Here is a 122,029-nt window from a genome sequence, read left to right as displayed (position 1 = left end):
GACTGCGCCAATGGGCCCTTGCCCTCTGCTTGGCTTTGGTGGTTCATCGTCCCTGCTGTCCCTTATGCTCCAGGCTAAAGGAGATATTTGCCCTGTGTTTGAATACCCAATGGACCTTCTCATTTGTGACTGCCTGTATTGCTTCCTTTTCCCCAGCCGGATCCAAATCTTATCCATTCTTCAAGGCTCACCTCAGATGCACATCTTCTTATGAGGTCTCTAATCCCCTAGCAACGCGAGACGGTTCCTTAGAACTCCCACAGCATCGAGAAATTCTCGTAGCACACATTGCATTCAACCATGATGATGATGATGATGATTCCTTTAAAATTTTTGTATGACAGTGTGAGTAATATCTATTAATCACTGAGCATTTACTAGCTGAATATCTTGGGCACATTATACAATTTCTGCATGCTTCTAGTTTCATCGGTAAAACAGTGGTAATAAGAGCTCCTAGCTCAGAGGATTGTTGTGAGGATTCATTTAGTTAATACAAACAGAGCAGCAGAATCAGGCCTGACACAGAGTGACTGATTAGTTGTTACTAATATTAGCTACGGTTGTTACTATGAGTGCAGGGTAGCACTTTACATTGATTGCCTCAATGAGCCCTCTGACCTCATGAACTAGGTTACTATTATTATACTCTTTTTAAAAAATTGTAGTAAACTACACATAACATAAACCATCTTAGCAGTTTTTAAAAATTTATTTTGAGATAGTCTCTGTCGCCCAGACAGGAGAGCAGTAGCGCAATCTCGGCTCACTACAACCTCTGCCTCCTGGGTTCAAGTGATTCTCGTGCCTCAGCCTTCTGAGTAGCTGAGATTACAGGTGCACACCACCGGGCCTAGCTAACTTTTGTATTTTTAGTAGAGATGGGGTTTCAACATGTTGGCCAGGCTGGTCTGGAACTCTCAGCTTCACGTGATCCACCCTCCTCGGCCTCCCAAAGTGCTCGGATTACAGGCATGTGCCACTGTGCCCAGTCCATCTTAATAATGTTTAACTATATAGCTCAGTAGGGTTAAGTACATTCATATTGTTGTACAACCAGTCTCTAGAACTCTTCATCTTGCAAACTGAACCTTTACACTCCTTAAATAACTCATTTCCTCCTCCCCTCAAGCCCTGGAAAGCACTATTCTACTTTCTATGAATTTGTATTATTTTAGTCTTTACAGACTGAGAAAACCAAGGTTCTGAGAGTAATTTTTTTTTTGAGACGGAATACGGAATCTCACTGTCATCCAGGCTGGAGTACAGTGGCACAATCTTGCCTCACTGCAACCTCCACCTCCCGGGTTCAAGCAATTCTCCTGTCTCAGTCTCCTGAGTAGCTGGGATGACAGGCCCACGCCACCATGCCCAGTTAATTTTTGTATTTTTAGTAGATACAGGTTTCACCATGTTGGTCAGGCTTGTCTCGAACTCCCGACTTCATGATCCGCCCACCTTGGCCTCCCAAAGTGCTAAGATTACAGGTGTGAGTCAAATAATTTGTTTTTAGAGAAAGAACCTGGATTTGAACCCAGAGCCCAGGTCATGCTTTGAGCCACTTTGCAATATGTTCACCTCACAGAACATGTGTGATGTGTTTTCCCTGCCCCATAATAGTGATGGCCATGGTATGCCAAGGCCCTCCTCTGTACCATTCTCACATTTAGTCCATGCAGCAGCCCTGCAGTCGTTGTGAGGGGTGATGTCCTATTTCCCAGCTCAGTAGCTGGTATAGAATCGGGTTCAGTGAGTATGGGTCTGTTTGACGTCTTTAAGTAGGCGTCTTTAAACAATACTAAATAAGTTTGTATTGCATTTTTAATGCAATTGTCTATATTTAATGCAATTGTCTATATATTAATGCAATTGTCTATATACTTGGAAAATATTGATTCTTTTTGGAGAAAACCAGTTGAAATGTATGAGGTCATAAAGAGCTTCCCAATCATCTCTACTTCCCCCTCCTCTGCAGAGTCAATCTGCTCTCCTCACCCCAGGCCAGTCCCCGGGCCGTCCCCCCAATCTTTACCTCATCACTAGCATTGCAACTCACAGCCAAAGGCAGAGACAAACAGGCAGACAGGCAAGGGGACTAGGAGATTCTCCGTGCTCTGCTTCCTCCCCCTGCTGCTCCACCCCCACACTATTCCCTCTAGCCAAAACCAATCCTGACCAGCCTGGAACATGCTCTGGCCTTTCACGCCTCCGTGCCTTCGCACATGCTGTTCTTGAAGACTGGAATGCTTTCCCTCCCACCTTCTCCACCTCCAAACTCCTACAGTCTTACCAGCTCAGATGTCACCTCCTCTGTGAAGCCTCCCCGCCCCGCTCCCCGCCAGCTAGGAATCCACCCCCTCCTGGGTACAGACAGCACACCCCTTATTATAGCACTTGGACTGCAATGGCTGTTTGCAGGTCAGTGTGTCCCCCATGTCCCCAACTCCTTGTGCAGTGATGAGCCTTTACGCAGCCCAGGCCACTTTGATTTTCTGAGGTGCCCGTCTGTCTGAAAATGAAGAGACGACAAAACAGGATGACACACACGAAGGCAGGTTTTAAAATGTTTAGCAAATTAATGTTAAATACTATGACAATTGTGCTGCTCACAAGATAATTATAAAATTTATTAAAATGTAAGAACTTAGAGTGCTCCACAGGCACCGTGGCCTGGTAATAGAGTACAGGTGTAAGGATATACAAGGAGGGTCTTTGATCCCATCAGCCAGTGGAGCCGACATAATGTATAACCTTACTTAGAGATAAGGTCGAAAGCCTAAATTGGAGACCCTGGCCAAATGGCTCTTCTGGCCTCTTTCCCAGTGATGACAGGCTGTCCTGCTGCCTCTGCACATAGTAGGTACTCATTGTTTGCTGAATCATGGGAACGAATACAGCTTTCCAATTTGGTTACCAAAAACCCACATACAGTAAGTATTCCCAAGAAGCACTGCAGTCTAGAACAATGGGGCAGGAAGCCACCTCCTCCTCCAATGACCCCAACCCTGAGTCCAGCTGAAGGCTGCAACAGGAAGCCCCTCAGCCACTGTCCTTCCACTCCCTCTTCCCCACTGCCCCCAGGGGCTCCAGATGCAGTCATGCTTTCCATCCGCTCCCAGCCTCTCTTCTCTTTCCAACCTCTAGAGGGTCCCAGGTGAAGAAAGAAAAAAGCACTTACAGAAGGAGGCAGGCAGCCAAGCTGAGCCCAGAGAGCCATCCTGGGCGCCACCCCGCCCCCGCCCCGCAGGCCTGAGGAATAAAAGAAACAGCAAGAAGACAAAGAAGGGCTTAAAGCACTGGGGCAAAGGGGTGGGGGGAAGGCCTAAGGAAGTTTACAAAGCAATCTGTCAGAGAAGGGATGAAAAGGGAGCCCCGCTGGGCTGAGGGGCTCAAGCCCTCAGCTCACCTTAGGCCCAGTTAGAAACCTGCAATTACTTCAGCTAGTCAGAAAGACTCCCCTCCTCCTCGCTCCGAGAAGTGTGATTATTAACCTCTGAACCAGAAGTTTCCCTGAGCGTGAAGCCTCAACTTGCTGGGGTTTTGGCAGCCCCAAGTACCTATGCTCTACTAGGCTCAGCACACCGCTCAATGGAGCCCACCAAACTGGCCCAACCTCTGTTGCGTCTGAATGTCTGGAAGAAACACAATGAGGATAAGGTCACCCACAGTTTCTCACAGCTATTGAGCCACTTTGATTTCCCAGATTTTCTGGGCTATCCAATATACCCACAAGCAGTTCTGGAAGTTTCCCTTACCACCAAAGCCAGGGTTCATAAAAAGTAACGGCTATCATCCAAGAGCGCACGCTCTGGAGCGCTTTAATCATCTCACCCACGTCTCACAACATCCTTAGGTATGATGGCCCTCATTTTAGAGAAAAGGAAATGGGCCTGGATTCAATGACTTTCCAAAGGATACACAGCCTGGATTCCGAACCAGGTCTGTCTGACCTTGAGGCCCACGCTCTTTCCACCGGGGATACCGCCTCTCAGGAATCCTCCAGGATTCCATTTTATATGGTGCTCGGATCAATTTTATTTTTACAGCCAGTCTAATTTAGCAGTGGGGGGCTGTATACTAACTTTAGTGATATTAATGTTACTAAGTCTGGTAACCCACTACAATCGGACCAGCCTCGGATCGATTTTAGATGAGGTAGGATGGTATAATTCTGTGACATCTGAAGAATTCCTAGCCCCACAGTTGCGGGTGGAAAGAGAAGGAATGGGAAAGTCTGCATTATGGCTGGGTCGGGTCCTTCTAGTTCTTTTTAAACACTTGAGTAATTTAATCATAAATGACCGGGCATTGGGAACAGGACACTCACTAATAAAAGCATGGCCTGGAGTTATGTTTGAAAAAAATTTTCAAGTTCCTCAGTGGGTGGATCTATCTGCAAAACAAAAGAAAGGCCCCTTTACCAGCCCAGGCAGAGAAGTCTCCCGTACAGTTAGAGACAACAGGCTTCCGGGCACGTAGCCAAGGTTCTGGGGATATTTATAACTTGAAGAGGGTGGGAGTCCCTAATAAGCTGCTATATTCTTTTTCCATCACTTCCCTCTCCAAGGCTACAGCGAGCTCGGAGCTCTTCCCCACGCAGAATGCCTGCTTTCCTTAGTGCTGGACTTCCATTGTCTAATTTCCTCATACTGGCTGGGGAAAGGGAAAGCTGCGAGTCCTCCCGTTCCGAGGAACTCCAGCTGAATGCAGTTTAGTTGCTGGTGGTTTCTTGGCCAACCTCTGTGGTCTCAGGGATCTGCCTATGAGCCTGTGGTTTCTTTGAGCTGCCTGCGAGTCTGAGGCCTCGGGAATGTGAGTCTTTAGGATCAGCCTACGACATCTGGGTTTCGCCTGCAAGTCTACAGATTCGAGATCTGCCTGCGGGTCTGAGACCTCCGGGACCTGCCAGTGCTAAAATCTTTCTGAACGCCAGGTCTGAGAGAACGCTGCGGCTCTGGGATCCGTTCGCGGTCTCAGGCTTTGGAGACGACGATCTAGTGGATCTTTTGCGCGACAGGAGGTAAGTCTGTTCGTCCCCCACTCGGGTTTTCGGCTTCCTACCTTCAACCGAACAGGGACTACTAACATACTGAAGGCCCGCCCGGATCAGGGCCTCAGACGCCCAGGGTCCCTTCGGTGCGGGAGGCCGCCGGGAGCCCCTGTAGCAGACTACCCCTCGGGGACGATAAGCAGGGCCCGCCCCCGCCCAGGGGCCTGGCTATCTCCTCCTTACACGCCCTACACCGCCACCCGCTTCTGAGTTCCCCCAGGGTTTTCGCCTCCCCGCCGATGGACGCCACTCAGTCCGCCGCTCGAGGGGCGCCCTCTTGAGAAGGACGCAGTCGCACGCCCCTACAGGGTTAAAGCGCCGAAGCCGAAATACCGCCAGGGTATGCTGCCGACCGCACTCCCGACTGGCCCGGGCGGCGCGGGGCCTCTCGGGAGTTGTATTCCGCACGGAGCCGCGCGGCCGCAGGCGCTGCTGGGAGATGTAGTGCGTGGGCGGGGCTCAAAGTTCCAGCTCGGCCTCCGAGTCTCCCCTGGGGAGTGGGCGGCTGCCGCTTCCCTCTCCAGCCTGTGCTGTCAAGCAGGGGCTAATTCTAGCTTTGCTCAACACAGACCGGCGTCTAAATTAGGCCTGACTTCGCAGAAAATAAGGCCCGACTCAAGAGAAGCTTCTAGGGACGTGAGGCGAAGCAGGGCAGCCTCCCTGGCTGAATCGTGCTGCAGTCTCCATGAGAAGAAAGCGAGAATACTCCGCCCTGACTGGGAGGACGTGCTTACTTCTTCACCCTTTTGTTCTTTTCCCTCCTCGGCTTTTGGCCTCTGGCTGGCTTTTGTACGCGGGAGTGGAACTCCAACTCCCGGCAGGCCATGGGGGCAGGCACAGGCGCACTAGAGGCTCTTGGCCACGCTGTGGGAGGCGGGCCTAGTGTTCCGCCTCTGATTGGTAGAGTGTTTCACGAACTTCGCTCGCTGATTGGCTGAGGCAGCTGCCGGAAAGGACCGGGCCTCGAGACGGCACAGCGGAGGCGTTCCCTGGGCTGGGCTGAGCGCCTCCTCCTGGAAACAGCATCGGTCTAACCCCCGGCGCGGGAGGGACCCAGCCAGGGGGCTGTCCTAGTAGATTCCGGCATTGCCTCCACCCCGCTGTGGCGGAGACACAGAGGGCGGGTCGCGCTCGAGGGTCAGGGAGGAGAGTGACCCGGCCCTGGTCCAGGGCCCTCCCTGCACGCCTTGGGGCCAGAACTCCAGCCCTGGGGAGTGGGCAGGGCCTGTTTTCCGTGCCTCACACCCTGCTTTTCGCCTCCTTCAGCGCTGTCTGCTAGCTGCTTTCCTGCTCTCTCTCCCTGGAGGCGAACCCTTGTGCTGGAGATGGCAGCCACCCTGCTCATGGCTGGGTCCCAGGTAAGCCGGGGGTGGCTTCTCGGACCTTATCTCTTCTTACCCACCTCGTCCGGCGTTTCTCTGCTCTGCAAGTCCCTGTGGGAAATTCCCTGGGATTAGTAATTCGCTGGCTTCGATATTCTGCCTCCAGGGGCCTAGTACCAAGCCAGTATTGTCACAAACAAGCATATATCGAACACCTGCTGTATGCCTTTAAATACTGGGGAGATAAAAGATGGACGAGATGGGCGCTACCTTTTGGCTCACAGTTCACAATCTATAGGGAGAAAGGCGGATCCACTTAAGCGTGGCACAACGTAATAAGTGCTCTATTTGCTGTAGGAAAAAAGTGCTGTAGTGTGGGAATCACTCCCAAGAAGTGGGAGTGATTAAGTCTATCTGGGGCATCCGAGGGGAGTGGAGTAGTGCAGAGGGGTAGGGGGCATTGAAGAACAGTTGGTACTGGAGCGGGACCTTAAAAAGCAGTAGAATTTCACTAGTGTGAGAAGGATATTCCAGGGAAAGAGGGACATTATGAGTAAAGGTATGGAGCAATGCAAGTGTCAGATAGGTCCTGAGAAAAGCACAGCCAGAGGATAAAGTTCCTGAGTGGGGCAGGGATAGCTGGCCATGGGACCAGAACAATCAGCTCATAAATTGCTGCCTTTACCACGTCTCTTTTTTGCTTGAATATTTCTTCTTTGGACTCTATAGATCACATTTAATATCTTTTTCCACCTGAATATTTCTAACTATGTTTGTAATTTCAAGAAGTCCTAAATACAGAATAGTAGGGAAGCGTTGTGTGATTTCAGGCACCTGTGACGTTTGAAGATATGGCCATGTATCTCACCCGGGAAGAATGGAGACCTCTGGACCCTGCACAAAGGGACCTTTACAGGGATGTTATGCAGGAGAATTACGGAAATGTTGTCTCACTAGGTAAGTAAGGAGTCTACCTTTCTTTGCCTCCACGTTTTTGAGATCATGTCAAAATGACTTGGTTATTTCAACGCAGCCTAGTGGTTTGATGTTTTAAAGCACTTAATTGCATATTGGCTTGACTTGAGTCCTCAGGCGGATCTTTGAATGTGGGAACATCCAGGTCATATTGTCTAAAAAGAAAAAAAACTGCTTCTGCACATTTTAGAAACGTTCAGATTTCTTGTGCCCTGAGTCATTTTCCAATCTCCAGCCTGTTTGTACAGATCACTGACCAAACAGGTCTGGCATAATAGTGCTTGCCAGAATATAAATGCCCCTATAAGTAGTGCTTTTACTCTAGGGTGCTAAAAAATGAGGGGATTCTAACCCAGGTTCATGGGAGTGTGAAAGCCACCTTTTTGTGTTTGTTTTGGCTTCAGAGCACTAGCTTTGACTCAAGTTCCTTAGCTGAGTAGGTTGCCATCTAGAAATGTTTCAGTGTTGATGATGATAGATTTCTAGTGTGTCAAATGCTGTTCCAGAAGAATGCTGCAATAGATCACAAATTCTATTCGAGAGGGCAGCTGATTTTTTTTACATGATCTGCAAGCCTGTCTTCTCTCTTTGCTGTACTTTGGTCTGGGTGTAACTAGAATAAACAGTATATTCTTGAGCTGAACGGTCTTTTGACTCACTCTGCCTCCTGTCAAGACTTGACAGACATTAGCAAGCGTGTGTGGGTCACTAGGTCATCTGCCACTCATTAGCACTAATCCTTTTTTTGAAATCTTTATTCCCATAGCCTTTCTCAGAACAAAAGGCAACTCTGAGGGCTTTCCTTTTTAACTTGAGCTTTCTCTGATATCCCTAGTTTCTTGAATCCTTTCCTTATAAAAGTAACTATAAATAGTTATCTACCCAGATCTATTGCAGTCTGTAACCCAAATATTCCACTTAATCCAACAAAAGCAAACAATGACAATCATTTAAAAATGTGAATTTACATTTCTATAGTTTAGCCCCAAAAGCACTTGTTAGAAGCATGGAAGCACCAAAAACCTGGTTTTTTGCCCAAATAAGTTTGGGAATGGGAATGGGTTTAAAAATGATTACAAGACGACCTTTTTCTTTTCTTTTTTTTTTTTTTTTTGAGATAGGATCTTGCTCTGTTGCCCATGCTGGAGTGCAGTGGCATGATCACAACTCATTGCAGCCTTGACCTCCCAGGCCCAGGTCATCCTCCCATCTCAACTTCCTGAGTAGCTGGGATCACAGATGTGTACCACCTTGCCCAGCTAATTCTTTTTATTTTTTTTTAATTTTTTAATTAAAAAAGATTTTTTTCTGAGACAGAGTCTCACTCTGTTGCCCTGACTGGAGTGCAGAGTTCAAGCGATTCTCCTGCCTCAGCCTCCCAAGTAGCTGGGATTACAGGCACATGCCACCATGCTCAGCTAATTTTTGTATTTTTAATAGAGACAGGGTTTCACTATGTTGGTCAGGCTGGTCTTGAACTCCTGACCTCAAGTGATCCACCCACCTTGGCCTCCAAAAGTGCTAGGATTACAGGCATGAGCCACCACACCCAGCCTCTTTTTATTTTTAATAGAAGAGAGACCTCCCTGTGTTGCACAGGCTGGTCTCAAACTCCTAGGCTCAAGTGATCCTCCTGCATCAGCCTCCCAAAGTGCTGGGATTAGAGGCCTAAGCTACTGCATCTGGCCTTATAAGGCCTTTTTACCTTAGGATTCCTTAGAACCTTTAGTGTGTTATTAGGCATTGTGAATTTTGAAGGAAACGATATTGTATGTACCATTTACCAACCTAGTTTATTCATGAACCCTTTTCTCCTGAAATGCATACTTTCTTTCTGAAGAGTGTACTAAGAAACCCAATTTGGAGAATGCAGTGTCTAGTATAAAACTTCTTGTAGACAGTGGTTGTGTATTTTGATTTTCATTTGAAGACTGCATGTGAAATAGACAATGCCAAGAACGTTCTCAGCCAGACATCTTTTTTGCCTTCTTCAACCTTCCCACTTCTATGTTCATTAAAAGGTCACTGAAAAGTAGGAAGTGACATTTGTCAGTCACTTTTCTGTCAACTATGACATAGGTAAAGATTCATTTTTCTCCATGTTAACATAGTTGGTTCTGGCTGGGCACGGTGGCTCATGCCTGTAATCCCAGCAGTTTGGGAGGCCGAGACGGGCGGATCACCTGAGGTCAGGAGTTCAAGACCAGCCTGGCCAATATGGTGAAACCCCGTCTCTACTAAAAATACAAAAAAATAGCTGGGTGTGGTTGTGGGCACCTCTAATCCCATCTACTCGGGAAGCTGAAGCAGGAGAATCGCTTGAACCCAGGAGGCGGAGGTTGCAGTGAGTGAAGATCGCGCTATTGCACTCCAGCCTGGGCAACAAGAGTGAAACTCTGTCTCAAAAAACAAAACAAAACAAACAAAACAACCGTAGTGAGTTCTTAGTAAATATTTCATGATGCTACTAATGATGAAGGCTTGGCAAGTTAAAAAATACACACTCACAAAATATCTGGATTCTTGCCTTTTAGATATTCTAATTTAGAGTCTCATACTTTCTGCTTCCAGTTTTCTTTCAAAACACGAGGAATATATATAGTTTTCTTTTCTTTCTTTTTTTAAGAGACAGGGTATCGTTCTGTCACCCAGACTGGTGTGCAGTGGCACAATCACAGCTTATTGCAGCCTTGAACTCCTGGGCTCAGGTGATCCTCTTACCTCAGCCTCCTAAGTAGCTGGAACTACAGTTGCATGCCACCACACCCACCTAATTTTTTAAATTTTTTGTAGAGATAGGGTCTCCCTATATTGCCCAGCCTGGTCTTGAACTCCTGGCCTGAAGTGATCCTCCTGACTTGGCCTCCTAAAGTGTTAGGATTACACGCGTGAGCCACGGCACCTGGCCTGTGTAGTTCTCTTAAGGAATCATTAATTACAGCGATACAGAACATGAATTTTGACAGACCTGAGTTTGAATACTGGCTTTACCATTTACTATGGCGTTGAACAAGTCAATTCATTTGTCTGGGTCTTGGATTTCTCATTAATGAAGTAGAAATAATCACAATTCCTGACCCTCAGAATAGCTATGATAAAGAATATAGTAATTCATATAAATAATTTAGGCTGGGCACAGTGGCTCAGGAGTTCAAGACCAGCCTGACCAATACGGTGTAACCCTGTGTCTACTAAAAATAAAAAAATTAGCTGGGCGTGGTGGCATGCACCTGTAGTCCCAGCTACTAAAGAGGCTGAGACAGGAGAATTGCTTGAACCTGAGAGGCAGAGGTTGCAGTGAGCCAAGATCACGCCACTGCACTCCAACCAGGGCAACAGAGTGCGACTCTGTCTCAAAAAAAAAAAAATTTAATATAGTGCCTGGCACATAATAGGTAATTTTTGTTCTTACTAGCCTTATTGTTTACTTTTTATTACAGATTTTGAGATCAGGAGTGAGAACGAGGTAAATCCCAAGCAAGAGATTAGTGAAGATGTACAATTTGGGACATCTGAAAGACCTGCTGAGAACGCTGAGGAAAATCCTGAAAGTGAAGAGGGCTTTGAAAGCGGAGATAGGTCAGAAAGACAATGGGGAGATTTAACAGCAGAAGAGTGGGTAAGCTATCCTCTCCAACAAGTCACCGACCTGCTTGTCCACAAAGAAGTCCACACAGGTATCCGCTATCATATATGTTCTCATTGTGGAAAGGCCTTCAGTCAGATCTCAGACCTTAATCGACATCAGAAGACCCACACTGGAGACAGACCCTATAAATGTTATGAATGTGGAAAGGGCTTCAGTCGCAGCTCACACCTTATTCAGCATCAAAGAACACATACTGGGGAGAGGCCTTATGACTGTAACGAGTGTGGGAAAAGTTTTGGAAGAAGTTCTCACCTGATTCAGCATCAGACAATCCACACTGGAGAGAAGCCTCACAAATGCAATGAGTGTGGAAAAAGTTTCTGCCGTCTCTCTCACCTAATCCAACACCAAAGGACCCACAGTGGGGAGAAACCCTATGAGTGTGAGGAGTGTGGGAAAAGCTTCAGCAGGAGCTCTCACCTAGCTCAGCACCAAAGGACCCACACGGGTGAGAAACCTTATGAGTGTAACGAATGTGGCCGAGGCTTCAGTGAGAGATCCGATCTCATCAAACACTATCGAGTCCACACGGGGGAGAGGCCCTACAAGTGTGATGAGTGTGGGAAGAATTTCAGTCAGAACTCCGACCTTGTGCGCCATCGCAGAGCCCACACAGGAGAGAAGCCGTACCACTGTAATGAATGTGGGGAGAATTTCAGCCGCATCTCACACTTGGTTCAGCACCAGAGAACTCACACTGGAGAGAAGCCATATGAATGCAATGCTTGTGGGAAAAGCTTCAGCCGGAGCTCTCATCTCATCACACACCAGAAAATTCACACTGGAGAGAAGCCTTATGAGTGTAATGAGTGTTGGCGAAGCTTTGGTGAAAGGTCAGATCTAATTAAGCATCAGAGAACCCACACAGGGGAGAAGCCCTATGAGTGTGTGCAGTGTGGAAAAGGTTTCACCCAGAGCTCCAACCTCATCACACATCAAAGAGTTCACACGGGAGAGAAGCCTTATGAATGTACTGAATGTGAGAAGAGTTTCAGCAGGAGCTCAGCTCTTATTAAACATAAGAGAGTTCATACAGACTAAGTCCTGTAATTATGATGGCTGAGAAATGATTCATTTGAAGATACAATTTTATTTGATATCAATGAACACCCTCAAGACTGAGCGGCTTTTATCATACTCTTGTAGTAGTTGTGGGCCACAATTTAAACCATCAGAGATGACAAGCCATTTGAAATTCTGACCCTCAGCTTTGGGAATGTTATCTCCTCCAAAATGGTGATTTTTATTCACTCAATGGGTTACTTCATTAAAATCAGCCCCACAAGTAACTGGAAAACGGAAGACCAGCGGACAAATGCTGGTGAATGCCCAGGCTTGGAAATGGAGTAAATCTTTCAATGTTATTTTCTCCCATCCTTGGCCCAAGGAACTATGCTAAGTGAAATGTGGGATTGTAATAGGGTGGTCATGGCTGCTTTGGAAAAAGGCAACTAGAGACTCTGCCTGAATTGCCACACCTATTCACACACCATAGTAGTTGGGCACACACATCTTCCCCTCCAAAGGGCTTTTTCCTTGAGTTGCTCATGCATTTGTATCTTTTCCATCTTCCTGAGGGCAAGATTTTGCACGATGAAGGCAATGATTGTAACTTTTCTCCTCACTGTTTCTAATTAGCTCATTTAAAACTTGCATCTTTGTGAAAGCTAACTGAAGATACAGTTGGAAAGGAAAAACAAGACACAGGTTTGGGGACCAAGGACCCATCAATGATGGTGACTTTAGCAGAAGATGCCCACAGTTATTACTGCCATTAATCAGATTTATGAATTTTCTTTGGGGATCACTATAGGGAACATTGCAGGGAAAATATCTTCAAGGAAAGATAGGACCATCAGTGACAGTTAAGTTTAAGGAGCAAGTGGAATTGACTCCTTCAGGGAAGGAATCACAAGAGTCCCTTCCCAAGGAATGTAGGTCGTTTCTGTGTTTTTCCCTCTCTAATGTTTAAGATCAACTCTTCCTATCCTGCTAACTCTAAGATTTGATAAGGGCCACATCCCAGTGTTTATCTTAGCTTGCATCAGGGCATGTGTATGTACAGTAATGTGTATTCCTGTGGTTTTTCTAATAGCAGAAACTGAATTTACAGAGACTTAGCATGTTCTTGGGTGATGTGAGTCATGTGACAGAAGTATAAACATAACTCCAATGTGAGAAATGTCCTTTTTTCATTATGAAAAAAATTTAAACACTAGTGCTTTAGTGTGCACTCTCCTGTAAGGTCTGTCTTTGTTCAGAGCTAAGCACTTGTTTGTATGTGTTTGTCAATTGTGGAAGATAATGACCAGACAAATAGGTCAATTGTCCTATTCTCAGAATGAATTATCTTCTATGGCAATGAAGAACTCTTTGGCTTAGAAGGAATTAACAAACCTCGGTAGGAATGTATTTCCATCCTCCCACCCTACAGATATAAGTGGTTAAAATAACAGTTCACCCAATTTAAACCCAGTAGTGTCCGTTTTCCTAATCTCAGTCCAGGTAGGAATTAAGAAATATCTCAAATGTTGATGCTTATCCAAGCATGTTGGGGTGAAAGGGAATTGGTGCCCAGAAAATGGGACTGGAGTGAGGAATATCTTTTCTTTTGAGAGTACCCCCAGTTTATTTCTACTGTGCTTTATTGCTACTGTTCTTTATTGTGAATGTTGTAACATTTAAAAAATGTTTTTGCCATAGTTTTTTGGGACTCGGTGTTAAAGGAGCCAGTGGTCTCTCTTGGGTAGGGTATTATAATGAGTTATTGTGACCCACAGCTGTGTGGGACCATATCACTTGTTAATAACACAACCTTTAAAGTAACCCATCTTCCAGTGGAGTTCCTTCATGTTGCCACTCCTTTTTAAGGACAAACTCAGGCAAGGAGCATGTTTTTTTGTTCTTTACAAAATCTAGCAGACTGTGGGTATTCATATTTTAATTGTCAGGTGACACATGTTCTTGGTAACTAAACTCAAATATGCCTTTTCCCATATATGTTGCTGATGATTGTAATAAATGTCAAAGTTCTCCTGTTGCTTCTGTGAGCCACTATGGGTATCAGCTTGGGAGTGGCCATAGATGACAGCATTTCCATGACCTAACTGTATTTCACCCCCTTTTCCTTCCCTACTGTTCTTGCCCCACCCCAACCAGTTCCTGCTGCTGCTTTTGGCTTCTTAGAGGTGAAGGGCTCAAAACAAGGCTTCTAAGCACGCAGCTATCTCTGTACATGAACAATCTAGCTGGGAAACTGAAAGGACGAGGGCCACCCCAGCTGTCTCCTCTCTTTCTGCCAATTGTTGCCCGTTTGCTGTGTTGAACTTTGTGTAGAACTTATGCATCAGACTCCCTTCATTAATGCTTTTTGCATGCCTTCTGCTGCCAAGTCCCTGGCTGCCTCTGCACATCCCGTGAACACTTTGTGCCTGTTTTCTATGGTTGTGGAGAGTGAATGAACACATCAGTATGTAGAACAGTTTTCCTCATGGTATTGGTCACAGTTATACTAGTGTTTGTATTATTCTAACTATATTCTATAATTAAAAGTATAATTTTTAAAGTCAGCAAACCTGAGAATTATTTTAGTAATCCAGCACTGATTCATATAATGGCTTTTCATCAGATTCATTAAAATCGGGCATGACTGTCTTTACACTGATGCATTTTGTCCAGATGTACAGATATTTTACACAGATGTTCTTGTAGGCATTTAGGAGTGTAGTATCTTGAGCCCTATGGTTATTGCCATATCTTGGGAAGATGAAAAAACCCGAGTAGTTTTCTATGAAGAAATACTATGCTGGTGATAAAAGCCACATGGAAATATTTGGTATGGGTGACTCATTAGCTTTGGGGAAGGAAAAAAAATCCAAAAAGAAAAATGAGAGAAGGCCTTGTTGCTTTAAGGAGATATTTTGGAGTATTCATTAAGAATACTAAGTCTTGGCCGGGCGCGGTGGCTCAAGCCTGTAATCCCAGCACTTTGGGAGGCCAAGACGGGTGGATCACGAGGTCAGGAGATCGAGACCATCCTGGCTAACACGGTGAAACCCTGTCTCTACTAAGAAATACAAAAAACTAGCCGGGCGAGGTGGCGGGCGCCTGTAGTCCCAGCTACTCGGGAGGCTGAGGCCGGAGAATGGCGTGAACCCGGGAGGCGGAGCTTGCAGTGAGCTGAGATCCGGCCACTGAACTCCAGCCTGGGCTACAGAGCCAGACTCCGTCTCAAAAAAAAAAAGAATACTAAGTCTTCTGGGTGCGGTGGCTCACGCCTGTAATCCCAGCACTTGGGGAGGCTGAGGTGGGTGAATCACCTAAGGTCTGGATTTCGAGACCAGCCTGGCCAATATGGTGAAACCCCATCTCCAGTAAAAACACAAAAATTAGCCGGGCGTGGTGGCTTGTACCTGTAATCCCCACTACTCAGGAGGCTGAGGCAGGAGAGTTGCTTGAACCTGGGAGGCAGAGGTTGCAGTGAGCCGAGATCACACCACTGTACTCCAGCTGGGTGACAGAGCGAGACTCTATATCAAAAAAGAAAAAAAAAGAAAAAAAAAACTAAACTAAAACAGTTTCTACCACACTAGGATTGAGTTCCTAGAACAGATACCTCTTAGAAACAAAGGCTCTCTATTCATGACATAGTTGTACAGTCTGCCTAAGGCTGTGATTAGGTATTACCAGGGTGTGGCCACAATTTTCAAATTACTTACAAGTAATTTTCTCTCAATGAAATATTTTTTAAAATGGACAGCCAGCCTAGGCAAAGGTAGGGATGGAAGTGCTTTATATTGGGGAAAATATAAATACGAAAGAAATGTTTTTAATTCTGTAGCCAAGACTTGCAAAGAAGAGAAACTTCATCAAAACCCCTTTTTTTTTTTTTTTTTAAAGACAGAGTTTTGCTTTGTCACCCAGGCTGGAATGCAGTGGCGTGATCACAGCTCATTGCAGCCTCGACCTCCCCAGGCCCAAGTGATCCTCCCCACCTCAGCCTCCTGAGTAGCTGGGACCACAGGTGTGTGCCACTACACCCAGCTAATTCTTTTTGTTATTTTTTTAGAGATGGGGTCTCCATGTTTTGCCCAGGCTGGTCTCAAACTCTGCGGCTCAAGTGCTCCGAGTCACCTCCTAAAGTGATGGCTTACAGGTGTGAGCCACCATGCCTGGCCTCAGAATATTATTTAGGCTACTCTGGGCCACTCTGCTTATGGGTGAGCCCTGCTCTGTCTATAGAGCAGCCAAAAATATATATACATATAAACTCTTAGCCGGGTGTGGTAGCAAGTGCTCCCAACTACACAGGCTGAGGCTGAGGCTGAGGCTGAGTTCGAGGCTGCAGAGCAAGACCTCATGTCTTAAAAGCAAAAACAAAAACAAAAAACTCGGCCGGGTGCGGTGGCTCATGCCTATAATCCCAGCACTTTGGGAGGCCGAGGCGGGCGGATCACGAGGTCAGGAGATCAAGACCATCCTGGCTAACACGGTGAAACCCTGTCTCTACTAAAAATACAAAAAAATTAGCCGGGCGTGGTGGCGGGTAGTCCTAGCTACTCAGGAGGCTGAGGCAGGAGAATGGCGTGAACCAGGGAGGCGGAGCTTGCAATGAGCCGAGATTGTGCCACTGCACTCCAGCCTGGGCGACAGAGCAAGACTCCGTGTCCAAAAAAACCAAACCAAAACAAAACAAAACTTAAACAACAAAAAAACCTCTTCTTACTACATGTTCAGCATTTTTCATTGCTGGGAAGGAAAGTTAAGGGAAAATGCTAGTTCACCTGGAGAAGTATAGCTCAAGAGCCTCCCTCTAAGAGTATTTGATATGTTAATATCTTGCCATTGTTGTTATTATTGAGCAAATTTCCTTCTGTGTGAACTGTTCTCTAAGACCCTAGAGGTAGGTTAGGACTGTGTTTCCGGGCCATTAGGACATCACTGAGTGCACTGAAATGATAATTTGTTAAGTGGCTCCCTGGTGTTGTAGAAGTTAGTGTAGCTCCCAGAGGAGTTCCCAAGCCCTGGGAGAAACTGACTCTTTGGAAGCAGTTGTTAGATACCCACCTCTGCGGTAGAGTAGCAGATGTGGGCTCTGCTTATCAATAGGAGACTTCGATCGTTAGTGAAAAACAGCTGAATTAATGAGAGAAAATTACCCTGTAATGATCTAAAATGGGTCCGTGGGAAATCCCATTGCATAGTCTGTTTTTCTAAATGCTTCATTCCCAAAGTTTATATCATTTTCAGCTTCTCTAAAATGCTTTTATTTTGTTTTTCCTTTTGGGTAAGATTGAGAGTGATGACACCAAAATCTGGCAGAGTTTCACACCAGCCCCTGCAGCTGCTTTCTGGACAGCTCCGCTTGGAAATTACCCATCAAAGCATGAACAAAATAACAAAACTAAGTTAAAAAATTATAATAGGAAATTACCCAGACATCTTGAAATCAAACCCTGAACTCAACTTGCCACGTTTTCCCCTACTCCCTGCCTGCTTCTCCTGTTTCTAACTCAGTCATTGCCCACTTATCCAAGCTAGAAACTTGCATATCATACTTACTCCCGTTCCTTTAGCCACCCTCCCCAAATCAGTAACAAATATTGTATAACTGTTTATCCAGTCACGCCCATACCACCTCCTAAATAGTTCTCAGATCCTTCTGCCTCGCTCTCTACTGCCACCACTTACCACGTGACTTCCGGCAATTATTTAGCTTTTCTGTTCCTTGGATTCCCCATCCGCAAATGGGAGTAATTATGTCTACCTCATAGAGTTGCAAAGATTAAATGAGATCACGGGACTCAAACTATTAGCAGCAATTATTCAGACCATCACTGGGCCATATCTCGCTTACTGAAACGACCTCCTAATGAGTCTCCTCTTTTCTATTTTGATTCCCATCAGTCTGTTCTCCCTTTCTGCTAGAACAATCTTTCTGAAAGGAAAATCCCTTTATGCCACTCTTCTGTGTAAAGCCCTGTCATGCTTCCCATTGCCAGCAGCAAACAGTGAACCTCCTTTGGTGTGATATCTGAGGGGGTCATTCATGATCTGGCCTCTGTCGCTCTCCTCAGCTCTGGTTCCCTCCTCTTTTCCTGAACTTGCAACACTCTAAGCTGCATCTCTTCTGGCCAAGTCCTACTCAACCTTCAGGTCTCATACCTAACTTGCTCTAGGAAACTTTTCCCAATCCCATAAGACTGGATCAGGTGTTCCTTTTCTGTTTTCCCTGGGTTTATCCCAATCAAAGCACTTTATCCTTGTTTTGTAATTGCCTGCTTACTTTTTTGTCTCCTCCATTAAACTTTGATATCTTTGAAGAAGTCACTGTCTTGTGCATCGTTGTGTCTTCAACCCCCAGCAAATGTTTGGGGTAGAATAAGCAGGCAACAATAAAATAAGGAGAATACATATATATGTTATTCCCTTCATATTTCTGATTGTCACCACACCAAGCTACTCTTTTTTTTTTTTCTAGAATCTCACTTTGTCACCCAGGGTGGAGTGCAGTGGTATGATTTCGGCTCACTGCAACCCCTGCCTCCCAGGTTCAAGCTGATTCTCATGCCTCAGCCTGCTGAATAACTGGGATTACAGGGCACCTGCTGTCACGCACAGCTGTTTCAGTATTTTTAGTAGTGACAGGGTTTCGCCATGTTGGCCAGGCTGGTCTCGAACTCCTGGCCTCAAGTGATCAGCCCACCTTGGCCTCCCAAAATGCTGGGATTATAGGCTGTGAGCCACCGCGCCCGGCCGGTACTCATTAAAAGAACTGTAGAATTTCTGTCATTAGTGCATCTGGTGAGGCCTTCTGGAAAGAAGAAGGCGGCTTCCAGAAGTAATGTGAGCCATCTAAGACCCTCCAGGTAAAGGCTCTCACTCTGTCACCTAGGCTGGAGTACAGTGTCACAAACACAGCTCACTGCAGCCTTAACTTCTGGGCTAAAGGGATCCTCTCACCTCAGCCTTCCCAGTAGCTAGGACCACAGGCATGCCACCATCATGCCCAGCTAATTTTGTTTTTTATTATTTATAGCGGGGGGGTCTCCCTATGTTGCCCAGGCTGGTCTTGAACTCCTGGGCTCTAGGGATCCTCCCGCGTCAGCTTCCCAAAGTGCTGGGATTACAGGAATGAACCAATGCACTTGGCAGAGTATGCTATTAAAGGAACCAGAACATAAAGAGGAGGAGTCTGGGATTGGGGATAAAGATTACAAGTAAATGAAGTCATTTAATAAAAATTCATTGAGCACCACCAGGCATTCTGGCTGACGCCTATAATCCCATCACTTTGGGAGGCCGAGGCAGGTGGATCACCTGAAGTCAGGAGTTCGAGACCAGCCTGGCCAACATGGTGAAACCCCATCTCTACTAAAAATACAAAAATTAGCTGGGCGCAATGGCGGGCACCTATAATCCCAGCTACTCGGGAGGCTGAGGCAGGAGAATCGCTTGAACCTGGGGGGCGGAGGTTGCAGTGAGCCAAGATTGGGCCACTGTATTTCAGTCTGGGTGACAGGGCGAGACTCCATCAAAAAAAAAAAAAAAAAAAAAAGCCAAGCGCAGTGGCTCATGCCCATAATCCCAGCACTTTGGGAGGCCGAGGCCAGCGAATCATGAGGTCAGGAGTTTGAGACCAGCTTGACCAACATGGTGAAACCCCGTCTCTAGTAAAACTTAAAAAAAATTTGCTGGGTGTGGCCGGACGCGGTGGCTCACGCCTGTAATCCCAGCACTTTGGGAAACTGAGGTGGGCGGATCACGGGTCATGGGATCACGGATCATGGGTTGGGAGATCGAGACCATCCTGGCTAACATGATGAAACCCCACCTCTACTAAAAATACAAAAATTAGCTGGGCATGGTGGCGGGCACCTGTAGTCCCAGTTACTTGGGAGGCTGAGGCAGGAGAATGGTGTGAACCCGGGAGGCGGAGCTTGCAGTCAGCCGAGATCACGCCACCGCAGTCCAGCCTGGGTGACAGAGCGAGACTCCGTCTCTAAAAAAAATTAAAAAAAAAAAAAAATAGCTGGGCGTGGTGGCACATGTCTGTAGTCCCAGCTATTCAGGAGGCTGAGGCGGGAGAATCACTTGAACCAGGGAGGCGGAGGTTGCAGTAAGCCGAGATCGCACCACTGCCCTCCAGCCTGGGCGACAGAGTGAGACTCTGTCTCGGAAAAAAAAAAAAAATCATTGAGCACCACCTTATGTGCCTGGTATAAAACTGAATGAGACAAAGATTCTGCCCTTGCTGAATTTCTGTTTTTTGGGGAGAGGGACAATAAACCAAGACATATATAACGTTAGCTGGTAACAAGTGTAATGAAGACAAAAGAGACTGCTTTTAGAGGAAGTGGTCATGGAAAACCTCTCTAAAGAGGTGACATTTGAGCACATCTCTAAGACATCAGGGTATCTGGGGTAAATGTTCTAACTACTCAGTTTATTGAAGAGCAAATGTGAAGATGCTGAAGCAGCAGTTGGTATGCTGGAGAAACCACCACCACGAGGTCGCTATGAGTGGGGTTCAGTGAGGAAGGGATCACATGGTAGGAGATAAAAATCATCTTTAGTCATTTAGTTTGAGGAAACTGTTACATCCAAACATATATTCATATGCCCAGCAGGCAGCTGGAAATATGAATTCAGAGCTCAGGACCAAACGTGGTACTGTAAAGAAATGGGAGGCCGGGAGCAGTGTCTCACACCTGTAATCCCATCACTTTGGGAGGCCAAGGCGGGCGGATCACTTGAGGTCGGGAGTTCTAGACCAGCCTGACCAACATGAAGAAACCTCATCTCTACTAAAAATACAAAATTAGCTGGGCATGGTGGCGCATGCCTGTAATCCCAGCTTACTCAGGAGGCTGAGGCAGGAGAATCGCTTGAACCTGGGAGGCGAAGTTTGCAGTGAGCCGAGATCAGGTCATTGCACACTGCACTCCAGTCTGGGCGGCAAGAGTGAAACTTCGCTAAAAAAAAAAAAAAAAAAGAAAAGAAAGAAAGAAATAGGGAATAGGCCAGGCACGGTGGCTCACACCTGTAATCTCAGCACTTTGGAAGGCCAAGGAGGGTGGGTTGCTTGAGCCCAGGAGTTTGAAACCACCCCGGACAACATGGTAAAACCCCATCTCTACCAAAAAAAAAAAAATTGTTTTGAAAAATTAGCCAGGCATGGTGGTACACGCCTGTAGTCCCAACTACTTGGAGGGTGAGGTGAGAGGATTGCTTGAGCCTGGGAGGCAGAGGTTGCAGTGGGCAGAGATTGTGCTATTGCACTCCAGCCTGGGTGACAGGACCCTGTATTAAAAATAAATACATAGAAGGAAAAAAAAAGAAATGGGAATAGCTAGTGTCTGCATGGAGATGATAATACTAGTGAAACCATGCAAGTGAATGAGATAGCCGTGGCAAAATGTGAGAACAGTTGTCAGGGATGAAGTCCTGGGAACACCAACAGATAATGACAGGCAGAGGAGAGGACCTACAAAGACATATTACAGGGTCTAGAGAAGAACCAGGGGAGGAGAGTCACAAGCCAAGGTCATGGCACATTTCAAGATGTTCAAATGCAGCAGAGATATCTCATGAGGTACAGTACTTGAAACTCATGAAAACTGTTAAGTACAAGGTGTTGTTATCACTATTAATGATAATTAGAGAGCACCTCTAATGGATTTTTTTTTTTTTTTTTTTTTTTTTTGAGATGGAGTCTCTCTCAGTCACCCAGGCTGGAGTGCAGTGGTGAGATCTCGGCTCACTGCAAGCTCCACCTCCCAGGTTCTCGCCATTCTCCTGCCTCAGCCTCCTGAGTAGCTGGGACTACAGGCACCCACCACCATGCCCAGCTACTTTTTTGTAATTTTAGTAGAGACGGGGTTTCACCATGCTAGCCAGGATGGTCTCGATCTCCTGACCTCGTGATCCGCCCGCCTCAGCCTCCCAAAGTGCTGGGATTACAGTTGTAAGCCACCGTGCCCAGCCTCTAATGGATATTTTAACTTTAGGGTAGTGAGAATTTAGTTATATCCACAATCTACTGATAACCAATTCTTATTGTTTTGTTGAATTTTCAAAATATATGCAAGTTATACTGAATGCTATAATTACTCCATGATACTACACTGATGTTGGGAACAGGACTCACAATCCCTGCAGAATCTGATTTGTGGAACTGTATATTCAACTTATATATCTGAATACAGGTTCAACTTGTATATCTGAATATGGGTAATAATACTTATCTTAGATTTCTACTGGATTTTAGTTAAAACCTCACAGTAACACCTCCACTAAAGATTTGCAGCATGTGGCTCTTCTGTCTATAGGGAAGCCTGATAATAATGAGAACTCAATGGAGTTACGTACAACAGTCTCCTAGAATTCAATTGATGGAATTAGGCTGCAGCTGTTGCTGTTGCCTCTTTCTCCCTTCCCCTTTCCCCGACCCTTCTTTTGAAACAGGCACTCACTCTGTCACCCAGGCTGCAGTGGTACGATCAAGGCTCATTGTAGCCTTGAACTCCTGGACTCAAGTGATCCTCCCACCTCAGCCTCCCAAAGTGCTGGGATTACAGGCATGAGTCACCAGGCCCAGCCACCTGCAGCCTTTTTAAAGGCTCAGGCCTGTAATCCCAGCACTTTCGGAGGCCAAGGCATGAGGATCACTTGAGCCCAGGAGGTAAAGGCTGCAGTGAGCCATGATAGTGCCACTGCACTCCAATCTGGGCAACAGACTAGGGTGAGACCCTGTCTTAAAAGAAAAAGGCTGCAGAGTTTACTCTCAGTGGGTGGGTGCACCAAAGTCCTGGTGAGGAGTTGCTAGTGTTGTGGAATGAGAGAATGTTGTGACTGAGTGTTCAGCACTCTTAAACTGGATTTAACAATCCTAAGAGGACTTATTTTTATTTGTTTATTTATTTATTTATTTTTGAGACAGAGTTTCACTCTGTCGCCCAGGCTGGAGGGCAGTGGTGCAATTTCAGCTCACTGCAACCTCCACCTCCCAGGTTCAAGCGATTCTCCTGCCTCAGCCTCCCGAGTAGGTGGGATTACAGGCAGGCACCACCACACCCAGTTAATTTTTGCATTTTTAGTAGACACGGGGTCTCACCATGTTGCCCAGCTGGTCTCTAACTCCTGGCCTCATGAGATCCATCTGCCTAGGCCTCCCAAAGTGTTGGGATTACAGGAGTGAGCTGCTGTGCCTGACCAAGACATGTTCTTTTCTAACAAATCTACCCAAAGGGGTGTTGCTTTCCAAAGTTGAGACCTTGTGAGGCTACAATTTTATTCCTGCATTGTTCATTTCTCAGAACAAGTTTAAATTGTGCTATAATGCCAATTTGCAAACCACACAAGGTAAATATTCTCATTATCTTATATCACAGTTGGCTTTGGTCCCTAACTAGTGTTTTCTAACTTATTAATCAGATTGACCAATTTTTTTTTTTTTGAGACAGGGCCAATTGCAGTGGTGCAAACGTGGCTCACTGAAGCCTTGACCTCCCCAGGCTAGGTGGTCCTCCCACCTCAGCCTCCTAGGCAGCTGGAGCTAGAGGTATGTGCCACCATGCCCAGCTAATTTTTTGTAGTTTTTGTAGAGATGGGGTTTCACTAGGTTGCCCAGGCTGGTCTCAAACTCCTGCACTCAAGTGATCCGCCTGCCTCAGCCTCCCAAAGTGCTGGGATTATAGACGTGAGCCACCACTCCTGGCCACCTATTTGATTACTTGACTGGTACCTTCAAGAGAAGAATCTGCCAATACTGAGACAATAATTGAACAGTTGCTTGGTGAAGTAGCTTTGGAGTTACGCAGACGACATGTGTTTGATTCTCGGTTCAGGAGTGCGGTGTGCCTTTCAGTGAATGTTTTAACCTCTGTAAGCCTATTTACTCAATAAAATGGGATAATATTACTGAGGTTGCAGGTTCCATATAAGGATCAGCAATAGCATATGTGGAACACTTGACACACAGTAGAGCTCAAAAATGGTAGCAGGCCGGGCGCCGTGGCCAAGCCTGTAATCCCAGCACTTTGGGAGGCTGAGGCGGGCGGATCACGAGGTCAGGAGATCAAGACCAGCCTGGCTAACACGGTGAAACCCCGTCTCTACTAAAAAAAAAAAAAAAAAAAAAAACAAAAAACTAGCTGGGCGAGGTAGCGGGCGCCTGTAGTCCCAGCTACTGGGGAGGCTGAGGCAGGAGAATAGCGTAAACCCAGGAGGCGGAGCTTGCAGTGAGCTGAGATCCGGCCACTGCACTCCAGCCTGGGCCACAGAGCGAGACTCCATCTCAAAAAAAAAAAGAGGTAGCAATAGTGCCACTAAAATGGAAATACACTTTCTTTTCATTTTAAGACGGCTTTGATACGTTTGAGAACTAGAAGGGCATTCCACAGACCAACTCGAGGATAATCTTCAAAAGAAAAAATGCTATAAAAATGGTGATAAAGCCGGGCATGGTGGCTCAAGCCTGTAATCCCAGCACTTTGGGAGGCCAAGGAGGGCAGATCACCTGAGGTCAGGAGTTCAAGACCAGCCTGGCCAACATGGTGAAACCCCATCTGTACAAAAATACAAAAATTAACCGGGCATGATGGCGGATGCCTGTAAACCTAGCTACTCAGGAGGCTGAGGCAGGAGAATAGCTTGAACCTGGGAGATGGAGGTTGTAGTGAGCCTAGATTGCGCCACTGCCCTCCAGCCTGGGCAACAGAGCAAGACTCCGTCTCAAAAAAAAAATTTATTTAAAAAAATGATGATAAAGCAGGCACTGCAATAAGATCTTGAGGTAAGCTAACTATAAGCCATTGCAAGTCATCTACATGGCATTTTATTTTTGTAAAAGAAGCATCATCTTAGGAGATATAAATGAAAGACAAACAGCTTAAGTGCTGGTCAATCTTAGTTGGAACTCCACCATTTTGCAAAGTGTTTTAAAATAATAAAAATGATTCTAGTTTTTTTTTCTTTTTTTTTTTTTTTTTTTTGGTAGAGTCTTGCTCTGTCACCCAAGCTGGAGTGCAGTGACACAATCTCGGCTCACTGCAATCTCCACCTCCCAGGTTCAAGTGATTCTCGTGCCTCAGTCTCCCAAGTGTCTGGGACTACAGGTGTGAGCCACCACGCCCAGCTAATTTTTTGTAGAGATGAGGTTTTACCATACTGGCTAAGCTGGTCTCGAACTCCTGACCTCAGGTGATCCACCTGACTCAGCCTCCCAAAGTGCTGGGATTACAGGTGTGAGCCAAAATTTTCGTAATTTTTGTAGAAACGGAGTTTCACCATGTTGCCCAGACTGGTCTTAAACTCCTAAGCTCAGGACATCTGCCCACCTCGGCCTCCCAAAGTGCTGGGATTACAGGCGTAAGCCACCATGCCTGGCCCCTGTAATTGTTATAAGAAGCAAAAGTATCTTCATTGACATACCAGCTCAGACAACAGGTTTGGTCTGTAACAGGGAAGAGATGCAGAAGGGCCTGGCTGCACCATGTTACCTAATTTCAGAAATTATGGGTATAGCTGGAGCTTCCCCTAGCAACCTTTTTTTTTTTTTTTTTTTTTTTTTTTTTTTGAGACAGAGTCTGACTCTGTTGCCCAGGCTGGAGTGCAGTGACGCGATCTCGGCTCACTGCAACCTCTACCTCCCTGCCTCAAGCAATTCCCCCGCCTCAGCCTCCGGAGTAGCTGGGGTTACAAGCGCAGGCCACCGAACTCGGTTAATGTGTGTGTGTGTGTGTGTGTGTGTGTGTGTGTGTGTGTGTGTGTGTGTGTGTGTGTTTAGTAAAGATGGAGTTTCACCATGTTGGCCAGACTGGCCTCGAACTCCTGACCTCAGGCAATCTGCCTGCCTTGGCCTCCCAAAGTGCCGGGATTACCGTCATGAGCCACCGCGCCCGGCCCCCATACTTTTTTAAATGTTTATACTTGTCCTACCTCTCACCTAAGATGGAGGACAGGGATTGTGTTTTATTCGTTTTATATTCCCTAGGTTGGTTATTTATTTATTTATTTATTTATTTATTTATTTATTTATTATTATTTTTTTTGGAGACGGAGTCTCGCTCTGTCGCCCAGGCTGGAGTGCAGTGGCCGGATCTCAGCTCACTGCAAGCTCCGCCTCCTGGGTTTACGCCATTCTCCTGCCTCAGCCTTCGGAGTAGCTGGGACTACAGGCGCCCACCACCTTGCCCAGCTAGTTTTTTTTTTGGTATTTTTTTTAGTAGAGATGGGGTTTCACCGTGTTAGCCAGGATGGTCTCGATTATTTATTTATTTATTATTATTATTTTTTTTTTTTTTTTGAGATGCAGTCTCGCTCTGTCGCCCAGGCTGGAGTGCAGTGTCCTGATCTCAGCTCACTGCAAGCTCCGCCTCCCGGGTTTACGCCATTCTCCTGCCTCAGCCTCCCGAGTAGCTGGGACTACAGGCGCCTGCCACCTCGCCCGGCTAGTTTTTTGTATTTTTTAGTAGAGACGGGGTTTCACCGTGTTAGCCAGGATGGTCTCCATCTCCTGACCTCGTGATCCGCCCGTCTCGGCCTCCCAAAGTGCTGGGATTACAGGCTTGAGCCACCGCGCCCAGCTATTTATTATTATTATTATTATTATTATTATTTTGAGACGGAGTCTGGCTCTGTCACCCAGGCTGGAGTGCAGTGGCGCGATCTCGGCTCACTGCAAGCTCCGCCTCCCGGGTTTACGCCATTCTCCTGCCTCAGCCTCTCTATTTATTATTTTTTAAAGACAGGATCTCATTCTGTTGCCCAGGCTGGAGTGCAGTGGTGCATTCACTTGCTCACTGCAACCTCCACCTCCCAGGCTCAAATGATCGTCCTACCTCAGCCTCCTGGGTAGCTGGTACTACAGGCATGTGCCACCACAGCCGGCTAATTTTTGCAACTTTTGTTGAGACGGGGTTTCAGCATGTTGCCTGGGTTGGTCTTGAACACCTGAACACAAACGATCCTCCAGCCTCAGAATCCCAAAGTGGTGGGATTACAGGCATGAGCCACCGCGCCTGGCTTTTTTTTTTTTTTTTTTTTTTTTTTTTGAGACAGAGTCTTTCTCTGTCGCCAGGCTGGAATGCAGTAGCGCGATCTTGGCTCACTGCAACCTCCACCTCCTGGGTTCAAGCGATTCTACTGCCTCAGCCTCCTGAGTAGCTGGGACTACAGATGTGAACCACCACACTCAGCTAATTTTTGTATTTTTAGTAGAGACAGGGTTTCACCATATTGGCCAGGATTGTCTAGATCTCTTGACCACGTGATCCACCTGCCTCAGTCTCTCAAAGTGCTGGAATTACAGGCATGAGCCACGGCGCCCGGCTTTCCCTACTCTTAACTCCAATATTTTATTTTTTCTTTCTTTTTTTTTTTTTTTTTTTTTTTTTTTTTTTGAGAAGGAGTTTTCATTCTTGTTGCCCAGGCTGGAGTGCAATGGTGTGATCGCAGCTCACTGCAACCTCTGCCTCCCAGGTTCAAGTGATTCTCCTGCCTCAGCCTCCCGAGTAGCTGGGATTACAGGCATGTGCCACCATGCCCAGCTAATTTTTGTATTTTTAGTAGAGACCCGGTTTCTCCATGTTGGTCAGGCTGGTCTTGAACTCCCGACCTCAGGTGATCTGCCTGCCATGGCCTCCCAAAGTGTTGGGACCACAGGCGTGAGCCACCGTGTTGGCCAACCCCATGATTTTTACATAGAGGCATGCAATACATACTTGTGGAGTTTCAACACTCCACAAGTAAAAAAAAAGTTCCAAGTAAAAAAATCAAGATATATGGTCTGAAATGTGGATTATACCTTTGATGACTACATAGCAGAACATTTGAAATATTATCCCAGAAAATACTGGGTGATAGAATCTTTTTAAATTACACATCTAGGCCAGGCGCGGTGGCTCACACCTGTAATCCCAACACTTTGGGAGGCCGAGGTGGGCGGATCGCTTGAGGTCAAGAGTTTGAGATCAGCCTGGACAACATGGTGAAACCCCGTCTCTACTAAAAATACAAAAATTAGCCAGATGTCATGGCAGGCACCTGTAATTCCAGCTACTTGGGAGGCTGAGGCAGGAGAATCACTTGACCCGGGAGGTGGAAGTTGCATTGAGCTGAGATTGCACCACTGCACTCCAGTATGGGCCACAGAGTGAGGCTGTGTCTCAAGAAAAAAAAAAATTACATATCTGGCTCATGGGTTCTCATCAATGGACTTAAAGGAGTCCCTGAATGGAAGTAAGGAGTACTTTAACTTGGATGGGGGAAAAAAAAATAATGTCTTTGTTTTATCTAACATCTAACTGAAATTTAGCATTTTTCCCCATTGTGAATGTAGACAACATATCACAGTAGCATTAGTAATACCTTTCCCTTTGTCACCAATAGAAATCATTTTCATATCACTTTATTACTGTCATGGATTTCTTGAAATATCACTCTACAATTTCTGTAGTTATTAGACCTGCTCTAAGATCTTAATAGTTATTGTGTTAATAAAGAAAAAGTTCCGGCCGGGCGCGGTGGCTCAAGCCTGTAATCCCAGCACTTTGGGAGGCCGAGACGGGTGGATCACGAGGTCAGGAGATCGAGACCATCCTGGCGAACACCGTGAAACCCCGTCTCTACTAAAAAATACAAAAAAACTAGCCGGGCGAGGTGGCGGGCGCCTGCAGTCCCAGCTACTCGGGAGGCTGAGGCAGGAGAATGGCGTAAACCTGGGAGGCGGAGCTTGCAGTGAGCTGAGATCCGGCCACTGCACTCCAGCCCGGGCTACAGAGCGAGACTCCGTCCTCAAAAAAAAAAAAAGAAAAAGTTCCTGCCTGGGTAACACGGTGAAACCCGTCTCTGCAAACAAAAAAAAAAAAAAAAAAAAAAAAAAAAAAAAAAAAAAAAAAAAGCAACAATTAGCCCAGAGCAGTGGCCAGTGCTTGCAGTTCCTACAAGCCACTAGGGAAGCTGAGGCAGAGGATCGCTTGAGCCCTGGAGGCAGACGTTGCCATGAGCCCAGATTGCACCATTGCACTCCAGCCTGGGTGATAAAGTGAGCCCATCTTTAAAAAACAAACAGGCCGGGCGCGGTGGCTCAAGCCTGTAATCCCGCTTTGCCGAGACCCTGGAGGCAGGAGATCGACCATCCTGGCTAACACGGTGAAAGTCCCTAAGAAATACAAAAAACTTGCCCATTGCACTCCAGCCTCGGGAGGGAGGCCGGAGATGGCGTGAACCCGGGAGGCGGAGCTTGCAAGCTGAGTGACTGCACCCAGCCTGGGCTACAACTCCGTCTCAAAAAAAAAAAAAAAAAAAAAAAAAAAAAAAAAAAAAAAAAAAACAAACAAACAAACAAACAAACAAAAAAATTAAAAAGTAAAAGCTGGGCCCTGCGCGGTGGCTCACACCTGTAATCCCAGCACTTCTCCTAGGCGGACGGCTCACGAGGTCAGGAGATCGAGACCATCCTGGCTAACACGATGAAACCCCGTCTCTACTAAAATTACAAAAAATTAGCCGGGCGTGGTTGCAGGCGCCTGTAGTCCCAGCTACTTGGGAGGCTGAGGCAGGAGAATGGCGTGAATCCGGGAGGCGGAGCTTGCAGTGAGCCGAGATTGTGCCACTGCACTCCAGGCTGGGGGCCACAGCGAGACTCCGTCTCAAATAAATAAATAAATAAATAAAAATAAAAGTAAAAGCTTACTATATCACGAACATGTTTTAAAAGTATATTTCCGAATTGTATTTAAATATAAATGGTTTCTTTTGTATTGCTATGTATTTTATGCATTTAAAAACTGAGAAGATATTCATAGCTTTTACCAGACTTCCAAATGGCACAAAATAGGTTAAAAATTATGGCGCTAGAGGCAGATTTATGTGAAGCTAGTAAAATTTAAGCTTCAGGCTGGGTGCCTGTAATCTCAGCATTTTGGGAGGCCGAAGCAGAAGAATCAATGACAGGCCAGGAGTTCAAGACAGGCCTGGGCAACATAGCTAGATTCCCTTCGCACTTCCCGTGTCTCTATTAAAAAAAAAAAAAAAAAGTTAAGCTTCGGGGTCCTCCCTCACTTTTACAATGCCCTTCCAAGCCTCTGTTCCTAAATTTGTATTAGTCATTTAATATGATTTTTCTTAAAGACTCCCAACATTTCTCTTTCTTTCCTTCTTTTCCTTTCCTTTCCTTTTTCCTCCCTCTCTCCCTCCCTCCCTCTCTCTTTCTTTCTAGAAGGAGTTTCGCTCTTGTCACCCAGGCTGGAGTGCAATGGCACACTCCACCTGCAACCTCCACCTCCCGGGTTCAAGCGATTCTCCTGCCTCAGCCTCCCAAGTAGTTGGAATTACACGCACGCGCCACCACGCTCGGCTAATTTTTGTATTTTTAGTAGAGACGAGGTTTCACCATGTTGGCCAGGCTGCTCTCGAACCCCTGGGCACAAATGATCGTCCACCTCGGCCTCCCAAAGTGCTGGAATTACAGGCGTGAGCCACTGCGCCCAGCCTAAGACTCGTGGCATTTCTGTAAGTCTCACACCCCATAACACAAAACTTGGATCTACCCAGAGATTTAACTTGGTGGGCATTGCAGTCTGGGGTTGGGAAAAAAAGGGCTGGCACCACAGAAGTGAGTTCGGAAGGTTTCAGTGAGACGGGACAGGTTTGGACTAAGGACAGGGAACAAATCAGTAGAAATAGCAGGTTCTCGAGAAATAGGTTTAGGACTAGCAAGAATTAGTGTCCTTTGGGAATTACCCCTTTCCCCTGCATGGCTCTTTTGGCTTCAGAGATGGATGTATCTGCTTTATTTTATGAATATCAAGTAGCTCCAAATCCTGTGGGGAAAAGGTTCCTGCTCTATTACTTGTGTTATACATTGCTCTTGAGTCATTTTAACGATTTCCCTCACAGTCTGCCACCAACGATGTGTGGACGGCAGCCAGGGAGGGAAAGAGGCATTTCTCCGATCGTTCCAAGGAAAGATTACCTAGACAAAATCCTCAGCAAAATGACGAGCCAAATCATCCTTAAATTGTGTGCTCACTAGAGGCGAAAAGATGACCGAAAGAGGCCCGAACGCGTGGCTATGGGCGTGTCTGGGGCGAACGCCGGCAGCAGGGGTGCGAGGGAGGACTCGCGGGCTAAGCGCGGCCGGTGGCGGGACGCGAGCGCCATGGCGGAGCGGGGCCAGCGCTGACTGTAGGGGGCGGGGCTCTGGATGCGGCCACGCGGCGCAAGGCCTAGATTTTGAGCCTCGCATCGGCGGCAGACGAAGAAGGAGGAGCCTCGTCCACCCAGGACCCGGTGCCCCCAAGCCTCGCCACCACCAAGGGCTTCCACCACAGACCCCTTTGTGTGCCTGCCCCCGCCTCGGAGGCGCCCCAGCCAGCGGCGCTGAGCACCCTCATTGGTTCAACCGACAGCTTCATCGATTGGCTCTCGAGTCGTCCGGCGTGGTCCGTTTTGCCTCGATACTATTGGCCACCTGAGCTGCCTGTCAAGCCGCCTCGCCAAGCGATTGCCCCGCAGCTCGGAGTCCCTGGAAGCAGTTCCGGGAAACCCCGCGTGCTGCCGGGATCGCGTCTCTGTCCATGAGTGGGGGGAGGGGGTGGCGCGCGCGCCATTTCTAGTCGTTTTCAAAGCGCCTCGCGCTGATTCTCACGGGCCCGGCCGCCGGCCCCGCTCTGCCCTGGTGAGTCTCGCGCCGGCCCGTGGGGGGAGGGGCCGGGAGCCCCGATCCAACCCAACTCAGCCCGGGCTCCGCGCCTGGTCCCGTTTCGTTTGCGCTCCGAAGCCCCGGGGTGGGGGTGGGGACGGGCTGGGGGCGGCTTTGGTCTAGTCCGGCCGCGCGGCTGTGGGCCTAGCCCGGCCGAGACGCCTCTCGCCCTTGCTCTTCCTCCCCCCGCCCCTCCAGCCCGCGGTCCGGCCCGCCGGGCGCTCTCCGCGCGGCCTGCCGGGGCCGGCCGTGCTTTTCCCGCCTCCGCCCGCTGCTCCATGCGGCCGGACCCCGCGAAGGGCCTGAGGCGCCCGCGGCCCTGCCGCTTCTCCCCGCCGGAGCCGCTTCGCTCCCGCCGCGGCCGGCCTAGCCCGAGTGGGATGTGCTGATGATCCGGACCGGCCTGAGGGGGTGGGGGTGGGGGCGGAAGGCGGGGTGCAAATCCCAGGGTTATCTGAGCCAGGAGAAAAGTTTTGTGTGAGCAGAAACCAAAAGGCCGATTTGTGTGGGAAGCCTCCCTCCCCTCCCACATGCTGCATGCCGCGGGCTGAGATTTGAAGGAAAAAATGACTACTAGAGGCCGTGGAACTTAGGCTCCAAGCGGCGCCTGAAATGGATAATTCTGAGACTGTCAGAGGCGCACCAAATTGGAAAGGCGATCCTTTTTCTTATACGGTAGTAACCGTATTGCCAAAATTTTTAAAAAGCCCAGGGCTTCTTGGAAGGTTCAGTCCTTTCACACTACCTGTTTGAGATTTTTGCAGTCCTCAAGTGGCTGAATTGATGTCTCATGAGTCAGTCGTAGGATGAGAGCTCGACACTGCTAAGCCATGAGATAACCGTTAGTCTCATTTCGTTGGTTCTTTTAAAGCCCGTCTCTTAATATGAAGAATTTGCACAGGGAGGTTCAGAAAAAGTCAGGGAGGCGTTAGTGCTGACATCCCGAATTTCCCAGCAGCCCTTTTAAATCTTTAAAAATGTCTCCTTTTTTTGCAAAAATGTTTAGATCAAATGACTCCCGTCACGTTAGTATATTTGCTGCATCCAGAAATACGGTTTGGCTGTGTGGCATTGTGTTGAATTGACATGAGTTTCAAATGGTCTCATATGACATAAAAAGTCTTTTTAAAATGAGCACTTTGTATTTGGCTTGAAGAGAGAGGGCTTTTCTTGATCCGAAAGTTTTATTTTCTGGAATCTAATTATTTTACGTTTTTTTTGTTAAAATTTACAAACTTTTTTGGAAAAATTTAACCAATTTCAATATCAACTTGTAGAGCCTTTGCAATGATATGGTAGGCATAAATATTTCTGTCTTGTGCTTAATACCCAACTTGTCTTTTTGCTTTACACATACTTAAAAACACCACCTTAACAGATGTTCATTGAACTTTTCTGTTAAAAATTTGCCTCTTTTCTGTGACTAATAGTATTCCTAGGTGCAATGCTATAAGGGTCTTGTGATACTGAGAACTTTTGAGTTCTGATGATCTTAAGGTAGTATGTGGGGATGGGGGAGCATGGGAAAACAGAACTATATGTTCGCAAGGAGATTTTGGGTTTAGGATGCATCTTTATAGAAATAGGTTGTGTTAATCAGTAAACGTATTCATCTCACACAATACAGTTTCTTGATCAAAAGTGTGACAGTTTCGAATGTTTCCGTTTTTGCTAGTTCATCAGAATTTGAAGCTTGCCTTGAGAAACATCCACCCAGAATTTAACCACAGTCTGCGTCTATTAAGGGCCATCAAGTCTTAATAGTGTTTTGTAATTGTGAGGAGTCATGTTATCTCATTTCCAGAGTAACCCTTTGCATTTTCCTTTCTTCTTCCTACTCTGTACTATTACCTCCTTCCCCTCTTGGTCTTCCTCCCTCTTTCATCAACTTCGACTAAGTATCAGTGGACTTTGAAATGAAAAGAAGTTGTTTTAGGCCAGAAGAGTGCACCTGGTGCATTTGCACAATGTTCGATAAGCTGTCTGGAAGTGTGGTTATCTTATGTGTCTTAGTACTTTGTAGGAGACTTGTATTTTCTTTATAGATGACTAGGTATCTTGAGTTTCATCAAGAAAAGTAGGCTTTTTCTTGAGATCTACCTTTATGTCTTTTATTTAGTATGTGTTGCAATGTCTTGTTCTGCTGCCTATTATCTTCATCACATTATAATTTCACCACAGACAAATGCACTTTAATTCCCTGTCTTTTGAGGCAGTATACAGACTGGCCTTGTATGGTTTATTATTTACTCTCTCTCTTCAGGGAATCAGTCCATTTCAGCATTACCTACTGAATGTACAAAATTATTTTTGGTAGGTTAATCTGAGAAATCTGGCTGAAGTTTAGCCTAATTAGGTAACGTTTTTTGAAATATTTGGAAGAAGTTGTCTATTCTTCAGTATGTTTTTACATCTTTATTTTAGTGATATGAAAATTTCAACATGTACCTTTTTTTTTTTTTTTAAAGCAACCTGAACCATAGCTCACTTAGTGTTTTATGTGGACTTAAAACAATTGTTTCGCTTTTAAACTTGGTCATTTTTTCTTTTAAATCTGTGAATGGGAATAGCGAATTAATCTTAGAACAAAAATTAATGTCAAGTTGGTTTTTTTTTTGTTTTGTTTTCATTTTGTGTTAAGTTAGGTGGAGAAAACCCAAACCACCACCATGTTGAACTAGAGAAAACAGGGCACTTATTTTACACTGATACTGTATTTGAAGCAGAGCCAGGAAAATTTGAAAGTCCTTAAATCTTGATTAAGTGGTCTGTGGGTGTTCATTCTGTTTTTAAACCAAAACTTTTTAAAACTGTGTAAGACCTGAGAGCTGAGGGGCTTTTAGGATTTTGTAGTGATTTTGATCTTTTTACCAGGACACAACAGCTGCTTTTGTTAATCAGCAGTTCTACCTTCAGTAAATTAAAGCCTTTATTTTACCTGGTGTACATGAAGTTCCTTAAAGATCTAATGCTTCCATGTACATTTTCTATGGTTTCACAGGATTATTATTGCCAATTTAGGTCAGATACATCACAGGAGGAATAAATTATTATTTTGATAGAGGTTATTAGCAGCATGTATACAAATTAGTTTAGATAAATCATGCATTGTCCTACAAACTAGTTATTTCTGGCTTAATGTAATATAGCTCCTGAATTTTTTCCAGCAGCATAATAAAATGGCTAATCAGGTGAATGGTAATGCGGTACAGTTAAAAGAAGAGGAAGAACCAATGGATACTTCCAGTGTAACTCACACAGAACACTACAAGACACTGATAGAGGCAGGCCTCCCACAGAAGGTGGCAGAAAGACTTGATGAAATATTTCAGACAGGTATAATATGCATTTCTTGTTTCTGACTGGTTATGAAAGTGAGGGCAAACCACTTTGAATTTTATAGATTTTTAAGGTTAAATAATACTTATTGTTTCTGATCTGTAGAGCTGAATGTTTGTTACTTTCCCTTCATTGAAGGCATATTGGGTTTGACTTTGATACTCCTTATTTCATTATTTTGAAGCCTTCTTAGTGTTGAATATGCAGTCTTAGTTGTTTCAGAACAGCACATCAATTTGTCTTAGATTTACCACCCATTAAAATGTATGTTTCTGCATACCAAATTTTACATTTTTTTCTTAATCGAAATCAGTCATCATTTTGCTTTTACTTTTCTACTTTTAGCTTCTTAAAGTGATTGTTAAATCAGCTTAGGTCTGATTAGGTGGCATAATAAGATGATAGTTAGACTGTATCGTCTGAAACCATAATAAATGTCAGACTCCTTGAGAGTTTGTGGCTTGTCTAGTTTCTAATAGAAATCCACATCTCTCCATAATTTGGAAGTGTTTGGTTTGTAACAGCTGCTTTTTTTTTTTTTTTTTAAATCCAGAAGTGCCATGGTTAAGTGCTTAAGCAAATTTGAACATCTTTATATGGTTGGTTGTAAGTGGTTTGAAGTTTTAAAGAGGGAGAGAAATATTTACCCTTAGGGAGCGTTGTTCATAAATAAATGTGTCCTCCTCCTCTGGGGACATAGATGGAAACTTTCTTCCTCTGTGTTGTGTGTGCCTATTCAGATTCTGAGAGAGAATTGAATTGTCTCACTCACAAATGTGTCTTAAGTACAGTAGTAACAAATAGCTGGTTATTTTTTTTTTTTGTCCTTAAAAAATTTTTAAATCTGGGAAGCTTAGTATAATTTTAGACATTAAAATGACTTATAAAAATGACTCCTGGGTCATGGTCTTATTTGAAAATCAGTCCTCAGGAACTTTCTGTGACATTCTGCCATAGAGAATTGGCAGTGATCTGCTTAGAGATGCTCTCCTGTAGAGTGTTTTGTTATCGGTAAGAGGCTGATGGTTGGTCGTAGGCTTGGTTTGACAAAATGGATTGATGGGTGTCCTGAGTTGTGGCTTTGGGTGGTGGTATGGAATATTCAAGTAAGGCAACTCCAGTTATTTACACATGCTCATTTTGAGCTTTTGAAACAAATCATGGCAACTTTTTAAAAAAGTAACTTTGGAAGTGGCATTACATTTATTTAAAATTTACTATATGGAATAAAGTTCTTTTTGGCTTTATCAAAATGGAGTCACTTTTCATGTTCATATGAACTTGGGGGTTTTATTCTACGAAATACTTCCATTTTTACATTGGATCAATTCTGAAATATATTCCATATATATAAATATGACATAAACTTAACAGACTTAAGAAATTATATTTTAAACTTAGTAGATGTTCTCTGTGCAGTTGAATATACTACATATATGAAATGCAGTGTATGTATTTTCTGTCGAGTTTACTTGTAAGTCCATAAAGTCTTTATTGCCATTTGAAAAAGATTGTCATTCTTGACAGTCAGTGTGAATGCCACAGCATCTTTTAAATCTCAGCTTATCACTTCAGAAAAACAAAGAATGCCTTAAAGTATGACTTTCAGAATTGATTAATCAAGCTGCACTTGCATTTGTAGAAGTTTAAAATTATGCCTTTCCGCATTCTGACTGCAGCAAAGTGGATGCTCAGATAAACAAATGCTTTTCAGTTTATCTTTGGTGTTCAGGAGAGAAAGTCTTTTGACACTTTTTGGAGAGTGGAAAGAATTACTTGGTAAAATTTGTTTTCACATTTTCCTCCACCTCTTAAGTGGTTAGCATCAACTGTAACCGTCTGTAATCTGAAGGTTTATCCTTGGAAAATACAGTGTATTCTTATCACTCTAATATAAACCAAAATTTGTTATATTAATGCATAATCTGTAATACAGTATGTACGTCAGGTTTAACCTTCAAGACTTGTACCTTTGGGGTAGTGGGAAATGGATATTAGGATTTGGTGGGGACGGTTTGTGGATATGGAGATTGAAATTCATGTTTTTGGTTGTTGACATTTTATCTTTATTTTCATATTTGTACTGGACCTTTCTATGTAGTATTTGGATAGCTGCATATATGCATATAGTTAAATGAAAATATAGTTTGTTAGTGATCATATTGAATATACCAATTCTTGATTAAACATCAGTAGAGCTTAGATTACCCCTTTTGTTGGAATAACGTTACCCCTTTTCAATTTAATTTTTAGGATTGGTAGCTTATGTCGATCTTGATGAAAGAGCAATTGATGCTCTCAGGGAATTTAATGAAGAAGGAGCTCTGTCTGTACTACAGCAGTTCAAGGAAAGTGACTTATCACATGTTCAGGTAAGGTCATTACTCAGAAATGTCTTTGAACAATTAGTGATCTGAAATTATTTTACTATTACTTTTTTTTCCTGTGGAGAAGTGGTGTTTTTTGTTTTTGACTACCTCTTCTTTTAAAAAATTAGTTTAAAGGAAAAAAAGATCTGCTTGTAGCAGAGTTTCAGAAGCACAAGTATAAAGCAAAAGTTTCCTCCCACCCCCTTGTGCAGTGAGTTATTTTAAAAACTTAAAATTAAAGCCAAGTTTTGATGGTTGTTACTATAGGTTTTTACATGTTACTCAGCTTTTTAACATTTGGGGGTTATTTGATCCTGTTTTGTTACCTTGGAGGAGAATGTAGGTGGGAGGAATAGTTTCAGACATCTGGCAAAGACAGTCTAGATGCAGTCACATAACAAATGGAAAGACTGTGTTTTCCCAGGGTAGAAGGTAAGCTCCCTGAGGTCTATACTGCCTTACTGCTGTCTGCTCCAGTCTCTGGCACTAAGTAACCACTCAGCAAATACTTGTTGAATGAATCAGTGAATATTTTGTTAAAATCCTGGTTTTCTGAAATTTGTATTTAATTATATATCTGATCCTTCAAAGATTTTTGGTGATTCTTTTTATTGAATTACTTGTCTGTTCTAGAACAAAAGTGCATTTTTATGTGGAGTTATGAAGACCTACAGGCAGAGAGAGAAACAGGGGAGCAAGGTGCAAGAGTCCACAAAGGGACCTGATGAAGCAAAGATCAAGGTAAAACTTGACTTGGGTAGTTGTAATGAAATTGCATTTAATGATGAGGTCAAATGCTTCTTTCCATATTTCCTAGAAAGTTTCACTTTTTTTTTTTTTTTTTTTGAGACGGAGTCTTGCTGTGTCGCCCAGGCTAGAGTGCAGTAGCGCAGTCTTGGCTCACTGCAAGCTCTACCTCCCGGGTTCACACCATTCTCCTGCCTCAGCCTCCCGAGTAGCTGGGATTACAGGCATGCACCACCACACCCGGCTAATTTTTTGTATTTTTAGGAGAGACAGGGTTTCACTATGTTGGCCAGATTGGTCTCTATCTCCTGACTTTGTGATTCGCCCACCTCGGCCTTTCAAAGTGCTGGGATTACAGATGTGAGCCACCACGACTGGCTGAAAGGTTCACTTTTTAAAACTGGTGTTTAGAAGTGAAATAATTTAGAGGAATTACATAAGAAGGATAATTTTGGGGGTCAGCACTCAATTGCATGTTTAATGAAAAGCCCTACTTCATACTCTTCCTCATTCCCTGTTTTGTGGTGATGAATGACGTGTATTTATTGATGCTTCTGCTGGTAGTTTCTTGGATTGATCCAGTAATGTCTCTTGGTTCAGTTCAGTTATTTTCCAGCCACTTTGTTTCTTTTCTTTTCTTTTCTTTTTTTTTTTTTTTTGAGACGGAGTCTCGCTCTGTCGCCCAGGCTGGAGTGCAGTGGCCGGATCTCAGCTCACTGCAAGCTCCGTCTCCTGGGTTCACGCCATTCTCCTGCCTGAGCCTCCCGAGTAGCTGGGACTACAGGCGCCCGCCACCTCTCCCGGCTAGTTTTTTGTATTTTTTAGTAGAGACAGGGTTTCATCGTGTTAGCCAGGATGGTCTCAATCTCCTGACCTCGTGATCTGCCCGTCTCGGCCTCCCAAAGTGCTGGGATTACAGGCTTGAGCCACCGCGCCCGGCCTGTTTCTTTTCTCTTGATAAAAAGGTGTTACAACCGCTTTCCTCCTTTTGAATTTTCAGTTACCTCGGTTTCTTTATTTGTAAAATGGGAATGGTAATAGTGACTACCTCAAAATGAATTAACATATTAATGTTAATTCATTAATGTTAATTCAAGTAAGTGAATTAACATATTATAAAGCACTTAGAATAATGCCTGGAATGTAGCAAGAACTATGTAACAGTGAACTGTTATTATTATTACCATTTTATTACTTAGATAAACAGCTTTGAAAGGTATATATACAGCTTTTAATGAAAGACCAGTGAACTTAATTCGTTAGTTAAATGGATGGATGTTCGTGTCTTGCTATAGTGATATACTTTTTTTTTTTGAGACAGAGTCTCGCTCTGTGGCCCAGGCTGGAGTGCAGTAGCACCATTTCAGCTCACTTCAACCTTCGTCTCCTGGGTTCAAGCGATTCTCCTGCCTCAGCCTCCTGAGTAGCTGGGACTACAGGTGTGCGCCACCACACCCAGCTGATTTTTTTTTTTTTTTTTTTGGTCGAGTCAGGATTTCACTGTGTTAGCTAGGCTGGTCTTGAACTCCTGACCTTGGGGGATCTGCCCACCTCACCCTCCCAAAGTGCTGGGATTACAGGTGTGAGCCACCATGCCTGGCCTGTGATAGACTTTTTGATTAGAAATAGTTATTTGGTGTTGAAGTTATTTCTGTTATTATTACATTGTAATATGTAATGAAATAATCATACAACTCACCATAGTGTAGAATTAGTGGGATCCCTGAGCTTGTTTTCCTGCAACTAGATGGTCCCATCTGGGCATACTGGGACGTAGTGACAGATCTTCAGGCATTAGATTCTCATGAGGAGCATGCAACCTAGATCCCTTGTATGCGCAGTTCACAATAGGGTTCACGCTTCTATGAGAATCTGATGTGGTTGCTGATCTGACAGGAGGCGGAGCTCACAGCTCAGGCAGTAATGCCAGCGATAGGGAGGATGAGGAGCGGCTGTAAATACAGATGAAGCTTTGTTCTCACTTGTCCACTACTCACCTCCTGCTATGCAGCCCGGTTCCTAACAGGCCACGGACCAGTATGGGTCTGTGGCCCAGGGGTGGGGAGACCCCTGTTTTACATTACATTTATGGCTCTGTTTCAGTCAAAGGTAGAAGAATGGAAGGCTGAAGGTATGCATCCCTGTGGAATCCTAGTGTTCACCGAACTTGATGATATCTAAAGTCTCTTGCCGTTATGACAATGTGTGATTTTAAAAACCTGGCTGGGCGCAGTGGCTCACGCCTGTAATCTCAGCACTTTGGGAGGCTGAGGTGGGCGAATCACAAAGTCAGGAGATCGAGACCATCCTGATTAACATGGTGAAACCCCGTCTCTACTGAAAATGCAAAAAATTAACCAGATGTGGTGGCCCATGCCTGTAATCCTAGCTACTTGGGAGGCTGAGGCAGGAGAATGGCACGAACCCGGGAGGCGGAGCTTGCAGTGAACCGAGATCACGCCACTGTACTCCTGCCTGGGTGACAGAACAAGACTCTGTCTCAAAAAAAAAAAAAAAAATAAGGTACACTAGAAAGACAGTGGGGGCTGGGCACAGTGGCTCATGCCTGTAATCCTAGCACTTTGGGAGGCCAAGACAGGTGGATCACTTGAGGCCAGGAGTACCTGACCAGCCTGGCCAACATGTTGAAACCCCATCTCTACTAAAAATACAAAAATTGGCTGGGCATGGTGGTACATGCCTGTAATCCCAGCTATTTGGGAGGCTGAGACAGGAGAATTGCTTAGACCCAGGAGGCAGAGGTTGCAGTGAGCCGAGACGATGCCACTGCACTCCAGCCTGGGCAACAGAGCAAGACTCCATCCCCCCCCAAAAAAAAAAAAGAAAAAGAAAAGAAAGACAGTAGGAAGAAATGGATGTGAGAGTAATAGTAAATGAGAGAAGCTGCATGGAGGTAAGACTTAATGCTGAATTATTTTTTTAAGGATAGAGAACATTTTATTTGAAAAGACTCACCAGTAGAAACGTGTGGGGAACCAGTGTGAATTTTGACTTTGTTTTACCTAACCATAAAAATATATCTCCTAGGAAGTTGGAGTACTTTTTGGAAAAGATTAATATATTGATGCTTGTGTGTTAGATTTAGTATTCAAGTATAAAGAGATGTATAATTATCTCTAGGCCTTGCTTGAGAGAACTGGTTATACTCTGGATGTAACCACAGGACAGAGGAAGTATGGTGGTCCTCCACCAGACAGTGTGTACTCTGGCGTGCAACCTGGAATTGGAACGGAGGTAAGTGTTCTTTAGCTGTTTACCAAGATCTTTCCAGTTTGGAAAGTGTTTTATCTACTATGCAGATACTATACAGATGGGGGAAAATTCTTGATCCGTTTCAAAGTTTAGCTATTGTTATTTTTTAGATAGCCATGTGTATTTTGCTGCCATCATGAGGATAGATAATCTTGTGACTGGTAGATACCCAAATACTTTATATAGGAATATAATACAGAGTTCTTGGAACAGGTTGCTAAAACCATGCTACTAGCAACACACCATTTTAGATACTTGGAGTAAAGTTATTTGGAAGACACAATTGCTTTATTCTGTTTTTTTTTCCCGCCCCTGAGATGGAGTTTCGCTCCTGTTGCCCAGGCTGGAGTGCAGTGATGCAGTCTCGGCTCACTGCAACCTCCGCCTCCTGCGTTCAAGTGATTCTCCTGCCTCAGCCTCCCAAGTAGCTGGGATTACAGGTGCCTGCCACCACACCTGGCTAATTTTGTATTTTTAGTAGAAACGGAGTTTCACCATTTTGGTCAGGCTGGTCTTGAACTCCTGACCTCAAGTTATCTACCCACCTTGGCCTTCCAAAGTGCTGGGATTACAGGCGTGAGCCTCCACACTCGGCTGCTTTATTTTGGTTTTTGCTTTTTGGGGATTGTTTTTGTTTCTGTAGAGACTAGGTCTCACTATGTTGCCCAGGCCGGTCTTGAACTGCTGGACACAGGCAGTCCTCCCGCCTTGACTTCCTGAAGTGCTGGGATTACAGGCATGAGCCACAGTGCCCAACCAGGTTTTTTTGTTTCTGTTTTCTTTTTGTTTGTTTGTTTTTTGTTTTTTTGAGACGGAATTTTTGCTCTTGTTGCCCAGGCTGGAGTGCAGTGTTGCAATCTCGGCTGACTGCAACCTCCGCCTCCCAGGTTCAAGCAATTCTCCTCTGTCAGCTTCCCAAGTAGCTGGGATTACGGGCATGCTGACCACCATACCTGGCTAATTTTTTGTATTTACTAAAGACAGGATTTCACGATGTTGGTCAGGTTGGTCTTGAACTCATGACCTCAGGTTATCCACCTGCCTCTACCTCCCAAAGTGCTGGGATTAGAGGCATGAGCCACCGCGCCCGGCCAAGTTTTTTTTTTTTTAATATCAATAATTTAGAACTGTGCTTGTTCTCTCCCTTGCCTCACCTATCGCTCAGAAGGGACATAGTATTTACATAAAGATATTATTGATGGGCGTGGATTGCACAAGGGAAGAATGTGGAATCAGATAAAAGATTGAGTATGTTAGTCCATACTTGAACAAAGAAGCAACTCTTCCTCCATCTGTGTCTTCATAAAGGTTTTTCCATTTGCCTTATTGCTAGCCTATTCTAATCCCTCCCTCCCTCCCTCCCTCCTTCCTTCCCTCCCTCCCTTCCTTCTTCCCTCCCTTCCTCCCTCCCTCCCTTCCTTCCTTTTCCTTTTACTCTTTTTCTTTCTTTTTTTTTCTTTCAAGTCGGAGTTTCACTCTTGTTGCCCAGGCTGGAGTACAATGGTGCGATCTCAGCTCACTGCAACCTCTGCCTCTCAGGTTCAAGCTATTCTCCTGTCTTAACCTCCCGAGTAGCTGGGACTACAGGCGCCCGCCACCATGCCCGGCTAATTTTTCTATTTTTAGTAGAGACGGGGTTGCGCCAAGTTGGCCAGGCTGGTCACGAACTCCTGCTAATCCTTCAAATGGAGAAAACTATGTGCTGAAAAGTAACCTGTTATACGAGTGACCTTTTTTTTTTAGAAACAGTCTGTCACCCAGGCTGGAGTGCAGTAGTATGATCATAGCACACTGCAGCCTCAAACTCCTCCTGACTCAAGCAGCCTTCTTGCCTCAGCCTCCCCAGTGGCTGTGACTACAGACTCATGCCACCAAGCCCAGCTATTTTGTGTTTTGCTCTTGTTGCCCAGGCTGGAGTGTAATGGTGCAATCTCAGCTTACTGCAACCTCTGCCTTCCGGGTTCAAGCGATTCTCCTACCTCAGCCTCAGTAGCTGGGATTACAGGCATCCGCCACCACACCTGGCTAATTTTGTATTTTTAGTATTTTTAGTAGAGGAGAGGTTTCTCCATGTTGGTCAGGCTGGTCTCGAACTCCTGACATCAGGTGATCCTCTTGCCTCGGCCTCCCAAAGTGAAGCCCAGCTATTTTATTTTTTAATTTTTTGTAGAGACGGAGTCTCCCTATGTTGCCCAGCTGGTCTCCAACTCATGGGCTCAAGTGATCTTCCCACCTTGGTCTCTCGAAGTGCTGGCATTACAGGCGTGAGTCACCATGCCTGGCCTAATAAACTTGGAGATAACCAATTTGAAACAAATAGTTGATATGTTAATTGTAAAACACATATATATTCTCTCAGATTGCATTGTTCCTTTAGGAGAAAGATGCATTCTTCTGTATGTTAAATGTTATATACAGCAGATATGATTCCAGCAAAATCCCTATATGAGATCACTAGCCTAAAACCACTCTTGTCAAGCAATTACTTTCAGCAAAATCGTAGTGTAAAGTTTCAGATTTCTCTCATAAAGTTAGATTTCATGAGATTGTGCAAGTATTTGTTGACAGTTTTGAAAATTCAAGAAAAATAGGTTTTTTTTTTTTGTTTTTTTTTGTTTGTTTGTTTTTTGAGACGGAGTCTCGCTCTGTCGCCCAGGCTGGAGTGCAGTGGCGCGATCTCGGCTCACTGCAAGCTCCGCCTCCTGGGTTTACGCCATTCTCCTGCCTCAGCCTCCTGAGTAGCTGGGACTACAGGCGCCCGCCACCGCGCCCGGCTAATTTTTTGTATTTTTAGTAGAGACGGGGTTTCACCGTGGTCTCGATCATCCTGACCTTGTGATCCGCCCGCCTCGGCCTCCCAAAGTGCTGGGATTACAGGCGTGAGCCACCGCGCCCGGCCAAGAAAAATAGGTTTTTAATGTGTTGCTAGTAGATGTAATAAATTGGTTTTAATTGTTGTGATTTTTGATGTGAGGTTTGGTTTTTGTTCTTTTATATTTTCTTCCAGTCATCATTAAACCTTTTTAGGTCTTGATTGAGGAGGTTGAAGTTAAGGTCAGTGCCTGAGACTGTGCAGTATTAAAATTATGAGAGGATTATGATATCTCATTTTTGGATAAAATCTGTAAGTTAACCCATTAGATGAGCATTCATTAACAGACATTGTTGCTAAGTATTGTTCTGAGATGAGAAATATACAAGGATGATAGGTAGTAATTTTGAAATATATTTTTTAGTTGTAGTATTTTTGTATTCTTCAGCTAGTATTGTTAAGCTGCTTTGGGAAGCAAGTTCTGTTTTTGTTTTTGTTTTTTTGAGATGGAGTCTCACTCTGTCGCCTAGTCTGGGGTGCAGTGGCACGATCATTGACTGCCACCTCCGCCTCCCAGGTTCAAGAGATCCTCTTGCCTCAGCCTCCCAAGTAGCTGGGACTACAAGTGCACACCACCATGCCCAGCTAATTTTTGTATTTTTAGTAGAGATGGGGTTTCACCATGTTGGCCAGTCTGGTCTCAGACTCTTGATCTCACGATCCACCCGCCTCAGCCTCCCAAAGTGCTGAGATTACAGAGGTGAGCCACCTCGCCTGGCCAAGTTCTGTTTTTATTTGTTTCCATTAATATAAGGAGGATTCATGGAGGTCAATGACTGTATATAATAAATTCTTATCTGTTTGCAGAGTATACCACTGGTGTTTTGCAGAGTAATGAAAAGAAATGGTAGATTGAGATCTTATTCTTTGGCTTATTCATGGTGGTGAAGAACCCCAGTGTATTTAACAGAGACCTAAAGTATATGACTTTGTAGCAGCTGAATTTTATTATGTGTGAGAAACTGATACATTTGCAAGATAGCAAATGTAAGTAGGAGCTAGATAATGTAAGAATCCTAATTGATAACCAAAAGACTCTGTTGACTGGGTGTGGTGGCTCATGCTTGTAATCCTAGCATTTCAGGAGGCTTGAGGCAGGAGAATCATTTGAACTCAGGTGTTTGAGACCAACCTGGCTAACATAGGGAGACCCTGTCTCTATAAAAAATAAAAAATTAGCCGGGCCTGGCGGCATGCGCACAACTGTGGCCTCAGCTACTTGGGAGGCTGAGTTGAAAAGATCAGTTGAGTCTGGAGGTCAAGACTACGGTGAGCTGTTATTGCGCCGCTGTACTCCAGCCTGGGTGACAGAGCAAGTACCTTGTCTCAAAAAAAGAAAAGACTGTTGGATGACTTGGTTACTTCCTTTATTACTGTTGAAGTACTTGATGGATAAATTGTAGACAGCTAAAACTTTTTCTGGGTCTTCATGGCTGATGAGTGAAGAAAGAAGTGTTATTATGGTATTCATTAGATTCTGCTGGTTCCGAAAAGGGAGGAGGGTTACCTGCAGATGACTGAGTGCTTGCTCTGAAAGGGCTCACATGGATCCAGAATGACTCAGGACTAAAAAGTTAATAAAAGGAAAGTATTCCTATTTCATTTTAGTTAATTAAAAATTGAGCTTAAAAACTTTAAAAGAAGGCTGGGCGCGGTGGCTCAAGCCTGTAATCCCAGCACTTTGGGAGGCCGAGATGGGCGGATCACGAGGTCAGGAGATCGAGACCATCCTGGCTAACCTGGTGAAACCCCGTCTCTACTAAAAAAATATAAAAAACTAGCCGGGCGAGGTGGCGGGTGCCTGTAGTCCCAGCTACTCGGGAGGCTGAGGCAGGAGAATGGCGTAAACCCAGGAGGCGGAGCTTGCAGTGAGCTGAGATCCGGCCACTGCACTCCAGCCTGGGCGACAGAGCGAGACTCTGTCTCAAAAAAAAAAAAAAAAAAAAAAAAAAAAACTTTAAAAGGAACAGTGCTGAATTAGTTTTTGAAAACTTTAGCCTTTTAAATTCTTTTTAGGTCCTAAGTTAAATTGATCTTGAAATGAAGATATTCCTGTTTCTTAGATAAACTAGTGTTTTCAATTCGTGGTCTGTTTCTTCACAGACTCACATGACTATAGTATTGGGGACTTTATTGGCCACAGATTTGTTGATGTTTCTTCTATATTTATTTATTTATAAAAAGAAGGTCTCACTCTTGCCCAGGCTGGAGTACAGTGGCACAATCGTAGCTCACTGCAACCTCAAACTCCTGGGCTTAGGGGAACCTCGTGCCTAAGCTTCCCAAGTAACTGGGACTACAGGTACATGGCACCACACTGAGCCAATTTTTAAAATTTTTTATAGAGGCAGGGTCTTGCTTTGTTGCTCAGGCTGGTCTCAAACTCCTGGGCTCAAGGAATCCTCCTGCCTTGGCCTCCTTGAGCTTTGAGTTTACAAGTGTGAGTCACCATGCCCAGCCCACATGAGGAAGTTGAGACTCATTGCTTAAGAAACTTGGCCAGGTGCCATGACTCATGCCTGTAATCCCAAAACTTTGGGAGGCTGAGGCTGGCAGATCACTTGAGGTCAGGAGTTCGAGACCAGCCTGGCCAACATGGTGAAACCCCATCTCTACTAAAAATACAAAAATTAGCCAGGCTTGGTGGCACATGCCTGTAATCCCGGCTACTCAGGAAGCCGACACAGGAGAATTGCTTGAATTCGGGAGGCAGAGGTTGCAGTGAGCTGAGATGGCGCCACTGCACTACAGCCTGGGCGACAAAGCGAGATGGCATCTCAAAAACAACAACAACAACAAGAACAAAACTTGCTCAAGGTAACTAAAATGTAGATTTGAATTGCATATAACTGAAAACTCACTGTTGCTCACATTTTTATCGCCTGCATAGCTATCACCCTACTATACCAAGCCACTTTCATCTCTTTCCCAGATTGCCCTGTTCACCTGACTGGTCAGCCTGTTTCTCCACACAATCCATTTTCTACCCAGTTGCTGAAGTGTATCTTTTAGAACATAAGTCATACCCAGTCATTTTTCTGCATTAAACTCTCTGATGGCTTCCCAACACATCTGGGAGCAGAAATGCCTAACCATGGTTTAACTTACTCTGGCCCCGTTCTCTGTTTTCCACCCACTGTCACTTTTATTCTGGCCACTGGCCTGTGTGCTGTTCTTCAGATATGTTGAGTGTACTCCCGTCTCACATCTCACAGCCTTTTGTACTTGTTCCCTCAACTTGGAATGCTCTTTCTTCAGATTTCTTTTTTCTTTTCTTTTTTTTTTTTTTTTTGAAACAAGAGTCTTGCTCTGTTTCTCAGGCTAGTCTAGAACTCCTGGAGGGCCTCAAGTGATACTTCTGCCTTGGCCTCCCAAAGTGCATGAGACAGTGCCCCCTCACCTTCCTCAGATTTTTACTTAATTTTCTCTTAGATCTCAGCTCAAATTTACCCCTATAGGGAAGCCCTCCTAGTGAAAACACAGCCCCATCATTTATCCCCTCTTCCTGTTTTTTCATTCTTCTTAACATTTAATACCTTTTAAAATCATATAATCATTATGTATTTATTTATTTAAGACAGAGTTTCACTCTGTTGCCTAGGCTGGAGTGCCATGGCGTGATCTCCACTCACTGCAACCTCCACCTCCCTGGTTCAAGTGATTCTTCTGCCTTAGCCTCCCGAGTAGCTGGGATTACAGGCTTGTGCCACCATACCTGGCTAATTTTTGAATTTTTAGTTACAGACAGGTTTTCACCGTATTTGCCAGGCTGGTCTCAAACTCCTGACTTCAAGTGATCTGCCCACCTCGACCTCCCAAAGTGCTAGGATTGCACACACGAGCACCATGCATGACCCATATTGTTTACTTTTTTTATTTTTGTCTGTCTCTCTCAGTAGAATATAAACTTCATTAATGCCTAGACCTTGTCTGTGGTAGTCACTATATTTCTAAAATCTAGAAAAATATATGGCACATGAGTCCAAGGTATGTCTAATTCCTTGTCTCATGAAAGATTTGTATTATACAAGTTCTGAGTAGGGCGGGAGCCGTGTGTTTGTATAGGCTAGGCATTTACATGGAGCAGCTTCAAGCAGGTACTTTAAAGATTAATTGGGTGCTCGCTTCGGCAGCACATATGCTAAAATTGGAACGATATAGAGAAGATAGCAGGCCCCTGCGCAAGGATGACATGCAAATTCATGAAGCATTCCATATTTTTACTAGAAATACCATTTGACCCAGCTATCCCATTACTGGGTATATGCCCAAAAGATTATAAATCATGCTGCTATAAAGACACATGGACACGTATGTTTATTGCGGCACTATTCACAATAGCAAAGACTTAGAACCAACCCAAATGCCCGTCAATGATAGACTGGATTAAGAAAATTGTGGCACGTATATACCATGGAATACTATGCAGCCATAAAAAAGGATGAGTTCATGTCCTTTGTAGGGACATGGATGAAGCTGGAAACCATCATTCTCAGCAAACTATCACAAGGACAAAAAACCAAACACCGTATGTTCTCACTCATAGGTGGGAATTGAACAATGAGAACACTTGGACACAGGAAGGGGAACATCACACACCGGGGCGTGTTGTGGGGTGGGGGGAGGGGGAAGGGATAGCATTAGGAGATATACCTAAGGTAAATGATGAATTAATGGGTGCAGCGCACCAACATGGCACATGTATGCATATGTAATGAACCTGCACGTTGTGTACATGTACCCTAGAACTTAAAGTATAATAATAATAATAAAGTATAATAATAATAAAAGATTAATTGGATATGGGTGATAATGGGAGGAATTGAAAACATCTGAGATGTCTGTTTATAGAAGTAGTTCCGGCCGGGCGCGGTGGCTCAAGCCTGTAATCCCAGCACTTTGGGAGGCCGAGGCGGGCGGATCACAAGGTCAGGAGATCGAGACCACAGTGAAACCCCGTCTCTACTAAAAATACAAAAAATTAGCCGGGCGCGGTGGCGGGCGCCTGTAGTCCCAGCTACTCAGGAGGCTGAGGCAGGAGAATGGTGGGAACCCGGGAGGCGGAGCTTGCAGTGAGCCGAGATCGCGCCACTGCATTCCAGCCTGGGCAACAGCGTGAGACTCCGTCTCAAAAAAAAAAAAAAAAAAAAAGAAGTAGTTCCTCAGTCACCTGGAGGTGGGGGCTATGAGGGGAGAGAAACAGAAATTATAGTCTTCTAAAGGTAGATGGGGGCAATCAGAGGAGCCAGTTGACAAGGCTGGGTTTTAATCGTTTTGATTTTTAGAAAAAATCATTTGTTACAAACATGTCTTCATCATAGATTTCAAGGTACAAAAATGAGGTTGGTAAAGTATTCTGAATACTTAAGAGAAGAAAAGTTTTGATGGTGGCGGTTGCATCACCAGTGTTAATACTTGTAGAGAAGGCAAGGATGATGAGAACTGAGGGGGAAAAGACCTTTTTTTTTTTTCCCCTGAGACAGTTTCACTCTTGTCGCCCCGGCTGGAGCGCAGTGGCATGATCTCAGCTCGCTGCAATCTCCGCCTCCCAGGTTCAAGCAATTCTCCTGCCTCAGCCTCACAAGTAGCTGGGATTACAGGCGCCTGCCACCATGCCTGCCCAATTTTTGTATTTTTAGTAGAGATGGGGTTTTACCATGTTGGCCAGGCTGGTCTTGAACTCCTGACCTCAGGTCTTCCGCCCAAAGTGCTGGGATTACAGGCATAAGCCACTGTGCCTGGCCCGGAAAAAGACTTTTGAATTTGGTTATTAGAAGTTTATTAGAAGTTTATTGGGTACACAGTTCGAGTTAGAGGAAGAAGCCAATTATAGAGTGTTAAAGAGAACATAGATGCCGTGTGCTCTTCCGAGTATGTTTTTGTTAGAAAGATGGTTCTGCAGGGACATCATTTAAATCACATATAACAGTATCTTGTATCCCTAATTGTCATGATGCCATAGATGTCTTATTTATACTTCTCTTTGGCTTCACGGTATTAAGCATGTAGTAGATGTGTTGAAAATAATAACTGTGTGAGTGAAAAAAAAACGTACAGATGGTGTGTTCAAAACAGGCCAGGTGCAGTGGCTCATGCCTGTAATCCCAGCACTTTGGAGGGCCAAAACAGGAAGATCACTTGAGCCCAGGAGTTCGAGACCACCCTGGGCATCATAGCGAGAGCCTCTCTTACCCCCAACCCCCACCTCCAGATATTAGCTGGGCATAATGGCAAGAGCCCGTTGTCCCCGCTACTTGAGAGGCTGAGATGGGACGATTACTTGAGTCTGGGAGTATGAGGCTGTAGTGAGCTATGATCATGCCACTATGCTGCAGCCTGGGCAACAAGGTGAGACCCAGTCTCAAAAACAAGCCAAACCTTTATCAGTGAAAGGAAATAAATACAATACAAGCTAAAGTGAGGGGTGTGTTGTTGTATTTTGTTTTTGGATTGTTTGGAGACAGGAGGGAACCAGTGGGAAGGGAAGGATGGTACTGAGCAAAATATGAGAGTTGAAGGAATAACGGTTCGCAGTTGTTTCCAGAAAGTGGTAAGAAGAAATGGGCTTATTTATTGGGGTTAAGGAGTTAACCTTAGAAAGGAGGTAGATCTCTTTCTCTGAGGTGTGATAGAAGTGAAAGTAGACATAGTGAGAGGTAAGAATATGAAGAAACCAGTGACTCTCAGGTGATATCCTTAGGATGAGGTTTAGTGAATGAGGATTGGGGACCTTAAGGAGGTAGAAGAATTGCAATAACTATTGTGTGAGAATCATGCTAAGGAGTCAAAAGAATTCCTCAAGTTTTACCAGATAGCAGTGAAAGTGAGTCTTGATTATTTTGGAAAGGATTATCTCTAGATAGTACATCTGTTGTAGAGCTTAACTTCAGAAACTTAATGTCCATAATAATGTCGGCATATTTTGGATTGGATTGCTGTTACTACTTTATTATTTACCTATTATTCCAGCTATTTTTCAGACTGTGAAATGGTGATGTAGATGAGTTTCACTAGAAAACTTGTCATGCAAATACTAATTTTACTCATTCAGACTTTGTGGATTACAAATGTTTTAACATAAAACTTTTTAAAAATTTTTATTTATTTTATTTTTTTGAGATGGAGTCTCCCTCTGTTGCCCAGGCTGGAGTGCAGTGACACGATCTCGGCTCACTGCAAGCTCCGCCTCTCGGGTTCACGCCATTCTCCTGCCTCAGCCTCCCGAGTAGCTGGGACTACAGGCGCCTGCCACCATGCCCAGCTAATGTTTTGTATTTTTAGTAGAGACAGGGTTTCACCATGTTAGCCAGGATGGTCTCGATCTCCTGACCTCATGATCCGCCCACCTCAGCCTCCAGAGTGCTGGGATTACAGGCGTGAGCCACCACACCCCGCCAACATAAAACATTTTTAATGTTGCTTACATTGGAGGAACTTGAAGAAAATTATAATCTGGTATCAAATGAGGATTTTTGACTATATACTTTTTAATTTGCTGTTGTATATTATAATTTAATCCTATATAATTTGTAATTGAAGATCAGAAATTCTTCAAATGGTGAAGAGATGTTTTTCATACCTTAAAATTTAATATTTAATATCTGGATAGAGAAAGGAATAGATTGAAGCACGGGAGTTTCTGAAAAATACTGAGGTTGCTTTTTAAGTAGTAAAGATTTTAGAGTTGAGATAACTTGAGGGCTATGTCAATCTTTTATTCAATTATTTTTATTTTTATTTATTTTTAATTTATAAATTAATTTTTTAATTTTAAATTGTAGAAATGGGGTTTCACCATGTTGCCCAGGCTGGTTTTGAACTCCTGGACTCAAGTGATCCACCTTCCTCGGCCTCTTAAAGTGCTTGGATTACAGGCGTGAGCCGCTGCATCCAACCTCCTTTATTCTGTTTTTATGAGAACAAGTCAAGTTATAAAAATTTAAAAATTAGAGTTAATACAGATTTTACACTCTTACTAGTTTCCATTTTTCAAGAGACTGTTGTTCTTTGATAACCCTAAGGTCATTATAATAAAAATTAGGATTAGCTCTGAAAGTCAACTGTAAGTTTCAGATTGTTTCCGTTCTTTCTTAACCATCTTCTTCTGCCCGCATCTTTAAAAAAAAAAATAAAGACAGTAGGCTTTATGACTCTAAAATCAAATGCTTATGTTGGATTCTAATAAGGGGGTTTTATTTCAGGTGTTTGTAGGCAAAATACCAAGAGATTTATATGAGGATGAGTTGGTGCCCCTTTTCGAGAAGGCTGGACCCATTTGGGATCTGCGTCTTATGATGGATCCACTGTCTGGTCAGAATAGAGGGTATGCATTTATCACCTTCTGTGGAAAGGAAGCTGCACAGGAAGCCGTGAAACTGGTATGTGATAATTATCCACTGTCTAGCAAGTCACTATTTGAGGAAATAAACTTTAATTCAAAAATGTTTGTAGTTAACATTATTTTGATTCCTTCAGTTGTTGCTTTGAATATTTCTGTACTGACCAAGTTGGTATGTGACTTTTGCTTTTTTTCTGACTATAAAACTAAAAAAGAACTGAAAATACCCAAGAAGTAATGTTTTATAGAAAGTTTCCCATTGATTTAAGAAGTTATCTATTAGATTGATTAACATCAGAAGTTTCATATGAGTATTTGGCTTATGGATTTCTGTTTTTTGGTTTTAGGCAAAAGGATATCAATTCTTGATGTTAAACTTTAGGATTCTTATAGTATAATGAAGGCTGGAATGGGCTGTGGGGAATGTAATAGTAGATGACAGTGACTTTTAGGATTCCATTCAGAAAATAGTTGTGAATCTGTTTTATTTTTATTACAGCCTATTCATATGATTTATTTCATATTTTCTAAGTGTATTTTTGTTCTTTCTTTATGTTTCTTGGCCCTTGAGTCTTCTCTGTCTTTAATCTTTCTCTCTCCTCCTACTATTTATAGCCAGTCTCAGATTAATTTCCTTTCTTTAGAGCCTTTAACCACTTGGTGCTCATTTCAGACCAGTAGTAGTAGTAACAAAGTTCTGCAAATCAAATGTATCTTTACTCCTGCTGTATTTAAGACACAGCTATCTCAGTATCTTAAAATAACAATGTCATTTTTTTTTTGGCATACTCTTGCCTGACATCTGAGGGGCTCACTAAGTCTGGTTCTAGCCTTTCTAGATGATCAGCCTGTTTCATCATCAAGGCTTTTGGTTTCATTACTGGTGTCTGAATCAGTTCCGCTCGTAGCTTGACCCAGATTTTAGTTTTTATTATGGATTTTTCCTTCAAACTTGTTTATTTAATATTAAGTTTTCATTTTTGGCAACATATGATTTTCTTTTTAATACTCATATCTCTTAGTAAACTAATAGTTAAATAATATTAAAGTATAAGAAGCTAAAATTGGCCAGATGTGGTGGCTCACGCCTGTAATCCCAGCACTTTGGGATGCCGAGACAGGTGGGATCACCTGAGGTCAGGAGTCAAGATCAGCCTGGCCAACATGGTGAAACCCCATCTCTACTAAAAATACAAAAATTAGCTGGGCTTGGTGGCGCACGCCTGTAGTCCCAGCTACTTGGGAGGCTGAGGCAGGAGAATCACTTTAACCCGGGAGGTGGAGGTTGCAGTGAGCAAAGATTGTGCTACTGCCCTCCAGCCTGGACGACAGAGCGAGACTCAGTCTTAAAATTTAAAAAAAAGGCTAAAATTTGTCAAGAAAATCTACTGTAGTGATTTAAATAAAACACTTTTTGAAAATACTGTGTTTGGTAGACAATTTAAAACTATATATTTAGAATTCTGTGACTTCTGTAGAATTTGAAATTTTTCTAATCCAATTTACATTTCCAAGGACCCTGAATGATCAGTCTCAGGTATTTTTTTCTGAAAAATCTGTGGGAAAACATTTTCAGATAGATAAAATTAAAATATGAAATAAGATACTTTAAACAATAAAGTGAGTCATTTTTATGTGGAAGAGTAGTGAAGGTTAACAAAACCAAACTAAAACCAAGAGACTGTGACAAGTTTAAAGTATACATTCATATTATGGAAAGCATGAGGGAGCTTGGTGAGTTGATGAAGCAGGGAGCATTTGGCCTTAAATTGTTGAATTTTTTTAGATTAAGATCAGTTGTCCTGAGTTTGGGGTGGTTTTGGGGTCTCTGGTTCTTTTCTTCATTGCAGTGTGACAGCTATGAAATTCGCCCTGGTAAACACCTTGGAGTGTGCATTTCTGTGGCAAACAACAGACTTTTTGTTGGATCCATTCCGAAGAATAAGACTAAAGAAAACATTTTGGAAGAATTCAGTAAAGTCACAGGTAAAACAAAAATGTATTTAGAAATTACTTTTGCGAAATGTGTTATACTACTTATAAGTGCTCACAAAAACTGAGGGGTTGTATGTATTAAATTAAGAATTCAGGTCTTCGGTGTCTAAATTGCTTCCTTTCTGCTTTATAGTGGTTTGGATTTAAACAAATTCCCTTATATCCTTCATTTCTTGGAATGTCCCCTTCACTTCTTTGTCTTAATTGAACCTTGGCTTTTGCTGGAGCTTTTGCTCTATAGCCTTCAAGTGAATGCTTTTTTCCCCCTTGACAGTTAGTGTATTTTAGGACCAAGAGAATGAAAGTTTTTACTCCCTCCCTGTTGCCTTGTCTAGATCAGATATTTTGTTTATTTGTTTGTTTTTTGAGACGGAGTTTTGCTCTTATTGCCTAGGCTGGAGTGCAATGGTGCTATCTTGGCTCACTGCAAGCCTCCTTGGTTCAAGCAATTCTCCTGCCTCAGGCTTCCAGGTAGCTGGGACTACAGGCATGCACCACCACGCCCGGCTAATTTTGTATTTTTAGTAGAGATAGGGTTTCTCCATGTTGGTCAGGCTGGTCTCGAACTCCCAACCTTTGGTGATCCGCTTGCCTTGGCCTCCCAAAGTGCCAGGATTACAGGCGTGAGCCACTGTGCCTGGCCGATCAGATTTTTTAAAATATCCAATTCTAAATCCATGGAATTGATTGAGAAGTAGATTTTATATCGTAGTTCTGTATACATTTATATATAACTGAAACAATTTAACAAAACTGTACTTTTATTTATTATACATGATTTATTTTGATACTTCTTATTCTATTTCATTTTTTAAAATACCAGTTGTGATCTAATACTACCTATGATTTAAAAACACTGCGTTAGACCACTGCCTCCCCTTGTAAAAACTACTATTCCTTTACATTTTTATCATTCAGACAAATGCTTTCCCTTTTGTTGAAGCTGTCAATCATTGCTCTTCTGGTTTCAGCCTTTCATTAATCTAAAGATTGCTTCTGGCTCACTATCTTCCTCTTCTGCCCTAAATTAACTTATTTCTAGTACCTTTAACATCTACATTGGTGAACCATCCAGAGCTTTAGACTCCTACCTATTTCTATGATTACCTCATCTTTAGTCCTTTACTTCAGCTCCACCATATCCAGATTACATTCTGGATCTAGGCACCAGAAATTCTGTGCACTTTAAACTCTTAATTTCTAGCGTCTCACTTTGTAACCACTGCCACCATCCACTATATTGTGTTGTCAAATACCCCTGTTGGCACAGTTCTTTGACCTCATCACTTTATTATCTATATCTCCTTCTGGCTTCATGATCATTTATTCATTCTTTCAGCAGGTGTTTATTAAAGTTTCTGTTAAGTGCTGGCATTGTGCTATGTGCCTGGGATACATTGGTGGCTAAGAGACATATTCTCTGCTTTCATAGATCCTATATCCTGGGAAAGGAGATAAGACCAAGAATATAAATAATAAAAATTAAAGGAATATTTAGACATTGTGATAAGACACTGAAGCAGGAAATATAGGATATTTAGCTAAAGAATAGCTACTATCCCTGTTTGGATGGTTCTGGAAGACTTTTCTGATAAGATGACATGTCAGCCAGCACCTGAAGGATGAAGAAGATGTAGCATACAAAGAGCAAAAGGAAGTGCATTCCAAGGCAGCAACACATGCCAAGGTTCCAACGCAAGAAAGAAGTCAGTATATTACAGTAACTGAGGAGACTAGTGTTATTAAAAGGTAGAATTAGGAATATAATTGTATGAAATGAAGTAGGCAGGGCTTCTGTAGGCCATGTAAGGAGTTGGGTTTTTATTGTATATATAATGAGAAGGCATTTAAAAGTTTTAAGCAGGAAATAACACCTGTTTCATGTTTATGGGATATTATTCCTACTGCTGTGTGGATAGGGACTTGGAGAGAAGGGGCATGAGTGGAAGCTGATAAATTAGTTGAAGCTGTCATACTAGTACAGATAGAGGATTAGACTAGCGTAATAGCAGTGGAGATAGAAAGAAGTAAATGAGTTTGGAATTGGTTAGGAGAGATGAAGTAAAGGAAGAAATCAAGAATGTCTAACCAATTTCTGGCTTCAGAACCAGGTGGATGGCACTGTTTATTAGATAGGAAGTCTAGGGAAGGCAGATTTTGGCCATGGTGGTTCAGTTTTGGACATGTTAAATTTGCGATTCTAAGACATCAAAGAGGATACATCAGGTAAGAACATAGGCACATCTAGAGCTTAGAGAAATCTGGGCTAGGAAAAAAATCTAAGCATTTGTAAGGGTGTAGATAACATTTAAAAATAGGGCTAGCTGACATTATTCAGAAAGAACACATATGGAAAGATAAGGGCAAAGGACTAAGACCAGAGGAACACTAATATTTAGTGATCACTTCCATTCTTGGTTAAAAATAGTAACTTTTAAGTTAGCTTGGCCATGATTAGTTGTCAAAAGTTAGTTTTCTTGGGTTTATGTTAATAGTTTTGTTTTTAAGATCCTTGTTAGTGCTTTTATAGTCATGTTATATCAAACGCTCTAAAATATTGTAGCATGTTAAATGTCAGAATACAGTAGTTAGATTTGTTGTATATGGCTATACCTTAAGAACCCCTAAAATTAAAAAGGAACATCAAATACTGTCCCAAACCCCATATCTGATTATGTTGATTTAATTGTCTACTAATTGTCTACAAAGTTAGTGACTCATTTTGAGGCTGCGTCACTTATTTTTTGCTCATCGTCAAGCGGATTTAGGTCTGCCTAATCGCTAGATGTGTGGTGGATGCTTTTGGCTTATATATCTGGCTGTTGGTTTAACAGAGGGTTTGGTGGACGTTATTCTCTATCATCAACCCGATGACAAAAAGAAGAATCGGGGGTTCTGCTTCCTTGAATATGAGGATCACAAGTCAGCAGCACAAGCCAGACGCCGGCTGATGAGTGGAAAAGTAAAAGTGTGGGGAAATGTAGTTACAGTTGAATGGGCTGACCCTGTGGAAGAACCAGATCCAGAAGTCATGGCTAAGGTAAATACAGTTGCTTGGAGTGGGCATAGGGTCATCATTTAAATTTTGTACTCAGAATGAAGCTCAAATATTTTGAGTTTTATGATAAATAGAAATTGTAGCTTTAGACTTTAACTGTTTGGCAAGGAGCAGCTTTAACACTAAAGTTAACAGCCTGTCTTGGTATCCAGGAATTTCCATTAACCATCCCTTTTCCTGCAGATTAAATGTGCAAAAGGAACTGAAATGAAATTCCTTCAATTAAGTATTTTCATACACACTGGGTATTTGTTTAGTGCTCGGCACTGTGAGGGATAGAGGCTTTTTTTTTTTTAAAGGTCTTGAGTAAAGTGAGAAGTAATGTTTTGGAGATTATAAATTATAATCTTCATTGACTATATTATGCCTTATTACTTGGCTGTGAATTATGTTTTATTTAGATTTATAGCTGATTTTTCTTTTTTTAAGCTTTTTTTTTATTTTTATTTTTTATTTTATTTGTTATTATTACTTTTTGAGACAAAGTCTTACTGTGTCGCCCAGGCTGGAGTGCAGTGGTGCGATCTCGGCTCACTGCAACCTCCACCTCCCAGGTTCAAGCGATTCTCCTGCCTCAGCCTCCCGAGTAGCTGGGACTATAGGCGTCTGCCACCATGCCTGGCTAAATTTTGTATTTTTAGTAGAGACAGCATTTCGCCATATTGGCCAGGCTGGTCTCAAACTCCTGACCTCGTGATCTGCCTGCCTTGGCCTCCTAAAGTGCTGGGATCACAGGCATGAGCCACCGCACCCCGCCTGTTTTAAATGATCAAGTTCCATTAGTGTATTGTCCCCATGAAGAAAGGCAGAAGATTGTCGTGTTTGCTCTTATTCGTTAGTGGCAAAATATGCACGGCAAGTCCTGAAAAGGGCACTCTATTCCCTCCTAATTCCTGTGCTTGCATTGCCAGGAGCTTAATAGTGGTGCCATGAGTACTGGTTCTTAATTTTTCCTTTGGGCGACTCCTGGGACACATCACAGTTGCATTTCTTTTGTTTTTTGAAGTGGAGTCTCGCTGTGTCTTCCAGGCTGGAGTGCAGTGGCGTGATCTCAGCTCACTGCAAGCTCCGCCTCCCGGGTTCACGCCATTCTCCTGCCTCAGCCTCCCGAGTAGCTGGGACTACAGGCGCCTGCCACCACACCTGGCTAATTTTTTGTATTTTTAGTAGAGACAGCGTTTCACCATGTTAACCAGGGTGGTCTTAATTTCCTGACCTCGTGATCTGCCCTTCTTGGGCTCCCAGAGTGCTGGGATTACAGGCGTGAGTCACCGCGACTGGCCTCAGAGTTGCATTTCTGCTGCTTAAAATGAGCTCTTGAGCATTTTAATTGTATCTTCCCTTCACAGGGAGGCAGCAACTCTGAATGGCCATGAGTTAATGGTTGGATTCTTCTTGATAAGTCAGAAGTCAAGGTTTTTATTCCAGAATTTGAGGAGGCAAACCCTTGCTCTAAATAGTTTGGAGGAGAACCCTGGTTTATACTTGTATGGTAAAGTCTATGTAGGCAATGACATCTTTGGGTTAAGCAGATAAGATCTATTGAGAATGAACCAGAGAGGCTCTCAGAAGTGCTACTCAGTATCTTTTATCTCATATTCCTTGAGTAGATGGGTAAGGGATAGAGAATTCAAATAGCTCTTAGTTTTTATTTTAATTTTTTACTAGCTTGATTTTGATTCCCATTGTTTCTTCTCCTAATACAACTATGACTTTGGGTAAACTACTAAACACGGATGTCATCTATTTTATTGAGCCTGGATCAGTCTCTAAAGATCACCACAACTTTGAATCCACCTGTAGTAACTAAATAGCCTGTGTTGCTTTTTCTGTGAAAATATTTTAAAATAGCATTATAGATGTATTACATATTATAAAAGAGGAATAAAATCCCATGAAAACCAAAAGTATAGCTTGTAATTTGCTTACCAGCCACTTCTCACATAACCTTTAATAGCTGCTCAGACGGAAGTTCATCCTAATCTTTTTTTAGGGTTAGAAAACTTCAAGATTTTATTCTGGTAACTCCTTTTTCGTAAATCTAAAACAGGTTTTGGAATGAAAATGAGGCCTCCATAAACCTAGGATTAAATATTGTAGAGCCCTTTATTGTTTTTTTTTTTTTTTTTTTTTTTTTTTTAAAGAGATTGGGCCTCATTATGTTGCCTAGGCTGGAGTGCAGTAGCTGCTTACGTGTGTAATCATAGCCCACTGCAGCCTTGAACTCCTGGGCTTAAGCGTTCCTCCCGCTTCAGCCTCCTAGGTAGCTTGGGACTACTGGTGCTTACAACTGCACCCAGCTCCTTTACTGTTTCGTAATTGAAAAGAAAAGTTTATCCATTTGAGTAAAGCTTCTGTTATTCACACTATCAATTTACAATTCACTGAAGATTTTTTTGCCAAGTTGGGTCAGTTTTACAATGTACCAAAACCTAAAAGCCTAAATATATGTCTCTTAAAGGGACCCTTTTTCCTGTTGAACATTTTAAACACAGTTTCAGTAAGTGATTTTGATATAGTATGTTAACAGTTTCATCATAGAAAATTCCATGTTGAATTTTTTTTAAAAGCAACTGAGCCAGTGGGAGTCTGTGTAACATAGAGGCTGGACCTTAGTATGATAAATTGAGAATAATAAAGGGGATGGAGCATTTGTGAAAAATGTTAGTTTTTTTTCCTCTTTAAATTAGTAACTTCTTATTAGATAGTCCTGTATCTGAAGCAACAAGTTGTTCAATATGTTAGTTTTTTATTTGGATAGGTACTATATATTCTTAGTTTAAAAGTTATATAGAAAAGTATAGACAAAGAAATTTCCTTTCTACCCCTATGCCTATGTCTACCAAATCCCCTTTGTCCCCTATAAGGCATCCAGTTTTAGTAGTTTCTGGTTTATCTTTTTAGTATTTCCTTAGGCAAATATGAATATACTTCCTTAATTCTTACATGAGTGGTAGTAATGTTGGCAGCCTACTATATTCACTGATCTACTTTTTGTTTATTCACCATCCTGTTTCATCAGCTCTGAGAAAATACACTATTATTATATGAACCACTAAGTAGTTATAAAACACTGCCAACTAAACTATGGCACAGTACTTGCTTATCACATTGACTGTAAGTTGTTTCTTTATTTCAGAGATGTAAAAACAGGAAAAACAGTGTACCCTGTCAATCTCTGTTAGCTCATAGAGCTCTTCTTCATTTTTTGGGTTTTTTTTTTTGAGACGGAGCCTTGCTGTGTCACCCAGGCTGGAGTGCAGTGGTACAATCTTGGCTCACTGCAACCTCTGCCTCCCGGGTTCAAGCGATTCTCCTGCCTCAGCTTCCCGAGTAGCTGGGGTTATAGGTGCCTTCTACCACACCTGGCTTATTTTTGTATTTTCAGTAGAGACGGTGTTTCACCATGCTGGCCAGGCTGGTCTCGAACTCCCAACCTCAGGCAATCCGCCCACCTCGGCCCTCCAAAGTGCTGGGATTACAGGCGTGAGCCACTGTGCCCAGCCCTCTTCTTCATTTTTTATGACTACATAGTAGTCTATTCTGTACTATAGTGTATTTAACCAGCTGGATATTGAATTGTTTCTGATCTTTTGCTCTTACAATGCTGGAATGAATAAGTTTATGTTAGTTGATACAAGTGGAGATATATCTGTAGGATAGTTCTTAGGGGTAGAATTGTGGGCCAAAGGGTAAATACATCTGTAATTGTTAAGATACTGCCATATTCCTGTCTGTAGGAGATACACTATTTTACATTCCTACTAGCAAAATACAAGATAATTATTTTCCTCATTCTTGACAAAATAGTGTATGATCAAACTTTTGAACTTTGCCAACCTGATAACAAATGGTCTCAGTGCCATTAATGATTAATGATTTGCGTCTCTTACTATGAATGGTTTGAACTTTAAATATATTTTAAGAGCCATGTGTGTTTCTTTGTATGAACCACATATTCATGAATTTTGCCTATTTTTCTATTCAGTTGTTGAGCTTTTTCTTATTTTCTGGTTCTCTGATATAAAAGAGAGATTAGCTGTTTGTGATACATGTTGCAAATAACTCATCCATATTTATTGTCTTTGCTTACAGTATTTGTTGCAATATAGAAGTCATTTATTTTTATATATCATTCTTATGGCTCCTAGATTTTAAGTCATAAGGTCATCCCCACTCCAGTGTTACATGAAGGAATCATTCTTGTTCTGATACTTTCACAGTCCTCCCTCCACCCTTTTATTATTTAAATTTTCAATCTATTTGGAGTTTATCCTGGTGTATAGTGTGAGGCATGGACCAGCTTTTCTCCTTTTTTTCTAATTAACACTACCTGATTTAATGATTTAAGCATTATAGTTTGTTTATATTCAGTAGGGCCAGTCTCTAAATTTCACTCTTTTTTTTCCTGGTTATTCTTGTTTGTTTATTTTTTCATATGAACTTTTGAAAGTTATTCAGTTTTAGAGGAAAGAAACAGAAAAACTTGTTTTGAAAGGGACTTGGAGACCATGTTAAATTTGTTGATTAGCAATAATAATTATGTGTTGGTTCTTTGAAGGTTCTATTCAGTGTTAGGTGCTTTAATGACAACATAGGAGAAGGCAGGAACCAATAATTTTTATAAATTGGTGACTGATATCAGTGTCATTTTCCTAGCAATTTCTCGTACTACCTGTAACAACACTTTCAGCGCTTAATGTTTTAGAGGAGAAAAGCCTATGCTATGAAGACAGGAAGAAACACTTTTCAGGTAAAATTAAGTAGCCAATGACAGTTTTGTTTATTTGTTGCTTACTAGGTAAAAGTTTTGTTTGTGAGAAACTTGGCTACTACAGTGACAGAAGAAATATTGGAAAAGTCATTTTCTGAATTTGGAAAACTCGAAAGAGTAAAGAAGTTGAAAGATTATGCATTTGTTCATTTTGAAGACAGAGGAGCAGCTGTTAAGGTAGAAATTTTGAAATTTTGGTTCTTGATATTTGAATTTTGTTTCTGAAACCTGCCAGACACGTAAAGTAATGTTAAAAACTGAAGTAAAATTGACTGTTAGCTTTTGCTGAACTCTTTTATTTATTTGTTTATTTTTTTTTGAGACGGAGTCTTGCTCTGTAGCCCGGGCTGTAGTGCAGTGGCCGGATCTCAGCTCACTGCAAGCTCCGCCTCCCGGGTTTACGCCATTCTCCTGCCTCAGCCTCCGGAGTAGCTGGGACTACAGGCGCCCGCCACCTCGCCCGGCTAGTTTTTTGTATTTTTAGTAGAGACGGGGTTTCACGGTGTTAGCCAGGATGGTCTCGATCTCCTGACCTCGTGATCCGCCCGTCTCGGCCTCCCAAAGTGCTGGGATTACAGGCTTGAGCCACCGCGCCCGGCCACTTTTGCTGAACTCTTTCTATTTAATCTCTGTTAAGTGGTAATAGTATAACAGATAAGACTCCATATTTCAAAGCCAGATTATTACTGAATTTGTGATCTTAGGCAAGTTATTTTTAATCTCTATTGTTTTGTAAGATTTGATAGCATGATGCCTTGGAAGTATTACAAGGTATAAAAATTAGCTGCTGTAAACACTAAATAGGTAATGAATATATTATAACTACTTAGTTTACCTCAGTTTGTGTACCTATGAAGGAAACTGAGTGGTGTACATGACTCATACAGTATTTGAGTAGATGTATTGTGATGAGGGTATGATTAGTTTTACCTTTATTTAATCATTTTAGAGTTAAAATAGCATTCACTATGTTTTACTGATTTCAGTAATTGTTAGAGATATCTCTTGTGTATAATAGTTGATTTAGTCTTTGATGATAATAATAAGTATGAAGAAAGTATTTTCATATGGTATTTGGAACACAAAACCTGCTTTCTATTGACAGTGGGTTTGGACTATCTTTAATGGGTGAAATTTTCAGTTTCTTTTTCTTGTTCATCTCTCCTTCCTTGAGGGGATGGGAAGCAAGACAAAACACTACTAAAATCTTTTTTATGTTACTGGGAAGATAGATCCAGAATGCTTAGTGACACAGGCATGGTTCTTTTTTGGCATGTTTGGTTGGTGGGATACTACCACCTCTAATTTGAGCATTTTTTGGTTTTGTTTTTTGCCCAGGGTACTGCTTTTAAAAGAGGCTTTCTAGAATCTCTGACTCGTTTATAGTTAATCGGCTTGCTCATTGATGATAGCTAATTAATGAGGCAGTATTGTTCATAAAATTCATAACTTGTCCAAGATCACAAACTCAGTAATAATCTGGCTTTGAAGTATGGAATCTTATCTGTTATACTGTTACACTCTTATCTGTTAATGTGTGGCGTCTGAAATTTTTACTGGTATAGAATGCAGATAACTAATAATTTTATGCTTTCCAAATATTCCTCCTGACTCAACTGGTTTTATATAACTGGTTGTCCTGATGGAAAATATTTATAGGATGGTTTGCCAAGGAAGCCTATTAAATTATAAAATATCTAGTCCAGGAACTGGGAGTCACCAGGATGGTCGGGGCAGAGAGTAGATGTTTCATTTTTTAATTTATGCCAGGAAGCTTTTGTAAACTTGTTTAGTTGCTTTTACTGAAGCAGTACAGGGAAAATTGCAATCTTGAGGACTAGTTTCATTTTTGTCTAGATACTTATAAATCACTAATAGCTCGTTATAAATAGAACATTTTTTTATGTGTGCCCAGAGTGGGGAGAAAGGTATAGGGAAACAAAAAATAAAATATGAGGAGGTGACATTTTGTTACTGAGTACCTGAACCTTTTGATGTATGGCAGAGGTTGTTGGGTGGAACAACATGAACAAAGGGCTAGAACATGGAATGTTTGATTACTGCTTTCTACGTAATTGCTTGAGTCTTCATTAGTCCAGGCCTTTTCTGGCTCTGTACTTTAAACTGTTCAAGCAAAATACATTTCGAGTTAAGCATTGTGAGGGAAACCTAGGTTTTTTTGTGTTGGTATCTTGAATTTTACAGATAATCTCACTCTGTAACCTCATTTGTGCTTCAGATCCTTGAAATTTTTGTATAAGAACAGTGTAAGACCTGTATGTTGTATGCTACATGTTTATTTAAAAATTCTAATCCTGAAAAGTTAATCTTTGGTTCGTATTAATATTGGCATTTTTCCCTGGTATGGATTTGCTTCTTTGGTGTGGATTTGCTTCTTAGGTATGGCTTATCTTTTAAGGAGTTAGTTATTTGGAATTAAGGAGCAGCAATAGGTGGCAGCCCTTTTACCTTTTAAAATACAGTATCAGGAGGTAGGTTTTGTTCTAAATGTCATTTACATATAAAAAGATAAGGTCTAGGGAAACGTATTTTCTTTGTGTTTGTATTTAACTTTCTGGCTAGATTCACCTTTTGGCCATTTAAAATAATTGTGCAGTAAATTATTAAGTATATTAAATGAGTCAAGTATGATAGCATGCACACTATATAAAACATATAGTTTTATATCATAAAATAAATTAATTTTTCAATTTTTTATAGGCTATGGATGAAATGAATGGCAAAGAAATAGAAGGGGAAGAAATTGAAATAGTCTTAGCCAAGCCACCAGACAAGAAAAGGAAAGAGCGCCAAGCTGCTAGACAGGCCTCCAGAAGCACTGCGTGAGTCTACCTTTTAGTAGATATATCTTTGGACAAGGAATCTCCATTTGATAATGGAGATTGGATTAATAAAACACAATCAGAGTCTTGAAGCAAACTGATTTGTTTTTTCTTTTCTCCCTTCCCTCCTTTGCTAGGTATGAAGATTATTACTACCACCCTCCTCCTCGAATGCCACCTCCAATTAGAGGTCGGGGTCGTGGTGGGGGGAGAGGTGGATATGGCTACCCTCCAGATTACTATGGCTATGAAGATTACTATGATGATTACTATGGTTATGATTATCACGACTATCGTGGAGGCTATGAAGATCCCTACTACGGCTATGATGATGGCTATGCAGTAAGAGGAAGAGGAGGAGGAAGGGGAGGGCGAGGTGCTCCACCACCACCAAGGGGGAGGGGAGCACCACCTCCAAGAGGTAGAGCTGGCTATTCACAGAGGGGGGCACCTTTGGGACCACCAAGAGGCTCTAGGGGTGGCAGAGGGGGTCCTGCTCAACAGCAGAGAGGCCGTGGTTCCCGTGGATCTCGGGGCAATCGTGGGGGCAATGTAGGAGGCAAGAGAAAGGCAGATGGGTACAACCAACCTGATTCCAAGCGTCGTCAGACCAACAACCAACAGAACTGGGGTTCCCAACCCATCGCTCAGCAGCCGCTTCAGCAAGGTGGTGACTATTCTGGTAACTATGGTTACAATAATGACAACCAGGAATTTTATCAGGATACTTATGGGCAACAGTGGAAGTAGACAAGTAAGGGCTTGAAAATGATACTGGCAAGATACGATTGGCTCTAGATCTACATTCTTCAAAAAAAAAAATTGGCTTAACTGTTTCATCTTTAAGTAGCATTTTGCTGCCATTTGTATTGGGCTGAAGAAATCACTATTGTGTATATACTCAAGTCTTTTTATTTTTCCTCTTTTCATAAATGCTCTTGGACATTATTGGGCTTGCAGAGTTCCCTTATTCTGGGGATTACAATGCTTTTATCGTTTCAGGCTTCATTTTAGCTTCAAAACAAGCTGGGCACACTGTTAAATCATGATTTTGCAGAACCTTTGGTTTTGGACAGTTTCATTTTTTTGGATTTGGGATAGATTACATAGGAGTATGGAGTATGCTGTAAATAAAAATACAAGCTAGTGCTTTGTCTTAATAGTTTTAAGAAATTAAAGCAAACAAATTTAAGTTTTCTTGTATTGAAAATAACCTATGATTGTATGTTTTGCATTCCTAGAAGTAGGTTAACTGTGTTTTTAAATTGTTATAACTTCACACCTTTTTGAAATCTGCCCTACAAAATTTGTTTGGCTTAAACGTCAAAAGCCGTGACAATTTGTTCTTTGATGTGATTGTATTTCCAATTTCTTGTTCATGTAAGATTTCAATAAAACTAAAAAATCTATTCAAAACATTACCTATTTCAAATTCAATTGTGTCCTAAAACATTATTTTATTCGTAATCCTTGCAAGGAATATTGTTTTCAAAGTATAACTGCCTATGTGAGTGATCAAATTCATGCAAAATTTCTTGTCTATTCCAACATGTATTGTGGATATTAGACTGAGGATTAGTCTAAATTCAAGTATTTATTCCAATTAGCACTTCATTGATTGGTGTTCTCTCATAGTCTCTTCTAATTTTGAAATTTTATCTTTTATTTAAAAAAAAAAAACAGGTTCATAGACTTTTGAGCATTCTTGCAGGCATTGGATAATTTGCGTTAAAACAAATAAAATGTGGCTGGGAAAGCAGACTGCAATCTATTTTGACCCACATTCTTTATAAGGGATAATTTGTGACTGAAGACCTTATTTGCTGGATAAGTGAATGTACATACAGGGAAAACTGTTAGTACTGTGGCGTCAATTGCACTGCGGACTTTAGTTTTAGTAAACGTGATTGTGACTACCATTTCAGTTACTGGTTTAGGAATATAATTTCCTATTACTATGTAAATTTGCTTTGGGAAACATTCATGCCTTGTAAGAGAGGCTTAAAAATATCCAGTAGTAATACCTCTGACTTTCTGTTAACATCTCGTTTATTTTTATTTATCTGCTATCCCTAATGCCTATATTTTTTGTTGGCCAAGACATAACATCTATTTCCCTATTTCCTTTTGAAATTCTGATTTATTCTAATGACTTTTTTGCTTGAGAATGAGAGGAACAAAATAATCTAAGCTTTATGGTACAGAAAAGTCTGAATCACTTTCAAATTACTATTAAGTTTTCCCCTCCATCTTATTCTTACGTGGTTCTCAAATGTTTTTATAATGATAAAAATATCAGAAGCCATTGGGGAATAATTAAAATGGATACACCATTATTCTGTGTTTTGTTCCTGTTTGGTGTCTTTGTGATAGGAATATTAGATTTCAAAATCATAAGCCACTTAATTCCGTGTAATCTTGGTTAGATCATACTGGGTTTCATGGCTTCTTTTCGTTTCAAATAAGATTAATATTTACTGATGAAAGTCAATATATTTCATTTCTTTTTCAAAGTACACTTATTACACAGTATAGTCATTTAACAGACCTTATTGATATTTTAGTTTTTTGGAAACTGATAAAGGAATTATGGTCTGTTGTTGTATGATAGTTTTGAGTTAACATGGGTATTTCTTTGGTAAGACAGATCCAGTTGTTTTTCTTATGCCCATGTAAGTAAAGACACCAAACATTCTTTAAATGCTGCTTTTAAACTTTGAAAATACAATTTGAAGTTGTAACTATACATCTAATTAGACTTAAGTAAAATCCTGATTTTTTTCTTGGAAAGAACAAAATCTACAAATAAAATTTGAGTTGTTTGTATTTCTTAATTAGGTGTTACAAGCTACAAAGTTGTCATAAAGAATCTTAAGAATGGGGATAGAAATGATTCTGAGAAAGCATAAACCCTCGCAAAAACTGTAAGATTAAAACTTGGGTTCCATGTCAAAATCCTTTCCTTTAATTGCAAATTATATTTTGAATTTCAAAGTGGCCACCTCCTCCTCTGTCCTTTTCACTAATTAAAAATATATTTGCAGAGGTACCCTTTAATTTTTGGTTTAGAGGTTTTGTGGCTATTTAAAATTGTAAAACATAATCCTATAAACATTAAAACTCAAGAGCTTTTCTTCTTTCATGTCTTATAAATTAACACTGTAGCAGCATTCAGAGAAAATAGATTCAGAGGTCAACTTTTCACATAAATAAATCTAACAGTGTAATATATAAACCTGAAAAATGTCAATTGAGGGAGGTCTTTATTCTAGATTGGCATTTTAAAAAAAATAGGTACAAATTATGAGTTCTAAGGAACTTGGTTTCCTGCTCTCCTGTCTTTCCATCTTTTTTGTTCCCCAAGCTAATTGATTTGGCTTTATTTATGAGCCTGTTACAGTAAAGTGTGTGTTGGGAAATATATTGAGGTGTAGAACTATTCTTTGTAGGTACCCTTGTGAGACTGATACAGATATGCTCCTCCCCATAATGGAATACTAATTTTTATTTGATCACTCATTTATAGCAGTTGCTTAAATGTATGTATTTATATGAAGGTATTTTAATTTTTAAGAGCAAAAAAGTTCTAATAAGTTTCCAGATTTCTAATAAATCCAGGTTTATTTGGTGAAAAGATAAGGAAAATGAGTTATGATTCTATAGTTTTTTTTAAAATGAATTCAGCATAATTGTTTTTCAGGTTTTTTTAGTTACTGGGGTTATTCTGCATAAGAAAGCCCAATGCTTTCTGATAGTAGGAGATAATTTTTCTCTCTTTTGACTTTGAAATCTGACTTAGGAGATGAATTCTTTTTAAACAGGTCAGCATGCAACAAAATAAATTATATATTTTAAATTTTAAAAGAGAAGGGACATAAAATTTCACTTCTAGCATAAAGCCATATAATATTATTCTTGAAACTCATTACATCATTTGCCTCCTGCCCATTTGAATATAATCATACCTGCGTTTTATTAATTGTGTATTTGTAAAACCAAACCCTTCCAGTAAATACTTGCTATAAGGCTATTGCTTATTAGTTATCAAGGCTTCTAAATATGTTAAAACTTGTCATTTTGATTTTTCAAAGAGAATTTTATTATACTGAGCTACCAGTATTCTTAAAGAAAACTAACCAAAGTTAATTTTAGTGTTGTCCATTATTTTGTGAACAATTATTACGTGGAATCTCTTAAGTGAACAGCTAAGAAAAAGCCTTATAGAAAGACTGCACTGGATTTATAAGTGTGTTTATGTTTCTCTAAGAATGGGAGCTTCTGTTAACTTAGGGGTGGAGTTGTTCTGAGGAAACCAGTAGATTTGATGACTGACTGGAGAATCCAGAATAACAAATCCGTTAGCCAGACATGTTTACTTTTATATTAGAAGTTTGTTGATTAGGTCTTAATTTTCAAATGCAAACACCAAGCTTTAAAAATACTGCATATATAATGTATTGGTCAGCAATTTAATAATATTTAATTTGAAGTTAATGATTGTTAATCCTTCCAGAAAAGTTTTTTTTCTTTAAATAAAAATACGTGTATATACTTTTTTATTTAGAGGTTACCAGAAGCTCTGGTTTTGTTTTGTTTTGTTTTTTTGTTTTTTAATCATTTTCAGATGTTATCCAGAAATCTGCAAGTGTACTTTTCCTGTTTTAACTCCTTCCTTTTATCACCTGACTATCAGGGAAGCGAGGTTGAGGCTGCCCTGACCTGACATGTCATGATGTCGACTTGCTAGGTGGGGTTCGCTGGGGACGATAACCAGTGGAATTGTTGGTAAGAACTTTTTTTTTCCTATTTTTTTTTTTATCAGTAGTGGGGCATTAAGTGTGGGAGAATGCCCATATCCTATAAGTGGGCAATTATGTCAGCCTTGTAGAAAACTAGGACTTTAATATTAAATTATTTCTGTTCTTAATAGGAACATATAATAACACTTTAGTTACTCTTAAATTGGTAGCAGATCAGCAAGAAAGGCCTGCAAATATGAAGTAAGAATTACTCAGGGTATATTTTAAGTGAGCAAAATAGACACCTTATAATCTTAAAAAGTGTTGGAGAGATAATAAATTTGCTTTAACTGTCATTTCATTCTAGTATTATATTTTCTATATTTTGTTGGATAGATTAACATAAAATGTATCTTAAAGAGATATTTATTGCACATTAATTGTAGTGAAAAGAAGACATTGATAGAATGGAGGGTTTAAACACCAAAGATACTATTTTTAAAAATCTTCCAAACTAATCTTAACATTGTAAAATGGAACTTTAAAAAGTTTCAGCAGGCTGACAATAATGGCCTCAATTTAGAGATATATTGAGACAATGACTTTGGGTCAAGAGGAAATTATATAGCTGAAATATTAAGACTTTGAACATAGCAGAAACAAACCTATGAACAACTTGTGTTTTGTGTGAAAGCTAGGATAGCTGATAGGATTAGTAGATATTGGTAGAATTGAGTCAATATTTAAATTATTGCTAAAGATTAAAATCCCTCATCTTATAGTCTGTAGGGGATTCCATGGTGGTAAAGTAGAGATTGAAATTAAATTTAGTAACTAGGCATTTCTGACCATATCATATAAAAAAATAATTGTAATATGGTATAAGCACTGATTAAAAGTAATTATGAATTTTCATGCCTGAAGAACCTCAGTATTCTTATAGCACTGTATCTTCTTTATTGGTTGAGAATATCAGTCTAGAAAGAATTTCCTAGATGTTAAACGTGCTAGTCAGTGTCATGAATATAAACCCTTACCTGTAAGTTTGCTATAGACTAGTTGTGCAACACTGGAATGAAATTATATAATACTTTTAAGAATTGGCAGTGATTGCAGGGTTGTGTTAAGGTAACATTTTATGCATGTATCAGTGACAGAAAGGATCAGGGTATAAAACTTGCACTAAATAGCCTGCTCCTTAGGAAGTTTCAAGGTAAACAGTAGGAATATTCATGTAATTCTGATGAGTTTATGTAAGTTAAGGAAAATGCAATGCCAGTTTGTTAGCTTTAAACACTTAGAACAAAATACATTTCATGGAACCAACAAAGGAGACATTCTGGGGAAAAACTTAAATTGCTCAAATTTAAATAAGGGCTCTCACTTTATTTAGTAGATTTGTCAGGATCCCATGAACATTGCTTTTCTTGATTCCTCACATATGAGGGTTGGGCAAAAGGGACTTCTCTAGCCTGTTCAATAACATAGGTAGACTTGTACTTAGTGAATCCTATTGTAATATTAGGTACTATGTTCTAAGACTATTTCTATAATTGGGCTGAAGGCTCCTGCAAACATAAATCGCTGATATGGATATAGTAACATAAGAAATATCAAAATAGGGACATTTGCAAGACCTTTTCCATTTAATCATCAGTTTAATAAAAATCCTTTTGGTACAGTGTTCATGTACCATAACTGTATTGGAATATTTGTACAATGTTAAATATTTTTAATAAAATTTAACATGTTCAAAATGTTGTGTTGGTGATTTTGGGTGGGGTGTGATGGGTTTGATTGTGCAAAACAGATTTAGTAGTTATGTGATTAAGGCTTTTGTAGTCAAGTGGAGTTTCTGTCTTCAAATTTAGTACTAGATATTGGATACCTGTTCTAAGGAAGGTAGTGAAGGAGTGGGATAGTAAAAATGAAAAGGCTGAACTCAACAGAGATTTATTAAATTGTCAGGAAGCTTGGCTGAGGTTAGAACTAGATCTACAGGTGGCAGATGGGAATATTGGCTGTGGCATAACAGGCTGCCAGTAGCGTTTTTCTCAGGAAATCATGGCATTTTGGAAATGTTCCTAGAGAATCTACAGAGGTGGGCAAACAGAAACATTTGTACAGTGCTTTCAGTAGGCTTTTTAGTGCCCCAGTGCCCTTGTGCCCTTGATGTGACATGCCACAAGTGAAGGAGAAGTGGTGAGGGGGTTATTTGAGGAAAGCTGTGTTGGACAGTTTGGATGCATCATCGGGAAATACTGCCAATTTACAGGAAGTACTGTATAAAGAGTTCTCTCTTTATGTCTTAAAGTTAACTTTATGAGGTTTCCTATTCTCTTGCAGGTAGCCCTAATATGGTGCTTTTTCTTTTTTTTTTTGAGACGGAGTCTCGCTCTGTTGCCCAGGCTGGAGTGCAGTGGCACGATCTCGGCTCACTGCAAGCTCTGCCTCCCAGGTTCACGCCATTCTCCTGCCTCAGCCTCCCGAGTAGCTGGGACTACAGGTGCCCACCACCACGTCTGGCTAATTTTTTGTATTTTTAGTAGAGACGGGGTTTCACTGTGTTAGCCAGGATTGTGTCAATCTCCTGACCTTGTGATCTGCCCACCTTGGCCTCCCAAAGTGCTGGGATTACAGGCATGAGCCACTGCGCCCAGCCGGTTTTTCTTATGACTTATTTTTCTTTGAGGGTGTCCTTCGTTTCTCACCAGTCAAAAACGTAGAAGTTCTGCAACTCAGAATGGAAATTCACTTGAAGTAATGTGTGATTCCTCTGTAATTAGTGCTGTTAATAGCAAAAAATATTTAAAAGGAAGATGATTGGGACCTAATAGTCTATAAACAAATTGAGTAAGAAAGTATTAAGAAGGACTAGTAATGTATTCTGCCTTGTTTCTTTCAAATGAAGACCATTAAACTGAGTTACGGGGAAGAAAAAGTGAATACCCTATTGTTTCAAGGTAATGAAGAGTAGATAGTATACTTCCTTTTGGTTAGTGTTTTCCAGAATTTACTGTTCTTGTTTTGTATTCTTTTTGTTTCAAGATCAAAAGATCACTCACTGAAACAGGAAGGAATGTTCTAACAGCAAAAATATCTAAACTTGAGCATCTTTAGGTGTTTGCAGAATGGGATGAAAGGTGGGGCAGCTCACTGATATGCGATGTATTTCTTCCAAAAATAAAGGATTGCTTAAGCTTTAGCTCTGTCAGAAGCCCTGAATTTATTAGTTTTAGAAATAGCAAGATTTCGTTAGGTATTTTCCTGTGGAGTATATTATATTCACCTAGGGAGATATCTTCTGTCTGTGGCTATGAAAAGAAATTACATTTCTATTTCCTTAGTATCGAAAGTTGTGACCAAAATCAAGACCATGTGTAGACATTTCCTCCAAATCATAAGCAAGAGTAGTGTTTTATTCAGCTGTTTGCTTAAAATTCCAAATGGTGACTTTTAGGCCTAGATGTCCATTTATTAAGAGGCAGGAGGGGCTCTGTGCAGTGGGGTTCATGCCGGTAATCCCAGCACTTGGGGAGGCCTAGGTGGGAGGATTGCTTGAGCTCTGGATTTCAAGACCAGCCTGGGCAACATAGGGAGACCCCATCTCTACAAAAAATCAAATTAGCTGAGCATGGTGGCACACAGCTGTGGTCCCAGCTACCAGGGAGGCTGAGGTGGGAGTATCACTTGGGCCTGGGAGGTAGATGCTGTAGTGAGCTGTGATCCTGCCACTGCACTCCAGCCTAGGTGACAGAGCGAGACCCTGTCTCCAAAAAGAAAAAAAAAGGCAAGAGATTAAATTAGACACAGTTTAGTCGTGCCTTTTAAAATAACAAGGAGTTTGATCATTTTAAGATTGGGATAAAGGTGAGGATCAGTATTGTCAATTATGGTAACATTGGCAAGAAAAGGAGCTCAGTCTCAAGTAAAGGGGTAATATTTCCTTAGATATGAAAATATTACATTATTGCAGATCTCAATACTATTTAATAGAATTTAAAAACATTCCTGTATGGTTGTTCTTGGGAGATTATTCTGTACTTCAGTCAGGAATCCTTTAAGTCTGTAAACTTCAGTTTCAGCCTAGGTTTTTAAGTAGATTAAGCAGAAGTTAATACTTTTTTTTTTTTTTTTTTTTGAGACAGTCTCACTCTCTCCCCAGCCTGGAGTGCAGTGGCGCGATGTTAGCTCACTGCAAGTGCCGCCTCCATGATCTCGGCTCACTGCAAACTCCGCCTCCCGAGTTCGCACCATTCTCCTGCCTCAGCCTCCCGAGTAGCTGGGACTACAGGCGCCCACCACCATGCCCGGCTAATTCTGTTTTTGCATTTTTAATAGAGACAGGGTTTCACCGTGTTAGCCAGGATGGTCTTGGTCTCCTGACCTCGTGATCCACCTTCCTCAGCCTCCCAAAGTGCTGGGATTACAGGCGTGAGCCAGCACACCCGGCCATTAATATGTTTTAAAAGGCCACTATTTTTATCAGCTAAATCACTTTTGAAAATTTTGTCTTATACTCAAAATATCATCAAAACATTCTGTTTTCATTTGAACCTGTTGATTATAATGGTGCTTATGTGTTTGGCTATTGTTCAAGTACCTGAATTGGCTTGATTAGAAGGACTTGGGTGTTCTAGCCAGCTGTCGTATAACTAAATATTTTTTGGTTAAATGGTACGTGTTTAGCATTGTTTTGTCATTTTGAAACTTTTCCATGATTCCTGTTAAGAAATAGAACCTTACCAAATTACTCATATTGAAATATAATCTGTATAGTGTTGGTATGGGAAACGATCTAAATACAACCAACAATAAATATTTTTATTGAAACTTCCTTTTAATTAATGAGCAGTAATGTGGATATCTTCATTAGTTGTAATGTCATTTCTGTTTTACTATCCTAAATGTGAAAGCAAAGATGAATGAGACCATTTCTTGCACATATCAAATGATTTTGAAGGAATTTCTGGTGATTATTTAAATTTTCTAGTTAAGCTGTCTAGGTCACAATTCATTCAAAAATGCTGCTCAAACTTGAAGTGAGTAGGAATTTGGGGGATTTTGATTAAAATGCAGTTTCTGACTCATTAAATCTGAGATGGGCAAGAGTCTGCATTTCTAACAAGCTCATAGGTGATGCCAGTGTTCCTGACTACACTTTCAGTAGCAGAGTTACAGATTATCTCACATTTTTGGGGGATTTTGGAGAATGATCTTAGTAGAAAGGATAACAACAGATGTTTGCAGTGATTTGCCTGGATGTAGTTGGTCTGAGATTTAAAACTACAATAAAGGTTGCCACAAATGTTTAATAGTGTTTGGGATCCCAAGGAAAGGTTAGGAACATTGTCTGCAAGAAAATGAAATGAGTTTAGAAAAACAGGTTTTAATAGTTTCAAGGAATTGCTAGAAAATAATGGGAAGGAATACGTAGAAAAAATCAGGATCCTGAGAAAATGTCATGGCATGTTTATTTAGGAATTAGATCTGAAAACAGTTACATGAGTTACAGAAAAAATAAAAATAACTTAAAGCTCAGAAAGGAAAGGTTAATAGGTTACTAAAAATGCCTATGTGGTTTTATTTTTGGAATCTGTAACTTTGTCTCCCCAGAAAGGTTTTCCTTAACTAGTTCAAAGTAAATTTTGGGCCAGGTGTAGCGGCTCATGCCTGTAATCCCAGCACTTTTGGAGGCCAGGGCAGGTGGATCACTTGAGGTCAGGCAGGCATGCACCTGTACACAGCTGCTTGGGAGGCTGAGACCGGAGAATCACTTGAAACCAGGAGGCAGAGGTTGCATTGAGGCGAGATTGCACCACTGCACTCCAGCCTGGGCGAGAGAGTGAGTCTCTGTCTCAAAAAAAAACCAACCAACCAACCCCTCGCCCCCCCCGCCCCCCCAAAATCAAAGTAAATCTTGGGTAGTAAAAGCAGACTAATGATAAAAAGGTGCCTTTTTTTTTTTTTTTTGAGATGGAGTCTTGCTCTGTCACCCAGGCTGGAGTGCAATGGTGCGATCTTGGCTCACTACAACATCTGCTTCCGGGGTTCAAGTGATTCTCCTGCCTCAGCCTCCTGAGTAGCTGGGATTATAGGCACATGCTACCACGCCTGGCTAAGTTTTGTATTTTTAGTAAGAGATGAGGTTTCACCGTGTTGGTCAGACTGGTCTTGAGCTCCTGACCTCGTGATCCCCCCCTGCTTCACCTTCCAAAGTGCTGGGATTACAGGCGTGAGCCACTGTGCCAGGCCTGACTTTTTTTTTTTTTGAGACAGAGTCTAGCTCTCTCGCCCAGGCTGGAGTGCGGTGGCGCGATCACAGCAAACTGCAACCTCCGCCTTCTGGGTTCAAGTGATTCTCCCTGCCTCAGCCTCCCAAGTAGCTGGGATTACAGGCAGCTACCACCACGCCCCAACAGTTTTTGTATTTTTAGTAGAGAGAGGGTTTTGCCGTGTTGGCCAGGCTGGTCTGGAACTCCTGACCTCAAGTAATCCACCCACCGCGGCCTTCCAAAGTGCTGAGATTACAGGCCTGAGCCACAGTGCCCAGCCCTAAAGGTGACTTTTTTAAAACAACTTTCAGCCGGGCACTGTCGCTCATACCTGTAATCCCAGCACTTTGGGAAGCTGAGGCTGGCGGATCGTCTGAGCTCAGGAGTTCGAGACCACCCTAGGCAACATGGTGAAACTCCATCTTTACTAAAATACAAAAATTTAGCCAGGCATGGTGGCGCATGCCTGTAGTCGCAGCTACTCAGGAGGCTGAGGCATGAGAATCGCTTGAGCCTTGGAGGCGGAAGTTGCAGTGAGCTGAGATCACGCCACTGTACTACAACTTGGGCTACAGAGTGAGACCTTGTTTTAAAAAATAAAGACAATTTAGATCAACAGCTGGGAAATTCTCATGAAGAACAGAGACGACAAATGTGTCCTTTATGTAAAGAGGAGCTAGAAGGTGATCCCTGAAAACTGATTTTTTTTAAAGTCTGATTTTCAGCTCTAGAATTTTATTTTGAAAAATAAAAATAGTGTAGATGAAGTATGGGTGGAAAACATTCTGCTGTTTCTTTTTTCATGGCATGCTTTTTTTAAAATGATAGATTAGTAACACCTACTAACTATAGTGTAAGTACTATGCACCATGCTCTGTACTAAGGAGGCATTTTATATTCTGTGTATATCATGTAGTTTACAACCCTGCAAGGTAGGTAGTATTGTTCCTACCTACTTTACCTATAAGGAACTCAAAGATTGAGGTTAAGTAACTTCATATTGTGGCTATTGGCCACCTGTCTATGAAGTGGCAAGGCCAGGATTCAAACCCTGTGCTACCTGACTTAAAGTGTACATTCTTTACTGCTAGAGTGGAAAGACCTAATGTGAGGTTAGAACTAAGTGGGAAAGTTTATGTGTACTTAAAAGCTCTTTAAATTATGTCTAAAATAAAGCTAATCTAGAGTTTAAAGTAATATAGTTTTGTCTGAAATTAAGGATTACTTAGGCTTTTTTGTTTGTTTTATGTTGATAGTTGTCATTTGTTTTGCTCTTTTTTCATCATTCATTTATTAAAAACTTAAGCCAAAATGTATTGGATTTTGGTCTTTAGGAAGCCACTTTTGGGCTGGGCGCAGTAGCTCACGCCTGTAATCCCAGCACTTTGGGAGGCCAAGGTGGGAGGATTGCTTGAGCCCAGAAGTTGAAGACTGTCCCGGGCAACATGGCGAAACCCCATCTCTACAAAAAATTAAAAAAACTAGCTGGGCATGGTGACACACCTCTGTAGACCCAGCTACCTGGGAGGCTGAGGTAGGAGGATCATCTGAGGCCGGGAAGTTGAGGTTGTAGTGAGCTGTGATCAGGCCCCTGTACTCCAGCCTGGGCAACAGAGTGAGACCCTGTCTCAGAAAAAAATAAAGTTTTTAACCTAGGTAAACTTATACTTGTTTGGAAAAGGTTGCAGGAGGATCCCTTGAGCCCAGGAGTTGGAGACCCAGCGTCAGCAATATAGTGAGACATCATCTCAAAAAAAAAAGAAAAAAGCAAATATTTTAAGCTATCCCATCGCCTAATTTTTAGTTTCAGTCCTATACATTTTTTTTTTTTTTTGAAACGGGGTCTCTGTTGCCCTGACTGGAGTGCAGTGGCATGATGTTGGCTCACTGCAACCTCCGCCTCCCAGGTTCAATCGATTCTCCTGCCTCAGCCTCCCAAGTAGCTGGAATTCCAGGCGTGCACCACCACCCCCAGCTAATTTTTGTATTTTTAGTAGAGATGGGTTTCCCCATGTTGGCCAGGCTGATCTTGAACTCCTTACCTCAGGTGATCCGCCTGCCTCAACCTCCCAAAGTGCTGGGATTACAGGCGTGAGCCAGCGCACTGGGACTTAGTCCTGTATTTTTCAAGGCCATAGAGAAGAGTTTGTTAAAGGGCTTACTTATCAGACCTGAGTGTGTGTTTGCTTTTGTATGCAAGATACAGAATTACACATAACGAAGCCACTATGCTGGCCCCTAAAATTGGTGGGTGTAGAGAACCTGCTTTCCATATGTATTCTTAGAAGAAATGTTATCTTCCCTGGTACAGAAAGAAAGATGGTTTTTAAAACTGTTTTTTTTTTTTTTTTTTTTTTTTTTTGAAACGGAATCTTGCTCTGTCACCAGGCTGGAGTGCAGTGGCACGATCTCAGCTCACTGCAACCTCTGCCTCCCAGGTTCAAGCAATACTCCTGCCTGGCCTCCCAAGTAGCTGCGCCTACAGGTGCACACCACCACGCCCGGCTAATGTTTTGTATTTTCAGTAGAGACAGGTTTTCACCATGTTGGCCAGGCTGGTCACAAACTCCTGGTCTCAAGTGATCTGCCTGCCTTAGCCTCCCAAAGTGCTGAGATTATATAGGCATGAGCCACTGTGCCCGCTTATCTTTTAATCTGGAAAGTAAGTCAAAACAAGGATAAATGTTTCATAAAATTTATTCAAAAGATTGTAGTTGGGCCAGGTGTGGTGGCTCATGCCTGTAATCCCAACACTTTGGGAGACTGAGGCAGGCAGATCACTTGAGGTCAGGAGTTTAAGACCAGCCTGGCCAACATGGTGAAACCCCATCTCTACCAAAAAACACAAAAGTTAGCCAGGTGTGGTGGAGTGCACCTGTAGTCCCAGCTACTCAGGAGGCTGAGGTGGGAGAATCACTTGAACCTGGGAGGTAGAGGCTGCAGTGAGCTGAGACTGTGCCATTGCCCTCCAGCCTGGATGACAGAATGAGACCCTGTCTCAAAAAAAAAAAAATTCTGGCTGTGGCAGGTTACTTAAATGTATATAGATATATGTGGCCTTAAAGAAAGAAGTGTGAGTACTCCACCAGCTGAACAGTTAACATGAATTATTCTCAGTATATAACTTATGTGATCTTACCTACCAATAAACATTTGAGAGAAATGTTTAATTCTAATAAGATAACAGAACCAAATTGAGTTCTGTTGAGAAACCTTCATCATGGCTTGCAATGTTGTTGGAAATTCTTAATTCGGATCTTGTTTTTATTGATGTAACATGGGTTTTTTTTTGTCTTAAAAATGAGGATTGCAAGACCTATATGACAGTTGCTAGTTTATTTCTTCATAGTGTGATACGATAATAGGAATTTCCAGAAATTCCCCTCTTGAGTTTTGTCCTTAAGAAGTATTATAAAAGTAATTAACTTTCTTTTCTTTTCAGAAAGTACAGTAACATCTCGATCAACCTGTTAATGCTTTGGAAGGGATATCATTAAATGGATTGATCTTAAACATAATCAAATATAGATAACTAGTTCAAAGTCAGCCATTTATTGAAAATGTTAAGTCTAGTTTATACCTAACATTGATAATTGATATGATATTCATTCTAAATTTCATGGCCATTGTGTGTTTGTTTCAGAAGTTAAGAATATAAAATTAGTAAGTCATGGTCATTGCCTTCAAATAATTTAGAGAAGATTGTAGGAAGCAATAAAAGATTTAAATAGTAGTGATAATCATCAAACCAAATGTTCCAGAAACACCATTGGAAGTTTGAAAGGTGTCCTGTGCTCCTAAGAAAATATTCAGATTATAATTGCAATACATGAATAATGAATAATTAGATTAGGACAGCAGAAGAGTTTGTAAAATGTGTATATTCTGATTTTTTTTAGCCAACTAAAAAAATTAAGCTTGGCCGGGCGCGGTGGCTCAAGCCTGTAATCCCAGCACTTTGGGAGGCCGAGACGAGCGGATCACGAGGTCAGGAGATCGAGACCATCCTGGCTAACACGGTGAAACCCCGTCTCTACTAAAAAGTACAAAAAAACTAGCCGGGCGAGGTGGCAGGCGCCTGTAGTCCCAGCTACTCAGGAGGCTGAGGCAGGAGAATGGCGTAAACCCGGGAGGCGGAGCTTGCAGTGAGCTGAGATCCGGCCACTGCACTCCAGCCTGCGCCACAGAGCGAGACTCCGTCTCAAAAAAAAAAAAAAAAAAATTAAGCTTAATGTTCACTGGATATGATCAAGTAACTTGATTTTTAAGAATTTTCACCTATCTAGTTCAAATTTTATTTAAAGAAAATATTAAAATGTAAAGGTGGAGTGATTGAGTGTGTTAATCTGAAGGAACGAAGGTGAAGGTAGGTTTCCTAATATTTTTATTTTTCCGTTGCTGAAAACTTAAGGCTTCATGTGAGAAATCCTTGGTCAAAACTGAATTAATGATCACTTTTCTGAACCATTTCTTTCCTCCCTGAAGAAAAACAGACATACAGATGTTGCTTGGTTAAAATTGAATAGATTTACCAAAAATAACATTTTAATCCGTTTCCCGTAACTCATAAGGTTCCCTATGAAATCAGGTTGTTCCATTCCTCACTATGGCTTATGAAACTGGTTAATCTAGTGTCTGATATACATTTTTTGTATTATAGAACGTTAATACGTTTGACAGGAGTGACTGCTGAAGTGACTTCTTTAGAAAGAAAACATAGATGATAGCTCCTATTTAAACAAAACAAAAACAAAACTCAGGACTACATGTCTCCTAAGAATGCATGGTTTAGCCTAGTATTCTAGCCTTTTCAGCTCTTCATTCTCTATTTATTATTTTTCACCCGTAAACATTTTCAAGACCAGCCAGGCACAATGGCTCATACCTGTAATCCCAACACTTTGTGAGGCCAATACAGGCAGATTGCTTGGGCCCAGGAGTTCAAGACTAGCCTAGGCGACATGGCGAAACCCCATCTCTACAAAAAATACAAAAATTGGCTGGATGTGGTAGATCATGCCTATAGTCCCAGCTGAGGCGGGAGGATCACTTGAGCCGAGGAGGTTGAGGCTCCAGTGTGCCATAATGGTGCCACTTGCCACTGTACTCCAGCATGGATGACAGAACGAGACCCCGTCTTTAACAAAAAAGAGTTCTAAGACCCATAAACTGCCATCTGGCACTTTTAGCATGAGAGAACCGAGGTTAACACATTGAAATGGTTATAATTTCATTCAAAAGCAAACTAATAGTATTTCCGGTGTGCTGCCATTGTCTTAAATACCTTATGTTAACTTACTAAACTTCATACTAACCCTGTAAAGTAAGTATAAATGTGGATACTAGACACACGTATTTTAGTCCAAGGCCTGCCAACTAGAAGTTGCCCATCTAGTATTGAACCTAGATAGATCTGATACCAGAACTCATTTTTTGTTTGTTTTACGAGATGGGGTCTGTCTTTGTTGCCCAGGCTGGAGTGCAGTGGCACGAATTCCTAGGCTCAAAGCGATCCTCCTGCCTCAGCCTCCCAAAGTGCTGGAATTACAGATTTGAGCCACCACGCCTGGCCCAGAACTCATATTTTAAACACCACTCTGTACTGCCTTCTGGATTTTACTTGTTCTGTGCAATCATATTAGGTAAATGTCATTAGGCTTCTTTGAAAAATTGGTTTACTACTCGCTAGCTGGTTATGCTAATGGTTTCTCCAGCCCAGGACTATAGGTAGGGCCAACAACTGGTATTCCAGAAATAAGAACAAAAATGATTTTCTGTCGTGATGTTAAGATTAATGATAGCCTCTCAATAGCTCAGAAACTTCTGTTTTGTAAATTGTGTGCTGTCAGTAAGTATAGCCTTCACTAATTGAACAATGCCCATTTTGAGACTTTCCTAGTTTCTCAAACTGCTTTTTTTGTGCTTGTGACTTTGTCACACATTTACTAAACATTTTGTGATTCAACCCTTTTGCCAGTTTCCAATGATCTCCTAGTTAGAGTGTTTCAGAATTTGTTTCAAATTGTTTTTAATAAAATTGAGCCAGGCTGTGGTATTTTATCTGCAACTTACTACAATTTTACGTGTAATTCAATTTTATCCTTAACTACTTCTCTCCAGATTGGAGTTCTTATTCTTTGAAGTCAAAAGCCACTTTATTTCTGTGAATACTTCCTTTGCACCGTTTTGTACCTTCCCTGGCTTTCTATTACGTCTTTGAAGTGGCTACTGGAAGGTAATGAAGTATGCTGGATGCATATATATTAACCATGGTTTTGTGTCGTGTTAATCATCCTTTTAAAAAAAAAAATCCTTCCAAATTATCCCCAGTTGTTATCTTTCTGTTTGTGTGTGTGTGTTTTAGAAGGGAGGCGTTAGGCCGGGCGTGGTGGCTCATGCCTGTAATCCCAGAACTTTTGGAGGCCGAAGTGGGTGGATTACCTGAGGTCAGGAGTTCAAGACCAGCTTGGCCAACATGGTGAAACCCCGTCTCTACTAAAAATACAAAAGAGAAGTAGCTGGGCATGGTGGCGGACGCCTGTAATCCCAGCTACTCGGGAGGCTGAGGCAGGAGAATCACTTGAGCCCGGGAGGTGTAGGTTGTGGTGAGCTGAGATCTCACCATTGCGCTCCAACCTGGGCTACAGAGCGAGACTCCAAGAAGTTGTGCATTATTCCCATTTCATTTCATGATTTGCCTAGGCATGCATCATAGAAGAAAGATAAAACAGAGCTGGATGTGGTGGCTCATGCCTATAATCCCAGCATTTTGGGAGGCCGAGGTGGGTGGATTACAAGGTCAGGCATTCAAGACCAGCCTGGACAACATAGTGAAACTCCATCTCTACTAAAAATACGAAAAATTAGCCGGGCGTGGTGGTGCATGCCTGTAATCCCAGCTACTCAGGAAGCTGAGGCAAGAGAATCACTTGAACCTGGGAGGCAGAGGTTGCAGTGAGCTGAGATCATGCCACTGCACTCCAACCTGGGCGATAGATCAAGACTCTGTCTCAAAAGAAAAAGATAGAACCAGAATTTATTTCCTGGTAGATTTTCACTAACTTTGATTCCTGGAGAAAGGCTGTAGTGGAATTCATAAGCAAAGTTAAATGGCATCCTGATTTCCTGTTAACTTTGAGAAAATCTATTGTCTTTTTGAGACAGTCTCGCTCTGTCACCAAGGTTGGAGTGCAGTGGCATGATCTTGGCTCACTGCAGCCTCCGCCTCCTGGGTTCAAGCAGTTCTCCTGCCTCAGCCTCCCGAGAAGCTGGGACTACAGGTGTGTACTACCACACCTGGCAAATTTTTGCATTTTTAATAGAGATGGAGTTTCACCATTTTGACCAGGCTGGTCTCAAACTCCTGACGTCAAGTGGTCCGCCCACCTTGGCCTCCCAAAGTGCTGGGATTACAGGCATGCGCCACCTCAGCCAAGAAAATTTGTTCTCTGATAGTAACAGGTCATATGTATATCTTGTTGATTGAATAAATAGCCAGCAATATCAGAACTGGGACTTACTTAATGACCTGGAAAGTATTAATGAAAGCCAGACTGGCTGTAGTTATATTTAGCACCAAGACCAACTTCAGAATTTCAAACGGATATCTATCTGACTTACAAGGTGCCCTCAGTTGTTTTGGGGTTCCATCTAGCTGTGTTCTGCCTGGGATTAGTTACAGAATTTAGTTGCTGTTCAGTCAAAGCCGGTGGGTAATAGCAGCAGTAATCTTCAGGTCATTTCGGCTGCCTTTTTTCCTCCCAGTTGTTATTCTCGATCCTTTATTTTTGACACAGTTGGATAAACTTCCAAACTGTTCTAGCTTTTGCTGGTTCTATTTGATCCATAATTCCGTGTTTTTTGTTGGCCCTATAACACTTCTTCCCATGTCTTTTTGTCCTGCGTTAGGGGCTTCATCCACTGGTTGGGGCTCTACTGGATTTTAGTATACTCCCAAGTCATATCTCTAACCAGTCTTTCACTTTACAATCTCGTATGTGCCTCCAGATCACATGAAACTTGATAATGTTGAAAAACAGTTACAAGCATGTGTTCACTTAGAAACATGTAGTGAATATCAGTATTCCAGGCACTGGCACTGTGCAGTCACGGGTATACAGGGAGAACAGCTGTGAAAGGAAACAAAACCTTATAGGCTTAGCCATGAAAATTGTGAGTTTGGAAAGCACCTTTTGATCCCACCAATTGAAATCTTAATAGTTCTTTTGTTGAATTTTCTGTTAAGTCGTGGTGATTCTTCTCTGTGATGTCTTTTTCTTAATATCTCTAGTCATTAATCTAATATCCTAAGGTGATGGTTTTTAATGACTTGGAACAAATGTAGAAAAAAATACCAGACCAGCCATAAGCAATAACAGCTATAGTTTAGTACTTGGAGTTCTAATCGGTTGATTAGGAAACTTACATTAAAAACCTTCTAGGAATTCAGCAGTATTTTGTAAGTGAATTTTATTTTATTAATTACAACAGCTTTTATATCAGATTCAAACTATATTGAATGTTAGAAGGTCATTTTTATGCTAGATATTCTAGGTACTGAAAATACATCAGTGAATAAAACAGGCTGTCTCCTATGGAGCTAATGTTCTGTTAAAGGAGACAAAATTAATTCACATTTAGTCTGTTTGATAAAATCCAAGACTTACAGGGTGGGAAGCACTGCTGTGGGCCTTAAAAGTCACTTCCTGGATTATTATAGCCCTCTTCCTCGTCATCCTGCCCAATCCCTCCTACTATCCTATTTGTCCTACGCAGTTGTCATAATCATCACACAGACACCCACATGCCTACTATGTCATGGTGTCAAGTTTAAATTCTTGAAGTTTGAGACCTTTCATATACTTGGCATCTTATGTTTCCTTTAAACCTTTTATCAATTTCCCAGTCTGTCTGCAGTTCTGCCTAAGACTTTTCTGTCATCCTTAGGAGGGTTATGCTGATTGTTTTCCCAGTACTTTGGTCCACCTTGCTTTAACCCATTGCTTTCTAGCAATTATTTTGGCAGTTACTTCATTTTCCTAAGACAAAGATTAGAATGTATTGTCACTGGTGAAATAATAGAAATATATGGTTGAGCCATATACAGAATAACTTACAGACTCCAACCAGTGGCCCTCTTCAGGGAGTATTTGGAATCATCTGAGTGACAGTTTGACAACAAATTTGGACTGAATCTTAATATCTAGATGCTGTGTGTAACAAAATCTGTAAATAGAAAATATAAAATGGTTAGAATTAGTCCATATGAGAGTTTACATTCAGAGGTTTGGAGGGCAAACCTAGTGACTCAAAGGGAACTTCTGAAGATTTCTTGCTCTTGACTATTACATAGAGCAGTCTCTTGCTGCACAGTTGTCAAAATCCCACTTCATGAACGCTCACAGACCAAATGGCAGAAAACAACCCAGTTGTTTTCCCAGTTGTTTCTATTCCTAAAAATTGCATAGGTGGGTACATATCGTATTCTATTGTATTTTCTGAAAGCAAAGGTACTGTCATGTTCTTGTGGTCTATGTGCATATCGCTGTAGTTATCCATGCTATAGATAAAACTGTTGAAAAGAATTAATTGTGGTGATAAACTCCCTTAGATGGACTCTGTTAGACGTGCCTCCTTATGGTGTTTGTGCCTTAACTGTCTCTTCTAGGGGAAATTAATGTACGAAAGAAAGGCTTCTTGATATTTAGACCTTAGACTTGATATCTAATCCAACACCCTCCCTCCCCCATTTATAGGAATATTACTCATTTATTGAGTACTACTATATGCCAGACACAAAAAGCTAGGTACTTTGTTTTATTTTTAGATCCACAATAACCTTGATTTAGGTAGTAGTATCCCTGTTTTACTAGTGAGAAAACTGAGGCCCAGAAAGGTTAAATTATAATTGTATGGCTAGTTTGTGACAACTACAGATACTGCAACTAAAAATTTACCTTTCTGTTTTTTTTTCATTCTTTCTCTAGAAATACATATTTAGCTCTTTAGAGCTAGTAACAGTATATTTTTTAGGTTAGACTTATTGTGGGAAGTTTTGAATTTAAAAACTAAAAAAAAAAAAAAAAGGTTTATTGTAAAGGTTTAAATTTTTTAAATTTTAATCTGCTGTTATGTGCTTCTGTTACTCCTGACCTTAGCGTTGCAGGATACTTTCTTATCCATATTTTGTGATTGATATATGTGTGATTCTTTGTATGTACAAAAGCTTGAGCTTGAGGTTTTTAGAGGAAAGGAATAAAAGAAATTAAGTTGGTTGAATTAAGTATGGCTTGCTGGATTTGGTTATTCCCACAGCAAACTTGAGCATTCAGTTTACCCATGATTAAGGGTGCTGATACTACATATAAGGGCGTTCTGCCTTCCATCTCTTTTCTAATATCAATAGTATTAATTGATGCCAGGCAAGAGGAGTGCTGCCATATTTGAGTCAGCTACTTTGTCAAGAGAGTATTTTGCAGAATGCACCTGAAGCTGTTCTGAAAGTTAAGTATCATTAAATACGTTGTCAAACCCTGAAGTTGAAATTCCAGCCATTCAGGGAGCCCCTCAGGGAGATCACTGCTTTTCCCTTGCAAAAATAAAAATAGTAGCCTATAAAACGCTATTTAAATATATACTCTATGTCTGATTCTAATAGCTAGTATTTGTTAAGTGCTGAGTAAGTGCCAAGTGCTATTCAAATTGCTTTTTAGGCTCACACCTATATAATCCCAGCACTTTGGGAGGCCAAGGCAAGAGGATTGCCATCTTGAAATTTTTTTTTTAAGTACTTTTTAGGTGTTCTTTTAAATGATTCTACTTTACAGATGAAGACACTGATGTGCAGGGAAGTTTAATTCACCTTTTTTTTTTTTTTCTCAAGTTTACAGCAGGTATTTAGTCATTGAGCCATCATTCAAATCATAATAACTAGTCTTTACAAAATAGAGCCCCAGAGTGCTACAGATAAAAAGTTTTTGTTTTGCTTTGCTTTTTAACTTTGGTGTTGTCTCTTTCCCTTTCTTTCTCCCCTCATCTTCTCTCTACCCTATGATCTGTTTTGGATTTTTCTCATTATATATAAGCTTTAACTTTTCTTCCTTTTTTTCCCCCCTTTATTTCTTTTTGAATGGTTTTAGTGTTTGTGGGAGCAGAAAACTCTGGAAATGTATTCATAAGTTTAGAAATTATATAAGATACTTCAGAATAATAATACATTGTTTTAGAAATTTCCATTTTGAATTATGTTGTTTATGGGGAGGGCTATTAAAGTGTTCTCTACCAATTTATGATACATTTTAGATTTCCCACTTTTTTTCTGGATATCTGTCAGGAGATGGTGTAGAGGTTTGGTAAGTAATACAGTTTGATTTTGTATGTCTCAAGGGTTACTCATTCAGTCACATATTTGAGTTTATTTTATTCTGGCCTTTTTTCCCTGTGGGGATTCTGTTTGCAGTATTAATTGAAAATCTTTATGTTAATGCTAATTTTGATTTTTTTTTCCACTAGCATGTATTGGAACACTCAGGCTTGAAGAAGGACATAGGTAAAAAGTATAATATGGAACATTTTCTAACATTAGGGTTGTGAAAATTCTCTTATTGTTTAGTTGCATACTTGGCATATTCAATCTGAAAAAAATTATTTATAAAACAATTTAAAAGATAATGTTTAAGCCAAAACAGTTATTTATATTTCAATTCTCTTATTTTTATAAATAAAACACCAATTTCTTTAATCACAAAGGTCAAGAAAGGTTATCTCATGTTACATTAGGACATACTTAGGACTTCAAAGTATTTCCCTTCCGTGTGAAATTTTATCCAGAAGACTTGAATTACTTAATTGTAAAGTGACTAGCAAACGTGAATCTAAAACATGGTTTCAGTTTTTCAGAATCAGGCCTGCTTTGTCCCTAAATGCTTTCTTATTTCCCCAGAGCCCTTATTGGATTTAAGCCCCATATCATATCTCACATACCTGAGACAGACATACCACAGTGAACCCTGCATGTCTTTGTTAGTTCTTTTCCGTGCCTAGAGGTTGTAGAAGACCAAGGAACCTTGGAAGTGACTTACTCTTTTGCTTCATAAAGTTGCTTTAAAACAGCCTTTATTTTAATATATTAACAAGGTATGTCACGCATTTTTAAATTTTAAGGTTAATTAGTCATTAATTTTGTCAAACAAATGTTCTTTGGAAACTAGGTATCTTCAGTGTCTTTTACTTGGAGTTACTTGAAGTTTGCTTAAACTTTATTCACTTGGAGTAGAACTTCCTAGTTAAATGATTGAAAAGGACTAGTTCTGCAAATCTGTGAGAACATGAGCTTCTGCAAATGCATAATATAAATTCTCTCTCTTTTTTTTAAAAAAAAACTTTATTTTTACAAACCTAGATCTCTTCCTGCTTTGATTTATCTTCATCATATCTTTCAGAACAAGCCTTTGATGGAATTCTAGGAAAGGTTGAGATTAAGAATATATTAAAAATATATATATATATTTTTTTGAGATGGAGTCTCGCTCTGTCGCCCAGGCTGGAGTGCAGTGGCCGGATCTCAGCTCACTGCAAGCTCCGCCGCCCGGGTTTACGCCATTCTTCTGTCTCAGCCTCCCGAGTAGCTGGGACTACAGGCACCCGCAACCACGCCCGGCTAGTTTTTTGTATTTTTTAGTAGATATTCCACTTTGTACATTCTGTTTATATTATAGTAAACTAAGTTAGCAAGATAAAATTAGGAATTTCACCCAAGGTATCAATCAGATGGAACCATTAGTCCACTGAAGAATTTACTTTTTAAAAAAAGTTAGTGGAGGAAAGGCGATGCTGCTGCTTAAAAGTAATCAGAAATAAAGATGGTAAGCATCATATTATACATGGTAAATATATACAAGTTTTGTCAATTTAAGAAAAAATACAAAGATGGTAAGGCATCTTTGAAATTAATTTGTTGTCAGTAGGAAATTTCATCTGATATATATAAATTTTGTTTCATAAAGCAAGGAGAAATGGTGTAAATAATACAAGTGTGGCTGTTGACATTTGAAAATGTCCATTTATTTTTGAAGTGACTCCCCCCACAGATTATATAACTGTAGAATCAAATACAGATTTTTTCACTTTTCTTCCTTGCTTTAGCATTTTTTCAAAAGTTACCTGAAAGTTCAGTTTAGATTGAAAAATAAGGGCCTGATTAATAGCGCTGTGTATGATGGTATTAGAGTACATATGTTAGTATTTTCATGAAAGAGGAAGAGAGCAATAACTGATTTGCCAATGATTAAAAGATAGTGGCGACATTTTCCTTTGAAAGTTTGGGCTAGAAATTTATAACCTTTGGCCCATGAAACTATAGTAGCTTCAGTCACGCTTCCATGCCACATCTCTACCTAAAGGGAGGGTGGAATCCGCCTTCTTTTTTTTTTTTTTGAGACGGAGTCTCACTCTGTCGCCCAGACTGGAGTGCAGTGGCACAATCTTGGCTCACTGCAACTTCCACGTCTCAGGTTCAAGCAGTTCTCCTGCCACCACGCCTGGCTGATTTTTGTCTTTTTAGTAGAGATGGGGTTTCACCGTGTTGGTCAGGCTGGTCTCGAACCCTTGACCTCAGGTGATCCACCCGCCTCAGCCTCCCAAATTTCTGGGACTACAGGTGTGAGCCGTCATGCCTGGCCTGAATCCACCTTCTCAAAAGTAACTTCCATTCGCTTTGTCCCTGACAGTCTGCTGGTGACCATGATTTCTAAGGCTCACTCATGGGACCAAAGGCCAGAAGAAAGGGAGGAGGGTGGTAACCAGATAAACTTTGCAACCCCTTTGATATGACCTTTTGGGTGAGAATTTTTATGAAAAGTAATATATACTTCTACTATAGATCTACCTCTAGTTTCAACCTCTAGTTTTAACACTGATTTTTTTCCCTTAATTTCCAGAAGCATGATATAATATCTTTTTCAAAGAAAGTGGGAAGAATGTCCACAGATGTTAGCAGAAGACAATTATGCAGGCAAAATATTTTCTCAAATTAAAATTTAAAACAAAAGTTTGCAGGGAATGCAGTGGGGTTCAGCATTAGGGAGATAGGAGATGATAAAAATACATATTAAATAATTTGTAGCCTGATATGCTTTCTATGTAGATTGCTTACAATTAACATGAAATAAGCATTTCATTCCTTAAACATTATTTGGGGAAAAATGGGGAGCCAGGCTGGAGGCACAGTTTTGCACCAGATGCTCTGTATCCAGATAGCAGAAATGACTAACAGCACTGGTATCCATCAGTCCCAGAGCAGAAGCATCTCCAGAGGGGGACATCTGTAAATCCTGAATCTGATCACCTCATCATCATTAGGCAATGGATAGGATAAGGCTTCATGAAGAGAATTTTGGTGGCTTTAGATAGTTAAGAAAGTATATATAGGAAAAAACTGGAAATCATGTCCAAGATTTTTTTTCTAACTCTTTATCCTGGCATTGCTAACATCTCACAACTAAAATAATCTTAACAGACACTTGATTAGTTTTTAAAAATGCATTTTCATGACATGAGACTACAGAAATTGGCATTTTCTTAAGACGTAGTTTACATTTGACTGCTTACTATGTCCAGGGCATCCCCAAATTGGGAGAGATTGCCAAGTCAGTTGCCATTTTGCCTGCCTTTTACCAAGGACTAGCCTACAGGTTCAGTTTTGCTCTTGACTTTGGCCCTGAATTGAGAACTGAGTGGAAGTATGGAGACAAAGCCAGCAGCTTTACTCAAAAAATATATATGAGTCTAGTATTTTTTTGTTTTTGAAAGACATGTTACTGAGACCGACCCAGTCAGGGGTCACTGAAGATTGGGTTAAATAAAACAATAATGTTATTCATGTGTTTGAAATTAATATTTTAAAGACCCACACACACACTTTAAAATGTAACTCGATTTGCTGTATAGGCCAGAGAAATATGGCTGTTACGATGAAGGCATAACTTGTCTGGTTCTTGATTATTTACACCATTAGAGAAGAATGCAAATATGAATAGCTCAGAGTAGTTTAACTTTGTAGTTTTCTACTTTTTCTCATGTCCAGTGTTCAGTTTCTTATAAACCAGGCATGAAGAGAAACAAAAAATAATTCTCCAGATCATGAGGTTGTCTTCATCCTAAGCACAGAGGTATAATAATTACATTTCTCAGAAGTTCCCCTTCTGTTTAGAGTCTCAAGGGCAATTGAGATGTCAGTGAGGCTGTGATTAAATGTATTGGATATTGGAGGATTTTAAATACAAACAAGTATTACAGGTGTTACCACTGACCCTGAAGGTAAGATTTACTATGAAAATTTATAATGCAAGGAAGAATGATCATTTTCAAAATATACACTTTGCAACTTAAGTTGGCTGTCACAACAACAAAATACTACAAACCAGGATGTCTAAGAGCAGAAGTCTGTGGTTGCCAACTCTCAAGCCTCTTAGCTTAATCCAATCTAGGATGCATTTCCACTCTGCAACAAACAGTATTTTTGCCTTATTTGCAGATAACAGTTTTAATGCAGGTACTGCCCACAGATTAGCTTTGAGCAGTGTCTTTTTGCTTTGGTTTTTTGATTTGTTTGGTTTGTTTTGAGACTGAGTCTCACTCTGTCGCCCAGGCTGGAGTGCAGTGGTGCGACCTTAGCTCACTGCAACCTCTGCCTCCCGGGTCAAGTGAGTCTCCTGCCTCAGCCTCCCAAGTAGCTGGGACTACAGGCGTGAGGCACTGTGCCCGGCCAAGCAGTATCTTTTTGCTTTAAGTAACTTACATGTACATTTGTTTTCCTTTTGATTGTTTCTTTTTAGTTGCAAACTAAGAAACACTGAGCTCAGCATTCATATAATTACAAACTCTGTCTTAATTTCTCAGTTTGTTTTCTCAGAAAAAATGCAATTTTTTTTCTTTATTTTTCTTTGTTTTTCTTTATAAAGTGAAGAGTAGGTAGCATGAATTCCTCTTGCCCTTTGCTATTTCAGTCTGGCATCAGCAGTTGTTGCTGTGTCCAGTTTTCATCCATGGATTTTTCTGGGATTGAAGATGTGTTGAGTTCAATGTTGATTATTTAATTGGGCAGTATAAGTAAATTCACTGGCTCTCCTTCCAGTTTAGTGATTACTGAATATCATCCATGACATTTTATATTTCTTACACTTCTAGAATGCTAGCCTGAAAAGAGAAGTTGTAAGTCAGGGACAGTAGTATGCGCCTCTAGTCTCAGCTAGTTGGGAGGCTGAGGTTTGAGCCCAGGCCTTCATGGCTGTAGTGCACAGTGACTGTACTTGTGAATAGCCACTACACTCCAGCCTGGGCAACATAGCAAGACTCCCACCCCTTAAGAAAAAAAGAGAAGAGAGAAAAAAATAGAAGTTATGGAGAGGGAGGCGGATACTTGAATACTTTGACCATACTTGGCATAATAGACATTTTGAGGGCTTTTTGTTTTTCCTTAAAATTCTTCTGAATCAGTTTTCATTGTTTCTAGTCATTATATTTATCATTAATGAATTCATATTCTGCTCTAGCCCCTAAAGATAGTTTGATACGCTAACTTTTGTTTTGCCTTTCTAGCTGCTAAGATAGATAATGGTTATTGCAAAATGCACGTTTTTAAATGGTCTCCAGTGTGGATTGCTTCTGAGCTGCTGATGGATTGAATACATTGAGAAGGAATGTGTCATTTGGAATCCAGGACCAGTCAGCAAGGATAACTGCCTGATTTTATGGTCAGAATGCTCTAACTCTTATGGCATACTGATGACTTTTTTCCATTTTCCAAAAAAGCAAGTTTTGTCAGTCTCAGTGTTTCTCTGATCTAGCTACTCACAATTCCATTCCCAAAGTAGTGACCTAGTTCTGTCACTTGGGTTTCAAAGGGAGTTGAAGTGTCACTGAGTGAGTACAGCAAACCTGTTTAATGATTTATAGGAAGCAAAGAAAAAGAATTTTGTTTGCTAACCTTAGAAGTATATCAAATTTTGGTTTAATTTATAATTTTGCAAAGTATGAAGATATTTCCTGGCTAACTCTAGATGAATTATTCAATATTTTCTCTCCTATCTTAATGAAGTTAATTTTAATGCTAATTTCCTATAACCAAGAAAACAGTTGAGTTAAATAACCCTTATCTTTTCAACTTAAAGCTTATACTACTAATAATCATATAACATTCACTTCCTTTTTTCTGACTTAATTGGTAGGTAAATAAAATATTTCAAATTTGATTGGCAAATTGGAAAATCACTCAGAACAATCTGCTAGTATTTTTTATGCCCTTTGTTTTTTCCTTTACACATTTATAGTGCAAAATAAATCAAGGACAAAGACTCGCACTGAGTTGATCAACTTGTGTTTGGCCTTCATGGGAATTAGAACTTTTTTCCCCTCAACATTTATTAAAGGAACATACAGAATTTCAGACTATAGCAAACTAATACCTTTAGCTTGACTAAGAGTTGATTTTCATTAAGGAACAGAACTTGTAATGTATTTCAACATACTTTAATGTATGACTCATCCCTGTTAAAGTTGTGAGACTCAAAACTATGCCCAAATCACTTAATTTTATGTCCTTCCCTGTTTACTGTGTCTGACCTTCAAGATTTCGTGACTGATGCTGAAATGGAAGCCAACCACTGCAGAAATTTGGGGGAAAATGAGATCTGAAGAATGCAAGGGGAAGTAGGAATTCATTTCTAGCATTTCCAAACCTGCTTTATCGTGTCTGCTCCACCACAGTCAGAGGAAAAGACTGAGTTCATGGAAATTACCAGCTAAGCCTTACATCTGTCTTTAATGTTTTTAGGAAATATACTGAAAAGGTAAGTGAGATGTCTGTTTTAAAGAAAGGCTCTTACTAGGTACCTTAAAACCAGTTGTTTCCTATTAGTAAAGATGGGCAGCTTCTTTATTGCTAGCTTCACAAAGGCTTTCCCCTGTTCTGTGTGTTTCTCAGTATTGTGGAGAAGGTAGTTTCTGAGCAGGGTGGTGCTTTTCCTCTGCTTCTCAGCAGCTAAGACAGAAATTGCACTGAAGTGTACAAAATGCCAATTTTTGTTCTGTTGTACTCAAATCCTTTTTTTAAAAAAATTATTTCAGTTGAGTCTTAGTTTTATTCCTCACTATATAGGAAAAAAATATTTAATGCCTCAAAGTTCTAGTCAGCATTACATTTGCATTACTCTTATTTGCAGCAAATATGAGTAAAATTATAGGTTTTTAAAGGTCTCTAATAACATCCACCTATATTGGTTTTGTAGATAATCCATAAATTATCAGAAATGAATTATTCTACATTTATTATACACCCACGTAATAGGTGTAGTGCCAGGCCCTGGAATATACTATTGGCATCATCTCATGTGATAAAAAGACACATTCTGCCATCCTGGACCATACAAAGGTAGACTAGCATGTAGTTCATGTGCTTAAGGAGTTCGTTTTTATTGACGTGATACAGACAGAATTGCAGTTTAGGGAGTCAAAATCTAATAAGATGAGACTAATTCCATTTTTTCCTTTAATACTAATAACTAATGTGTAAATCTGAATAGGACACATTCTATATGAAAACTCTGTGTGTGCATCTGCACTAAATACTTTGTGTGTGCCAAGTACTGTTTTAAACTCTACATATATTTTTTTAATCCTCAGAACTGTTCTCTGAAATAGGTACTAATACTAAAGCTTATTGTTTAAGGAAGGCAGAAATTAAGTAACTTGGCCTAAGTTTGCATAATTATGATCTGGGATCAATATTTGAACCCATACAGGCTGATTGCAGAGCCTGCACTCTTAATTTGAGTGTGATATTTATGTGCAGTACCTGGCTATAAGTACCCACAAAACATTTCAAATTCTTTATAAAATTTGCTTAGTTAAAAAAAAGTACCAATTGCATAGTATGGTTATAAGTCTGGTAGTAGTTAGGCTTTTTACGAGACATGCCGCTTACTGCACCAAGGAGGCAACAAGGCTTTGAGAGCCCAAAATTCCCTTTCTTCAGCTCCTGCTTCCAAGACAGTCATTTTGCATGATAACCCTTTCCCCAAAAACACAGACACAAAATTTAAAGAACTGGAACAGAGGAAGCAGAGCTTGTAGTAGTATATATATTTAGTACCCTGTCCTTTAGGTCCACCCCTCTTTCTTTATTGATTGTGGACATTTTGTTTTAAATGCTAAATCATGAGAATATATGACTGCTGAGACTTTTCCAAGGATTTTTAAAAAAACAGATTAGGCTTTGTGCAGAAGTAAAGAAAAAGTGCTCTGAGAACCCCAGGTAGGTAATTTACTTCCTATTGTACAATAGTTTGTTTGAAACCTCTTCACCTCTATCCCTTATTGTTTTATACTCTGTAAATCTGATTTTACCTTTAATAAACTTTTCTGAAGTGAGTGAGTTTTTTTGTCTTATTTCTCATTAGATTCTCTACCTTCTTTGTTCTCTTTATGTTATTGCCACTCTCTTCAAAACTGGTGGTTTAATTAAAGTGAGAGCATCTCCTATATACCTAGTACTGTTGAGGATTAAAAAATATATGTGTGCCGGATGTGGTGGCACACACCTATAATCCCAGCACTTTGGGAGGCCTCAGGCAGGGAGGATTGCTTGAGCTAATGAGTTCAAGATCAGCCTGGTCAACATGGCAAAACCCCATCTCTACTAAAAAGACAAAAAAGTAACTGGGCATGGTGTTGTGCACCTCTCACCCCAGCTACTCAGGAGGCTGAGAAGTGGGAGGGTCACTTGAGCCTGGGAAGTCAAGGCTGCAGTGAGCTGAGAACAAGCCACTGCACTCCAGCCTGGGCAACAGAGCGAGACCCTGTCTCCAAAGAAAAAGGAAAAAGTGCCAAGGCTTTGCTCCTAGTTCAGTGCAGTTTCCACCCAGTACTAAAACTTTGCAAATTTTTGAGGGAAAAAACAGAAGTTGTAGAATCAATATGAGCATTTGATTATATAGCAAGCAATTGTGGCAGAAAAAATTCACCCTAGTGAAATCAAGTTAACTATTCTGTGAATGAGATTAGCCAGAGGAACAATTTCTACCATGTATCTTTTAAATCACTGTTTCTCAAAGTTTAATGTGTATGGGAATCACCAGGGATCTTGTTAAAATGCAGGTTTTGATTTAGTAGGTCTGGGGTCAACCTGGAGAATTTGAATTTATTTTCCCTTTTTTTAAAAGTAGCAGTTTGAAATATGTTTCACATACCATAAAATTCACTCTTTAAAACTGTCCAATTAACTGCTTTTTAGCATGTAGAATTGTTCCACTATCACCATTCTAATTTCAGGACATTTTCACCATGAAAAAAAAACCTTGTACCTATCACTCCCCATCCCCCTCTCCCTTCTACCCTTTCCTCCTCTGCCAGCATCTGGCAACCGTTAATCCACTTTCTGCCTTAATTTACATCTTCTGGACATTTCATACATTATATAGACTTCTATACCCGGCTGCTTTCACTTAGTGTTCAAGGTTCATCCATGTCGTAGCATGTATCAGTACTTCATTCATTTTTGTGGCTGAATAATACTCCATTGTATGGATATAGCACATTTTCTGTGTCCCTGCATCAGTTTCCATTTTTTGGCTATTATAATATAGCTATGAACATTTATGTACAAGATTTTGTGTGAAAGTATGTTTTCATTTCTGTTGGGAATATACCTAGGAGTGGAATTGTTGGGTCATATGGTAACGTTTTGAAGAACCAGGAAACTATTTTCTAAGGTGGCTGGACCATTTGAGAGTCTGCATTTCTGACAAGCTTCCAGGTGATACTGGATAGCAGGCTCTGGATAACATTTTGACATCTATCAAGCAAACAGGAACATGAACTTGAACTGAATTCAGCTGCCAGAATCTGGCCAGCAGCAAAGGTGGTGGGGTGGTTTTGGTTTCCATAGGGCCTTGGTACCTCCAGTTTTCTACCATTAGTCTTAATGTACCTGGGTTTATTGTTCTGGCCTTTGAACTCTTCATGTAAATTGATATATCTGCTATCTAAAAAAGAGAATATTCATTTTTAGTTGAAAGAGGCATTTCTAAGTTGAGAATGGCCATACTCTCAGTGTGGTAACACTGTTTTTGATGGTGTTCTGCAAGCATGTTGATCCTTTCTAGGTGCCATCAGAGAAGGAAGGGTATGCTGGTGGAGCATGCACACGAATGATTTAATACATTGTAGTGAATGTTGGGACAGAGCAAAGGAGGGCAGATTCAAGGAAGACTTCCAGGAGACTGGGAGTTCTGAACTCAATCTCTTTATTCATTCAACTAAGATTTAATGTAGGAGATCTAGATTCTGTGGGAGTTCAGATGAGGTAGGGATTACTTCTGTTTTATTTGAGGTAGGATGACAATGGGGGTAGGTGGTAGTAGAAATTAGAATGTTTCTTTGGGATGATAGTTGAAGTAAGCCAGGATTCTAGATATAGAGGTATATGAGAAGGGCGTGTTCTAAGATGAATAAAGCAGAAGGAACTAAAATATAGAAGTCAAATGGCAGGACGTATACTAGCTATATTTACTGAATACCATGTGCCTAGGTGCTGTGTTAAGCCTCAGGTGTACAGAAACATAAAACACGACCCTGCCTTCATAATTAGAAGTGAAGTGCGATATTTGAAGCATAATACAATGTGATTTGTATAAAAAATAGGTGTATGGTAGGAGGTATAGATTATTTTTTAGGAAGGCATAATTCTCTTGACTGGTGGTTGGTTCTATTTGGTTTAACTCTTGGGTGCCTGAAGTGAAAGGAGTAGGAAATACAGATGTAAAGATAAGTTGAGCTGTTATTTACTGTTGTTTACTCTGGCAGAAATGGTCTAAAAAACTAAGCATATGATGAGTAATGAGAGGGGAGCAGCAGGAGTCTGAGTTTGGGGTCCTTTTCTTCCATTAGTTCCTGTGTGACTCTCCCTTGTGATCATTGATCTTTACTGGAGGTACAGAGTACCTGGTCTGGTCCTCAGTTTTAAGAAAATGAATTACCTAGTATACTCTAAGGCCCAATTTGTGTACCCCGTAGTTGGAAATTGTCAGCTGTCCTACAAAGATTGATTTATGAGCTGCATTCCAAAGCAACTTCTTATAACATATTTTCAACCTTTTGACTGTTCACAATCAAGAGTGCTTCATTCTTTTCCCATCCCGGTAGATAAAATGGCAAGACAAAATTTCCTTGAGTTATATTGGACAGGTTTTTGTGCATTATCTATTGTTGCATAACAAATTACCCCGCCTAAAACTTAGTAGCTTAAAACAAACATTTATTATCCTCTGCAATTACTCTGGGTGAAGAATCCAAGAGCGGCTTAGCTGAGTGATTCTGACTCTTCTTAAGAGGTTGCACGTGGGTGCAGTGGCTAACACCTGTAATCCCAGCACTTTGGGAGGCCAAGATAGGAGAATTGCTTGAGCTCAGGAGTTCAAGACCAGCCTGGGCAACAACAGTGAGACCTTGTCTCTACCAAAAAATGTTAAAATTAGCCAGGCATGGTGGCACATGCTTGTAGTCCCAGCTACTTGGGAGGCTGAGGCAGGAGGAGTGCTTGAGCCCAGCAGATCGACAGGTTGAGGCTTCAGTGAGCTGTGGTTGTGCCACTGCACTGCAGCCTGGGTGACAGAGGAAGACCATGTCTTTTAAAAAAATAATAATCTGAAGGCTTGACTAGGGTTGCAGGATTTGCTTTCAAGGTGACTCACTCACGTGCCTGACTGCACCTCAGTTCCTAGGCAAGTGGACTTTTGCATATACTGACTATTCTCATGTAGCTGGCTTCCCCCACAAAGTGAGTAGGAAGCCTCAATTTCCACAGTATCTCACTGACCACACAGGTCAACCCTCTTTAGTATGGGAGGAGACTGCCCAGGGCTAGAATACCATGAAGTGAGAATCACTGAGGCCACCTTGGAGGCTGGCTGCCAAAACTCAGGATGAATTTGAGGCTACTTTCCTATTAAGTGTATAAAGCTGACCTTTGACATGCAAACTTGATAATACCTATTTGTGATCCTGATGCACTTTATTTATTTATTTTTTTTTGAGACGGAGTCTCGCTCTTTAGCCTGGGCTGGAGTGCAGTGGCCGGATCTCAGCAGCTCACTGCAAGCTCCGCCTCCCAGGTTTACGCCATTCTCCTGCCTCAGCCTCCCGAGTAGCTGGGACTACAGGCGCCCGCCACCTCGCCCGGCTAGTTTTTTGTATTTTTTAGTAGAGATGGGGTTTCACGGTGTTCGCCAGGATGGTCTCGATCTCCTGACCTCGTGATCCGCCCGTCTCGGCCTCCCAAAGTGCTGGGATTACAGGCTTGAGCCACCGCGCCCGGCCCTGATGCACTTTAATACTCTATAGTGATTTTTTCAAAAGCATTTTGACCTAAATGTAAATATATCGCTCACTATGCATACATTTTTCTAAAAGGGAGTTTAATATCTACACCAGGATGAATTCTAGTATGTTTTAACGTATTTAAGGTGCTCGATAAATACTTGCTCAGCTAAAGTCAGGTGTGGTCATGCACATCCATGGCACTTGGAAGCTGAGGCAGAAGGATTGCTTGAGCCTGGGAGTTTGAGGCTGTGGTGTGCAGTGTTCATGCCTCCGAATAGCCACTGCCCTTCAGCCTGAGCAACATAGACTGTTTTTTTGTTTGTTTGTTTTTGAGATGGAATTTTGCCCTTGTCGCCCAGGCTGGAGTGCAATGGCATGATCTCAGCTTGCTGCAACCCTGTAACCTCCGCCTCCCAGGTTCAAGTGATTCTCCTGCTTCAGCCTCCCGAGTAGCTGGAATTACAGGCGTGTGCCACCACACCCGGCTAATTTTTGTGTTTTTAGTAGAGACACCATGTTGGCCAGGCTGGTCTTGAACTCATGACCTCAGGTGATCCACCCTCCTTGACCTCCCAAAGTGCTGGGATTACAGGTGTGAGCCACTGCATCCGGCTGAGACTGTCTCTTAAACAAAAAAAAAGTGCTGGACTGATAAGAGAGAATTATCTTCCTCCTATTTTGGACTTACTTGATAAAGGCAGGAACTGGGAATTAATTTGGAGGCAGGTAAGAGTATGGCATCACTACTGGGTTTCTAGTTAGATTATCTGGTAGATAGTAACTATTTACTGATAAGGAATGCAGGAGCAGGCCTAGGCCCAAGAGAGGTGACTAAGAAATTTGAGCATAATCAGATGTGTCTCAAGTTACTGGAAAGTTGGATTTGGAAATCTGTCTATGTACATGTATTCCGAAGCTCCAGTGAGAGGTCAAGGCAATAGATAAAACTCCAGGAAAGTTGGGAAACAGGAACAACAATAAATCCACAGGAGAGAAGATTAAAGGAGAGGAATGTCAGCAATATCAAATACAGCAGAGGGTGAGAAAGGTGATTGAGATGTGTCCACGGTATTTTGCAATATGATGGTCCTTTGCCTGGCAATTTCAGAGGAACCATGGTAGGGGAAAGCAGACTGCTAATGAATTGAGGAGTAAGTGGGAGGTGAGAAAGTGGAGTAGTGAGGGCTACTTTTAAGAAGTTTGTGGCTGGGCACTGTGGCTCGTGCCTGTAATCCCAGCCCTTTGAGAGGCTGAGGTAGAAGGGTTGCTTGAGCTCAGGAATTTGAGGCTACAGTGAACAGTGATTGTGCCAGTGCACTCTAGCCTGGGCAACAGAGCGAGACCCTGTCTCAAAATTTTTTTAAAAAACCTTGCTTAGGAAGGAGAGGAAATTGGGATAACTATGAGGGACTGGGCGGGGGGCTTAAAACAAAACAAAACAAAAAAACGGGAGGGCCAATGGAAATGTTGAAGATACGGGAGAGGGGATGATGACTTGTACCAAGGCTCCAGAGAAGATGGCAGTGAATGAGATGGAAGGCCCTGAAGAACCAGTTGACCTTGGACAAGAAAGCATACTCTGAGACGGGAGATAAGAATATGTAAGTTTGCAAGGTGAGAAAGGGTGGTTTGAACATTTTTGAAACTTGTTTCCTTTAAATATTGATTTTTTTTCCCCAGAAATTAGGTTTCTTAAAAGTCCACAAGAGGAGGAATATACTATTGATTGTTGATATCTCAGGTGTCAGGAAGTCCCAAACATAGATTCATGTTTGAGACAAAGTTCATTTGGAGGCAAAACCTGAACATGAGGCTACACGTAGTTTTTATTGACCATGCTTCCTGTAGAAATATCAGTATGTTTGACTATAGATGCTGCTCCAGACCCTGCAAGAAATAATGCGGATGACAATGAATATCCACATTCATCACACTGACTAGGTGTGAGGCCTTGGATTCACTCTTTAATTTCTCTGGACGTCAGTGTTCTCATCTCTAAAAACAGTGCACCAGTTGCCCTTGGAGGTTCCTTCTAGTTCTGTGTTCCTGTGACTAATCCATCTAAATCACATTTCTCAGTAATGCGCTACAGGCATTGCATTCAGTTTGGCTAATTTACTACTTTTAAGTATGTATTGATGATACCTTTAAAGTATTGTTTAGTATTGGATATGTTCAAACATGCTACTATGCACTTGGAAAAGTATGCTAAATTTGACCAGGCATGGTGGCTCCCAGCACTTCGGGAGGCCAAGGTGGGTGGATTGCTTGAGCTTGGGAGTTCAAGACCAACTTGGGCAACATGGTGAAACCCCGTCTCTAATAAAATACAAAAATTAACTGGGCGTGGTGGTGGTGCCTGTAATCTCAGCTACTCGGGAGGCTGAGAAAGGAGAATTGCTTGAACCCAAGAGGCGGAGGTTGCAGTGAGCTGAGATTGGGCCACTGCACTCCAGCCTGGGAGACTGAGGGAGACTCCCTCTCAAAAAACTTAAAAGAAAGAAAAAAAAAGACCCTGGGGCCTAGGTCCTTCCATTGTATGTTGTTATTCCTCAGCAGGGCCTGGAGCAGTATCCATAGTCAAACACACTGATGTTTCTTCAGGAAGCATGGTCAAAAAAACTACAAGTAGCCTCGTGTTCAGGTTTTGCCTCCAAATGAATTTTGTCCCAAACATGAAAAAATTCTTTTGGTTTTTAGGACTCTTTGGGTTTTGGAATTGCAGATGAGGATTATGGATCTGCACTAATCAATCACCATGCATTTAGAAGGCCTACTCTGTGGTGGAGAGCTGTTTAGCACTATGGGCATTGCAAACAGAATAAGCCTTGGCTTTTTTCCTCCCTCCTTGTGCTGTTTGGACAATTTATCAAAAACTCCTGAGGCATCGAATGGAAGGAAGAACATGGGTAACTCAAGAGAACATAGGAGCCGGGCGCGGTGGCTCAAGCCTGTAATCCCAGCACTTTGGGAGGCCGAGACGGGCGGATCATAAGGTCAGGAGATCGAGACCATCCTGGCTAATACGGTGAAACCCCGTCTCTACTAAAAAATACAAAAAACTAGCCGGGCGAGGCAGTGGGCGCCTGTAGTCCCAGCTACTCGGGAGACCGAGGCAGGAGAATGGCGTAAACCCGGGAGGCAGAGCTTGCAGTGAGCTGAGATCCGGCCACTGCACTCCAGCCTGGGTGACAGAGCGAGACTCCGTCTCAAAAAAAAAAAAAAAAAAAAAAAAAAAGAACATGGGAAAAGACTTGAAACATGAATTAGCACATTGTAAAAGGGGATATTCCAGTGATTGCTAAACATATGGAAAAGTATTCAACCTCTTTAGTAATCAGAGAAATGTATATTAAAACCTCAATGAAATGCCACTTTGGTGAGTGGTGGAAATAAATGTGATACTGACAAGTGCTAGTGAGGACATGGAGCGATGGGAACACTTTCACACTGCAGAGTAAGTTAGAACAACCACTCCAGTTTATCTTTACCAAGTAAATCTGAAGATACATACACCCCATGACATATTGACATTCCTTAAATTTATACCCTAGAAAACTCATGCACATGTGTGTCAGAATACATATATAAGAATGTTGACAGCACCACTTGTCAGTGTCATAAACTAGAAACAATCCAAACTCCAAAAGTAGAATGGAGGAATTGTGTATTTCCATACAAAGTTAACCTATGCTACATAGATGAATCTTAAAAACATAATGTTGACCAAAGAAGCCAGACAAAAATAACAGTTTGATTCCACATGGGACATAAAAGAAAAGCTAGACACTGATTTCCACGCAGTCAGGCTAGTGGTGACTTCAAAGAGGAGAGAGATGGGTGTGTAGTATGGAAGGTGGAAGGGACACAGGACAGCCAGAATTTTTATTTTTAGTCAAATGGTGATTCCATGAATGTTTGCATTCTAATTATTCATGAATCTGTATGTTTCATGCACTTTTCCTGCAGGCCTCTGAGCAGCATTATGCACTTTATTGGTGTTACGTTTCACAATAAAAAAGGGTGTGTGTGTGTGTGTGTGTGTGTTTTATGGGCTTTGGAGTCTGATCTAGGTCAGAACTTTGTGATCTTGAGCAAAATAATTAACATCCTTGAGGTATTGTTAAGGTTATTGAAGCAAACTATCAGTGCCTGGTGGTCCTAGTAATAGCAATAGTAGCATCTTTTCCAAGTACCAGGCATTGTGCAAAGATCTAATTCTTAGAACTTCCCTATGAGATTGATGCTATTATGTTTTCATTTTATAGATCAAGGCCCAGGGAGGTTGTGTCAAGCCTATTTATTTAATGGCTAACTCACTAGATTTACTTCTTTATAGAGTTTATAATAACTCGTAATGAATTCAATTTTAATAGCGTCGGCCTTTTTTTTTTTTTAACCAGCTTTCATTTTGTCTTTAATCAGCTTTTTAAGGCATATTCTGCCTTAACTCCCTGCTGTTACAGCTGCTGCTGTACCCTGGAGGGAGTTGAGGCAGAGCCCTCCCTGCTGAGGCAAGAAGGGAGGAGAGTCAAGCCAGGCCTGACCTGCTGATCCCACAGATGGGTGCTACTGAAGGACATGAGATATAAGAACCCAGGCCAGATGCAGTGGCTGACACCTGTAATCCCAGCACTTCGAGAGTCTGAGGTGGGCAGATCACTTGAGACCAGGAGTTCAGGAACAGTCTGGCCAACATGGCAAAACCCCATCTCTACTAAAAATACAAAAATTAGCCGGACATGGTGGTGTACGTCATAATCCCAGCGAATTGGGAGGCTGAGGCACAAGAATCACTTGAACCCAGAAGATGGAGGTTGCAGTGAGCTGAGACTGCGCCACTGCACTCCAGTCTGGACAACAGAGCTCTGTCTCAAAAAAGAAAAAAAGCAACTTGTGAAGGAGGGCACCAGATGACATCTAAGAAAAGCAGACTCAAAGGGAGTGATTTCCCTAAATCACATAATTAGGAAACTGACAGGAAATATCGGAACCCAAGCGTTTGCATTTAAGTTACTCCTGTGGGTATTCCTGTTTCAATTAGAAGATTGTGAGAAAATCTTCCAGACCCTAAGAAAGAAATTGTTTAATATTGGGATTTCCCATATTAGACAAGATGGCAACAATCATCTTAAATATATGAAGGCACTGAATGGAAAACAGTTTGGTCTCTGAGCCTTTTGTATAATGAGCAGGTCTTTGTGAAAACTTATGTTCAAAACTAACACTAAGTACATGGGGGATATAAAGAAGCAGAAGTATGGTGATCAGTTCTGGCTCCAACTCTTATGCTCTTTCTCGTGTATCAGGTTCCTTATAAATGTTGAACAACTAGAAATGGGAAAAGGGACTAGTAGTGTTCAGAAAAGGAGTAGGGTGGGATGGGGGGAAGAGTTAGTAGGGAAGACTTTATTTTTATTTTTTTGAGGCAGAGTTTCGCTCTGTCCAGGCTGGAGTTCTGTGGCATGATCTCGGCTCACTGCAACCTCCTCCTCCCAGGTTTAAGCGATTCCCCTACCTCAGCCTCTCGAGTAGCTGGGACTACAGGCGCGGGCCACCACGCCCGGCTAATTTTTTGCATTTTAGTAGAGATGGGGGTTTCACCATGTTGGCCAGAATGGTCTCGATCTTCTGACCTCATGATCTCCCCACCGCGACCTCCGAAAGTGCTGGGATTACAGGCATGAGCCACCGCGCCCAGTCAGGAAGACGTTATTAGACTGTTCCTAACCCTGACCACCAGGTGGCCCCACTTTCACGGGTTATAGGTCTTGGTTGCTTTCTAGAAGAGTTAAAACCACTGATGTGTACAGTGTATTTGTGAAACTCAGAGTAGCTCACAAAAAAATTTATCTTCAAATTTTAGAGATTAAATTAAAATTAAAAAAGAATAACATTTTATTTAATCTTTGAAATTCAAAGATAAATTTGTGAGCTACCCTGAGTTTCACAAATACACTTACTGTACACAACATTTTATTTAATGTTTGAAATTTGAATATAAATTTTTTTGTGAGCTACTCTGAGTTTCACAAATACACTGTACACACAAGTGGTTTTAACTCTTCTAATTTTTTGCAGAGATGGGGTTTCCCTATGTTGCTCAGGCTGGTCTCCAACTCCTGGGTTCAAGTGATCCTCCTTCCTCAGCCTCCCAAAGTCCTGCAATTATAGGTGGGAGCCACCATGCCTGGCCTTAAATTTTTTTTTGTTTTTACCTTGACACTCACTGTTGTGAACACTGTAAGAGAAGGAGCATCAAGCTTAAATTTTCTAACTATAAGGACTTGAGTGATAGGCCCTAGTATTCAAAAACTGCCAGCCTGGAGCTTCCATTTTTGGGATATTCAACTTCCTGGCTAAAAGACACTTGTTTACCCTGCCCTTTATAAGTGCTTATTTTACATAAATGTACAATAGGGTAACAGTAACCAATTCCAAAACAATAACTGACATTTAATTTGGTATTTTTAAAAATTCCTTTGGGTTCCTTTTAACACCAAGATATATTTCAATAATTTCAACCTAATTCAATCAAAATCTTCGGGCCACTGCACTCCAGCCTGGTGACAGACTGAGATCTTGTCTCTTAAAAAATATTTACAGTGACTACTTACATCAACCACCTAGGTGCTACAATTAGTATTTTATTAGAGTATGTGTCTATCCATCCCCCCTATCAATTTATCATATTGTTACAGGAAAGGGGTCCTGATCCAGACCCCAAGAGAGGGTTCTTGGATCTTGTGCAAGAAAGAATTCAGGGTGAGTCTGTAGAGTAAAATGAAAGCAAATTAATTAAGAAAGTAAAAGAATAAAAGAATGGCTACTCCACAGACAGAGCAGCCCCAAGGGCTGCTGGTTGCTTATTTTTATTGTTATTTTTGATGATATGCTAAACAAGGCGTGGAATATTTATGTCTCCTCTTTTTAAACCGTATAGAGTCCTGACGTTGCCATGGCATTTGTAAACTGTCATGGCACTGGTGGGAATGTAGCAGTGAGGATGACTAGAGGTCACTCTCATAGCCATCTTGGTTTTGGTGGGTTTTGGCTGGCTTCTTTACTGCAGCCTGTTTTATGAGCAAGGTCTTTATGACCTGTATTTTGTGCTGACCTTGTGTCTTATCCCTCGACTTAGAATGCCTTCACTGTCCACTGGAAATGCAGTCCAGTAGATCTCAGCCTTATTTTACCCAGCTCCTATTCAAGATGAGTTGCTCTGGTTTATACCCCTCTGACAATGTTCCTGTGATCCATCTCAAAGTAAGTGTGGTATGATGAGATATATTTGGTTTTGCTCAGGTTCTTGGCACAGAACTCCTAAAACCCTGAGAATTTCCTGGTAGGAGGGTATTTTGTTATTTATAAGGACCCTCCTTATACACCTGAGTTTATGCTAATAAGGTGACTTGCTGTAGGGACTCTAAATAGTCTCAGGATGGGACAAGCGGGGTTGTTCATGCCTGTAATCCCAGCACTTTGGGACGCCAAAGCAGGAGGATTGATTGAGGTGAGGAGCTCAAGACCAGCCTGGGCAACATAGTGAGACCCCGGCTCTACCGAAAAAAAAAAAGACCAAGTGATTAGAGGGTTGGAACTTTTAGCCCCAACCACCAACCTCCAGGAAGGGAAGAGGGAGTCGGAGATTAAGCTCTATAAAAACTTATCAGTGAGATTTGATGAGCTTCTGGGTTGATGACCACAACCAGGTGCTGGGAGGTGGCATTGCTGGAGATGACAGGGATGCCCCTCATACCCTACCCTGCCCTGTGCATCTCTTCTATTAGGCTGTTCTTGAATTGCATCCTTTATAAAAACTAAAGTGCTGGGCGCGGTGGCTCACGCCTGTAATCCCAGCACTTTGGGAGGCCGAGACAGGCAGATCACCTGAGGTCAGGAGTTCAAGACCAGCCTGACCAACATGGGGAAATCCTGTCTCTACTAAAAATACAAAAATTAGCCGGGCTTGGTGGCACACACCTGTAGTCTCAGCTACTCGGGAGGCTGAGGCAGGAGAATTGCTTGAACCCGAAAGGTGGAGGTTGCAATTAGTTGAGATAGCACCACTGCACTCCAGCCTGGGTGACAAAGTGAGACTCCATCTTTAAAAAAAAAGTTAATTAAACTACTGGAGTGTTTCCCTGAGTTCTGTGAGCTGTTATAGCAAATTATTGAACCTATGAAGGGGGTCATGGAAACCCCCAATTTATAGCTGCTCCCTCAGAAGTATAGGAGGAGGCCAGGCCTTGCAACTGGGGGTAGTGTTGCAGGACTGAGCCCTTAACCTGTGGGGTCTGCGCCCACTCTGGGCAGTCAGTGTCAGAACTGAACTGAATCACTGGACACCCAGTTAGTATCCAGAGATTTGGGGAACTGATTATTATTGTGGAAAAAAATCCCTTACATTTGGTGTCAGAAGTGTTGTGAATAGAGGAACAGTTTTCTTCTAAAGTAAGTTATAGACATCAGTACACAAGCCCCAAATCATTCAGCATGTGATTGGCCTTTAAATGTGTCTACCAACTAAACCTTTGTGTTTGCAACACTTTTGCTATGAAAACACTGTACTTTAGCAAAGTTTAGTCTACATTTCTTTGACTCATTGGCGCTTAGGGTCTTAATTTCTTGCCTGGGCACAATGCTTTCTGCAATGCAGAGACTTTCTTGGCAGACTTCCCTCCATGGGGTCCATCCAGGATGATCAAGCATTAGTTAGTCACTCAGGGGTGACTAAAGTAGGTTCATTATCTTTGGCTGGACAAAGTCCTCAGTAACTGTCTCCACACTCCATGCCATGGCCTCTCCCACCTGCTGTGAGTGTTCTAGGAGAAGCTCTTGTTTCTTCCCACATGGATTGGGGAACAATGTCAGTTTCCAGTGCAGAGTGTTGCTATGGGAACCTAAACTTATTTGGAGTTGCAGAATGATAGCGAGTAATCAGTGACACAACACGAAATGCTCCATAATTGTCCCTGGAGAATAATAGGGTAAAATGTTTTATTCTCAGATGAGAGAACTTCTGTGCTTTTGTCCTCTGGGGAACTTCTGGAATACAGTGATGAACTGCTGAGTGAGAAAGCTGGAGGCTGGGGCGGGTGGTTTTTGGTGGTTAACATAGACTTCTAGTTTTCCTGTTTCCTAGCTCTCCTGGTGTGTCCCTTACACAATTCATTTATTCTTTCTGAGTTGCTTTCTTCTTCCTGAAAATGGGGTGTCAGTCTAGAGCTGAAAGGGACCTTGGGGATTATCTGAAGTTGTATGATTCTCTGAAACAGATGATACCTGCATATTTTGTTGGGGGAAAATCCTATGAATAAGAAACCAGCAGTGAGGGGGAAAGTCTGTACTCACAGCCCTGGACTTTCCTGTGTCTGTCTTTCGTAGAACTCACACATTCACAGTTATTAACGTCTTTATCCAAATGCAGTCCTCAGGAGGGCCTACGATGAGTGCCATTATGGTATAGTCTGCAGAAAGTGTGACTTTTATGTTTGAGAAGATAATAATGCTTTTTTTTTGAAACTGAGTCTTGCTCTATCACCCAGGCTGGAGTGCAGTGGTGTGCTCCTGGCTCACTGCACTGCAACCTCCACTTCCCGGGTTCAAGCAATTCTCGTGCCTCAGCCTCCTGAGCAGCTGGGATTACAGGCATGTGCCACCAAACCCGGCTAATTTTTGTGTTTTTAATAGAGACAGGGTTTCACCATGTTGGCCAGGCTGGTCTCAAACTCCTGACCTCAAGTGATCTGCCCACCTCGGCCTCCCAAAGTGCTGGGATTACAGGCATGAGTCACCGCACCCGACCAATAATGCATTTTTAAAAAGATATTTTTGTTCCAATATTAATAAATAACACTGTTCATGAACTTAAAAAAGGAGTAAGAGATGAAATCACAAAGGTAACGAGATCAGGTCTGTAGGACCTTAAAACGTGCTGCGAGGATTTTTGAGACAAATGGAAAGGCAGTGGAGGATTTTGAGCTAAAATATTACTTTTTCACTTCACTGTAGCCATAGTGGCTTCCTTACTGCTTGAAACTCTGGGCAGCTTCTACCTCAGGGTCTCTGCATTGGCTATTCCCTCTGCCTGGAGAGCCTTTAGGCAGAGTATCTGCACAGCTCACTCCCTCACCTCCTTCGAGCCTGTACTCAAAGGCCTTCTCCACAAGAAGGCTCTATTTGCGATTGCAGCCCAGCCCGACCTCCCTTGCCCTTGCACTTCTCATACTCTGCTCTGCTGCTTCTCCAGCACTTACCATTTTTTATCCTACAGTATATAATTACTTATTAATTACATTTATTGTTGTCTGTCTCTCTCTGCTAGATATAAACTCCACAAGTGCAGGGACCACCACCTAGAGTGTATCTGGTACATAGAAGGTTCCCACACACTTGCTAAAAGAGTGACTTAAAGGAATAAGTTTTGGTTATATGGAAAATTAACTAAATTTACTAATTTTTTCTCATCAACATGCATAAATGGTTATTGAAGATTTAAGATCTTGAAGAATTTCTTAATTATTTCTGAGAGCTTCAGCTATGTTTCTTAGAGAGTGTTTACCAAACCAAGAAAGGAGACTCATAGTTTAGGAATATTTTTAGCACTGTGGGGTGAAATTAAAAGTTTCTGGTTGGCTGGGCACAGTGGTTCAAGCCTGTAATCCCAGCACTTTGGGAGGCTGAGGTGGGTGGATCACGAGGTCAGGAGATCGAGACCATCCTGGCTAACATGGTAAAACCCCGTCTCTACTAAAAATACAAAAAATTAGCCAGGTGTGGTAACTGGTGCCTGTAGTCCCAGCTACTTGGGAGGCTGAGGCACGAGAATGGCATGAACCCAGGAGGCGGAGCTTGCAGTGAGCAGAGATTGTGCCACTGCACTCCAGCCTGGGTGACAGAGCGAGACTCTGTCTCAAAACAAAAAAACAAACAAAGGTTTCTGGTCAACCATTTTTGTTATAGTTTATTTTTATATAATTTCAAACTTACAGAAAAGTTGCAAGAATGATACAAGGAACTTCCTATACTCTCTTCCCAGGTTCACCAATTGTCTACATTATTTATCATTTCGTGTGTGTGTGTGTGTGTGTGTGTGTGTGTGCATGTGCTTGTGTTTTCCTAAAACTTCTGAGTAAATTAGAAACATTGTGTCCCTGTGCCCATAAATATTTCAAGTATATCTTTTAAAAGCAAGGACCTTATCTTACAGTTGTCAATATCAGAAAATTGAACATTGATACAATAGAATTATCTAATCCATAGCCTTCTTCTTTTTTTTTTTTTTTTTTTTTTTTTTTTTTTTTTTTTTTTTTTTTTTTTTTTTTGAGACAGAGTCTCACTCTGTCGCCCAGGCTGGAGTGCAGTGGCCGGATCTCAGCTCACTGCAAGCTCTGCCTCCCGGGTTCACGCCATTCTCCTGCCTCCGCCTCCCGAGCAGCTGGGACTACAGGCGCCCGCCACCTCGCCCGGCTAATTTTTTGTATTTTTAGTAGAGACGGGGTTTCACTGTGGTCTCGATCTCCTGACCTTGTGATCCGCCCGCCTCAGCCTCCCAAAGTGCTGGGATTACAGGCGTGAGCCACTGCGCCCGGCTTTTTTTTTTTTTTTTAAGTGGAGTCTCACTCTGTGGCTCAGGCTGGAGTGCAGTGGCACGATCTCGGCTCACTGCAAGCTCTGCCTCCCGGGTTCACGCCATTCTCCTGCCTCAGCCTCCCAAGTAGCTGGGACTACAGGCGCCCGCCACCACGCCCGGCTAATTTTTTTTTGTATTTTTAGTAGCGACGGGGTTTCACTGTGTTAGCCAGGATGGTCTTGATCTCCTGACCTCGTCATTCGCCTGCCTCAGCCTCCCGACGTGCTGGGATTACAGGCGTGAGCCACGGCGCCCGGCCCACGCCCAGCAAATTTTTAATTTTGTGTAGAGATGCCGTCTCACTTTGTTGCCCAGGCTGGTCTCGATCTCCTGGCCTCAAGCTATCTGCCCACCTCAGCCTCCGAAAGTGTTGGGATTACAGGTGTGAGCCACCATGTCCAGCTCATTGCCCATTTTCAAATTTCATCCACTGTCCCAGTAATGTAATTTATAGCAATTTTTTCCCAATCTTGCATCGAAGTCAGGATCACACACTGCTCTTAGTTAGTCTCCTTTAATCTGAAATCATCCTTCAGCCTTTCTTTTTGTTTGCTTCTTTTGTGTTTTTGTTTGCTTCTTTGTTTTGAGATGGAGTCTGGCTCTGTCTTCCAGACTGGAGTGTAGTGGCCCCATCTCAGCTCACTGCAACCTCTGCCTCAAGGGTTCAAGTGATCCTGCCGCCTCAGTAGAGACAGGGTTGTGCCATGCTGCCCAGGCTGGTCTCGAACTCCTGGACTCAAGTGATCTGTCTGACTCGGCCTCCCAAAGTGCTGGGATTACGGGCGTGAGCCACCGTGCCCGGACAATTAGTGAGGATGTTCTTTGAGACTATGTTCCTCATTAAACTTGCACCTGCTAGTTTTCACATCATTCCTTTTCTATTTATTAGTTGTCATTCTACTGTAAGGAAGAGCTTTCCCTTCTCCCCATTCACTTATGTCAGTATGGACTCATGGACTTGTATTTTATTCTATGGTTTGTAATCCATTGCTATTGTTAATTATTTTGATGCTCAATTGTTCTAGATTTCTGGTCATCCCTTCGCCTCAAAAACAAGTTTACATGAACCATATAGTCTCCAAGTTGGGTTTTCAAAGAGGTAATGGGACCAGATTGAAAAGGTAGAATTTAGGTTACTGGAAGGTAGAAATAACTAGTAGGAAAATCACTTTGGGCAATTTTCAATAACAAAAACACCCTATACACTGAAATATGTTAAAATAACAAGAAAAATAGCACAGCCACTCAGCAGTGATTAGAAGAATTTCAATGTAAGGAATGAGGATAGGTGTATCCTTATTAGAAAAAAAGAAGGAAAAATGCTGCTTGAGCTACTGAGTTGCTTCAGCCCTGGAACCAAGGGCAGGGACAGTGCATGAAGGTAGTGGGAGAAATGATCGCTAATCATAAAATAAAAATGTCAGCCTAAGATACCATTTTAAAATATTTCATTCCAGGCTGGGCACGGTGGCTTAAGCCTGTAATCCCAGCACTTTGGGAGGCTGAAGCAGGAGGATTGCTTGAGTCCAGGAGTTCGAGACCAGCCTGGCAACATAGCAAAACTTCATCTCCACAGAAATTTTTTAAAAATTAGATGGATGTAGTGGTGTGAGCCTGTAGTCCTAGCTACTCAGGAGGCTGAGGCAGGAGGATTGCCTGAGCCCAGTTTGAGGTTATAGTGAGCTATGATTACGCCAGTGCACTCCAGCCTGGACAGAATCAACACCCTGTGTCTAAAAAATGAATATGTAAGTACAAATTAAAATATCTTATTCTCATAGGCCCATCTCCTCCTCCTCTTCCAGAAACTCTTACTGAGTCTTTGCTGAATGGCAGTATAGTTATTTGCATAGGTTTGTTATAAATGTCTTTTTTACCAGACTATAATTGGAAAAATTGGTTTTGCAATCAAGGCCTTGCCTTGTCATATTTGAAAATGACGCTTATTTAATCAAGTATGACCAGTCTTTCTGAGGAAACACATTTGGCTTTCGTGGAGCCAGCACTTTCAAAGTCCTCCCAGAAAAACAGTCCTGGGGCACAGCTTACAGATGAGTAAGGCAGGCTACTTCTTGGCAGGCCCCCAAATCTTAGATATTTGCTCAAGTAAAGAGGAATTCAGCAAAACATAAAGTCCAGTCTGAGATTCCTTCTGAAAATTTCCAGCAATTTTTTTTTTAGACCGAGTCTTGCTCTGTCGCCCAGGCCGGAGTGCAGTGGTGCGATCTCAGCTCACTGCAACCTCCGCCTCTTGGGTTCAAGGGATTCTTCTGCCTCAGCCTCCCAAGTAGCTGAGACTACAGGCATGCACTACCACACCCGGCTAATTTTTGTATTTTTAGTAGAGACGGGATTTCATCAGGCTGGTCGTAAACTCCTGACCTCATGATCCGCCCGCCTTGGCCTCCCAAAGTGTTGGAATTATAGGTGTGAGCCACCATGCCTGGTCACAATTTTTATTTTATTTTTTTTTGAGACGGGGTCTCACTGTGTCGCCCAGGCTGGAGTGTGGTGGTGCGATCTCGGCTCACTATAACCTCCGCCTCCCGGGTCCAAGAAATTCTCCTGCCTCAGCTTCCCAAGTAGCTGGGATTACAGGCATGTGCCACCACGCCTGGCTAATTTTCATATTTCTATAGAGACACGGTTTTGCCATGTTGGCCAGGCTGGTCTCCTGATGTCAGGTGATTCACTTGCCTCAGCCTCCGAAAATGCTGGGATTACAGGCGTGAGCCACCGCACCTGGCCCATTTCCAGCAAATTTTTAAGGTCTCCGTGATAAATTAATGTTCTTGTTGCACCTATGTACATAATTAGGCCAGACCTAATAAGCCCAGCCTTATTTTGTGATCCGAAATAATCATTTTTCATGATTTTTTTTTATCACAAGGGGTGTATTAATTTCCTATTGCTGCTGTAATAAATTGCCACAAACTCAGTGACTTAAAACAATGCAAATTTATTGTCCTATAGTTCTGGAGATCAGAAATCCAAAATGGCAAGGAATTAATAACCAGAATATATAAGAAGCTCAGACAACTCAATAGGAAAAAAATCTAATAATCCAATTTAAAATGGACAAAAGATCTGAATAGACATTTCTCAAAAGAAGATGTACAAATGGCAAACAGATACACGAAAAGGTGTTCAACATTACTGATCATCAGATAAATGCAAATCAAAACTACTAAGGAGATATTATCTCACCCCAGTTAAAATGGCTTTTATCCAAAAGACAGGGAATAGCTTGTGCTGGTGAGGATGTAGAGAAAGGGAAGCCTCACGCACTGTTGATGGAAATGTAAATTAGTACAACCACTATGAAGAACAGTTTGGAGGTTCTTCAAAAAACTAAAAATACAGCTATCATATGATCCAGCAGTCTCACTGCTAGATATATGCCCAAAAGAAAGGAAATCAAGGCTGGGCACGGTGGCTCATGCCTGTAATCCCAGCACTTTGGGAGGCTGAGCGGGGCAGATCACAAGGTCCGGAGAGGGAGGCCATCCTGGCTAACACAGTGAAACCCCGTCTCTACTAAAAATACAAAAAATTAGCCGGGCGTGGTGGCACACGCCTGTAGTCCCAGCTGCTGGGGAGGCTGAGGCAGAATAATCAGTTGAGCCCAGGAGGTGGAGGTTGCAGTGAGCTGAGATTGCACCACTGCACTCCAGCCTGGTGACACAGCGAGACCCTGTCTCAAAGAAAAAAAAAAAAAAAAAAAAGAAAAGAAAAGAAAGGAAATCAATATATCAAAGAGATAGCTATACTTCCATGTTGGCACTATCCACAGTACCCAAGATTTAGAAGCAACCTTAGTGTCCATCGACAGATGAATGGATAAAGAAAGTATGATACACACACACAATGAAGTACTATTTGTCCATGAAAAGAATGAGATCCTGTTATTTACAACAACAGGGATGGAACTGGAGGTCATTATGTTGAGTGACACAAGCCAGGCATAGAAAAACAAACTTCACATATTATCATTTATTTCTGGGAGCTAAAAAAAAATTAATTGAACTCATGGGGGTAGAGAGTAGAATGATGGTTACCAGAGGCTGGGAAGGGTGATGGGGAGGATGATAAATGGGGATGGTAAATGCATGTAAAAATATAGTTAGAATGAATAAGATCTAGTATTTGACAACACAACAATAATTTATTGTAGCTTTAAAAATAACTGAAAGATTTAAATTCAGGTGGATATAACAAGAAAGAAAGAAATAACTGAAAGATAATAATTGGATTGTTTGTAATACAAAGAAAGGATAAATGCTCGAGATGATGGATACCCCATTTACCCTGGTGGTGTTACTATTATTATTATTATTATTATTATTATTATTGAGGTGGAGTTTTGCTCTTCTTGCCCAGACTAGAGTGCAATGGCCTGATCTCGGCTCACTGCAACCTCTGCCTCCCAGGTTCAAGCGATTCTTCTGTCTCAGCCTCCCAAGTAGCTGGGACTACAGGCATGCACCACCACACCTGGCTAATTTTTGTATTTTTAGTAGAGATGGGGTTTCACATTGTTTGTCAGGCTGGTCTCGAACTCCTGACCTCAGGTGATTCACCCACCACGGCTTCCCAAAGTGCTGGGATTACAGGCGTGAGCCACCGTGCCCGGCCCACCCTGATGTCATTATTATCATGCACTGTATGTCTGTATTGAAATATCTCATGTACACCATAAATATATATATCTACTAGATACCCCATAAAAAAATTAAGTTTAAAAAAAAGGGGGACTCGGCACGGTGGCTCACGCCTGTAATCCCAACAGTTTGGGAGGTTGAGGTGGGTGGATCACGAGGTCAGGAGTTCAAGACCAGCCTGGCCAAGATGGTGAAACCCCGTCTCTATTAAAAATACAAAAAATTAGCCGGGCATGGTGGTGGGCGCCTGTAATCCCGCCCACTAGGGAGGCTAAGGAGAGAATTGCTTAAACCTGGGAGACGGAGGTTGCAGTGAGTCCAGATTGCGCCACTGCACTGCAGCCTGGATGACAGAGCAAGACTCTGTCTCAAAAACTAACTAACTAAATAAATAATTAAAAAGCCCAAAATGGCTCTCCTTGGGCTAAAATCAAGGTGTCAGAAGGATTTTCCTTCTGGAGGTTCCAGGGAAGAGGCCATTTCCTTGTCGTTTCCAGCTTCTAGAGGTGTCCTGCATTCCTTGGCTCATAGTCCCCTTCCAACTTCAAAGCCAGCAATAGACGGTCAAGTCTTTCTCATGATTCCATCCATCTCTCTGTTCTGACTGCTAAGCCTCCCTCTGCCATTTAAGCACCCTTTGGATTACATTTGGCTCATTCGACCCAGGGTAACACCTCATCTCAAGGTCATCTGGTGAACAACTTGAATTATCTCCTGCTATGTAACATATTAGGTTGGTGCAAAAGTAATTTCAATTTTTGCCCACCCCCGCCTTTATTTTTAATTGCAAAAACCGCAGTTACCTTTGTACCAACCTAATAACATATTCACAGATTCCAGGGTTAAGATATAGGCATCTTTGGCCAGGAGCGGTGGCTCATGGCTGTAATCTCAGTACTTTGGGAGGCTGAGGCAGGTGGATCACTTCAGGTCAGGAGTTTGCAACCAGCCTGGCCAACATGGTGAAACAAAAATTAGCCGGAGTTGGTGGCGTGTGCCTGTAATCCAACTACTCCAGAGGCTAAAGCAGGAGAATCGCTTGAACCCAGGAGGCGGAGGTTGCTGTGAGCCAAGATTGAGCCACTGCACTCCAGCCTGGGCGACAAAGTGAGACTTTGTCTCAAAAAAAATTCTGCCTACCATAGAGAGAGTCTAGGGAAAATTCGTGTTTTAAGGGAAAACTGCATTGTCTACAGCAGGAGTTAGTCAGCTGCTTCCTATGGGGCAAATCCAGCAGCCACCTGTTTTTGTATTCATCCTATGAATGGATTTTACATTTTTAAATGCTTAAGATAATTAGGAGGCTGGGCGCGGTGGCTCATGCCTGTCATCACAGCACTTTGGGAGACTGAGGCGGGCATATCATGAGGCCAGGAGATTGAGACCCTCCTGGCTAACATGGTGAAATCCCATCTCTACTAAAAATACAAAAAATTAGCCGGGCGTGGTGGCGGGCTCCTGTAGTCCCAGCTACTGGGGAGGCTGAGGCAGGAGAATGGCATGAACCCGGGAGGTGGAGCTTGCAGTGAGCCAAGATCGTGCCACTGCACTCCAGCCTGGGCAACAGAGCGAGACTCCGTCTCAAAAAAAAAAAAAAAAAAAAAGAAAAGAAAAGAAAGAAAATTAGAAGAACAATATTGTGTGATGTGAAAATTGTATAAAATGCAAATTTCAGTGTCGATAAATAAAGTTTTATTGGAATACAGCCATGCTCATGTGTTTATGTATTATCTGTGATTGTTTTTGAGTACAAGGACAGAATTAAATAGTTCAAACAAAAACTGTATGGCCCACGAAATATCTACTATCTGACCCTTTACAGTAAAAGTTTGCTGATCCCTGGCGTAGCACACACCCTTCCAGGTTATCTGATTCTAGCCTATCATTGCTTTTGATCTATTTTACAACTCTATAAATTGTAAAAAAAACTGATAGCAAGGTAAAATATTTCCTGTCTATTGACATGCAAATTCTGTCTGGCAGAGGTTACATTAACTTCTCTCCCTGACTGCGGAAGAAGCCAATTTTGCTTCTATTTGCACACTTATGTCAATATTTTTTATCAATAAATGTTTCTGTTCTTTGAATTCTCCTGTGAATTGGTTGTAATATCGTAGTGGCTCTCTCATTAACAATGAATTAGGGGCTGGGCGCGGTGGCTCACTCCTGTAATTCCATCACTTTGGGAGGCCGAGGTGGGTGGATCACTTGAGGTCAGGAGTTCCAGACCAGCCTGGCCAACATGGTGAAACCCTGTCTCTACTAAAAATACAAAAAATTACCCAGGCATGGTGGTGGGCACCTGTAATCCCAGCTACTCGGGAGGCTGAGGCACGAGAATCACTTGAACCCAGGTGGCAGAGGTTGCAGTGACCTGAGATAGGGCCACTGCACTCCAGCCTGGGCAACAAGAGCGAAACTCCATCTCAAAAAAAAGAAATAAATAATTTTTTAAAAATGAATAAATAAGTTCTTTAACATGTGTTTGTTTTATACCTCAATGAGAATCGTGATTTTACTCTTTTTTGAAAATGATCCTTTAATGTAGGCTATCCAGTGAGGAAAGATGGTTGAGACCCTGTCTCGGCCCCTTCGGAGCCAGGCAATCTGGCATCTCTTTTGGCTCTGAAATTGCCAAAGCTCCCAGGGATACCACAGAAATCATTCTGCTATGGCCTGTCATGGTAGCCAACACCAGGACCCAGGGACTTGCACCGGGAGTCACACAGAAGAGCGCTTCCCGTTGGAACCTGCCCAGAGGTGAGTGACAACAGTCTGAAGACTTGAGTGCACAAAATATGAGGCAAACTTTTTTAAAATTAAAATTAATTTTTTAAAGTTTTTTTTTAAAGATGAGGCAAGTCAGGCACAGTGGCTCACACCTGTAATCCCAGCACTTTGGGAGGCCAAGGTAGGTGGATTGCTTGAGGCCAGGAGTTCAAGACCAGTCTGGGCAACATAAAGAGACCCCATCTCTACAGGAAAAAAAAAAAAAAAAAATTAGCCTGGCATGGTGGTGTGTGCCTGTATTCCCAGCTACTTGTGAGGCTGAGGAGGGAGGATCCCTTGAACCCAGGAGTTTGAGGATACAAAGAACTGTGATTGCAACACTATACCCCAGCCTGGACCACAGAGTGAGACCCCTATCGCTTAAAAAAAAAAAAAAAAAAAAGAGGCAAAGTACATGGGCTTTGGAATCAAACAGCCCAGTTCCTGCCTTAGTTCTTCCATAATGTCATCTTGGACAAGTGATGTATCTTCTCTGTGGGCATAATCCAAATTACAGAGAGGTTTTGAGGACTACATAGAGTAAACTTGGTACAAGCCCTCTTACTTGGTAAGCCTTCAATAAATATTCGCTGTTATTATTACCGGAGGTAGCAAGTAGCCAGGGTTGATGGAGCTCATGAATGCTATTCAAATTATGTAATCATTGTTAACATTTCCTGAGTCCTCACTATGGGCAGGTCCTCATTTAGTCCTCACAGTATCCCTGGGAAGCAGGCACTAATAGAACATTGTTTATTAGGCCAGGTGCAGTGGCTCACACCTGTAATCCCAGCACTTTAGAAGGCCGAGGCAAGCAGATTGCTTGAGTCCAGGAGTTCAAGACCAGCCATGGGCAACATGGAGAAACCCCATCTTCACTAAAAATGCAAAAATTAACAGGTGTGGTGGTGCATGCCTTTAGTCCCAGCTACTCGAGGGGCTGAGGTGGAAGGATCACCTGAGTCTGGGAGGTGGAGGCTGCAGGGAGCCGAGAGTGGGCCACTGCACTCCAGCCTGGGCAACAGAGTGAGACCCTGTCTCAAAAACAAAAAAAAACAAAAAACCCATAGTTTATTGATGAAGTACTGCCATGGAGAAAAGGGAATTGACCTAACCCTGGCCTCAAAAGTCCCAACTTACCCAAGCTGGTGGAAGTTGCCAGGAGACCAGAGTTTGGTTGAAGGGAAGGCGTTTTAATATCGGAAGCTGATGCACAATGGCGAGGAATGATGTGAGGCAGTGAATTTCCTGTGACGCACAGCATTCAAGCACAGACTATACACATTTTGGGTAATACTGAAGACGAGCTCTGCTATATAGGAGTTTGGACGAGATGATCTCCAGATTCCTTTCCATTCAGATTCTGGATCGCTCTTGCCGGAAAGGGGATCAAAAGTGGGAGCTTTGTCATTGATCCCCTAAATTCTTACACTGTCCTATAACCCGAATCATTCTTTGCCACTCATTAGCCCTTCTAATGTCTGTGGCTTCTAAAAAGCACCCTGACTTTATGTTCCTCTGTTTGTTCTCTCTTATAGTAGGTACAAACTGGAGGAGGGCATCCCCTTTCACACGTTCCCCAGGCCCCATGCTCACTCTTTTTCAAAATAGATCCCATTCATTCCCCCATCAGAAGGGTGAGGTTGTAACCCAAACCCTCATTTGCATGGGCTGCTCAAGGCCCTGTACCTAATTCTGTATTGGTAACTTTGCATTCTTTAAAGAGGGCAGTCCAAAGTGGGGAGAGGAGAATGTTTTAGATGGTCCCGACGATGCTTTCTGAATCTCATAGTCTAAGACCCTGTACCTCTGCCATCCTCATGGGCTCATGGTTTCCCATTGCTTTTTAGACCAAAAGAAAAAAATTCTACTCAAGAGGCTGAGACAGGAGAATCACTTGAGCCCAGGGGGTTGAGGCTACAGTGAGCCATGATAGTGCCACTGCATGCCAGCCTGGGCAACAGAACAAGACCCTGTCTCAAAAACAACAGGCTGGGTGCGGTGTCTCACGCCTGTAATCCCAACACTTTGGGAGACTGAGGCAGGTGGATTGCTTGAGGCCAGCAGTTTGAGACCAACGCGGCCAACATAGCGAAACCCATGTGAGGATTCTGGCATAGCACGCTATAGCTCAGAACTCCTGGACTCAACGACTGCATTGTCTTGAGAACAAAACTAGGATTTTCATTTGGGACTTTTGATTCTTAGCTTACAGGATGAAAGTCTAGCGATTTTCACTGCATACTCAGCTTCTTCCTTTTCCAGTAGAGCCTCAGCACATGAACTTTTTAAGAAAGATTTCCATCTAAAATAAAAATTGGGCTGGGTGTGGTGGCTCACGCTTGTAATCCCAGCATTTGGGAGGCCAAAGCAGATGGATCACTTGAGGTCAAGAGTTCGAGACCAACCTGGCCAACATGGTGAAACCCCATCTCTACTAAAAATACAAAAATTACCAGGCGTGGTGGTGTGCGCCTGTAATCCCAGCTACTCAGAGGGCTGAGGCAGGAGAATGGCTTGAACCTGGGAGGCAGAAGTTGCAGTGAGCTGAGATTGTGCCACTGCACTCCAGCTTGGGCAACAGAGCAAGACCCCATCAAAAAAAATTAATTAAAAAAAAGAAAATTGTCTTAAAGAATAGGTTAAGATGAGTTAAGATTCAGGTTTTTTTGGCCGGGCGCGGTGGCTCAAGCCTGTAATCCCAGCACTTTGGGAGGCCGAGACGGGCGGATCACGAGGTCGGGAGATCGAGACCATCCTGGCTAACATGGTGAAACCCCGTCTCTACTAAAAATACAAAAAAACTAGCCGGGCGAGGTGGCGGGCGCCTGTAGTCCCAGCTACTGGGGAGGCTGAGTCAGGAGAATGGCGTGAACCCGGGAGGCGGAGCTTGCAGTGAGCTGAGATCCGGCGACTGCACTCCAGCCTGGGCAGCAGAGCGAGACTCCGTCTCAAAAAAAAAAAAAAAAAAAAAAAAAAGATTCAGGTTTTTTTTTTGGATAATTTGGATAATTCCCCACATGGGCAACTCCAAACATGCAGATCAAGGAAGTGTCACTGCTACCACTTAACCACCTAGGTCAAGTATATTATTTTCACCTTGATGTTACTTTGATAGTGGCTTGGGAATCAGGTTAATTTGTACCTGTTGGTAGAAGTCAGAGAGGTGTTACCAAATCTGTCACAAGTTCTCCTTCCCTAATTCATCCGCAAGCTCCCCTTGAGGGGAAGGAGGGCGTGGCTTTCATGTTTTTGGCATTCCTCAG

General features: G+C 41.8%; 2 protein-coding genes, 1 long non-coding RNA gene and 1 other non-coding gene across 7 annotated transcripts; all 4 read left to right on the top strand.

Moving 5' to 3' along the window:
• Window positions 1-2,606: 2,606 nt before the first annotated feature.
• Window positions 2,607-14,561, top strand: ZNF436 (zinc finger protein 436). 3 transcript variants are annotated; one of them, XM_050791681.1, is made up of 4 exons: window positions 2,607-4,812; window positions 4,934-6,408; window positions 7,203-7,329; window positions 10,788-14,561. In XM_050791681.1, exons 2-4 carry the CDS (start codon window positions 6,376-6,378, stop codon window positions 12,035-12,037), a joined length of 1,410 nt encoding a protein of 469 aa, XP_050647638.1. In that variant the 5' UTR covers window positions 2,607-4,812; window positions 4,934-6,375; the 3' UTR covers window positions 12,038-14,561. The 3 variants fall into 3 exon arrangements, with proteins under 3 accessions (XP_050647638.1, XP_050647630.1, XP_050647633.1); XM_050791673.1 differs by having other exon boundaries at window positions 2,607-5,020; window positions 6,317-6,408; XM_050791676.1 differs by having other exon boundaries at window positions 2,607-6,408.
• Window positions 14,562-31,562: 17,001 nt separating this feature from the next.
• Window positions 31,563-66,729, top strand: HNRNPR (heterogeneous nuclear ribonucleoprotein R). Of its 2 annotated transcripts, XM_050791288.1 has the most exons (11): window positions 31,579-31,683; window positions 34,874-35,039; window positions 37,296-37,414; window positions 38,045-38,152; window positions 41,300-41,413; window positions 52,505-52,681; window positions 54,492-54,627; window positions 57,471-57,676; window positions 62,496-62,645; window positions 65,190-65,311; window positions 65,449-66,729. In XM_050791288.1, the coding sequence occupies exons 2-11, from the start codon at window positions 34,883-34,885 to the stop codon at window positions 66,059-66,061; spliced, it is 1,902 nt and encodes a 633-aa protein (XP_050647245.1). In that variant the 5' UTR covers window positions 31,579-31,683; window positions 34,874-34,882; the 3' UTR covers window positions 66,062-66,729. The 2 variants fall into 2 exon arrangements, with proteins under 2 accessions (XP_050647247.1, XP_050647245.1); XM_050791290.1 differs by lacking the exon at window positions 34,874-35,039 and having other exon boundaries at window positions 31,563-31,679.
• Window positions 48,421-48,525, top strand: LOC126944518 (U6 spliceosomal RNA). Its single transcript, XR_007722078.1, has one exon. It is a non-coding gene; the product is annotated as a U6 spliceosomal RNA (small nuclear RNA).
• Window positions 66,730-76,010: 9,281 nt separating the features above from the next.
• On the top strand, window positions 76,011-95,750 carry LOC126956877 (uncharacterized). Its single transcript, XR_007726520.1, has 2 exons — window positions 76,011-93,076; window positions 93,952-95,750. It is a non-coding gene; the product is annotated as an uncharacterized LOC126956877 (long non-coding RNA).
• Window positions 95,751-122,029: the final 26,279 nt, after the last annotated feature.

The sequence above is a fragment of the Macaca thibetana genome, chromosome 1, assembly GCF_024542745.1.
Source record: "Macaca thibetana thibetana isolate TM-01 chromosome 1, ASM2454274v1, whole genome shotgun sequence".
Classification (NCBI taxonomy): domain Eukaryota; kingdom Metazoa; phylum Chordata; class Mammalia; order Primates; family Cercopithecidae; genus Macaca; species Macaca thibetana.
The sequence above is the reverse complement of the archived record's forward strand: the minus strand, read 5'-3'. Positions and strand labels throughout refer to the sequence as shown.

Excerpts from the sequence above, each read along its gene's own strand:
- ZNF436 (XM_050791681.1), top strand. The coding sequence starts at position 6,376 with ATGGCAGCCACCCTGCTCATGGCTGGGTCCCAG. Across the intron at positions 6,409-7,202 it reads TGCTCATGGCTGGGTCCCAG|GCACCTGTGACGTTTGAAGA; the intron begins GTAAGCCGGGGG and ends GTGTGATTTCAG. Across the intron at positions 7,330-10,787 it reads CGGAAATGTTGTCTCACTAG|ATTTTGAGATCAGGAGTGAG; the intron begins GTAAGTAAGGAG and ends TTTTTATTACAG.
- HNRNPR (XM_050791288.1), top strand. The coding sequence starts at position 34,883 with ATGGCTAATCAGGTGAATGGTAATGCGGTACAGTTAAAAGAAGAGGAA. Across the intron at positions 35,040-37,295 it reads TGATGAAATATTTCAGACAG|GATTGGTAGCTTATGTCGAT; the intron begins GTATAATATGCA and ends TTTAATTTTTAG. Across the intron at positions 62,646-65,189 it reads ACAGAGGAGCAGCTGTTAAG|GCTATGGATGAAATGAATGG; the intron begins GTAGAAATTTTG and ends AATTTTTTATAG.